This window comes from Hoplias malabaricus, chromosome X2 (assembly GCF_029633855.1).
Source record: "Hoplias malabaricus isolate fHopMal1 chromosome X2, fHopMal1.hap1, whole genome shotgun sequence".
Classification (NCBI taxonomy): Eukaryota; Metazoa; Chordata; class Actinopteri; order Characiformes; family Erythrinidae; genus Hoplias; species Hoplias malabaricus.
In genome coordinates this window covers 40,840,030-40,969,891 of record NC_089819.1, presented here as the reverse complement: position 1 = coordinate 40,969,891, position 129,862 = coordinate 40,840,030, and the positions used below count along the sequence as shown (strand labels likewise).

At 38.6% G+C, this 129,862-nt stretch overlaps 5 protein-coding genes across 6 annotated transcripts in view; 4 read left to right on the top strand and 1 right to left on the bottom strand.

Annotated features, from left to right (window-relative positions):
* Positions 1–11,425: 11,425 nt before the first annotated feature.
* On the top strand, positions 11,426–71,280 carry LOC136677394 (von Willebrand factor D and EGF domain-containing protein-like). Its single transcript, XM_066654915.1, has 35 exons — positions 11,426–11,489; positions 19,735–19,919; positions 21,405–21,633; positions 22,313–22,378; positions 22,740–22,972; positions 24,903–24,992; positions 25,260–25,401; positions 25,565–25,782; positions 26,611–26,684; positions 27,898–28,171; positions 30,739–30,941; positions 32,540–32,827; positions 33,084–33,463; positions 33,716–33,847; positions 40,869–41,005; positions 43,300–43,461; positions 45,794–45,898; positions 50,060–50,174; positions 50,816–51,069; positions 54,103–54,322; positions 57,563–57,700; positions 58,139–58,297; positions 60,420–60,584; positions 61,122–61,681; positions 61,880–62,084; positions 63,129–63,224; positions 63,418–63,513; positions 65,068–65,163; positions 65,307–65,402; positions 65,539–65,634; positions 65,749–65,844; positions 66,479–66,574; positions 67,169–67,264; positions 70,337–70,434; positions 70,757–71,280. Exons 1-35 carry the CDS (start codon positions 11,426–11,428, stop codon positions 70,775–70,777), a joined length of 5,685 nt encoding a protein of 1,894 aa, XP_066511012.1. The 3' UTR covers positions 70,778–71,280.
* A 5,741-nt stretch (positions 71,281–77,021) lies between these two features.
* LOC136677392 (transcription factor 15-like) lies at positions 77,022–89,307 on the top strand. The gene is made up of 4 exons (XM_066654914.1): positions 77,022–77,114; positions 80,693–80,892; positions 81,773–82,184; positions 89,220–89,307. The coding sequence occupies exons 1-4, from the start codon at positions 77,022–77,024 to the stop codon at positions 89,253–89,255; spliced, it is 741 nt and encodes a 246-aa protein (XP_066511011.1). The 3' UTR covers positions 89,256–89,307.
* A 3,988-nt stretch (positions 89,308–93,295) lies between these two features.
* On the bottom strand, positions 93,296–103,043 carry LOC136677247 (eIF5-mimic protein 2-A). Its single transcript, XM_066654733.1, has 12 exons — positions 102,959–103,043; positions 99,617–99,689; positions 99,363–99,539; positions 99,024–99,118; positions 97,563–97,628; positions 96,950–97,085; positions 96,682–96,791; positions 96,362–96,532; positions 95,953–96,099; positions 95,285–95,423; positions 94,827–94,949; positions 93,296–94,309 (listed from the first exon to the last, which is right to left on the bottom strand). Exons 2-12 carry the CDS (start codon positions 99,678–99,680, stop codon positions 94,278–94,280), a joined length of 1,260 nt encoding a protein of 419 aa, XP_066510830.1. The 5' UTR covers positions 99,681–99,689; positions 102,959–103,043; the 3' UTR covers positions 93,296–94,277.
* Positions 103,044–107,307: 4,264 nt separating this feature from the next.
* LOC136677291 (uncharacterized) lies at positions 107,308–116,796 on the top strand. 2 transcript variants are annotated; one of them, XM_066654786.1, is made up of 4 exons: positions 107,308–107,379; positions 112,625–112,687; positions 112,809–112,923; positions 114,597–116,796. In XM_066654786.1, the coding sequence occupies exons 3-4, from the start codon at positions 112,830–112,832 to the stop codon at positions 115,295–115,297; spliced, it is 795 nt and encodes a 264-aa protein (XP_066510883.1). In that variant the 5' UTR covers positions 107,308–107,379; positions 112,625–112,687; positions 112,809–112,829; the 3' UTR covers positions 115,298–116,796. The 2 variants fall into 2 exon arrangements, with proteins under 2 accessions (XP_066510883.1, XP_066510882.1); XM_066654785.1 differs by lacking the exon at positions 107,308–107,379 and adding an exon at positions 112,097–112,417.
* Positions 116,797–118,255: 1,459 nt separating this feature from the next.
* Positions 118,256–129,862, top strand: part of LOC136677391 (aldehyde oxidase-like) — a 21,904-nt gene continuing 10,297 nt past the window's right edge. Inside the window, exons 1-20 of the mRNA XM_066654913.1 lie at positions 118,256–118,294; positions 120,014–120,071; positions 120,172–120,268; positions 120,685–120,793; positions 121,117–121,243; positions 121,904–121,969; positions 122,086–122,138; positions 122,542–122,625; positions 122,739–122,883; positions 123,055–123,147; positions 123,598–123,749; positions 124,053–124,146; positions 126,082–126,191; positions 126,813–126,997; positions 127,324–127,486; positions 127,725–127,814; positions 128,057–128,226; positions 129,150–129,276; positions 129,594–129,716; positions 129,813–129,862. The exon at positions 129,813–129,862 is cut by the window's right edge and continues 47 nt beyond it. Of these exons, the coding sequence (XP_066511010.1) occupies positions 118,256–118,294; positions 120,014–120,071; positions 120,172–120,268; positions 120,685–120,793; positions 121,117–121,243; positions 121,904–121,969; positions 122,086–122,138; positions 122,542–122,625; positions 122,739–122,883; positions 123,055–123,147; positions 123,598–123,749; positions 124,053–124,146; positions 126,082–126,191; positions 126,813–126,997; positions 127,324–127,486; positions 127,725–127,814; positions 128,057–128,226; positions 129,150–129,276; positions 129,594–129,716; positions 129,813–129,862 (2,135 nt within the window). The remainder of the gene's footprint in view (positions 118,295–120,013; positions 120,072–120,171; positions 120,269–120,684; positions 120,794–121,116; positions 121,244–121,903; positions 121,970–122,085; positions 122,139–122,541; positions 122,626–122,738; positions 122,884–123,054; positions 123,148–123,597; positions 123,750–124,052; positions 124,147–126,081; positions 126,192–126,812; positions 126,998–127,323; positions 127,487–127,724; positions 127,815–128,056; positions 128,227–129,149; positions 129,277–129,593; positions 129,717–129,812) is intronic.

Sequence of the window (129,862 nt, the reverse complement as noted above, 5' to 3'; positions counted from 1 at the left end):
TCTGGGTGTATTAGATGGATTGGACACAGCTTCATTGCTTCACAAACTGCTAGCAGGCTTTACACTGTTCTTGTGGACTTTTGGCATTGGGCACCATGAACTGATGGGTCATGTGATGCAGCTACAGAATTTCCCTTTTATATTCATGTTTTCACTTAGGTTCACAATGTGTGCACCTTTAAGTATCTGATTACACTACCTAGAAGAGACATCTGAAAAAGTCATGTGTGTGTTGTGGGCATTGTCACAATAAAGAAATGTCTGAAGTGATGATCAAACCTGTAACTCAATGATAAAACATAAAAATAAAACCTAAAAATATCAATGTTCAGAACAGAGAGAGCGACATCACTGACACACACAAAACCCTTTAATCTCTTAGTTTTCTGCTTATTTTTGACTTAATTCCAGCTGTCAACAGCTGCGTCTCATTTGTGAAATGTTGCACTGAGGTGTGCTGACCTTATCCAGGAAAAGGTTTTAACCTTTTTGAGAGAGAGAGAAAGTGAAGGAGAGTGTGCAGATTTTCAGTTACCCACCTTCAAGTTTTAATACACTTTAAATTTCAACTTTTCACTATAAACTTAGGAGTGGGATCATTTTATTAGTTAAATAATTGAATATATCTTAAAGGAACACTAGGTAGTAATTTACATTAAAATTACAGCTTCAAAATCAGTGATGCTCATTATAATAGGTAGAATAGAGCTATGTACATTTGGAGGTGGCATGAACTAGTCAAGCATCAGCAGTGTGCTTTTTTTACCAACATATATTCATAATTTTCTCTGAGGGGCTTATAGAGGACGATGTCTGGTTCTATTCACTACCACTGCCAATGTCAGCAATGTTGGCTCAGTTTCTGTGTAGAACCAAACCACTCTGAATTAGTTTAAATAATCAATCACATAATAATAATAATAATAATAATAATAATAATAATAATAATAATAATAATAATAATATAAAGTTAAAGACAACAACTGGAGTTCCAGTTTATCAATTGGAATTGAATCCCTCTTTAATGGTTTCTAATGTTGTCACCTCTAACATTTTTAACTATAATTTTGACAATTTTATATAAATGCAGATATACCTCTTCCTCAATTAACTTAGTGATGTTGAATGTGTGTGAATAATTAGACATTATTTCCGCCTTTTATTGGTTCCTGCTGAGGTCTGCACAGTTTGAGCAGTGGTTAATTGGTCTTTTTCTCTATTGATTATTGGAGGTTTGTGCTGAGGATGCTGGGATATTGCATCTCTCAAACAGTGAATGTCAGACAAGCACTGTCTCACTTCTAAGGACTCTGAGAACTCAAGAGAATGTGAGAAAACACACTGTGGAGTCTCCTATGGCTTTATCATCCAGCATTCCTTCTGAACAGAAGGAGATTTGTAGAGAGTTTGCCCCCTATTGCTGCACTAACAGAATCAACTCATCTGGAAATGCTTTACGCTATATGTAGGAACATTGCTGTGAGGGTTTGATGGTATTCAGCAAGCCAGGTACGGATATTGGAAGATTGTTCTGGATTCCAAATTATACCAAAGCTATTGTATGTAGGCCCATCACTGCAGATATTACATTTCTACAGCTCCACAGTCCAATGCACAATGCTGGGGCGCTTGATTTTCTCTGGAATACACTTCGCAACAAGCATTATGACATTAAGCTCAGATGAGTGTGCTTTAGGCAGCAAAGGCTTTTCTATGGAGATTATAGAATGAGTGCACCAAATCGTTGAATTCATTTTTATACTGCTAGCTTTATCTTAGAATACTATGTTATAAAGGAAATTCAGATCCAGATTTTGAGTGCACACAGAGTTTAGCAAAGCTAGCAGAAGGTTAGCGATCCTCATGAGGGTCAGGGACTTCTGCTGAACCTCTGACCTCGCCAGCCAAACCAGAAACAAAACCTGTTTACCCTGTTCTGCTTCTGAGATTTATTCAGATTTACTAAGATTTCCTCAAGCGTCTTCTGGCTAAAGCTCAGGTTTAGCAGAGAAGCCTCTCTGCTAACACCCTTGCTAGTTCCTTAGTGCTAAGGGAATATTGTCCAGGCCAAAGGCTTTGACATTACGACCTCAGTTCCACACTCATGCCAAATGTTTTGGAGTGTGGACCTTTAAATAATTTATACATTTTTATGTCCAAAGACATTAGGCAATACACGTCCTGTTGTGTTGTAAATGTAATGTGTTGTAAAACATTTAATGGTTAACAGATATTCCACATAATATCACTCATCTCTATGGCGGTGTTGACAGCAGGCCTCAAAGATACACTGTACACTTTCAACTTACATTTGATTACAGATTAACAGTTAATAGAAGCAGAGGAAAAAATAGAAGGGGATCCTCTGGACCAGCTAAGCTTGAGCCTGAGACTCTATGCCCAATGTTGAGAATCCTGTTGAGAATAAGGGGTATAAAGCAAATAATTACATCTGCAGAAAGATTCACTCATTTCCTCTAAAAGGTTTTTGAACTTTGGCTAAATTTACATCACACTTAAACTAAGGTAAAATTTGTAGCTTTAAGTATATTCAGGTATTATATGGTGTACGAATAATAATGTGGAATTTCGGATGAAAATAAAAATAACATTGAAATGAATTCTTCAGAGTGTGAGGATCAAAGGTTCAGACATTAGGCCAAAGATCTGACACTGACCAGACTACTCAGACCCCAGATAAACACACAGGGCATTAGAGCAGGATCTACAGGATAACTGCTCCATATGAACATGTTGAGAGTCCAGGAAAGAGAGAGAGAGAGAGAGAGAGAGAGAGAGAGAGAGAGAGAGAGAAACTGTGAAAACAATGTCAGATGGAGATAAAGTCTGGAGAGAAATAGATTTCCAGTGAGAGAAGGAAAGTGAAAGAGAGAAAGTTACAGACAGATAGAAAGTCTGCCAGAAGGGTTTAATGTCTGGTCTGTGGAGCAGTGGAACTGTGTTCTCTGGAGTGATTGGAGCTCTATCCAGTATCTTTGGGATGAGATGGAGTTGTTTTTCTGATCCAGAACGCACATGAGTGTTCTAATATCTACTGTAAAGCCTTCCCTGGATAGTAGATATGGTCATTGTCCCAAAGAGGAACAAACTTGTGATACATACCCTTTATTATGGAGGAATGCTGGATTAGCAAGTGACCAGAAATCATTGAGCATATATAGTGATACGGTTGGTTCTTTCAATGGTGAACAGTAATTATTCTAAATAGCTTCAAGCACTTTAATGATGACTTTATAATGCAATAGTGAGTCACATTTGTTCAAAGCTTCTTTACAATAAAGGAGTGAGATTAGCCTAGAAGCCCAGAATGTGACCTTTAGCTTCCTTTTAATTATTGCAATTTTGTTGTTTTAATTAGGAAATCATTTTCACAAAGAGAAGGCCAAAGTCTACTTCAGTATCAGGGGATTTTAAAAGCCCTTAGAGCTGAACCCCTGGGAGTCCTGAAAACAATGGTGTTTAGGTAATTTGCATTTAAAAAATAGGCTACATACATATAAATAAAACACTTTAAATACTATCAAGCCTCTGTTTAGGTATCAAGAGAATTAACTGTTTCTGAGATATATATATATCTCAGAATGAATCTGCTTTTCCAGTTCAGGGTTGTGGTGTGTCATGAGCCTACCCAGAATCACTGGGCGCAAGCAAAAACACACTCTGGAGGGGGCACCAGTCCTTTGCAGGGTCACACTCACTCACACGTTCACACCTATGGACACTTTTGAGTAGCTAAACCACCTACCAAGTTGTGTTTTTTGGACCATGGGAGCTAAATGGAGCACCCAGAGGAAACCCACGCAGACACGGTGAGAACACACCAAACTCCTTTCAGACAGTCACTTGGGCTCAAACCCACAACCCCAGGACCCAGGAGCTGTGTGAAAGCGACACTACCTGTTACACCATGTGCCGACTTTTTTTTTGTATTATTATTATTATTATTATTATTATTATTATTATTATATTCAGTTTTATGTTCATGAGCGACTTGCATAATAACATTATCTGTTACCAGTATTATTAATTTATTTTAAATATTATGAGCTGCATTTAACTCAGTTTGCTTTTCTGCTTTTGCACTGAGAAGCTAATTACACAACCAGAGGGGGAGGCATGGCTCAAAATCAGGGCGTGGCTGAACTAGAACACCTTGTTGATCTGAGATGCTGGTGCTGTAGTGTGACCTCTGGTGTTAAAATGTCAGATAGTGCACATTTAATTAATAACAATTAACCACAAGATTAAAACAACAAAAAGTGAATTGGATAACTGACCGTAAAGATTTGAGAAACTTTGACATAAGTCCAAACTGTGATTGCCATCAATGTTACTATATAGCACCCATGACCCTGTTTGTGAATCTTTGGTTGATTTTCTTTAGAACACTTATGGTAAATAACCAATCACATATCAAAAACACACCAAAAGACTAGCAGTTTTGAATATGCTCTGACCAAAACATAAAGATCATCACTGTTTAGCTCTGGTCAAAGTCGTCCAGCTCCTTACGCCCAATCACTGGACACTCAAAATATATTTTAAACAAGTCAGTTAATTCGGGCCAAAAAAATTACATCAGTGGATGTCAATAATGCGTTTTAAACAAGTCAGTTAATCCAGGGCCTGTTAATAACGTCAATGGAGTTCTTCCAATATGCATTTTAAGTTATTTTGGGACCAATAAATAACGTCAGTGGACCTATGTTAAACAAGTCAGTTTGGGACCAATCGCTGGACGTTTGAAATGCGTTCAAAACAAGTCATTTATTTTGGGACCAATTACACAGCAAATTCACCAGTGTTAAATCAACACTATTAGTGTTACATTTTTACACTAATGGTGTTGATTTAACACTGGTGAAAGCTGTGTACCCAGCTAACAGGGAACGTTCCACAACTTTGGCTAATATTATGCAAAGGTTATCCTAATGTTAGAAGCAAACATTCTTACAGTGACGTCAATGTTCTATAAACGTTACTTGACCTTAATAAAAGTTCTCCTAATGTTAGTCTGAAACGATCCATGTGAAAGTTACATGAACGTTCTTTTATATAAATAATCTAAAGGAGTATATGTGTGGTATTCTTTAGACACATATTAGGAAAGAGTCACCTGTTTTACATCAATGTTTGAGATTAAGGCACACCATTGAAAGATGTGGATCCATTGATTGTGTTCAACAATATGAACATTTTTTTGTCTTATATTTAATTCAATAATATATTTAAGATAATCTATTACTTTTTCTATTTTATTTACTTTATCTTTTATTTTTCCTAACTTTTCCAAACTGAAATTTCATAACAAATGCACAAAAAAACTGCTGTAAGGAGAACATTTTTCCCACAGTACAGTTTGCATACTGCTGCCAAGGTTACAGAGATGGATATATATATATATATATATATATATATATATATATATATTTTTTTTTTTTTTTTTTTTTTTTTTGGTCAAAATATACCTTGTCAGGAAAGTTATGAAAAAATATTAGTGACAGTATAGATATTCAGATCTTTCACTGAGCCAAATTTGAGTCAACATATACCTATAAATAATGTGCAACTATTTGTATAACCATCCCTGGCACGCATTCAGTGCCTTTGTCAAAGCCACTTCAGCCAGGGATGTTCCTGCTGGTCCCAGGGATTGAACCAGCAACCTTCCTGTAACAAGCCTGGTCCTCTAACCCCTAGGCCAAGGCTGCCCCTTATTATACAGGAGTTAATGAGCAGACTTTCTGGATTACGGGGATATAAGCAATTATACTTTAAAATGACTAAGGAAAAATAGTAGAAAGAAAAAGTTTTCCACTTCCACTTTCTTACTTCAGAAAAACACAAAAAAAAAAAAGAACACAAAGAGCTACCTGATTATATTCTTGCTAAGTAATGTCATTGCATTGCTCTTTAAACTTCTGCTGTACAGTGCAAACTTATCACAAAAGAGTAATTTAGTCATGAATAAAGAAGTAATAAAAAGCCACAGACACCCCTTACACACGGATTACTTGTAAGTCAAAATCTGCAGTATAAAGTAAAAAAAAGCTTTGTGTTTTAGCTGCCCTGAATGGCTTGGGTAGACTGGAACAATTCTTTACATGAACTGATAAATAAGAAAAAATACTTAAAGGCTAAGCACCACTTAATGGACCTTCATGAATATTTCACATTATTTTAGTTACTGACATATATAAGTATGAATTAAAATGAAAATAGCTTACTTAATGAGCTACAGATAACGGAGTGAGCGGATGGTCGTTTCCAAAGTGCCGGTTTAAAGTTGACAAATTTAGTCAATTTTCTGGATTTTTTGGGATCTTTGGGCCATTTGTGCACAGATGTCCCACTGTTCATTGAATTATTGCAGCCAAAAACAACACACCTTTTCGTCATTTTGCATTAAATTAAGTGCAACTTCTAGAGTTGTTGTCCACCATCTACGTCACATGCAAGACTCCTATTAGTTTCCGAACAACGTTGGGGGGACCAACGGTCTTTTAAACCTTATTCCTTGAATTAGTGAGAAATAACATGTTTTCTGACTATCAATAAACACAAGTTAGGAACTCAAATTCCACTGTATTTATTTGTTTGACACTTTCATATAGCTGGTGCTTAGCCTTTAATAAACCTGTTTGTGTATTTTGCAGGGGGAACATACAGAGACCCCTAAAATGTTTGGATTTTTGACTTCACTTAAATGTGATAATGATAAAAATAAACTAATTTTAAATTCATTTATTTAAATTAATCTTACATTGATTATGTCTCAGTATGTCATTATATTATATTGAATTAGACCACCATAGTAAATCAGAATTATTTGGAGAAAGGTTTTTTTCATTTTTTAACAAATGGAAATGTTTGAGTCCTCTTAAGGGGGGTCAACATAACTCCATACTGAGAAAAATTAATGGAATATTAAAAGGAACATCATTTAAAAACATCTCAAGTTTTGACACTGCAGACAAGGGTTGACAAATAAATCACTTTAACATCATTCCGTATTTAGACACTAAAAGCTGTGTCACATATTGGACTGATACGGGACGTGTTGTTTTCAGTATATTTGAGATTGGACAGTTAAAACGGCTGATTTGTTTCAGACAGGCAAATACTCTCCTTCAGCTGGAGACAGGGCAGATACCACGGCTCCTAAACAGAAAAGGCACTTCTCATTGGTCATCACCTTAATTTAGCCAATTAGCAGCCAGAGGTAGCTGTCCATCATTACTGCGGTAGCCAATGGAGTCACAGTCCCGCCTACAGGAGGTTGTTTTGCTGTGGCCCTGAGAACAACAGGTCAAGTCCTGACCTCCCCCTCCCTTTCTCTCTCTCTCACACGCATGCTCATGGAACACAGCTGACAGAAGGCGGGGAGGGGGACCCTTCAAACAAACTCCCATAGCTTGAAATCTTTTCCGAATAAATATGAACCAAACATATCGTAGCGACAAGGACAGTCAGGGGATCGAGTTGGTGTAAAAAATTTCAGTTTGAACAAGAATTGATGGAGTAATGAGGAGTTAAAAACATTAGAAATTTGTTAAATTCTTCTTTCTGGACAAGTGCCCTTTTTGGGACCTAAAAATGCGTCGGGCAGGGTTTCTAAATAAGCAGAAGTGTCTGGGATTTTGCTGTCTGCAGGCTTTCTACTGTCCCATTTCTTGCCATAAGCCCTAAATCCTTCATTAAAGTGTTAAATTTTATGACGTTGTTGAAAGGTGAGCAGAAGGCGTGAGGGTTGAAGTGTTCAAGGTGTCAGAGAGTTGAGGGCTGCATTGGGTTGCACTAAAGCCGCTTCATTCCTGTAGGTCCTCCATCCACCGCTGTGCAGCTCAGTGTTTTACTCAGTGTGTTGAAAGTTGTTGAGCTAATATTTATCATAGTCTCTTCTTTATGTTTGTAGAATGTTTCTGTGACCCAGCCTTTTGGTTTCTACTATATTTTTAACAAACAGAAAGTCAGGTTGTCTGTCCCTATAACCACACGAATACACATCTCACTGTTACTGACTTTCTGATGACTAAATTACATCTGCACAGCTTTTGTTTAAATTTACACAAAAACGGCAAAGTCTTTGGATTATTAAAGCACTATGAACCTATGGGAATGATTGAGAGGAAAGCTGCGTCTTTACCAGTGATAAGAAGCTGATTCTGAACAAAAGTTGAGCGCGTTGTAGTGCATATTTATTCAATGACATGTATACACATCAGTATATATTTGATCATTTATTTTTTGACATTTTAGGGGAAGCTGAGCTTCCCTTGCAGTCTTAGAGCAATCGCCTCTGATCTTAATATAGCGTTAGTTTTACTCATTCTGGTAAAGTACAATTATTTAAATATGTTAAGTACATTAGCTTTTCAGTGAAGACAAGTAGAGTAGAGGAGTATAATAGTTAACAATTCAGCAATAGGTCTGGGTTGCGGTTAAATGTAAGCCACCTTGCTAACAATGCAAATGTAAGCCAAATATCAGAAGAATAGCTGGTCTGGAAAGTAAAATCATACAAAATCATCATTTGCACAGGCCACATTTGTGTTATTCAAAATATGTGAAAATCATCAGATGAATGGTACTTTAGTCTGAAATTGTGCGTATTGATGTATTGTACTCTATTATTACTTGTACTTAGAAAATCAACTATACGTATAATTTGATCAGGTGCATCAAAACATTTACATATGATACAGTATTTTGTTAGACTGACAATTTTTTTCCTACACAGGTATCCAACTAACATGGTTCAAGTTCCCAAAGATTTAACTGTGAAATATGGATGTTGTGGGGAACACTAATGTAAATATGTATTTTATTGCAGTGATCTGATTATTAATTAAAGCATACGTGTTTTGACTCAATACTATTCATCTTTCAATACACCTTGCATATGTCATTCAAGCAAAAGGTAGGAAATGTGTCACTTTGTACAGATCATAATGACTGGCATATTAGATCACACATATATTAGTATATTACTGCAAAACCGTTATTAATATTCTTATGTCTAATATGGTTTCCTTATTCTAGCTTATTTGCACTACACTATTGTCTATGAATATATTTTATTGGAATATTATAATGAAGCTTTAATCTATTGTGTGTTTTCTGCTTGGTTTTTACAGATGTCTGATGAGGTTGATGGAGTCTATATTCTAACAAAAGTCTGTATTGGATTTACAGCTGTACTCCCTAAAGCACACATCGCCACACTGATGTTGAGATAAGAGAGGACTTCAACCAAGCTTGCAGGTTGTTATTTGACTTAAATAAATATGTAACAATTATTGCATCAATGTGGCTTCTGTGCTTTCATTCAATCATCCATTCATTCATTGTCTTTAACCTCTTGTCCAGTTCAACGTTGTTGTGGGTACAAAACATTTACATATTTATGTCCTACCTGGAGTCACTCTGCACAAGGTGGAAACACACCCTAGACAGGGCACCACACACACACATATTCACTCACACACTCACGCCAATCCACCTGCCAACGAGTCTTTGGACTGTGGGAGGACACCAGGTGCATGCAAAGGAAACCCATGTAGGCACAGTGAGAACACACCTAAGTCCTGAGGAGGGCCACCAGTTAAAATAGATACTTAATAGGTATGGGATAATGATTAAAGCTTTTTTTTTCATGATATATAGGCATTGACTTCAGGGATTCAACTTGTTTGCTTGATCTAAAATTCTGACCCCCCCCTCATTAAGCATGAGGCAGTAAACTTGCCACACCAGCTGTAATAGACACAGTCAACGGAAATTCAATATTATGTCTTAGTCTGTCATGCCATTTCTATTTATGTTTCTTGGTAGGTTGAACCTACAACATTATATCCAATAATTCAGGTATAAGATCAGGACTGGCTTCCTCAGGAAACACCAGTTTCACCAGAGTGTGGAGAAAGCTGAGTTGTGGTTTGCTGTCATACTGCAGAAGGTGAGGCCTTCTTCACAACCTGCTGTATGTGTTATGCCTTCAAAATCGAATACCCTGCACACCTGAAAACACAATGACATTTCTCCAGAGATGCATTTTAAACATGGAGTGGCAGAGTGTGACTCGAGTGATCAACCTCCTGTACTAAACCATAGAAAGTTTACCTTTGCCAAACTCATACAACACTTTGGCCTGTGCGTGAAAATGTACATTGTAACCTGTGGTATATGGCTGCCAGCACACTATTTTCAAGTTTCATTCTTAGAGAAAATGTGTACTGAAAACACAAGCAATATTTTTCTTTCCACTGACATATTGTTATTAATTAAATGTATTGGTTTAAACAGATACAAAAAAGTCATACCTGATATATATTTTAAAATGTCAGGTGCTTATTTCCTTTTCAGGTAGATTTTTATTCATTTAAAAATTGCTATGTTTTTGACATTTTGCCTTTTTACTTTGAACTAATTGTTTTGTACACTGCTGAATATGGAAGCATATCCATATTAAAATGAAAATGAAAATGTAATGTGCAAAATGGCAATATAATCCTAAGTTAAACTTCCGTTTCATACGTGCAAGTTTGAGTTCAAAATTCCAATTCAATAATTCCATTTACATTTGCAATTTCTTAGACTTCTATTGACATTCCATTTTTAACTGATGCTACATTGTGCTTGTTTACAACTAAATAAACAGCATAGAAATTCACTATGAATATTTGTGTGAATAATTCTGGTACACTTTAGTCCCTACAGGGTCCAGAATGGTTTGTCACTGGGATGGTACGTATAAAGCTCATGTTGGTATCTTTTGGAAAGGGTACTCTATGGTACCAAAATTTAATGATACATTTAGCCCCTTAGGGCTTAGGTTTCTAGTATATTAAATATGGCTACATAAAATAACGTACACTGAAAGGTACTGCATTGTACCTAAGAGGGGTACAGCCCCAGTGACAAGTTTTGTACTCTCTGTACTTTGTTCAAATCTGTGCTTCATTTTTTTAGTATGTAAATTGTTTTGTTTCATTTACAAGCGTAATTAATACAGAATATTAAATTTTTATATTTTCAGTAAGTATATATTACAAAAATTTTCAGATATGTTTATAAATATTTTGCTTTACCTATTGGTGATTTCTAATGTTTTTTCAGCAAGTACACAAAAGTCAACAAACTTAACTAAACAATGTTAGGATCGAAATAAGCTCTCTCTCTCTCTCTCTCTCTCTCTCGCTGTGTGGACTCAGTGTGGAGTTCAGCTCAACATCTCTCTCTCTCTCTCTCTCTCTCTCTCTCTCTCTCTGTGTGTGTGTGTGTGTGTGTGTGTGTGCGTGCGTGCGTGCGTGTGTGTGTGTGTGTGTTTAAACCCGGTGCTGACTACAATGTGTGACATGAGCGGATGAAGAGCGCGTGCTGGAGTTTCTGAGCGCTCGTGAACATGTTTTTGCGCACTTTTTCACTCTGCGTCTGTTTCCTGCCGCTAAAGTTGCTCGCAACCTCAGGTGAGTTTAGAAGCTTTTCTGAAGTCGAGTTGTTTATTTTAAATGACGTTTCTGGAGTTTAAACACTGGACATAAAAACATTTGCACAGACATTTTTTGCTTGTTTTTTTTTTTCATGTTAAATTGAGCAGTTAAACAGTAATTGTGCATTAAAATAATTCCCTGGCACTTTTTTCTGCTAGTGCTCGGGTACACAAACTTTTGCACAAACACTTTGTTTTGAGAGTTTTGATTGAAAAAAAGTTTGGCTTGTGGGTTCATGTACATGTTTTTTTTTCGTTGCTATAGCAACATTGGTCTGTTTAGGCGTGTTTCTACTATTCCAACTGTTTCCCAAAAAACTTTGCCTTGTTTTGACTGGTGACTGGAGCCAAACGTGTTTGTAATCAGTGAGTTTTTCCCCACCTGTTTTCCGGAAAGCCACGCCCGGCCAGACTTATGACTGGCCAATAGAGTCCTGCCTTCTGTGCGGTGACTGGCCAGAGTTGTGTGGACCATTTCACAATCCAATAATGTGATGAGTGCAGTGCAGATGTACAGAAAAAACACGAGTTTCATTTCACAGAGTCCAACTCTGGGTGAGTGTATTGTGTAATATCCTCTAATATCCAGCATTTATCAGCACTGAAACTGAAACATACACACCATGACTTCTGTGGTATATTCATTTATTAATTTATGTATTTGTCCATTCATTCATTTATTTTCTGTAACTGCTTCTTCAGGGTCAGTTCCAGGTCACAGTGTTTCCAGAGCTTACCTTGAATTGTTGGCAGGAACACATCTTGAATAGGGCATCACACTCTCACACTCATAGCTGTCAACAGGTGTGTTTGGACTATGGGAGGAAACCTACATAGACACGGGGAGAACAGATTAATATCCTCACAGACAATTACCTACCTAACAGCTAGTAGTCTTTCTTGCTTTTTCTGCCTCCTTTATTGTTGTTTATTGTTTATGTTGGCAGTATGTAACATAATATCAGTTGTCTTAATATATATTTACAATCAATATCCATTATTATTATTATTAAATAAATGCATACTGGTAGACTGCTTGCGAATACTGCTGCTTATGAATTACAAGCCAATCACAGCCCAGTAGGCGGGGTTTGCCTGAAAATGGGTAGGGAATAAAGCCCAAACCCAGAGCAGCTGTATGAGAAATCTGAGTGAGGCTTCGTCTACACCAGCTGGAGTGTGTGTGTGTGTGTGTGTGTGTGTGTGTGTGTGTGTGTGTGTTTGCGTGTACGCATGTGTAAGGTTCTCATAGAGCTAATGGAGCATTACCCCCTCTCCCTCCTGTCCAGATGTTTTCAGAAAGCATTAGCTTCTCCCAGGAAGCCCCCCGGGGGGCTCTAATTATGATGTTGTGATGTGTCTGGTGCCATCACTGTGGAGGTCAGACTGATTAGCAGGAATAAAACAACACCCCTGACCTTTACCCCTCTCACAGGGGTCATGCTCACTATAGAGCCAAAGTTTTTGGAAACTTGCTTGTCTATTTGCTTGTCTGAAATGAGTTTGTTTCTCTTTGTTGCTGTAACATCCTCTCCTAGGAAGGCTCAGCATTTTAGTACATTGCTGTGAGGATTTGATGGCATTCAGCTCCATGATTTCAATCAATATTCATTATTATTATTATTATTAATGAAATGCACACTGGTAGACTGCTGGTGAATACTACTGCTTATGAATTACAAGCCAATCACAACCCAGTAGGCGGGGTTTCCCTGAAAACCGGTAGGAAATAAAGCCCAAACCCAGGCTTCGTCTGAAGTCAGGAACTGATTTTGGATGATTAGTTCTGGATCTCAGAGAATACCACGGAATGCAACAAAAACATATTATATACGCCAGTTAACTATATTGCCTTGTTATTGTTGAATTAGGAAACAGGACGGTATACTTCCACACAGGTGTCAGGGGGCTCATTTTGTGGAGAGACAGATCATCATGCACCTCTAAACCCACTGTTTCGTACAGTTTCTATAATGGCAAATGGTATTTTAAAAAAATCCACATTATCTAAAATGTAACAATACATTTATGTGAAATTGTGCTTGCTGGTTTAAAACGCTACATTTATCAACATTGTAGGATGAGCATACTGTTACTTTTTTGGCTCTGTCATATGTTGAGAGGACATATACAATTATAAACAGAGTTTCCGCATATAGAAGTTTAATAGAAATGTAGGAAATCTGGTTTCACCAAAGCAGGATTTTCTAATTTATAGGGGATTGGTGGCAGGTTTTAGCACAGTTCAGTCATTTATATTGATTAAAAATAAGTTAATGAATGAATAAATTAATTAAAGCCATGGGCCAATGGAACCTTGAACAATGATGCTGCCAGTGTGTGAGAAAGCTATTACATGCTGTTAGCAGGCTAATACATTGGTGTATGTAGCTGCCTGTTAGCTACATTAATCTTATGTGTAAAATGTGCCTATGTGTAAAACTAATGAAATACAATTCAGATATATTTTGGATAAAGGGGGAAATTTGATGCTTTTGGCTGAACTGTGTCTTTATGAGAATGAGAAGCTTGTAACTGCTGTGTGAGTTTGTGTTTGTTTGGTCTCGGCTGATCTTACCAAAGGGACGGAAGTCTTTATTAAAGGGTTTTACAGCTGTGTGTGTGTGTGTGTGTGTGTGTGTGAGTCACACACACATTCTTACAACCCTCAATCAAGGGAGGTGGGGGGAGTGAGTGTGTGTGACTGTGTGTGTGTGTGTGATGGGTGTGTGGGGGGCAGGATGTCAGGATGAGGATCAGTGTTTTTCTGGCCTTGTAGTGTCCTCAGGGTTTGAGTGAGGAATCCTTCAGTCTGAGATGCATTAAAGCTGCACTTTATTTATCAGACTTAAGAGTGACCTCCTTTCGACATTTTGGGGGTGCAATTCAGTGCTTTGCATCAAAAACATTTGTACAAATGTTAAACTATGATTTTAAAAAAAGATTTTTTGTTTTAGCAAATTAACATATTAACCTTTGTGACAGATTGCTGTAATTCACTGCAAACTGCTGGATATTTGGTAATTTTTATAGATTTTTTTTTAGTAAAAAATACTAACAAGTTATTATTCAAAAATTGTATGTTATTAGACAACTGCATTTTTATTAGGGCCTTGAAATTATGAAACATGTAATTTCTGGCAGATTTAAAAGCTGTTTTGAAGCTGAATCTTAACTATAAGCTAAACTACACAGGCCTGTCTTTAGTGTGGAGTTATAAATCATAGATTCGGTTCTAAGACAGCTGAGTCTGAAGGGGTTAAAATGATTGAAATACACTGGTGTGTTAACGTCAGATAAAATCAGTGGCCTATATTGATAAAGATGTAAACCTGAGGGGCTTTAGGTGAGACAATCGCTTCTTTCCCTGTTTCTCTCGGTTTCTCTCTTTCTCTCTCTCTCTCTCATTCTCTTTCTCTTTACCCCTCTACTGATGCATTTTTAAACACAGTGGGGGATTAAAGGAGTGAGATGGAGAGAGAGATTAGTGCTGTTTCTCCCTCCTTCTCTTTAATCACTCCTTCATAGGGCCCAGAGGCGTCCTGTCCAAACACATTTTACAACACCTCACTGGCCTCCACTCTCTAATCCTGAAGATGTGTTTTTACCTAACACACACACACACACACACACACACACACACACACACACACCACAGACAGGCGTAATGATTTATTTGAAAGAATAAATATGTTGTAAGGGGAAAAAAATTACACCGTAGATCTTATAACCACAATGTCTAGGTAGTTTACAGCCAAGCCCCACTCTTAACAATGTAGTTTTAAAGTAGAAATACTTAGCCATGTCATTGACTGATTATTTTGCTCATATTCTAGCAGATTAACAACAACACTCTTGAGGTGTTGTTTATTGTTTAGTCTTTTATGACCAAGAATCACTAAGAATCACTTTAAAATGCATTATAAGACAGGTTAAAAACTGTGATGTAATCCCATGGGACCCGGACTGAACTGGACACGAACTACGCTGGGAGAAATGTTATAACATCCTTATGTTGTATAGTTTCTGCCCTAACTGCAAATTGAACACTTGTCTACTGTACAGAGGGGAGCAGTGTTATCCACTTTGCTATACAACATACAATTGTTTTACAATTTAAAGGAGTAATGAGTCACCACTGATAGTAGCAAACAATATTTATGAATATTGATTCTTTATTATTTTAAGTGTGAGTTTGTCTCATGTGAGACAAAAAACCATTTACATTGTAGTTTATTCTCCATAGAATGGGTCTACCAAATACACTTCTAAGTGTCAGTACAATGACTGCTTTTGGCACTGGAAAAAATACTGATTGCTCCTTTAAGTATAATACCTGAATTCTAAATATACAGGAAGGTGTGAGTTTGCAAGTGCATTGGTGTGTGTGTGAGATTGCAAGTGTCTTTATTGGTGTGTGTGTGTGTGTGTGTGTGTGTGCACATGCATTTTAGAGATGAACAGCTGTAATACAGGTATGTGGATTATCTTCTTTTTGGTTTTAACATTGGGGTAAGTTTTAAGTTAGGCTTGTAATACTATGAATAAATTGTGGGGCCTCAACAAAATGAATGGACTCAAGAGCTCCACAACGTATGAAAATTGTATGTGTGTGTGAGAGAGCGAGAGAGAGAGAGAGAGCGAGAGAGAGAGAGCGAGAGAGAGAGAGAGAGAGAGAGAGAGAGAGAGAGAGAGAGAGAGAGAAACAGCTCAATATGATCCTAACACATTGTTTAGTTACTTCAGCTGTAAACCCTCCATGTGTTGGAATGCTTCTGTGTAGGTCCCCCTTCTCTTCAGTAAACATATTAAATGCTCAGTTTGAGTGTTTTATGGCCTCTTTTGAGCCCTGTCCTTTGTTCTGTGGCCGAGAACAAGGCTATTTGTCTGGCCTTTGACCCCAGTGGCTTCTGGCTAAATGCAGAGGGAGTTTATTCACAGCATGTTGAGAACCAGAGACACAGAGACTGGGATTAAAAGAGTCATCAGTGTTTTTCTTCAATGCTCAGTCTTTTTTGCTTTCATTAATACTGCTGGCAATTTTTGCCATACTTTTTGGCACACTTTTTCATTCTATCAGATTCAGTGGATTAGTACTGAAATGTGACTTATCAAATTAATGGAAAATGTCTCTTGTGAAGATAAACCCTGAGAAGTGAGGTGAATATATCTAATATAATATATAAGTAATTCTATGTAATTTACTTTATATATTCTTGTTATTTGTTGTCGTTTCAAATTAGCGCATAAGTGTGCCAGCGGAAAATGATGGCAAGGAAGATCATATGGATATATGGAAGAAAACATACACATGCATAATGAGATATAACCAGTGTCTTTGTTCCTCTGGCAGATTGCTAAATAAAAATGAAATGATCAGTTGTATATAAAAATAAATCAAATACTCAACCAATGTAGTAAAACAATTTTACTGGATAAAATAATTTAAAGCAAGTTGAAACCAGTCTAGTAATATAAGTGAATAAGTGAAAAGTCTCATTCATTCATTCTTTATCTATGACCACTTTTCCAATTCAGGGTCGCGGTGGGTCCAGAGCCTACATGGAATCATTGGGCGCAAGGCGGGAATACACCCTGGAGGGGGCGCCAGTCCTTCACAGGGTAACACACACTCACACACTCTTTTTTGAGTCACCAATCCACCTACCAACATGGGGAGAACACATCAACTCCTCACAGACTTTCACCCAGAGAGGGAAACGAACCCACAACCTCCAGGCCCCTGGAGCTGTGTGACTGCTGCGCCATCGTGCCAGCCTCATAATATACAACATTCTCATAATGAGAAGCATTAGATTGTTTAGTTAGATTTAAGATAATTTCACTTTCAATTTTTAGAGTGTAAACGTATAAATCACTTTTTTGGGAAATGATTTAAAATATTTTTACAATAAAGCTACTCACACTATACACCCATGCTTGTTGGAGTGCAGTTGTGTTTACCTAAAGTTACATTAACTTCTGCAGAAGGAGAGGTGAATATTTGTACATTTTCATAGCAGAATTTTTTTAAAACAGAACATCAAAATGAGAAAATCCTGGAGTTGAAATGAGGTGTCTGAAATCTATGCAACTATTAAAATCTACAATTGATATAGAATATACATTTATGTTCCCAAACCATAGGTACTAAAAATATACTCTTAAGGGTACTACCTCAGTGACAGTGAAAGGAGAGTGTATAAAGCATCTAAAATTCATGGGTCAGTACATGGATTTATGAAATAACTAAAGTTGTTAGAAAGACCACCCACAAAACTCCTACATAATCCACACTCTATAAATCCCCCTCTCTCTCACATCACACCACCACCCAGTTGCCTCCCTCTCTTCCATGACAGCTTTCATCTGCTGAGTGACAGTGGGATCCAGCTTCTGTGCCCATAGAAAATCCACCTATAACTCCTTCTCAGCCTTCACAGAGAGAGACCTACCCTTTATAAGAGATCAACAGAGCAACACCTGATCCAGATCAGATAGAAGAGGAATGAAGAGCACAAGGACAAAGATATATAGAAGTTAAAAACAAACAAATAAAAAAAGAAAAATAATTTTATAAAACACGGGAAAGGTTATATAGGAAAGGTTTTAGCTCTGAAAGTGTCTGAACTATTTCAGTGATTGGGACGAGCCCTAAGGCCTGAGAAGTGTTCGGACTCGCTGACCTCTGTGTGTGATATTTTTACCCTCTATATTTAACCCTGGCATGTTTTATCATAAAACTGACAGACTTTTCTGAGTCTTTCTCATGGCACAATTTCTGACCTTTTTCTCTCATTTTATTTTTTCCTCCTTCATTTCTCTTTTTTCGCCCCCTGTGATCGCTGACCTGCGTCTTTGCCGGAAGGTCCATTTAAAAAAAAACTTTCCATGAATATTAAAGTGTGTAACGTGTGGGGTAGTGTCCCAGGTGATATGAGGTCACTGCTCAGCCTCTACCTTTTGTATAATGAATATAAATACATTTAAGGGCCCAGATGCTATGATTTTCAAGTATTTTTTTCCCCAGAGACCTCCATTGTTTTGTTTTCCTACCTCGATTTATATTGATTTCCTATTAGACGTTTAAGACTATAAGACATAAAAATGTAACAATGAAATGACGGTATTATAATAATATTTGGGCGGCTGTCAAACAGCTCCAGGGTCCTGGGGTTGTGGGTTCAAGCCCTGACTTGAGTTACTGTCTGTAAAGGGTTTGGTGTGTTCTCCTTTGATGTGCATGGTTTTCTTCCGGGTTCTCCGGGTCCCTCCCACAGTTCAAAAACACGTTAGCTTTTCAAAGGGTGTGAGTGTGTGTGATTATGGTGCCCTGTGATGGACTGGCACCCCATTCAGAGTGTGTGCAAATACAGAGTGTGTTCCTTACCAGCACCCAGTGATTCTTGGTAGGCACCTGGTTACAGTGTTTATGGATAATGACAGAATGAATCTTAGTAAACATCTACAAAGGCACTGCTCTTGACTGGTTCAGTTCCTACCTATCTGACCAGAACCATGTTCTTGCTGTTTATATCTCCTTCACATCAACTGTCACCCTCAGTGTCCCTCAAGGCTCTGTACTTGGACTCTTGCTGTTTATAATTTACATTCTCCCCCACTGCAAAATCATCCATAGATTTAATATGGATTTTCACAGTTACATGGACAACACCCAAATTAATGTAAGGACTATTAGTCTATTATTAACCAATCTTTTCATAAATTAATATTGTGTCTCTCAGAAAGTAGATATTGGCTGAATAATATCTTATTAATATCTGAAAAAAACTTATAAAAGTTTAAACAGCAATAAAGCTGAAGTAATTCTTATTGGTTCAAAGGCTTCTCTTAAAAGAATCAATTCACTCACACTTTCTATTGGAAATGTTGTTGTGTCTCCTTCCAGTGCAGTTCATAACCTGGGGGTCATCCATGATTCTACATTTAAACTTCATTTAAATGTTAACTTCCTCGTTAAACTCAAAAATTAAATTAAACCCCTTAAATAATTGCCCACATAAATATTTGTTTACATGTTTTTTTTGTTATGTTGTCTATCTATTGTTATATTGTTCATATTAAATCTAACTTGTAAACGTCTGTCTTTTTGAAAAGTAATGTAATGTAATAAATGTATTATTATTATTATTATTATTATTTATTTATTTATTAATATTTCTATAATTACAGTGTGTTTAAACATTCTGTGTATCATACAGCTCCAGAGTGTTATCCCGGAGGACACAGAACATTGAGGAACCCTTACAGAAGTGTAGATTTTGACTCCACAGAACTTCAGAACACAGCCATTCAGGACCTGATCTGTGACCACTCACTTCAACCAGGATGGTACAGATTCAGCATCAACAACAAACCTGCCGAGATGCCCACCAGCTGTGTGGAGGTGAGGGACACAACCTGCTCACCTCTGACCACTTATAGATTGGCAATGTTTTGTTTGACCATTAAATTATTAATCAGAATTGTCCACAGTGAAAAAAAAAAAAAACAGAAAAACAGATGTCCAAAAACCCATAAGTTAATGATGATTAAGATATAAAAAAATTATAGAGAGTGGGTTTTATTTGTTTGATGTAAAGCGATCCATCGTAGAAAAACAAAAACCCACAAATTATTCACTGTGGTGATGAATAGTTGGTATATCTCTACAAAAAAAAAAAAAGTAAAAAAAGAAAAAAGGTAGATATTTTGGAGTAGCTGCACATGAGCCTAAAGTAAAGATCACATTGCCCAATGGCATAGGACTGTTGTTTTGGGGGCAGTGTAATATGTCCACAAACGTTTGACCATAGTGTGCTCTAAATTGATCTGATGTTGTGTCAGTGTATTGTACTTGTTTTACCTGTATTTGTTTTAGATTATCTACCTATATATCGTTGCTGTCCAAAGTAGAACATTTATCATCATTATTGTGGCTTTTCCGTATACTACATTATTTGAACACAGCGGCTGTCCACATTGTGTGAAAATTTCATGAAGAATGGACCAATAGAAATACTCAAAACTTACTTGGAATAAAATTATTTTTTACACTGACATCCATTACAGTTAAATTGTTTTCCTTCCTCTCCTAAATTACTGTTTTGGAGATGCATGTTTGTTTTGGGGGCGGTACGGTGGCGCAGCAGGTAGTGTCGCAGTCACACAGCTCCAGGGACCTGGAGGCTGTGGGTTCAATTCCCGCTCCGGGTGACTGTCTGTGAGGAGTTGGCGTGTTCTCCCCGTGTCCGCGTGGGTTTCCTCCGGGTGCTCCGGTTTCCTCCCACAGTCCAAAAACACATGTTCCAGATGGATTGGTAACTCAAAAAAAAAAAAAGTGTCCATAGGTGTCAGTGTGTGAGTGAATGTGTGTGTGTCTGTGTTGCCCTGTGAAGGACTGGTGCCCCCTCCAGGGTGTATTCCCGCTTTGCGCCCAATGATTCCAGGTAGGCTCTGGACCCACTGCGACCCTGAACTGGATAAGCGGTTACAGATAATGAATGTTTGTTTTGGACATCAATAGTATAAAATATAGCTAGTTTTAATGTTTTGCAAGATTATTGTCTGATCCATTCATTCCAGTGCATCACACACTATCACACCACCACCACGTCAATGTCACTGCAGCGCTGAGAATGAGCCACCACCCAAATCATACCTGCTCTGTGGTGGCCTTGTGTGGGTCCTGACCATTGAAAAACAGGGTGAAATGGGGGAAAAGAAAGTATGCAGAGAATCAGATTGACTCACTCTCTAATTGTAGAACTACATATTGCTCCTGTATGGTCAGTGAAGCTGATAAAATGGACCATGCGTGTGTGTTCATGGTGAGTGTTCCTAATCCAGTGATCATTCAGTGTATATAATAATATTTATAATCTCTCTGTAGATAAACCGGTGTGGTACTCAGGCTCCAGTGTGGCTCTCACTGAAAGATGTCTCACTGCCAGCTGTAGGAGAGGTGAGGCAGATATCAGCTTGTGCAAACTGGCAGTTTTTCCTTGGCGGAATTAAAGACTGCTGTCTGTTCCGCATTCCCATCACTGTACGCAATTGTGGACACTTCCTTCTCTACTTCCTGCAGCCCACACAAGGGTGCATGGGATACTGTGCACAAGGTAACTTAATTTTTATTGTCTTCATCTTTTTTTTTTTTTGCAAAATCCATAAACATGTTCTAATATTCAGACTTGTTCCACCTAGAGATAGGGTTTTATTTTATGCTGCAACTGTGAAATTCTGTTGCTTCTGTTCAACTAGTACAGCAGTTGCATTCTGGGACTTCCAGATCCATCTTAAATAATACAGAAATTTTATTCTAGTTCATTCATTCCACATTACATGGGACAACAGTTACATTCGGGTGCCTTAGTTCCTGCTTACGTGATATAGCAGGTAACCTCTGGTGCATCTGTTCCACATCAAACAGTCTCAAACAGCCTCTACCAGAGAAAACCTATTTTAACATGGTCACCCTATGAATGGAAGCCACTTTTTGGATCATTAACTGATTCATTCAGATATTAGAATGCTAATAATAATAAAATAAATTAAAACTTTCTCTTTTCTTTTTTTGTGAAAATATACTGTTTGTTTTTCTTCTGCAACAGATTTTCTGTCTTCTTGTTTTTCCATTAAGGCTCAGTCATATTCCAGGATTTCCCTTTCCTCATTCCCGTTGAGGGATGCATCAGAAAATGAACTGTTTCTGTGATAAATTAAGGATGTTAGCATGTATATGAAGCTGATGAGAGATGCCTGGAGTTAATTATTTCTGGTTCTTTTTTGTTATTTCAGTGGTTTCAGAGTTTTCTTCTAAAGTCTGTCTCCCCGGAGAGGTGCGAGTCAGTGGAGTCTGTAAAGGTAGAAAACAACAATAACACAAATGAGATTTCTCCTTTAATCCTGAGGAGTCTCAACTCTATTCATAAAGACAGAGATAGTTTATAAGAGTGAGTTTGCGTGCTTATTTATTTGTGTAGAAAACAAGGTTTGAATACCCCCCTAGTCTAGCACTATATTGCAAAAGGTGCTTTATAATAAAAACATGGCAATAGCCTTAGCAACTTCCTTAGCAATCTGGATGCTTACCACATTATTGTTGTTATTATTATTATTATTCACATTTGTGTATATGACATGCAGCTAAATAAAAAAAGAGCATTTTAAACGCATTGTAATAATTTAGAGTCATATTTATTTGTTGAATGCCTTTTTTCTTTAGCTGTTGTCCCTGCATTGTCCTCAAGGCCAGTGGTTAGTGCTGAGCTTGTGGGGAGCAGCATCCATTTGCGATGTTCGTACAGTGCTGAGACAAGGGGCAAGGGGCTTGGGTACGAGGTGGTGTGGGGACGGTATTCTTCCAACAACATGAAGGTGGAGGTGAGAAGAGAGAAGACCACTCAGCTTTATGCTCATGTGGAGATGGACGGACTTCATTTCAGACTTGGAGAAAAGGTACCAGAAATGGGTTGCTATTAATAAAGAAACTCTAAGCAATATTTTTACCTAAAAATTACAGTTTTAAAATAATTGTGACTCCTCACTGACCTGTCATTGCTACTCTGGGCTCAGTACTGCAGAAACTGCACTATGTAGCTTTTGGAGGAGGGTAGGAAACCACCCACCCATTGATTTCATTACAGTGCTGTATAAATGAATTACACTAGGGGGAGACCCAGCAGCAAAAAATGCAAATCTTTCCTAGTGTTCCTTTACAAATTCACCCCATTATTGTTAATACCTCTTTTCCAAAGCACCCAGGACAGTCTGTGAAATGCAGATATCCAAGGCTGTTGTTAATGTATGGCTAAACTTTTACAATTGTCAGGTTGTTCAGGTTATTCAAGGTGATGATAGTCTGTGTTGTTGTTAACACAAGTTGTTGTAAAGCCATTGCTAGGCCATTGCTTTGCTAATCCAGGTTGTTGCTATGTTATCCCCAGAGTGTACTATAATATTGTAGGTAGTATTCCAGTTGGTAGTATTCCAGGTGAAGTGCTTCCAAGCCATTACTATGTTACTACTGTAGGTTGCTGTGCCGTTGTAAACCACATGGCAACATTTGTAACATTTACATTCTAAAAGCATATGTTGCCTTCTAGATGACATCTTTTTCATGACATCAATTAGTGTGTTTGGCAGTTTCTAAGACAAACTCATTAAGAATTTACATAATTAAGCGTTCTTTCTGTATTAATAAAAACCCCTAAACGTGTTTTCAGAATCAAAAAGTTCAGGATACGCATTTGTGTTATAGTGCATTCTATTAGCATTTTATATTCAGTTCCAATGCATTTTAAGAAACATGTTTCCTTGTGGAACCGAGTGAACAGTCTGTCATATGGATGCAGTTATGTGTGTTTAAAATGTGTTAGTAGTCGAGGCCCAGTCTGACAGAGAAGTTGTGCAGACCTGATGTGGGTTATGGGGTCAAACATGTTCTACAGCTGGACTCAGTCAGCATGTTATCTCTACACACACACACACACACACATGTTAACTCTGCACAGAGCTGTAAAATGTACTGTACATTCAACACAAGATATACCACATGCAGAGCAGTCTGCAGATAATTAGACTCTGACTAAGTTTCCATAACAATGACTGAGTTTAAAGAGCTCTTAACCTATAATTTTCTTTGATTTAAGTTTTCCCCTGAAGCCCAATTTCAGTATTTTATTTGCTTGTTGCAAAAATGGTCATTTATTTATTTAATTTCATATTCCAACTTCTATACTGTAAAATGAAACAGACTGGGTCTGTTTATCTAATCTAACCATGAACAATATGGACTATGACAACATATTCAATTTTGGTTACCATAAATGGACTGACTGGAAGAGTGAACTATGTGTTTAAACATGTGAACAGTGTTTACAGACTGGGTCAAAACCTATATTTTAAGTCAGAAAATATTTTTTTTCATGATTTAGGCTATTTAAAATGTCCTAGCACTTCCAAATTTCCCACTTGTTTCAACAATGAACAGTGAGCGAAGAATAATTAAAATAACATTACAGCATGCTTTACTGCAGCTTCTAATCAGATTGTCCAGTGTGCTGGGGTACACTCTGAACATTGTGACACTGTCCAATTACTTATGGCGTGCCCTGTTTCAATAAGGCATCTTCATAATTACCCCAAAAATTCATCCCTTAATCTTCTTATCCCTTAGCTTTCTCCTCAGCCGAAGTTGTTTCAGTAGCTGCTAGTTTCAAATCCTGCTGCTATGCTAGCTGTGCTAATCAATAGCCACACATCCCTATGAAATTAATTAGTGTTCATAAGCTATAAAACTTTCCCCACTGCTCTATAGGTTCCCCGGCTTCTGTATATATTTGCAGTGTCTGTTTGTAAGCTGTGATTGATATGGTTTGATTGACAGTTCTTCTGCAGCGTCTCTACATTTCTTCTAAACTCCTCCAGTGTCCAGTCACCTTCCAAAGAGAGCCTTGGATTCTTTGCTGGGATTAAGGTGAATCTATTTTTATTTCGTGCTTCAGCATTCAGCATAATCTGCTGTCCTTCAAAGTTACAGAGTTCCTCTAAGTGTGATAAGCTGATTTAACAGAATTAGCATTTAGAACAAGATCAGTTGTGATATAAAGGTTTCCTGCATACAGATGGCTATGCCATCGCAAGAAATCAAATTCACTTCCACTACAGAGCCCTTGATATTTATTTTCAATTACTTACATTTAATTTATATCCATAAATATAAATATGGTATTTTTGTTTGCAGTTTGTTCCAGATTTCCTGCAGATCCGTGAAGATGGTAAAGAACACACTCTCACTGTACACAGTACAGTTCCAATCTCCTGTTTTGGGTCAGAACCAAACCACCGCTGCAAATTAAGATTAGAACTCGGTGTAAATGAGCCAGGTGTGTGCCCAGCAGCTCAAATATTTCTCTCTCTCTCTTGATTTTTCCTCAATATGATTCTATTCACACTAAGTGTCTGTCTCACTTGCTCTGTTTTTCTCACTATGATTCTTTTCACACTATGTGTCTGTTCTCTCATGTTCTCTCATTTTCATGTTTTCAGACAGTTTAGTAGCTGCAGCTCCAAATGTGGCTTTGTCATCATGTTACCTCGAGTTGGTTTCACAGCCATGCCGTGATGGTGTTTGTGCTAACGGTAGCGTTATTGTTACCGCCGTAACGGACTTCACTCGGGATGGTAACCGTATGAGCTTCGTGACCGCACGACCAACTGGAACCAGCCCCAGGCTTTGGAGAAGATACACACCAACACCCGTAAAGGTCAGTGTAACAAAAGGCCTTTAGTATATAGCAGCAACATATTACTATGAACAAACAGCCACAGTCTGAATTATGAGCGGGACATTGCAAAATGCCCTATGGTATCATACAATCACATCATATTATTTCTGTGCAATATAAAAATTTGTGATATCATAAATGTCCAAACATTTGTAGACACCCCTTATATGTGACATCAGCTTTTGTAGGTGCACCCAGTGCTGCTGAAGATGTTAGATTTGAGTGAGACTGTGCTGTCTGGACTGGAACTTCAGCCAAAAACAATAAAATGCAGCCTATCTCAATGTGTAATGTGCATCTGGAAGTTTGTGGACACATGTTTTTTGATGAAGATTTTAGAACACGTGTCCACAATGGGATGTCCTTGAAGTTGTATTATAAGCTGTGTTGCAAACATTTGGACATGTGTGATGTAAACCTTCAGAATGAATGCATACTTTTCAATTCACTTTGAAGCTTAGTGAATAGTTTCCTTTTTCTTCTTTCTTTTTTTTTTTAACACAGGATCGTATAGTCTGTAATAAACTCATGTTTATACACACACACACACACACACACACACACACACACACACACACACACACACACACACACATACTCACACATTTTTGTGTAACTTTTTGAGGCCCCCTGAGACCACCATCTGTGTTTTGGTGTAAATATTAGCAGCAGAGGGTCCTTTAATCATGATGGAAAACTATGGTGCCTTATGATCAAGCTTCAGATTTATTACACTAGATTGCTGTTAGACAATCTCTCTCTCTCTCTCTCTCTCTCTCTCTCTCTCTCTCTCTTTCTGTCTTCTAGATCACAGTTCAGGATGTTCCAACCAGCAGTTGTTATTCTCTCACAGATCCTCATATCATAACATTTGATGGCAGGTAACACACACACACACGCGCGCGCATGCACACATTACCTCCTGTTAATGCAAGGTGATTTTTCAAGGTGTATTTGGTCAATACATTTTATTACTTTTTGTAAACAGTAATGCTTATGAGCACTAGCTGTTCAGATGGTTGATTATCCTTTCTTTTCTTTTTTCCTCTGTATTTTAATTGATTTACTCAAGTTGGAGGTCATTATACTATGATCCTGACATTTCTCTCTCTCTCTGCCCTTTATGTGAGAATGAAGAAACCCCCTAATGTCTATTTAAGTAGATTTTAAAGGTCACTTTTAAAGAGGCTGCTGTTAACATGTCTTTTATTCCTTATCAGTTCACGTCGTGTCCCGTAATGGCGCTCATCCAGATCAAAGGAAACTGCAGCTCATTTGCGTGTAACCTTTAACGAACACACTTTTAATGCAAATATTTACGCTTTTTGATTGTTTTACTTGTTAACTAAATGAATGTTGAGATGCTGCATTTAGCCCATTCATATTGTCATTAAATCATGAGATTGTCCAAATATATATGGAATGTGAATACACAGTGTTATATGGAGCATGTTAAGAGTCGAATGCTCCAGGGCCATATCAGTATTATTTTAACTTTTTACATTTTATTATCATTTTATTATTTCTCTATTTTTTTGACTGTGGGAGGAAACCGGAGCACCCGGAGGAAATCCACGCGGACACGGGGAGAACACACCAACTCCTCACAGTCACCTGTGTGACTGCGACACTACCTGCTGCGCCACCATGCCGCATATAAATGCATTTGTTATTATTATTATATTATTATCAATAAACTGAATCCTGGTTCGTATCATATTAAACTCTTTAAATGAGTCAACTTTTTTTTTCTTCGATTTATTTCTGATTTATTTCTCTATCCCACCCAACAATAACAAACCTGACAAACTCAAAAATAATAACAGGGACACACATTTTATCTGGTAATTTTTAACATTGTACTAATGAATTACAATGCTCAAATTTTGTTTCTGGCATAATTTGAACACAGTATTGATCAAAATAATACTTTTTCAACATTTGAACATGCTTGGATAAGGACACTAACTGCTCAATCCTATTATTGCAAATAGATAGCTGGCTAGCATTTAAGTTTTTTGGGATAGGGCATTCCAGAGTTGGTTTATTTTGTTTATTTGGACTGTGGTAATATATTTTGTTACATTTTTTCAGACACTTTGAGAACCAGGGGATGGGGACGTTTGTCTTGCTGGCAACAGTACGAGGGTTTGAGGTTCACACGCGGCAGTGGGATTGTGGGAGTCGTCTCTACACTGTGTCCTGTACCTGTGGCATCGCAGCGAAAGAGGGCGACCTCATCGTCACCTTTGATATGTGCCATGGGCAGCTGCAGGAGACACGCCCTCAGCTGTCCATCAGGTCTTTTAGACACACCCCCAACAACCATGTCAGGATTCACGAGACACATCAGGGCAAGAAAATCACGGTAAGAGCACACAAAGTTCCCTATGTAAAGTTTTAAGGGTGGACAATTTTACAAAACATATCATACATCTGGAGGCCCTTATTTTAAATACTAATATTCATAATATTTAGTATACAAACATAGTCAATAATGACAGGTTTTACTGAAGAATGGCAGCACAGAAACTAAATTATTTTTTTTATAACAATTAAAAACAACAATAGTTCCTACTACTACTACTAATAGTAATAATTTTTTATTCATTTATATACTTTTAAAAAGCGTATGAAGTGCTTTACAATAAAATAGTAAAAGAGGCAGCAAATAAAAGCAAGACAAAGAAAAAAATTGAATGGCTACAAAAATTGAAAAAAGGAAGCAGTTACATTATTATGGACAGTAACAATATTAATAGTATTACAAATAATAATAGCAATAATAGAACAAACATTTTTTCTTTATAGTTCAATAGCAATAGTGTATTAATTCAAATACTGATTGTTGACCTGAGGGCAGCTGAAACTGATTTATTCTTTTTGTTTTATTATTATTTTTTTATATTTATTTTTTTAATTGTCTGTTAGGAAGACTGGCTCTTGTTCTCACTCCTACTGAGCGAAAAATAATTTGGCTCTTCATTCGAAGCTAATTGCTTTGTGTTATTGAAAATTCAGCCAGATTTTGAGTATAAATAAAGTAAATGTAGTACAAAGTGTTTGGACGGCCTACTTTCAAACTTCACAGGTATCTAGAGACATTAGGCATTATTATAAAAAGCAAAGCTGCAGTTGGAGTGACTTAATACAAAGATATTTTCAGTTTAACACTTCAGTAACATTTTGAAATAAACTTGTGTCAAGGGAAAAGTCTGAGATGTTTCTTTACTTGAGCCAAATTTAGAAGTGAAGAACATGAAGAACTCGGGTTTCACATGAATCTTCCATTCTCCCACATGGTGTAAATGCTTCTGCTTACACTTAATCTAATAATTTTTGACTTGTATAGTAGCCTGCAGATGTTATATTATGAATGATCTTTTTATAAATGAATAAACTGTTTCCAAAATAGTTAGTAATTCAATGATAAATTATGTTCAATTACAAAAAAACACAACTTTTAACATTTTTCCTTATCCCCAAATTTAGAAAAGGCCAGTGTTTACCAGCGTTTATCCATCACATTTCATTTAATCAGCATGTATTTAATCTTTGGAGACTAATGACATTAAATAATGCAGTTTTAATATCAGACCTTTTTGCCATTAATTTTGTCAAATGTGTCTTCAGCTGCACAAAATGCACCACATTTTCATCATTGTATTATACTTCTTGATTATTAAACACAAAGATTTCTCCAGAGTCCCTGAAACCTTTGATTATACATGATGGGAAGTTAAAATCCCCTAAAATACCGGCAACCCTGTTTTGCACTGAAGCATATGGGTTATTCCGTCATGTACATTTAGAATTATGAAACATCCTCAGTCAAAGAATGCTGTGTTGCTGTTTTAATCTTAATTTTCATCTTAACCCTTTAAAGCCAAACGTATAAAATATGATACATGATTTTGGAGGTGGCTCTTTCATCATCTACTGAAAGGAAATACAGAAACAAACTTCTATCCTTTTGGGACAAGTGTTCTGAGTTCTCTACTGAATTATGAATGAATTGGAAGCATTTCCATGCATTTACCAAACCATTACAAAAATTGTTGCTATCATCATGAAAACACAGGAGAAAATCTCAAGATTACTATATAATTTGTATGATGTTACTTGAAGTAAAACTAAGCATTTTTGTTACATTTCATAGATGTAGTGTATTCTACCTGCCAAATACTCATTAATTATAAATATTCAGAAAAGTTAATCTGTTCTTTACAGCACCAAAACACATTTAAGTTTACCATGTATTTTTATGAAACTAAAATGTATTTTTAGTTTTCCAAAAACCTTTGTGTGCAAAATGTGTTGGCTCAGTTGTTCACATAGATTTTGGGAGACAGATTCAGAGGAAGATTATGATGATACAGATGAGTGTGAGAGGTCTGCTAAATGACCTCATAACTCAAGCCAAGTTTCAGACAGTTACAGAAACAACTGTAGTTCCTCTAAATATGGAAACACTGTTGTGCAGATAAACAATAAAAAATAGCCTTTGTGGTTTTGGTGTTTTTATTATCACCAGTATATGAAATGTAAAAAGGTCAGAATGAAGAACAGAGTACTAATATGTCTAGGACATATTAAAAAAAATATATTTTATTATTATCATCTCATGTGTCAAGCTTTAAAGAGTTATTTTAAATAAATTTGAAGAATTCCAAAATGATTTTAGACTGCAAGTTCAATTATTTTTGAAAATGCTAAAGGCATCAAGGTGGGAACAAGTGAATATTTATAAAAACAATAAAGCTAAGAATGTAAAATATTAAATATAGTGACTTTGCATTGTTTAAGTGCACGTACAGGTCAACTTAAATGTGCAAATCATTGCTTTCTGTTTTTATTTGCATTTTAGCAAAGAATGTATAGCTAGAAGTGCTGCTAAAATATTTTTGATCAGTTTCTATTATTTCTTCTTCTCAGATCCTGTTTTCATCTGGAGCATTTGTGCGAGCTGATGTAGCTGACTGGGGCATGAGTGTTTCTGTCAGAGTTCCAAGTCGAGACTTTAACAAAACCAAGGGACTGTGCGGCACCTTTGACAAGAACACACACAATGATTTCCACAGTCCAGAGGGGAATATCTACAAGAACACGGAACTAGAACACTTCATTCAGGATTGGAGGTAAAAAAAAAAAAAAAACATGACTCATTGCCAACATAAAAACCCTTACCCTTAAATCAGGTTATTTATTTGCACGCTTAAATTGTAAACCTGTTGTTTTATGCCACCCCAAATAATCAGTGAATTTGGTTACTTTACAGTGTACCTACTGTATACTCTCTTTATATTCTGAAACACAGAACACTCAGTGGATTAGGAAAACATACCTTGTATCTATACTCAGAGTACATTTTATCAGCTCCACTGACCTAACAGGAGCACCTTTTAGTTCTACAGATAAAGGCTGCTGTCAGCCTGCTTCTCTGCATACTTTCTTATCCCCGTTTCACCCTGTTCTTCAATGGTCAGAATCCCCACAGGATCACCACAGAGATAGTGTGATAGTATGTGTGTTGTGCTGATTCTAGTGGCTCAGACACAGCAGGGCTGCTAGAGTTGTAAAGCCTTCAGTGTTACTTTGTAACTGAGAACAGTGTCGTGTGGGTGGCATCCTGTGTCCACCGATGAAAGACTAGAGGACAACCAACACAAACTGTGCAGCAACAGTTGACCTGCTGTCTCTGACTTTATATCTACAAAGGTGGACCAATGAGGTAGGTGTGTCCAGCAGAGTTTACAGTGTGCATTGCTGTGTCTGATTCACATGCAGAGAATGATCCTCTATGACCCTAATTATATCTGCACTGTGGTGGTCCTTACCATTGAAGAGCAGGGTAAAATGGGGATAAGAAGGTATGCAGGAAACAGGTGTACTACAGGCTGTAATTGTAAAACTACAAAGTGCTCCTTTATGGACAGTGGACCTGATAAAATGGACAACGAGTGTAGATACAAGGCAGTTTTTCCTAATCCAGTGATCATTCAGTGTATTAGATATGTAATATATAATGAATCTAAATACATAACACATCCCATGCCAAGAGACTGCCAAAGGGTATAAAGCCCCCAGCATTTGGCAATGGAGCAGTGAAACTGAGTGATTGTGCTACATACAGTACTTCTGAGATGAGGTGGAGACTATGTAATACAGATCTAATCGTCCAACATCAGCACCTGACCTCACCATTTTTCTCATGACTGATATCAAGTCCTCACAGTAATATTCCATTATCTAATGTACAGCTTTTCCTGAAGAGCAGAGGCTGTTACTGCAGTAAAAAGAGAACAAACTCTCAATTAATTCCCTTCAGTGTGAATGAGCAGGTGCAATTATTTCCGCTCACGTATTCCACACTTTTTCAGGGGATATTGCTGACCCAGTGAAAAAGTGTACAGTAGACAAGGCCAAAGATTTTATGTCAATCTCAGTTTTTTTCCCTAATCCCTGAGAAGCCACGAATGACACTGAGCTGAGGGAACGGAGAGAGAGAGAGAGAGAGCTGTTAAGATTCAGATTTGTGTTCTTATCTCCTCACGTAACCTTGAGTTACTTGCAGATAAAAGAGGCGAGAGGGAGGGGGAGGGTTTGGAAGACAAATTGAAGGGCTAACCTTTATCAAATCCTAAATCCTCTCTAGATTGCATGTCTTGAGGGCTTAATTCCAAAGGCTAATGCAGAAGCTCATTTCCTGGGGGCTGTATTTCTCCGGCTGTCTCAGGTTGGAGCCTGGGGAGAGTTTGTTTGACCGGACACCTGAGCTCTCAGAGGCCGCAGAGATCTCAAGAAGTTTTTGCGCCTGTCAGAAAGAATACACATCCCCAGACGACCAGGAAACAGAAAATTCTCGCTGCCTCTCTCAGGACCACGTCGACCAGACCTCACTCTTCCCCTTCAGAGATGCCACAGCAGAGTTTACCATCCTTAAGCTGGACACTTCAACACATATCACTACCGAGGAGCTAAGGATGGACTCATTATTTGAGCCTATAGCTCCTCACTACAACAGGTGATGCTCTACCTATAGACGTGTTAAATTAAGTTTCTTTATGTATGGTGTTAGGCCAAATAATAAATTCTAGGTTTCCAGATTCCAGATTGAATAGAGGTCTTTATATATTCCCATAGGGAAATTCAGCTGTGAACTAGACTGCTTAATATGGACCTAACACTAATTATAAGATGTATTCATATATGTTATCATGTAGCAAAGATTTCATATTTTACAACCTATCTCTCTGTTAACTTTCTACCTACCATCACAGAAACAAGAGGCAGGACCCAGTTCTGAGTCCATCTGCTGATGAGATGTTGCAATATTTTTTTCCGGGTGGGAGCAGGGGTCCACTGCCAAGTTCTGCAAGCCTCTCATGGCCAGACGGGCTGAGACAGAGTATAGTAAGCCCCTTATGGCCAACACCCGGAGGCCTGGGCTCCTCAGATGCATTAGAAGTGTGTGAGGCGGCATTGGCAAACTCTTCAGTGGGTGCTGTTTGCCGGACATTGCTGGGCCGGAAGCTGGATGAGGCAGTGAAGCTGTGTGTCCTGGACCTGCAGCTGAAGGATGACTTGGAGTGGGAGAACGCTCTTCTGTCCTTCATTGAGAACGAGTGTGAGAGACGCTGGCTTGAGAACAGAGCCTCTGGTAAGATACAAAATTTCTTAAGATTCTCAAAGTACACATGTATGATGATCACATGATGCTTCTTACATTTAGAAGCAGAAACAGCACAAATTACAAAAATAATTTGTGGCATATGTCCAAAATTGAGTATAATAGATTTTTCACTAAACTATTACATTAAGACATATTGCATATACGCAGCTATTTCTAATTTGTATCTTAATACAAACATAAATTCAGAGACAAACTGTAATGCTTCTGTACCTTTCTCAGTGTCTGCAGCAGCAGAGGAAGTTGCCATGGCCCTACGGTGTCCAAATTTGTGTAACGGAAATGGGAAGTGTACAGAGTGGGGGTGCCAGTGCGATTCGGGACACATCCACTATGACTGCAGCCTCCCTATCAGTAAGACTTCATTAATAAACTTTCCAATTTGCTGAAATAAGACCTTCTTATCTTTTGGGATGGCCCAAGTACATAGGACATTGTTGTGAATATTTTTTGGTAGCGACACAAACATTAATAAGGTCAGGACGTTGGATGATTTGAGTTGCAATTCCAACCTAATAATTCAACATCACTACCGGATCTCACAAATACTCATGTGGTATACAAAGGATGTAGTTTCTTCACACCAGGGAAAAGGATTCCACCCCTCTGGATTTATACCCCTCTGGCAGAGATTTGGCATAGTGAACTTATGCTCATGTGTCTGATCTACAATGTCCCATTTCATTTCAATTTGTAGTTGTCTATAGAGATCATACAAACAATATCCAGTTGGATGCAGGGACAAGAAAAAAACTGCTGCACTATGTAAGGTTGATCAGTAGATTCAAGTAGACACTAAACGTAAGGCTTTTGGTTAAAAAAAAAAAACAGAAACAGAAAAAGGATTTAAATTAGTGATGTAAAGAATTGATCTTGTTAATATTGCATTAATTTTGTACCCAAAAACACTTATATTTTGGGATGCTATGTATAAAAAACCAAACCAGTAGATTTAAAAGTCACAAAATCTGGATGTGTGCCAAGCAGATAGTCGCATATTCTGTTTTTGGCAGGACATACCAAACCTCAAATTACATTTACTGCATTTCTGAGAATGCAAACAATGTGCAGAAATTTGAGTAATTCGAAGGCTCACCCCATTACAGAGACCCTGTGCTGATAATCAGTTTTGGATCAGAGCTTCCAAAGACAGTCTTCAGGGAACTGAGCTTTTCCAAGCAAACGCTTAGATCTAATTACAGCAGGAGCAATTAGCTAATTAAAGAGAGAGCTGATTGAAGCAGGTGTGTTTAAAGCTGGATCTGAGCCACTGTGGGATATTCTTGAGTTGCAAAGCATCAGATTCATTGCCATATGAAACAGTACAAGAACGGATACAATGGGGGTGTGTTCCCCAGTCAGCTGTCCCTCATTACACAGTTTCCTGTGAAATGGAATTAAAGTGCAGTCATTATTAGTATAAATACTGTAAAATATGTATAGAAACTACAGTAACCTTTCCCAATGCTTAATGCCCATAATATAGTCTAAATATATGTGTCTTAAGAGTACCTAAGTCTATTTTAGGGACTATATACTTTAAGTGAAGAGCTTTAAGAGGTGGATCTCTGGTTCCATTCACAAGCACCGTGAACAAATCAGACTTTTTAGAACCGAGTACTTCACAAAAACCAAGCCCAATCTTAAATCACATTGTTTACTTATTCATTATTTATGCAAATAATTAAAATGTCTTGTTGGACCTTACCTTTAATGACTTGGAACAGAAAAGTTATTTCCAAAATGTATACTTAGTTGCCGAATTACAGCACATTTTCTGCTTTAAAACCATTAACATACAGAGTTCTAACAAATTAGCGCTGACCTGCTGTAATGTTCTCTCTCTAAATGAGACAGCTCGGATGAACAGGAGCGGTGAATCCTGAACACTCCCTTAACGCAGGTGTTTTGCTCTAAATTTATCTGCTTTCTTTTGTGTCTAATTCTGGGACAGTATGTTTTTTTAAAGCTTGTTGGAAGCCAAAATGTGTTTAATTAAACGGGCACAGGGATTCTTTTTCACCGCAGCTGCTTTTCACAGATGGCTTTAGATCAAATTATTTTTTCTTTTGGCCCTGTTCTTTTAATCAAGCCCAATATCTCTGCTATCTTACCTCATATGCCTAAAATATGGCTCTTAATTACATTTTCCATTGGATCGCGTTATCTCCGGTCCCTAAACTCATTTCTTGTAACTCGTGTCTGAGCCTGTAGAGATTGGACAGATGGTGTATTTTTAGTTTTTTTTTTTTTTTTTTTTTTTTTTTTTTGAGAATTTGTGTTGAATTTCACCTCTTTGTCACAAAGTTTTGGAAGTCCTAGAGTGGGATTTTATCTTCAAATATGGCTTTTAGCTCTAACAGCCACATCTTGTCACTGAGACTTTCATATTTTCCTATGCTACCAGAGTTCAAGACAGGGATAGGGATTTGAGTTAAGAGTCTGAAGTGTCGACTCAACACTTCACTTAGACTTGAGATTCAGAACTTGAGTGTAATAAGTATTCTTAGATTTACCCAGTTTCCCCAACATACAGTCAACCAGCTGCATTTGTGGTATGTGGTATGGTTTTTGGAGCAATTAGCATGATGCTAACTTTTGAGGGGTACAAACTGGAGTTTAGAGAATGGCTTTTTTGTGTAAATAAAATACATGTTTTTCTTCATTAGATTCATATTTCATTACTATCCTTGCTGTAGTTTAAACAATTGTATTTCATTGTTAGGCTTGGCTTAGATCCCAAAAGAAAAGCATCTAATCAGAGCTGTTTTCTCTGTGGTATCTAGGCAGATTACAACTAATATCCACTCCCATTGGTCTCCAATTGCTTAGGACGTCAAATTTTACTTATGAGATTGCCTATAAACACATTTAGCATAGAGAAAGGAGAGGAAGCCTTAACTATGAGATTAGGAAGTATTAAACAGATATGTAATAAGTGGGTATTCATGTAATATTAGGTTTAATTCATGATGTTCATGAGTTACTGCAGTTTTCACATTAGATGATAGTAGCAGTTGTTACTTATTGTTATGGATTTCTTATCCTCTTTGATCGACTAAGAATAAGATGATTCAACTAGGTCAAAATTCAAAAGTACTGAAATAAAGTTTTGAAAAGGTGGTGAAAAAATGGTGAAAATTACTGGATGTATATTCATGTATGTTTTTCTATTAATAATAATAATAATAATACATTGTATTTGTAATGTACTTATTCACTTATTGGTGGAGAGAAGTCAAGTTACAGTAATTGATTTTCTCACCCATTTGAGCTGTATAATGCAAATGGAATGCACTTCTTCCTCCATCAAAAAAGAACATCTTTTAAAATTCTCAGGTATACTATAGGTCTTGGGAAAATCTTGAGAAAAGAGCACTACTTCTTTTAAATCTCATTCCACGTGTCTCACCTCCTTTTGGGTACCATTACTCCTAGCCACCCAATAGACTAAACAAATTCTGGCCACTTGTATACACAGTCTTGTGCTTTCTCTCTTTACCCAATGCTAATGAGCATAGGGGAGGGTGGGGAAAAATGTCAAATTATAAATTGAGAGCTTTGTTTTATGGCAGAGCTCCTGCTTCATTACTGTGGCCTAGTATATTGACCACATAATGAAAGCTGCCTCACTAAACCTATGGTGGAGCTCATGATCCCACTTTCACTCCATTGTGTACAAGACCCAAAGATGCACTCTGGGTAGGTCCTCACCCCCTACCTGGAGGAAGCATGTCATCTTTTTTCAAGGAGATTACCACAGCCTCAGACTTGGAGATGCTGTTCTGCATATGACCCCTTCACACACAGCTACAATACATTCCAATGCACACTGGGGGCCTACATATAAAATATAGAAAAAAACCACCATCTGCAAATAGCAGAGATGCCATCTCCCGATCCCACAGACAGAAACTGTGATGTCCTTGTCTGTACCTTGCCATGCTGTCCTTGTATATGTTGAACAGAAGTAAAGATAAGGTGCAACCCTGGCAGAGTCCATTACCAGCAAGGAACAAGCTTAACAGCCAGAATGTGAACACAGCTCACATTCCGTTCAGGACTGAATAGCTTGCAGCCTTGAAAAAGGTCTCCCTATTGAGCTTCCTCTACCATTACATTTTTTTCCATCTTTGTTTATCATGGCATTAACACTGCAGAACTCAAGAGGTGGATATGAGCCTTACATAACCTTGAATTTCCAGGGTGTTCCAAATATGTGGAAGATGGCTTTTCCCCCAGTTTATTTCTAACCTCAGTGTCAAAATCCACTTTATGTATGTCACAGAAGAACTTAGACATATATTACCTCAAGAAATTTTTACATTGTACATTCTCTTGGTGTCTGTGACCATCAGGATCAAGAGAAAATTAAACTGATATTCACTCCTGTGTGTGGTTTTTGCTATGCACTTTGTAACAAAAATTGCACATTTAATATATACAAAGAACTTCTTACAAATTCTTGATTATATCATTTTTCCATGAACATTATTTTGTAATGAGGCATTTTGATATTTTGACATACAAATACCAGTTTTATCATCATCATTTTGGGATGCTGTGTAAAGTGTAAATAAATATATAAGAAGACAAAATGTCTTTATATATTAAATGCAATTATTTGCAAATCTCAGACATATTCACAATAGAATATAACTGTTAAAAGTGAGACATTTTGACATTTTATGTTAAATATTAATTCATTTAGGACTCATCCCATCGCGTTTTAAAGTCTGGTAAGAGACATATTGCTCAATTTTTGGGAGAGTTTAAAAAGCTCTTTAATATCAACACTGGTAGCCACAGTCTGCCTGTTAGCTCTCAGGTAGCTTAACTATATAAATCTTTTGTAGTCATATATATAGCTCCACAATCACAAAGCAAAAAAAAGTATATGGAAAGAAAACAATAGAGGACACTGGGAAATGTTACCATTGTTCAGTAAATAATTTTGGGATGGTCAAATAATAACACACCTGCATAAGAAAAGAGAAAATATCTGAACAGATTGGAATTTTAGATAAGTGGATCCCATAACAACCACGCTAGGCCCTGGTACCAATTACTAAAATAGTCCACATCAGATTAACAACACATGGCTCTCATCTTTGAATCAAGCTCCACACTCACTTCAGATCTGAAGAAGTCCACAGTTGTTGGTGAGTCTGTGGGTCTGAAAGGATGTCAGTTTCTCAGAACAATGGAGTGACCCCACCAGAGTTCAGTACTCACCACTGTATGTGTGAAAAGTGTTTTTTTAAGAAAATAATAATAATAATAATAATAATAATAATAATAATAATAATAATAATAATAAACACTCTGAAACGGAACTGTGGATGTATGGCTGAAGATTTCATTGGTAAATGTAAAGAGAATCTTCAGAAAAGGAAGGAAGCTGGAATAAACTGGAAAAAAAAAATTGATAGTTTAAATACTGAAAATGTGATGTTCCACAAAAATGAAGAACCAAGACTGAAAATAAGTATCTTTATTATTTTCAATAATATGTATATTATTTTTAATTAGCTGGCTTGGTGTGTAGCCTTAACTCTTCTCTTTCCTAACATAGCTTTTATGAGTGCATTAAAAACCATGCCATCTGGAGTTAGCCTGGAGAGAGAGAGGGAGAGTGCTCATTTACTTCAATATCACTCACCTTCTTCTATCCCCTGGAAAAGCAACCAGTAACTTTGCTTTCAGCTATTTTGAATCTATTTTGAATCAGTGTGAATTTATTATAGAGCAGAGGCTTGTGCTTTGCAAATGAAGTGAAAAGATTTCACGGTTAATGGTGGCACAGTATTAACTAATTCCTAATGCAAAATTTACTTACATTTACTTAATAAAATCTGCCTTAAAAAGTTATTAATTTAAACTAATGTTTACAGAGATTCAGCCAGCGCTGAGTAAACTAGAATGTGATAGACGTTCTGCAACAGAATATAAATGCACAAGTACACAATAGCATATTGACATGTAACACATTTACTTCAGTGTGTGGATTTATTTTAGGGGAGATTTTATGTCCTTGAAAATGTCCCAGAGTTTTTCACATATTGCCATGCTTCACCTCTGTAATTTTCTTTCAGCGAAGAACTATGAGATTCGGTATGGCAGTCCATGGAAAGTTTGGTAACCTTTTGGGTTCTGACTAAACCTGACCCATACGCCATGTCCTGTCTCATGTCATAAACAGCATTTTGGTCAAATCTTTCCTTTTAACTTTTCTAGACCACTAGTTCATGTTTGACAATTTGGACAAATATGCTCAAAGCCATAGAAAAGCAGATAGAAACTGCAAATAAGCATATGTTCTCCGTGTCCAATGACAAGCATCAGCTAAAAGGTGTATAAGTACCTCCAGCATCAGTAAGTGGAGTAGTTTATCATTGTCGTGGCCCTCTGCTGATTATGCTGAGAACCCCAAGAGGTTGGAGACCTCCTCTGATATAGTGAAAACCCTTCCCAGAAGTTTAGAGACTGTTACTGCAACAAAACCCATCCTTTCATCTATCCATCCATTTGTCCATACATCCATCCATCCATCCATCTTTCTGTCCGTCTGTCGAATTGTATTCAGAGTCACTGCTGTGTGTGTGTGAGTGTGTGTATTCCAAGTTCTGGTGTATTTCTGGACTCAGGTCATGCCACAAGAAACAAATGACATTTAACACGAAGCGTGAAGAAGCAGTGAGTTTCAGAATCGACCTTATCATAGTGTGTGTGTGTGTGTATGTGTCTGTGTGTGTGTGTATTACCCTGTACTTTCTTTGCTGAGGTCAGATCCCCTCCAAGTAATCAGATTCGTGACACTGTGGGCACATTGTGAAGTGGCATTCAGAAAGAATGGTATTCCACACACATAAATCTTATTTACATGTAAAAACGTTACCTTTCGGTTACTGAGTTTAGGTGTAAATTTAACATGATGTAAGACTGTATGTGACTGTAGATGGGCTCATGTGCTTTTTTGAAAAATGACCAGCATTAAATGTCTTGTGTTTTGGGCTTAAGCTGTTTGAGAAACAGCTTAAATTAGATTTAAAGGAATACATTGTTTCAATTTGTTCTTTACTGTTACAAGTCAAGATAAAGTCACCAATTGTGATCAATTCACCAGCATTCAAATGTTTAATTCAATACCAAATGTTTATACCTTAACAATCATATTAAGGTTAATGAGATGAAAGCTTCATTTCTCTCATATCCTCATTAAGCCACATTCATTTCTAGGGCCTTACACTAATTTCTTAGATATGGGACACCCACTTGAATCACTCATACTCATTTTTGAGATAAGCCACATCCATGTCCAGCATCTCATTTAAAAATAAGAGTTTAATGCCATTTAATGTTTGTGTGTATCTAGGCCAGCCAATCGAGCTGACAGACGTGGAGAATGGAGGAGTGTGTGATGTCCGAGCTCTTGACTGTGACACCGTGAGAGTTTTTGGACTTGGATTTATTGACTCTCCCAAACTGACCTGCATCCTCAGAAAACTCACGGTCAGAATGTGTGTGTGTGTGTGTGTGTGTGTGTGTGTGTGTGTGTGTGCGTGTGCGTGTGTGTGTGTGAGTTTTGACTACAAATGTCTTAAAGGGAGCATATTATGAAAAAATAACTTTTTCAGTGCATGTGGACGTTAATTTGGGGATCTGAAGCTCCTAATAACCCACTCAGTATTTTGTCGTTTCTGCCAAGTCAGTAAACATTGAATAATATGTACTGATTTGCTCCATTTTACATCAAGTACAGAGACTTTAGAGTTGTTCTGGCTCCTTGTCTAAGTATGTCTAATCACACTGCTAGACCAACATATATGTGACAATGCAATGGGGCGGTTAAGCGGAGCAAAGATTTACTGAATGAATATGGTGAAATGAAGCGTGGAGAAAGAAGAGAAATACGTGAAAATGACTAGAAACACTGCTCCTCGCTCTTCACTCCTGGGTTCTCACACTGTTCTCACATTCATGATTAAAGGAACAGATACTAAAACCGATCGTTCTGAGCAGGGCTGTTCAGACAGGAGAGAATGGTGCTGTGTTGTTTGTTCCTTGTGGTATTTTGACCAAACTGGGTAACCTTATGTAAAATGGGTAGGATATGTGATATATTTAAATGTTTCCTATAAATTGTTTAAAACTCATATGAGATATGGATTGTTTCATAATCCATGTGAACCCGTTTATGCTCTATATAGCGAGTCCCCCCCCACATTGAAGTGGCTGTGTTTGACATAGGTTTAGTACAGAAGTGCTGATGCATCGTGGCTGCTATGTGTCAATGTAATGGATTTTTCATAACGTGAAACAGACAATGACAGATTGCCCTTTCAGCTACTTTAAACATATAATTTATAACTTATAAAACACCCGGATAGGAGTTTTTATGTTTACCATAGGACATAATAGCAGTGATTTTTAAAGATCCCTTTCCTTTCTTACAGCTTAGACATGGAATTCCGTATTTGGGCATAGCCACATGTTTCAGTGGTCTATCCCCTATGCAGTCTTTTATAATATTCCATTAGAGAGAGTTTATGGGTGGTGACGCGAGTGTGTTTATTATCTACCTGCCATCTGTCCCCATTCATAATTAACACACTGAGATGATGAAGAGGAGGAGGAGGAGGTGGAGGAGGAAGAGAGGACGTCTCAGGAGAGAGGGTTATAGTGAGAAAATATTAGAAAATAATTGTTAATTAAACGTAAGCATGCTCAAGGTCCGGTCACTTATAGCCTGAGGCATGATAATCACTATCTGTCCTTTAATATAATGTAAAATACAGTACTCTCTCTCTGTCTCGTTCTCTCTCTCGATTGCCAAAGGAAGACTATTCAATGTACTTATTTATTTCATCATTTTTATGAATAAAACTTGTATGAATAGTAACAAAAGGCCATAGATTACCACATGCATTGTCATTTGTTTAGACAGTAGGAATACACTCATCTTTAATGTATTCCCTTATGATTATTAGATTAGAACATACTGGAGAGGAATGGTGATCAAGGCGCAGACTTTTCACATTCAGGCTCCAGTGAACAAACCATTAAAATATAATCCGTCATCACTGCTTCCTCATGTTAGCATTACAAGGGCAAAGACATAGTTATGTGCTCTCATACATGCGATCAGACATTTTCACCACCAAAACTGAAAAGGAACATCTACGATTGTGGGGAAACACAGCTCTAAGCTCTGCATCTTTAAAGGTGGAACGATGTGCTTGAGGGGAAAAAACGAGTTGTTTGTACATGGCTTAAGTTTAGCTTGTCTGTGAGTAATTCGAGTTAGTTTTGTAGCATTTTCGTTAATGCAGTTAGCCATCTCCTAAGTTTGGAGACATTTCCAACTTAAGTTATCCGTAACAACAAAAATAAGTCAATATTACCCACCTATGGAGTGGGAATAGTTATCTATTATATATAATAAGTTATCTCCGTTGTCTAATGGAATGATGTGGACTGAGACAGCTCTCTGCATGAATGTAAACACAGAATGAAAGTATTACAAAATTAAATAACTCAAGTTACAAATAAGATTTTGTGGTAATTCAAACAGTTAATAAAGTTAAACTTAAAACAACAGTCGTTTTTCCTCAAATGTACCACTCCACTTTTAAGAAATAAAAACAAACAAGAGAAAACAGCACTTCCCCAAAATTGTTGACATTGTTTTTAATATATGTATAAAAAATGCAATGATTGACTGATTGCTTGATTCACTCTTAACGGCTATGCTATGATATACTATATTAACTATATTAATATTACACCTGTACTGTGTTTCTAAGCATATTAATGGAGAGTGGATTGGTGAAGATGAGCAGATTACTAAAGCCTCCTTCCTGAGCTCCAAGGCCATTGACTGCTCCGTCCCACGCCTCAGCACTGCCACCATCCACTCTATGAACTTCCTCGCGGACCAGCAGCCTTACGCCAGATGGGAGATCAAAGTAGGTTGGACTTTAAAGGGACACTGGACAATGTACCTTTTTAAACAGGAATAGCACTGTTTTTTTCTAATAATACAGTACAGAAAAGTACAGAATCAGAATAATTTGACAGTGGTGGTAAATGAAACCAGGCCTCCACTTTTAAAAACATCTCACAGAAAGTTACCATATGAAATGGTTATGAACACACTGCTGACAAAGTAGTTTATTTAACTCCAGGTCCAGATATTATTGGCTTGGTGGAGAGATTTCAGCCGGGGCAGATGTTTATACCTACATAAACATCTATAAAGACATATTCCCACAAGCACAAGGCTGCTGTAGTCAGCTTTACCCTAGAAAATATTATATTTGACACACTAAAACAAAAATCCTTTATAGATGTTAATGTAGGCCTATGTCTGCTGCCTTGAGGGGCTCATGTCACAAAACAATAAACAACAAAACAGCTTAGAGGTGGCCACTGATGCTATTACTAGTCATGTGACGGACTTACCAGAAAGGCTGGCTTTTTCCGCTTAAATAAATTCATTTTCCATGCTATTTTTACAAAGTCGCATAGCAGAGTTCGATGAGAGTTTAAAAGGTAGTTTGGAGAACACCTTCCAAACATTTTCAGGTGAAAAATGCTCGCTAAGCCTTTCTTTATCACTTGCAGTGTGTGATTAAAGGGGAAAGAGTGTGGGTTTTGATGGGGAAATAAACGGAGGGCTATAAAAGTTAGAGTGGCTCTGATTTAAGGTGGACGACGCAGAGGACGAGTCCCCCTCCCCTTAAGAGCCTGAAGCATTCAATTCCTGCAGCAATGCGCTAGTCTCCTTCACAGCGGCAGCTTTATTGGCGACAACTCTTTGAGGGAAATTTCAACAAAATATGTGTGTGAGAGAGGGGATGGTGTTTTAAAATATGACATCATCACCAGAGCGATGAGGCGGGAAATAAGGAGTTTTCCCGTTCGGAATGACACAGATCAGAGTTATGGATCGGGACATAGTTTAAGTACATCATTGACTTTAGTGAAAGAAAAAAAAAGTTGTTACAAAGTTAATCTTTTAAAGGGGCAGAGTCAAATTCTGAAGAAATCTAAATGAAATTAATACCATCACTATATCAGTTGTAAATATGCATCCTTTCCTTGTATATTTGTCCTGCAGTAATATTTGGAGTGGAAGTTCCACCTTTATAGATAAAAAACAGTTTCTTATTATGTATCTTGGACAGGGGAAGAGGTCATATTGGACGATTAATTCTGGATCACAAATCAAATTCAGATGTATCTGATAGAGCTCCATCACCGCAGAGAACATTTCCTCAGAAAATGAAATGTGTAATTTCACATAACACAATTCCTCCACTCTGCAGTCCAGTGCTGGGGGATTTTAAACCGACAAACTCTTGATATTGGGCATGGTGACCTTAGGGCAGAGATCATCAAATCCAGACGTTTGATCCAGGTTCCAGGCCAAGATTTTACTGTGGCCCGTCACTATGACACTAGACCTGGTCGGATGCATTAGCAGTTGTAGCTATAATGTCATACCAACCGGCCATTTTAAAATGTTTTTAAGGGTTTAAATTACAGCTCTCCAAATGTGTGTGTGTGTGTGTGTGTGTGTGTGAGAGAGAGAGAGAGAGAGAGAGAGTATGAGTGTTTCCGAGCGTGTGATTGTATTGCATGGTTTCTTGGGGTGGTCTCTGCTGTGCTCAGCAGATTAATGAGGCTCAGGAGAAGGATGCTGATTTTGATGGTGATGTGGTGATGATAATGATGATGATTCAGAAATTAATTTCAGCCAAAAGCCCTGACTTTAACTTCTCCTTCAACACACTCCACACAACTTAGCTAGCGTGCACACACTCACACAAACACACACACACACACACACACACACACACACACACACACACACAAAATCACAGACAAATACTCACTCGTTCCACATGCCTTTCCACACACACGTTCTAAGAGGTGTAAGGAAAGCCTTTATAAATATAAACCATATGTGCAAATGGACTTGGATAATGAGTAAATGCCTATTTTAAGGTTCACCCACTGTGGACAGAGTATGTATAATCAGCATTGAACAGAATGAGAAGAAATTTGACACTCTGGAGCCCAGTGGCAAGAGTAAGCCCAAAGGGTATAACGCCCCCCAGCATTGGGCAATGGGGCAGTGGGACTATGCTCTCCAGAATGATGGAGCACAATTAAATTAATTTGCCTCTAATTGGAGTGAGAGCAAATGATCCAACATAAGTATCTCCCTCATACTGTCGTGCTTGCTCTCTCTCGTTGATTCACTCTCTCTCTCTCTCTCTCTCTCTCTCTCAGGTGTCTAATGATGGTATAGTTGTCAGTAATGTGAAGGTTTTGACACTGTACGATGGTGTGTGTCAGGAGTGTGTTCCATCTTCTTCTGGACTCTGTAAGTTAAAGGTAATATCATACACATGCACATGAACTCAGAGACAGGCACATACAACTCCCATACTCTGAATTACTGGTGGGCGATATGGCAAAAATACATTATCACCATATTTTTGCAGGATCACAATCACACTCCAGGTATTTCTTCCATCTTCCGCCTGAAATTACATACTCAAATCTTGAGACGTGAATAAACTAGAGGCAATTTTATGAAGTAATGTTACTTGAAAGCCTTCAGAATTTTTAAAGATATTGAAATGAACCTTTAGTGGTCAAAATATGAACAAAACAACAAAATATTTTAGGCACTTTTCTAAGTTTAATTTGGAATCTTCTTTGAAATCTTCCTTTGGAATCTTCAAAGACCCCAACCTCTCCATAAGGAGAATTATTAATTTTACTGCAGAAAAAAAATATATATTATCTAAGCTGAATGGCAACATTTTACCTTCCTTGACAAACTAATCTCATGTCCTTCTCTAAATGGCTTTACACCCTCACCAAACAGGAAAAAAGCTCTGACTCACCTAGATTTATTCTGATATTTAGTCTTGTTTCTAACACAGTACTCTTCCCCTTTAAGGCCAGACGTGTTGGAAAGACGGAGCTTTTCCTGATTGGCTGTAGACTGAGGCCGCCTCCCTCACTCCCCTCCTGTGTTTAATTGGTCTCAGTAGGGAAAGGGCAGACAGTGAAAGGGATCTATGCTTTGAAAGCTTATTTATTGTTGCTTATTTTGATTGCCGTTGCCATATAAAACTGTGTGTGTCGTCTCTCGCGGTGTGCGTCTGTTAGGCATCAAAGCATGGTTGCTTCCCCGCCTCCTTGGTTGAGCATCGCCCCTGATTGGTCTATAGACTCGTTAAAGCTGAGAGCCCAATATTTAAACTATTTTTTTTTATTATTTGTTGTACTTTATTTTGAACTGTTGTTTTTCTTTCTTTTTGCAAGTACTCTTTAAACAAACATGATGATAACTAATGAGTGGACTGACACAAATTTGGTCTTGTTTTGAAGGGGACAACCTACGTAAGAGCTGGTATCTTTTGTGTGTGTTTGTGGGCTCTTCAGGCTTCGTGGCGCCACAGTTTTTTTTTTTTTTTTTTTTTTTTTTTTTTTTTTTTTTTTTTTTTGCGAGGAAGAGATTTCATGTATGGAATAGTGAATTCTTTTGGTTTTAATTCATTTTAGAGTACATTATCCATGTCCCGAGAGTCTGCCCATTCGACTGATGTGTAATATGTACACAGTACGTAAACAACTTATAAGAACTGCAGCGGATTGTATGTGCATTAGCACGATCCAACGATCTCCCTGTTATGGGATCTAAAATCATCATATCGCACACCCCTACTCTGAATACTTTACACTTGTGGGAATGTAGCATTCTAATAGTAATAATAACCTAATAATAGCATTTCCATATTCCAGACATTGAAAGTATAGACTATATACAATTTGAAGAAGTAATTCATAATATGTTATGTTTCTATTTATGATGCTGAATTGTGAAATTCTGTCATTCATACTTTTAGGATTATTTAACATGGGAAAGATATATGCTAAATGATACATACAAATTTAAATAAGCTTTCCTTCTTTTTATTATTTTTATTTTTTATTTAAACTGATTTGAACATGGGCGGCACGGTGGTGCAACAGGTAATGTCGCAGTCACACAGCTCCAGGGACCTGGAGGTTCTGTGTTTGAGTCCCGCTCCGGGCGACTGTCTGTGAGGAGTTTTCCCTGTGTCCACGTGGGTTTCCTCTGAGTGCTCCGGTTTCCTCCCACAGTCCAAAAACACACGTTGCAGGTGGATTGGCGACTCGAAAGTGTCCATAGGTGAAGGACTGGCGCCCCCTCCAGTGTGTATCCCCGCCTTGTGCCCAATGATTCCAATTAGGCTCTGGACCCACCGCGACCCTGAACTGGTTTTAGATAATGAATGAATGAATGAATGAATGAACATGCAAGGGACCTGCTCAAAAGGTCAATCCCATTATGAATCAAACATTAGTGGTCAGTAATCTGAAAACCAGCTTCCAATGAGGCATGGGTATTTTCTGTTCAGAGGTTTCCTAACTATCAATAAGACACAGTGAAATAGAACACCACAGACAAACTTCTCGTGAAGTGAGTGTGGTTTGGAGCTGTGAAGTAGCAGGAAGGCTGTAAAAGCAACTTAACAGTGAACACTGGAAAATGATTAACTCAACAGGTAGGCAAACGCAGTTTATAATACTAGTCAAATGTTAAAATCCTCCAGAATGGAAAATATGATGTTAAAATGTAGTAAAACACTCAACTTTGAAAATCTTCCCAATCTCATTCATATAACAATGCTTTTCCACCCATTATTTTCTGACAGTTGTGTGGGACTATTACTACATTTACTAGGAATTTGATGTCCACACACAGCATAGGTCACACGTGTTAATCTTGTGCCACTCTGTGAGCTAAACCTGGTGCAATTAAACCTTCAAACCCTCTTCAACATGGTAACTCAGTCAATGATTCAGTCAGGTTTATATGGCAAAAGCCTCTTCTAGTCAAGAATCCTGTTTAAATTGACCAAAGCAATGGTCACAAAATTCACAATTTAATGTTTTTCGGAAATCTTTCATCTCCGTCCATTTGTACCAGAGTCACCTCAAAACTGACAGCAATTCATCTCTGACCATCTTTATTGTCCACCATTTTAACTGCATCTTTCTATCTATACATTCATCTCCATCCAGCTGTCCTGCTGCAAATTCCCCCATCCATCTGTGATTGCATTAATCCCACCATCCGTGCATTCATCTGCTCATTTCACCATCTATCTAATCATCTATCCATCAATCTACCCATCCATGAACACTCTGTCCATTTCATCATGGACCTTATGATTATTTATTACTGCTATTACATTGTACCATTATACCATGATTATATAACTATTTATATCATATTATATTTATATTATATAAAATTATTAAATATAACTGTGCAAATGTCCAACTTAACCTAGACTTTAATTTATGTATACAACATTAGATATAAGATAATCCATCTTTCTAAACTAAAACTTTCTAAAAGTTTCTCTACCCATAAGATAATCAGCAATTAAAGATTTCATCTATGAGAAAAAAATAGCCTCACACTCATTTCAGACAGTAACACACTATCCACAGCTGGTTGTACCCATCCCTCCACTGTAAGAAGAACATTTGTAAACACGTTATGGGTCTGAAAGGACATGGCGCTGTATATTATTGTGAAAATTAAACAGACATGAAAGCCAAAAAGTCAATGGACTGCTCAGATCAACATTCAGAGCTGAACTTAATGCTGGATGTGTGGTGTGTGTGTGTGTGTGTGTGTGTGTGTGTGTTCGTGTATATATATATACATATATATATATATATATATATATATATATATATATATATGTGTGTGTGTGTGTTTAGTTTTGTGTAGATGTGGAAAACAGAACAGAATGTTGTTCATGTCACGACACGAGAACAGAAATAAGATCTTGCTTGACCCAACAACACCCCCCCCCCCCCCTCACTCTCTCCTGAGCTTTCTTATAAAATTTTATGATGAGGAAAGAGCATTGGAGCAAAGTATTTTTTTACTTTATCACAAAACCGTCTGTGGACGTCTTCTTATCCAGCATTTCTTCTGTAATGAAGGTTGTTCATCAGAAACTTGTTCCTGTTTGCGCAGGAAAACTCTCTACTGTTTTGGGATGGTTTTACACTAAATGTTGGAACATTGTTGTGAGGATTTGATGACATTAAGCCATGAGAGCACTAGTGATTTCAGGTAGATTTTGGATGATAAATTCTGGATCACTAATCAAACTCATCCCAAAATTATTCGATGGAGCACTTTCACTTCAGAGGACACAGTTTGACTGCTCACCGTCTCAGTGCTGGGGGCTTTACTCCCTTTTAACTTTAGATTATATAGTGGGTGAGGTGTCTAAGGACCTTTGAACATATAGTGTACCATGTACCTGAAACTATGGGCCTTGTAGCTCCTGTACAAAACTAAAACAACAAACTTCAGAAACGTTTCTCAGCTGAGTGACTACATTAATATTTTTGTGCTCTCTCTCTCTCTCTCTCTCTCTCTCTCTCTCTCTCTCTCTCTCTCTCTCTCTCTTTCTCTCACCCTCTCAGAACCAGACGTGCAATATAGAGGGCATGTGTTTTTCGGATGGAGAAACAAACCCATCCAGTCCCTGTCTCCTGTGTAACTCCACAGCTTCCAAATACACCTGGACAATTAATCAAGGTTTCTCAAACTTTCCTGTTTGTCCAAACACATCTAGCAACTAGTGTATTAAGCTTGAGGTTAAATTCAAATATAGATTGTAGTTCTGACCTGTTGCAACAGAATAAGCTGGCCATTCCTAAGCCCAGTTTCTATTATTTATCAGTTTAAAGTAACACTACGTAAGGTTTTGCTATTTTTATCTCATGGACTTGCACTTGCATGCTGCATAGTATATTTCGTTTTTACAACACTGTCCTGAAATCAAGGGGATGGGGAAGGGACTGAAGGGAGGTGTGGTATTTTTCTACCCTCCTCCAAATATTACATACTGTAGTTTCTGCAGTGCTGTGTTATTAATAGCAACAACAAAGTCTACACTCTCCTTATTACAGGTCAGTGAAACATCACAATAATTTTGAAGCTGTAATGTTAAGGTAAAGTTACTACCTAGTGTTTCTTTAAAATATTCTATTCAATGTGGCATACCTTCGCACAGGTCATATTTTAAGTTTAATATTTATTGACAAAGATTTATTGGCTTAGTAAATGAATGTAATATGTTGTGATTTTATAATTATTATTGTTACATTATTATGATATGTTCTGAGAAAAAAAAAAGACTGATACAAATGTCAGATTCGTCCATGCTCTTTTCCCAGACAATCGTGCTCCTGTTTTCCTGCCTCCGGGGGGTGCTCTGCGGGCATTTTTGGGTGAGAGGTTTGTGTTTCCACTGGAGGGGACGGACCCCGAAGGCTCAGAGTTGCTGTTTGAGCTGGTGTCTGGACCCCCAGGGGCCTCAGTCACCCCTGGGGGTTCTCTCACCTGGAGAGTGGAGTTTCCAGAGAAAACACACACTTTCACATTCACCATCATGGATGAGTGTGATGCCCACAGCACACACACTGTACAGGTGAGAGAGAAAGAGAGATAATCCTACATCATCCTGCTTACATAAGCCCTTATAGATGTTAATTTGTAGGTTTATGTCAGTTGTCATGAAAGGCTTAGGTCTTATGTAGCTTTTAAATATGATGATTTGATTTTATGGTCTTAATTTGACAGTGTTCCACATTCCAAGTAACTTCTGTGCTGAAAATACCCCTCCTGCTCCATACAAAAAAAATTGGACAGACATTGATTTTGACATATTCTTCCACTCTTTATGCTGATAATAAGCATGTGTTTCTGCCTCCTGGAGCTTATTAAAGTCTGTGTGTGTGTCTCAGAGCATCACTGATTAGCTCCAGCTTCATCCCTAATCATCTGGAGCTGGACGGATGCTAACGAGCCGAGCTCCTGAATCACTAATGAGCTTAAAACGTAAAGAATCTCATCACAGAGAAAAAGAGGTGAAGCTTCGTGATTAAGGTCTGATTCACTCTCTGAACCTGGACCCAGGTTAAAGAGCCTCTTCAGAACATTTATACAGCAAAAATAGAAAACTAGATTAATTAAAAATGCAGCAAACATATTGAGTAAGAATGTTCTAAAGGTCAAACAGTTTTTCTTTGGGTCACTAGAGGTTCAGGAGCTTATTACTTTAAACTTCACCTTACTTACAACTTTATTTTTCATAATGTGATGAAATTATGCATAGTTTTAGAATCAGCTGAGGAAGGTCAGACAGCTTTTAAGAACTGTAATTTATTACTTCACACATAACTACATTTAGATAAAATAATTTAACTATTTTAATGTCAAGCATTAATGGGTAAATACAAACCCAATTTCTAGAAAAGTTTGGACACTTAAAAAAAAACAAACTAAAATATCTTTTGCTAATTTGATTTGTTGAAATATTTTGTTTAAAGTAACACTACTTAAGATTTAATCCTGGGGCTCCCCTAGTAGTGTAGTGTAATTGTCTTCAATGCCACACTTAAAGGCAATGTTTAATCCAGTACACTTTTTGTAACATCCAGAGGATGTTTCCATTTGGTAGTTCTCCGGTCTGTTTGCACACTGGAAAAAGGTCAGTGTTTGTATGCAGCTCTCGCTTGTCCGAACTTGCTCAGGCATTCAGCACGGCTGAGAAAATCTGGAGGAATTTGGATGGTGGAAAGACCTCAGAACCTTGTGGGTGTTGATCTAACAAAAAAGCTACAAAATTAAAAAGCTTGAGGTGCAAATGAGTTTCTGTGGTAATTCAAACAATGAATATATACTTGAAAGTTAAACTCCAACAACAAACAATCAACAGTCAGCTTCTTACTCAAATATACTGTTCTATGTTAAAAGTTGCAGAGTTCTTGAATGAACAGAAACTAGAGGGAGGAGTTTGTTTGCTTTGAAAACAGTAATTCTCCAGAAACATCTATGTTGCCTTTAATTGTTAAATATAAAGAAATTTTGAAACTGATGTCTGCATCACACCCAAAAAAAAAAAAAAAGCTGGGACAGATGCATGTTTACCATTATCTTTTTACATCATCTTTTTTATTATACTTTTTAATCTTTTGAGACTATACTAAGAACTGAAGTTTTACAAGTGGAATTTTTGGCCATTCTTGCTGTATACACGACTGAACTGCTCAAAAGTCTATGGTCATTGGTGTCTCCTCTTCATGATGTGCCATACATCAATAGGAGACAGATCTGAACAGCAAGCAGGCCAGTCAAGCACACACACTTTGTCTATGAAGACATGCTGTAACTCGTGCTTGGTGGCAGCTTACTTCTCTCCAAAATACCAATAATATTCTCCACATCAATAGTACCTTCACATATATGCAGATCACCCGTGCTATGGGCACTGATGTATCCCCATGCCATCACAGATGGTGTTTTCGCACTTTTCGTTGGTAACAGTCTGGATGGTCTTCAGCACGTTCAGCTTTGAGTCCAACATTAGTTCTTTTCAAAAACAAGCTGAAAGTTGGACTTGTCTGACCAGGAAACATGCCTACACTATCTTTCTGCCTATCACAGACAAATTGCGGTATAATTAACATATGGCATCCTCGTTGCATAACACAGTTTCACGTAGCATTTCTTTGATGCAGTAGCCGATTGTGTTACATGACAATAATAATTTTTTACGTACTCCCCAGCCAATGTGGCTATGTCCATCACAGTAGCACAATGGTTTCCCAAAGAATACAGCCTAAAGGGCTCAAAGGCCACATTCAGCAGCAGTTTCCGGCCTTGGCCATCGAGAAACTTTTCCTTGAAACTTTTCATGATGCTATAAACTGTAGATGGTGAATGACCTAAATTCTTTGCAATCTTGCACTGAGAAACATTATTTTTGAACTGCCTGACAATTTTCTAACAATTTGTCACAAAGTGGTGTCCACCCTTTTATTGCAAATCCTGAGTCATTAATGAATGCTTCTTTTATATCTTTCATATTCACCTGCTTAAAGTATTCTGCTACAGAACAGTGTGACATGAATTTTTCACTATTATTTTGCCAGACATTTTTTGGAGTCTGTTAATACTTAATGTGATTATGTTTAAAGAGCACAATGAAGTTGGTCAGTGAAAACACTCTAAATCTTTTTCTTTGTACATTTGTCCATTAAAAAGTTTCAAAAGAATTGAAAAATAAGAGATTCATATATTAATTGCATTTTATGAATGTCCCAGCAATATCTGGATATGGGGTTTGTAACAATAGTAACCTCTGTTTTCTCTAGTGGAATAATCAGCTGGCACAGTTTGCTGTTTTTCCAGGTTTAACTTTGCCAACAAAGGAATCACAGTTAAGAGTAAAATACGAGTTGTTTTACCATGTCTCATATCACTGTAGAAATGATGCAAGGCTTATTTCTTGAAGGTTTTTTTTTTCTGAGTGCAGGGAGCTTATTTAGAAGATTCTGGATCTGTAAAAATCTGTTTGATCACAGTAACAATACATGCACACAATGATTATTACACTATTATTCTTATTTTTTTTTTCTGAAAATGGACACAAACACAAAAAATTATATGTGTGTTGTAGGTGATTGTGATGCCCTGCGAGTGTGTGAACGGAGGTTCGTGTGTGACAAATGTGGACCGTCCTCTAGGCAGCGGGGAGTATGTGTGTGTGTGCCCTCCAGGATTTTATGGAAACATGTGTGAGGAGAAGGCAGACTTGTGTGAGTCAAATCCTTGTGGAGCCGGAGTGTGTGTGAACACTGTGGGAGGATTCAGGTGCAAATGTCCCTCTGGACTCAGAGGTATGTAAAAATATAATAAAAACAACAAACTATGTAAAAAATTAAAAAGTGATCATTGTGTGGAATTAACAGTGGAAAGTGTTTCTGATAAAGCGGACAGTAAGTGGAAGTGGTAGGAGGTATTTCTGATAGTGGCCAGAGACCTTTCAGTTGTCTCTTCAGTGTTTAATATTTTTTTCTCTCTAGTTTTTCGTGTTATGACGAAGGCTGGTGTGAGTTTAATAATGTGGCTCAGTGGGGGCTGAATACCTCACTTTTCCAGACTGTTATTTCAGCTTTTTAATCATGTTATTTTTGTGTTTTTCACTCAAGAAGAAAAATAAAGTGAATTTCTCAAGCATTTTAATGCTGTTTTTCATTCTCAGTGAGTGACATGGCTAAGCACATGTTTGTACGCTGTGTTTTCTGTTTTATAAAAGAAAAAAGCTCCAGAAAGCTCCATAATAACAACAACAACAACAACAACAACAACAACATAAAACAGCAAAAGCACAAGACATGAGCACTTTGCTGTGGGCAGTCTCACTTCATAAAAATGGCATAGGTTTTTTGAGTGTGTCTGGGACAGTCTAAACTGTCTCTCGTCTCGTTCTACCCACAAGGGTCGTTTTTTTTTTCCAAACTTCAGTCTGAGACCACTTTCTAGTTAACAAACATCTTTTAAAGAGATGTTTTTGTCAAAACTGATAATTATGCCATTTTCAGTCTGACACTGGAGCTATGAGGATAATTATAAGGTTTGTTTAAGTGAATGGCAAGAATGTACCATAAAAAATGGACTGTGGCTTATGTTAATCTTTTTTTTGTATTTTACAGGATGTGCATGTGTTTATGTATGCGCATAATTTATGACTGCTGTACACAACCATTTCAAAAGGTTATTTCTGCTACTGCCTATTTAAGACTGATTAATCTACATTTCTTTAACAAATTAGGTGCTTAATAATGCAGTATATTGGAATGTGAAATTCTCTGGAGTTATTGTGTTACTCTAGTATTTTTGTGGACTTTGCTACGGTTTTGGATCAGCAGCTGTTTTACACATTTCACACAAACTCTGTCCTTGGCTTTCCCTCAGAGGAGAATAACACACTCCCAGTCACTAAAACACAGAAAAAAAACCCACAACTTGCTGCTAGCACAAACAGAGGAACAAAACAGTTTGAACAGACCAAGACATGATGATCATCTTGTGCATTGTAAATGCATTTTGTGCTCTTTACTTGTTTTATGGACAGTGACAGATTGAAGATGATGCAGTTGTTACTACATAGAGAGATTGATACAAATCCCAAAAGTGCCTGTTTTTCCCTGTGTGTCAGAGAAGTGTATTTTTGCAGAATGGAATTTTGGACACGCTGTATACATCTGAATAAGAGCAGAAAAGTGTTAGAGCTGGAGCAGATTTCAGATTTTCCTGAATATTGGCTCATTGTCTTTGGCCATACTGCCTGTTTTCTGGCCTGTTTATTACAGATTTCATATTAAAAATGTATGATGATTTTTACAACCACATATCCCCCCCAAAAATCTGAGACAATTTGTAAAATTTAATTAAACTAATGGGCAGCAAGGCAGCACAGTAGGTAGTGTCGCAGTCACACAGCTCCGGGGTTCCGGGGTTCTGGGGTTGTGGGTTCAAGTCAGACTCCGGCTGACTGTGGGGAGTTTTGTGTTTTCTCCCCGTAGCCATGTGGGTTTCCTCCAGTTTCCTCCCAAGGTCCAAAAACATGTTGTTAACACATGCTGCGACCCTGAACTGAATGAATTAATTAAAACAATCATTTGTGAATTGTTTGCTCTCCTGAACAAATTTACCTAACCCAATTATAAAACTATTTGGGTATGTTGCAATCATCAAATTATAAATGGGCTAATATTTACAAAATATAATCAAGTAGGTAATAGGATATACTCTTTACCTACTTGATTAAATTTTATAAATATAAGCCAATTTAATATTTAATGCCTGCAACATACCGTATTTTCCGCACTATAAGGCGCACCGGATTATAAGGCGCACCTTCATTGAATGACCTATTTTAAAACTTTGTCCATATATAAAGCGCACCGGATTATAAGGCGCATACAATAGACGCTACAGTAGAGGCTGGGGGTTACGTTATGCATCAATTAGATGGAGCTGCGCTAAAGGGAATGTCAACAAAACAGTCAGATAGGTCAGTTCAACTTTATTAATAGATTACAACCCAGCGTAGTTTAAGGTAAAACATGTAGTGCAATGTTAATATACCCCACATAGTGGGGGGGGGGACTTTTCCTCGATTCAATAATAATAATAATCACAATATAGTAACACTCGAAATAGTGCAAAGCGATAACAATATATCAATAACTCAACGTTGCTCAAACGTTAAAATCACACAACACACAAAATAAACACGTAAAGCTCACTTTACTAAGTTATTCCTCTATTCCCGTGTTCTTCTGCGTGACTGATCGCCTTGAGTTTAAACTCTGCGTCATATGCGTGTCTCTTAATAGGAGCCATTTTGGGGTCTTTACATAAAAAACAAATGGAAATGAAATATATATACCGGTATATATCCAGCATGCAGCGCGCGCGGAAGAAAATGAAGTAGGCGGCTGCTTACCGTAGTTGCGAGACCTGTTGTGGCTCAATATAAAACTAAGGAGTGTCCAACAAAAGGCCACAGCCATGAGGTGTCATCGTTCAAAACCAACTGCTAAACTTAGTTAGTGAATTGTCAAACTGTTAAAAAGGAACATGTCTCATTGTAAGATTGCAAAGAATTTTGTGGAAAAATTAGAAATCTCAGTTCATGTAAAGCAAAGACACCACTGTTGAATGCGAGTGACCTTTGAGACTTGAGATTGAAGAAATCATGCTCACTGAGAAATCACTATGAAGAATTTAGCATTATGGACTCTGGAGATCTTTCACATGACACAGTCCACTGTTGCAACAAAAAGAAAAAATATTACACAAGGAAAAAGAGATACCTTTGAAAGTTTTTTTTTTTTTCAGAAATCCTGCCTAGTTAACTGGGCCCAAGCCCATCTCAGATGGCCCTGAGGAATCTTGGAATATTGTGCTGTAGTCAAATAAGTCCACATTTTAGCTTGTTTTTGTAAAAAACTGATTTTGAATTCTCCATATCAAAATTCCCTAACTTGATTGATATGAAGTAGTAAATGAAACTGTCAAACAGTCAAAAATGCAAACCAGAGCCCCCACATAATTTTTGTGTGTTGCAGGGTTGACATGTCATGAAGATGTGAATGAGTGTGAGGCAGCAGTGTGTTTCTCTGGTGTCCGCTGTACAAATTCTTTTGGCTCGTTTGCCTGTGGCAGCTGTCCTTTAGGTACACATGGAGACGGCATCACCTGCACAGGTAAAACACTGTTACATTATGTACAAATGTAAGATACCTGCATGTGTGAAAAAAAACTCATAAAACAATTCACATGAGCAAATTACACGCACAGATATAAACATAGGTAAATCACCTGTACAAGTAAAAACACAGGTAAATTTTCCATACAGGTAAAGTCTCATTACAAAGATTATAGTCCATATAATCTGTCCAGCAATGCATTCTGTTATTATATACTACAGATAAATCACCTGTACATGTAAATTATACACTGCTAATTTTCACATTGATTTCCTTTTAAATTGTTGTGGATGTGTGTTGTTTTGTGTGTGTGTTCAGCATGTAGAGAGAGAGAAAGATTATTTCAGTGATGTTTAACAGTGCAGTTATACTGTTATAATAAATCTCTCTCTCTCTCTCTCTCTCTCTCTCTCTCTCTCTCTCTCTCGCCCTCAGTACAAGATGTCAACAGTACCGTTGTTCCAGGTCTGTCCAAACTGTCCCTTAATTCTCCATCACACACTGGACAGACTCAAAACAGTCAAGACAATCAACACACTCAACGCACCGACCCTGCACTGACTATCCCAGTGTCCAACAAACAACAGAAATCTGGTGAGTCTCACCACCTCCAGTACTATCCAAGCCCTCCATTCATATCAGTTGCCTTCAGTTGTAGATTAGGACTGAATTGTTTATGTTTACACTCTATTGGACAGTTAAAATCTGAGCCACAATAACACATATCCATAGAGTGCAATTTAGGGGAAACTATGTAAAGTAAAGCACATGACTTCAAAGATGAGTCAAAGATCATCATATTTAGCCATGCTGTACAGAAGTTGAACAGTATTCTATGGAGTGATAGAGCAAAAACACACAGCAGTAACATTTTCTTCAGTTACAAAGCATAACTAAGGGGATTAAGTTAAGAAAATTTTAAGGTGGCTTGACAAAGTTGTTGGCCAATGTCATTGTGCTAAGCTAATGCCTGGTTATCCCTGATGGTTGCTAATGTTTTGCTAAGCCATTGCTAGGTTATCCCAAGAGGTTGCTGAGGTGTTGTAAGGGTGGTTGCTAATCTGTTGTGGGGCTATTACTAAGCTATCCAATGTTCTAATTCACTGCTAGACTTTGCTGTATTATCTCATTGCTAATTTGTTTCTAGTCAGGGTTTATTTTAATAAGTGATGTTTATGTTTATAGACCATATTGCAGTATTGTAACTTTGGAAAAAAATCATAATGTGTGTGTTTGTGGATTTGGATCTATTTTTTTTTTTTAAATCTATTTATTTTTTATTTATGAAAACTCTGGATCCTAACCAATATGAATAATTTAATAAATGAACACCACTCACTGTAAAATGAGTGATTATCTCTGACTCACTGACATTAACATGGTCTTTAGTAATAAATGACTATCTCTGAACAAAGGTTTTGACTAATAGGCCAATATTGATCATTTCTCACCCTGTACGTGTGTGTGTGTGTGTGTGGGGGGGGGGGGGGTAAGGGGTTGGATCAGGCTTGAGCCAGCAGCATTGTGGGTATTTAGAGGTCAAGGTGAAGGATTGAGAAACAGTGTGGGGTCACTCACACACAAACGTACACACACACACACACTCTTATCCCACCAAAGTTTTGTGGCCAAGCCAGTGCTTATGCAGTTCTTCTTCTGAAATTAAGGTTATTTGGATTTTGTTCCACTTTTTTGAAATAACTGGTCTCTTCACTTCCAATTCTGCTTTACATTAGATTCTAGAAAATTGCTATGAGGATTTGATAGTATTCAGCCACATAATAATTAATGAGGCCATGTATTGATTTTGGAGGATGAGTTCTTGGCCTCAGATCATCTCATTAGATTGCCCTCTATCTTTCCACAGAACCCATAGTTCCATGCTAAAAATGTATACCATTCAGACACAACTCTTCACAATGGGCATTTTAACATTAGTTTCATGTGCAGATGCAACAGAGCATCCCATCCGTTTTACACAGTAATAAGCAGGTTTTGTGTGACACCTCACTGATGGCTCTGAAATTACACTCATTTTTTATGCTTGTTATCCTCGTTATAGAGTGTTAATGGTGTAATTGGCTGTGAATGTGTGTTGTGCCTCCAGCTCTTTTTTGGAGATGGTTTTGTAATTAGCAGCTGCCTCTGGAACTTTAGCTTGATGTGCTCTGTGTGTGTCACTTCCTGATGTTTACCTTCAGCGTCGGTAGTCTGTGTGAATAGAAGCAGGTTTAAAGTCATAGTTTAGCAAAATTAATTTAATTTCCTTCTATTAGAACCTTAGTGAGGTCAGATACTGATGTTTGATGATTAGTTCACTATCATAAATCATTCCTTAGTATTGGCTGAATTACCATCACTCAAGAGAAAACAGTTCCACCGCTCCATAGCCCACTGCTGTTAGCAATGTGATAACTGCATTCCTAATATCTTAAAGAGTGTTGGATTATTAAGAAATTTCTTGCAAAATCGATTATCATTATTTACGCATAGATAACATTATTGTTATTGGTAGAGTGACTTCCATTACTTATTAGCAACTTGTTGCGCCAGTGTAAAACTAAAGCTAGCATAAGACACTAAACGTGTCAGCTGATTAGCAACATTTGGAATAAAGAAGAAGAAAATTGTGAATTCTATGAATTTTATTGTGTTGCTACTTTTATTGTGTTGCTAACTGCTACTTCATTGTTGAGAATCCTTATTCCCTGTCCAGGAATGCCCGATGGGCGTAACATGTCCAGCTGTATGAGCCGACCTTGTTTTCCCAGTGTTCAGTGCATCGATCTGAGGCCGCCCTACGTGGGTTTTGTGTGTGGCAGATGTCCGCCAGGTTACCACGGCAATGGACGCACATGCACCAGACAAATAAAACACACAGGTGAGAGGTTCAACATCTGTCCAAAGTTGTTGCTGGAAACTGAGGTAAACAAAGGATTAATTCATTAGTGATTTTCTACAATGACCTGAAGTTTAACAACAAGAGAGAGAGAGACAGAAAGAGAGGGTGGGAGGAAAGAAAGATTATAACATGAGAATTGCTATAAATTGAGTTGAACTTATTAATTACTTCATTAACTGTGAATGAGAGAAAATAAATAAGAAAAGAAAGAAAGAAAATGAAGAAGTACGAAATAATATCACATGGAATGAAAAATGTAATATCACTGAACAACTAAGCAACAAATAACATGAAGAACGAATTAATACAAAGAAAGAAAGGAATAAGAAATGAATAATGGAAGGAAGCAAGGGAGAAAATGTACAAAGAAAAAATCAATAGAAATAAGAAATAAGAAAAGAATCAAAGAAAAAAAGAAAGTAAGACCCCACTCTCTTTGACTTTAATTATGTGAGAATTCTTCCTTTAAGGTTTCCTTTAATGTTAATTCACTTATATATTTTTTCCACTCATTAGCTCCTCATCTAAACCACCTCAGAGACTCCAGTGGCTCTCTAAAATCTCCCACATCTCCAAAATCTCCTCATCTTTACCTTCACCTGGCCTCTGATGCTTTTGCCCAAATTTACCAGCGTCCATCCACAGCTGTTAAGACCACAGTCAAACAGATAAAAGAAAACAAGCCCCTCTCACTGACACCTGCACCAGTCACAGCGAGGAGAGACACACGCCGACACACATCTTTCAGCAGGAGCACAATTACGTCACACACTCCAACACATACATATACAGACGCTCACACACACGGCAACGCCTTGCCCCCTGACAACACCAAGATATTTACAGGTGGGTTTGTAGGCGTTACACCCAAAGTGACCCCGAAAGTGACCCTAAAAATGACCCCACCTCGCCAGCAGCTGCCAGAGAGACTGAGCCTAGTCACTTCACCTCGCTCAAGGCCAATGACTGCCGCACTCACTGCCGTGACCTTTACCCACTCAGAGACAGAGTTTTCTGCAGATGGAGATTTGGGTGTCCATCTGGAAGAGGTGGGAGACCCTCAGCCACTAAAGCAGGCAAGTTGAAAACAGAAATATATAACCCTAAAATTGTTATTTTTTTATTATTATACGAATAGACCCACTACAGATGAGTGATATAAATCCTTTAATCTACACCTGTATCTTTTTCATAGTTTTAGGAAACACAGTGCATCCAACAGTAAAGGAAGGTTCAGTCATTTTAAATATCCCTGTGTCTGAACACTTCTACAGACTGCTTTCACCACAGTGGGGCGACAGACCACTGCCCAGCACAGTGTCCAGCACAGCCAGAGTGCCACATCTGCACAACTGAAGGACAGGAGGGTTACCTGTGGTGATGTCACATGTTTTCCAGGTGTCCAGTGTGTTGGGGAGGGGTCATACAGATGTGGCAGGTGTCCATTGGGCTATACAGGAGACGGGATCTCATGCAGAGGTAAACACATCTATTTGTACACTGCAGGAATTAAAGTAATATTTCTGTAAAAAATTTCCGTCTACTTAAATGTAATGGAAAATGAGTAGAAACAGTGTTTCTAATAAAGAATCCATTGGAGCAGTTATTGGATTGGAAGGAAAGCTTGGGTGGCTGCTAGAAGTGTGCTTGTTAGGACAAATGAGACACTGTCCCTGTGTGGGTCCTGATGTCTGAGTGCACTTATGGTTACACTGTACTGAACAAATGGTACCATCGATCAAATTCTCAAAACATAAAAAATAAAACAAATCCTCTAAGAGAATAGGGGTGTTACCATGATGTCCAGCTAAATCTATATAGTGCTTTTCCACTGCATGCTACCTACGTAACTCGATTCTTCTCTTCTCTGCTTTTTTGCTTTGCCATTAGGCAAATTTAGTACCTGGTACCTGGTAACAGGTACTTTTTTTAGTTCAATGCGATCTGAGTAGGGACTAAAATGTGAGGTGTAAACCGTGTAGTGTGCTAATAGGTCAGAGAGACAAAATATGCAGATCTCCATCACAAACTAGCCATTTGTAAAATCGCATTTGTTTTTGCTAGACAAATCAGCAACACTTAAAATTACACTGTGGTGTTTAGAAAAGGTACAAATGTACTTTGGAGTACTTTGAATGGTGCAACAGCGAATGGAATATCTATATTAATTTCTCTGAACTGATGCATGGAACGTCTGTTCAGTCCCAAAACAAAAAGAAGACATTAATAGAAACGTAATAACATTTAACGTTTCTGCTGGCCTTGTTGTGGTTCCCAAGTCCATGGTTCCCATTGATGGTGCTTTGTGATGTAACCAGCTACATTTCAAGTGGAAGCCATTATAACTGAAAACCTACCAAGTCCCAAAATGCCTGTAGAGTGAAGTAGAATGTGTACCATGCAGTGGAAAAGCATCACAATTGTGGCTGGAATCACTGTGCCAGGTTTAAATGTTATTGACAATGGCCTTTGTGATATGTGTGTGTGTGTGTGTGTGTGTGTGTGTTTGTGTTTGTCTGTAAGCTGTGTGTAGGCACCATTGTGCCAGGAACATGGAGTGTGCAGCACCCAACATCTGCCGCTGCAAGAAAGGATTCACAGGCCTTGACTGCCAGACAGGTAAACACACACAAACAAACACACACATACACACACTCACACATCTGAAGTCCAGCAAGGATACACTGACCTCTCTCTTTAGTGATGTGTGTCTCTAACTTCCACACACACAACATTACTGAGATTAGGGACACAAACATGACATTTTGTAACAAAACTCAATAATGATCATTTGACCACCCCCCACCCTCAGCTATCTGCAACCCTGAGTGTGAGAACGGAGGACAGTGTATAGCTCCTGGAGTGTGTGAGTGCAAAGAGGGATATCATGGAGAGACATGTGAGAGAGGTAAGATATTGTGTGAAAACACTTCCACACTTACCTTATACTGTCACTGAAGGACCTCTGGTTTGTTGAGCTGCCACAGATCTAGCCCCTCAGGCTTTGGAAATCTCTTAAATTCAAAATGGGGAAACCACTGGCAAGAAAAACTCTGACTTGGAGGACCAGTGTGGCCTAGCCCTTGGGGAACCAATGGCAAAAAACAGGGAGACAACTCACCAGCGGTAGGATGTGCACCGGCTTTGAACAGTTGGTAGAGCAGCTGTCTGTGATGCAGTCCAGACCCAGTAAACATCCCATCTCTGACAACTCGATGGTTGTTCTGCATAATGTGAGACACTCACTTGCTTAAGGGCAAGGCTTCCCTGCTCCCCCAGGATACGTTTGAGATTCCACAGGAGGATTCAAGGCATTCCTTCACTTCACTTTCTCTCACCAGCGGAGGTCCTTTAGAGTTTGAGAGTTAGTGAAACACCGTTCAGAATCGAAAAAAGGATTTGTGATCCAATACTCCAAGACCAGTACCTAACCTTACTAAAAATATTCATGCATCTGAATGCCATCAAATCCTCACAGCAATAATTCATCATCTAGTGTGAAGTCCCAAAAGAGCAGAGAGTCTACCTGCAACAAAAAGGAACCCACTCTTGAATAATTGCCTTCATTTCAGAAGTGTTGCGTGAGCAGGTGTCCAAATACTTTTGGCATTTGCTGACCAAGTGTGAGAGGGTGGAGGCCGATCTGAGGCAGGTTTGATGTACGACTGTGTTTTATGTTTTCCGCTGTTGTCTTTATTGTTTTGTTCCCTATATTTTTTTCTGAAGCTCTGTGAAATATGAGCGGTCAGCACCAGCCTGCTGTGGCTAATGCGTTTTGTGATGATGAGTTACACACCATAGATACCATAGACACACACACACACACACACACAGAGGCAGTGTTCTGATGAAGTGCTCCGTTTTGAGTGTGTGTGTGGTTGAGAGTTATGAGGTGCAGTGTGATGCATGGCTGCATTTTGTCTCTCTTTTTCTCTCGTTCTCTCTCTGTGTGTGTTTGGATGTGTGTGTACACAAATGTCCTGCAATAAACCAAGAGACAAACACTTCTAAATATCAAAATGTTCCTGACTTTGTAAAGTGCTTTGACTAAGGCCCAATATTTTATTTTTCAAACTTAAAGAGCAATGCCATTCTCCTTTTTCTCCTTTACTCCTTAAGTAAGGCATTATCTTAGATTTTAGAGCATTGCTTTGAGGCCACATCATCATTTGTGAGGTCATGTTGAATGTTATTTCTGGATCACAAACTCCACTCCACTCCAGCTCACCCCAGAGATATTAGATAGCGCTCCATAACTTAGCTCATCGCAGGACTGGCAGACCCTTGCTGTCAAACAAGCATCCCTGATGGTGTATACTGCCCTGCCACCTGTCAGCTCACATGCACATAAACATCTTGGAAAACTCACATAAACCCCTATATGTGCCCTGACATAGCCATCGTCACAATATATTTGGCCTCATGTTCTGACATGTTCACATGTGTTTGTCTGTGTGTGTAGCTCTCTGTACCTCCCCGTGTCTGTTTGGTGGATCCTGTGTGGGGCGGGACACATGCTCCTGTCCTTACGGCTTTGTTGGACCCAGATGTGAGACCAGTGAGTCCAAACAACCATAAGTATTCATGGATCCATTACAATTAGGAGAAAAATAGATTTAGGCTCAATCTAAGAATATATATATATATATATATATATATATCCCCAAGTTTCTGTTTGATGTGTAACATATTTGTTTGCAGTGGTGTGTAACCGTCACTGTCAGAATGGAGGAAAGTGTGTATCACCAGATGAGTGCGAGTGTCAGCCAGGCTGGACAGGACCATCCTGTGACACAGGTGTGTGTGTATGTGTGTGTTTATTTGTCCTTTGCTCTGGCTGACACTGTGAAGGTGGAGGTCACGCTTTAAACCTGAAACATTTTTGTCCACTCCATTTCTACATCACTGTGTATGTGTTTGTTTGTTTCTGCAGCTCTGTGTAACCCAGTGTGTTTGAATGGAGGTGTGTGTGTCCGACCAAATTCCTGTTCCTGTGAACATGGTTTCTATGGAACATGGTGTCAAAATGGTAATTCACACATAAGCGCATGTGCCCACACACACGTACACACATACACACACACACTTTTCTCATATATATTATTTATTTTGTTAGTGGCTGACTTTCTCTCTCTTTCCTTAGCTGTTTGTAGCACCCCCTGTAAGAATGGAGGTGTGTGTGTACGTAATGGTGTGTGTTCATGTTCAGAGGGATACTCTGGCACACACTGTGAGAAAAGTAAGGATAATTTTTTATCCGTAATACTACTTACTAAACTACTAGTGTAATAATAATAATTATTCTAATACAATATTTTAATTGTAATAAGCATTGTTTGGGGCGCCACGGTGGGGCAGCAGGTAGTGTCGCAGTCACACAGCTCCAGGGACCTGGAGGTTGTGGGTTCGATTCCCGCTCCGGGTGACTGTCTGTGAGGAGTTGGTGTGTTCTCCCCGTGTCTGCGTGGGTTTCCTCCGGGTGCTCCGGTTTCCTCCCACAGTCCAAAAACACATGTTGGTAGGTGGATTGGCGACTCGAAATTGTCCGTAGGTGTGAGTGTGTGTGTCTGTGTTGCCCTGTGAAGGTCCCTGTGGTGCCCCCTCCAGGGTGTATTCCCACCTTGCGCCCAATGATTCCAGGTAGGCTCTGGACCCACCGCGACCCTGAACTGGATAAGCGGTTACAGATAATGAATGAACGAATAAGCATTGTTTGAAGAAAATGCACAGCTTATGTAATTCCCAGGTATTGGTAATTTGTTTGTTAGTGGTCCCTGTGTTATTCCTTGTGTTCCCAAATGGTCCCAGGTGGTTGCTAGTGTTACTAATCGTGTTGAAAATAATACTAATTATAAATGCTCTGTTTACTGCAGGTGTATGTGAACCAATGTGTATGAATGGAGGCAGGTGTGTGGGTCCAGGCATGTGTGACTGTGTCTCAGGTTGGAGAGGGAGGCGCTGTGATAAACGTGAGTATGAAATTCGCATACCTCCAGAAGCTTAACAATAAGAAAAATATCTGGATAATTTGGAGAATAGTATGTATCAGATTGTCTTTCCCATATGTTGTTTATTAGGGGGACTTTTTTATTACTTATTAGGTCTGACCATTACCTTGTTCATACAGGCAGTTCAAATCTGATCTACTCTTCATTTCTGATATAAGCAGGACAGATGTTCTGCAATCCAATCAGCAATAAAAAAATAAACTAATTTGATTCAAGCCACATTTTGTTTAAAATCTGATCTGAACATGATACAGTTTGACCAGTCACATTGGTAGGCAGAGCTTTTTACCTTCCCACACTTGGCATACGCACACATAGATTGTTACTACTACAGCCAATGCAGCTATGAGTCTGATCAACACAGATCTGATTTCTTCCTTTGTAACCTGCAATGTTGAGACTCTTTTTAAAATAATGACTTAAAAACATATCCAATTTATCTGCCTTGTGAACAAAGCCTAGTTGTTTACCAAACTAATATTTTTTCATTTATATCAAAGCATTTTATCAGTTTCGATATTTACTTTTTTAATTGTATGAGGATTTGTGTTTCAGCGACATGCCTTCAGAAGTGTCTAAATGGAGGAGAGTGTGTGGCACCAAACACCTGCCACTGTAGTCCAGGTTGGCAGGGAACATTGTGTCAAACACGTGAGTAAAACATATTCTTACACACACACATTATATAGAAGTTACTACTTTTTATATTTGATATAAAAAAATCCACTTACATAAGTAGAAAATTCAAAGAAAAATCATTACAACTGGAGTTTAAAAATGGTCTAAAAGCTACAGTAAACCTGGAACCCTTATCCGCCATGCAAGCCCAAATATAAACAGCACCTAATGGCAATGTTCACAATTGAAATAAAAAACAAAATACTGTTTATAAAATTCTGAAGAGGTTTCCTCACTAAGCTCTCCAGTCTGTTTGTGCACTGGAAACAAGTCTAATGTGTTTATGAAGCCCCAGTGTCAGTAACCAACTAAAAAAAAACAAAGAGGCTCAGTCAGGTATGCTAGGCTTCTTTTCTCTCTGCAAAGAGTCGCTCCTTAGGTGGGTAATAATGACTTATTTTTGCTCTTTCAAATTACTCAGGTAGAATCCCACTTGTAAATTCGGGAGGCTGCTAACTTTATGAAAGTAAAGTGCTAAAAAACTAAACAACTCTAGTTACTAATTAGTTTCTATGGTAATTCAAACAGTGAATTAAAACATACAGACAAGTTAAACTTCAGCCACATAAAAAAAAAAATTTTTTTCCTACACACATACTGTTTCACCTTAACTAAGCCTCTGAACATAAACAAGAGAGAACAGCACTTCCCCACAACCATAGATGTTCCCCTTAAAGCTTTCATCTTTGAGAGAAAGCGGAAAATAATGCTTCAAACTCACTTCAGATCTAAACTTAGCCTCAGCAGTTTATGCCCATCTTTCCACTGTGAAAAGAACTACCCAACACAATGGATCTTAAAGAATGTGGAGATGTCGAGAAGCCCACACTAAGAAAAAGAAATGGACACAAAAGTAAAAGATTTGCAGATCGCACAGAGAAGCTGTTGGTGTTCTCTAAACATAGTTTTTTCTACTCTGTATACTTTGTTGACAAAGGCAAACTGGAAAAATCTAGTAAAATCTATATGTTTTCTACCTGAAAAACTAATCTCTGTGGCTCAGTTTATCTGTGATAGTACTCATCTAGAATCAAGACAGTTTAAGGAATACAATGTAAGAATTGATGAGTGATACCCCTACCTGCTGCTGGGTATAATTCATGTTTACGGTACTGTCGCGAAATCAAGCCTCACACACATCTCTCTCTCCCTTGCACGCTCGCTCACTCACTTAAACACGACAGGCTCTCGCACACACTCTTCCTGCCTCTCTCTCACAGACAAGCACCTCTCTAACATTCTCTCTCTTTTACCCACTCACTCATCAAGTGATGTTTACAAAAGTAGCAAACGGCTCTGGGGCTCCAGCTGATTTTGAGCAGGGGGAATATGTGTAATCAAAAAAAAAATAATGTTGATTACATGATAAAACCCATATATTGCTCATATTACACACTGGGCCATGTTATTACAACCATAAAGTTAACTTGGGTGGTACACAGGCTGTTATAACCACAGCAACTGACAGTAAAGCACTTATTACTAGAATCGATGTCCAGTGCTAAAAACTGAGCTAATCCAGCTAAAGTAAGCAGGTGCAAGCACTCATCCTAGTTCATCAGTAACTCTCAAAACCGCATTATAACACTGTCCTCAACAAAGCTTGGGTTCCACCAACACGATGTGTAATTTCAGTCATTTAATCCACATAGCAACCGGTGAAAAGCATTTATTGCAATACGCAATACGGAGCTAGATACTTCTTGTAGCATAGGCAACCATCGACCTGTAAGCTATGTGCTGTGAAGCATTACCCATTTCTTAAGTTTTCTGCTCAGTGATTCAGAAGTTGCTTAGTGCAGTAAACCAGCAGAGGATCCCCCGTAGCCGCAACAAAGGCTCTTTTGTCCCTATTACAGCCCCGTGGAACATTACAATCATTTAGAAGCTGTAATTTTAAGGTTGGGGCGGCACGGAGACACAGCAGGTAGTGTCGCAGTCACACAGCTCAAGGAACCTGGAGGTTGTGGGTTCGATTCCCGCTCCCGCTCCGGGTGACTGTCTGTGAGGAGTTGGTCTGTTCTCCCTGTGTCTGCGTGGGTTTCCTCCAGGTGCTCTGATTTTCTCCCACGGTCCAAAAACACACGTTGGTAGGTGGATTGGTGACTCAAAAGTGTCCGTAGGTGTGAGTGAATGTCCCTCCAGGGTGTATTCCTGCCTTGCGCCCAATGATTCCAGGTAGGCTCTGGACCCCCATGACACTGAACTGGATAAGCTCTTACAGATAATGAATGAATGAATTTTAAGGTAGAAACACTACATAGTGTTCCTTTAAGACTACAGGACCTGAGGTTAGTCTCTACTGCTCTGCTTAGACTTAATTATAAACCCAATCACTAATTGAGTGAGTTCCTTGACCCTGCAAATAACACAGCAGGAGTAACAGAGACAGTATACAGTTCATTATAATGAATAGGGTTTGTTTATATTTTAATCCACCTCATTTCTTGTCTGTTTAGAAAAATGTGCTAAAAAGCTCATTTGAAACAGCAGCAAATATGAAGGCCATTAGTTCACCTTCCAAATCTGTATACATTTGTGTTGTGTGGGTGTGCATGTCCTGTAATTGCTAGCATTGTTAGTATAGGGTGTGGGGTTTCTTGGACACAAAGCTTGAACACCTTCCCCCTCCATTAATGATCTGCCATAAATATTACAAATAACCAGCATTTATTTATTCATTCACTGCTCTCTTTCTTTTTCATCCCTCTATTTACTCGATTCCATTAAGCTCCTAATGGGCTTCAGTGAATCTCTCAGTGTGTACAGTTGTAAATCCTTTAATTTCAAACAAATAATCTCTCACAAGGACAAGCAATCCCCTACAACTTCCAGTCAAACTTCCATTTTAATAACACCCAACTTGTGCAGCATAGTTTCTGATATAGTGGCCAGGTGTACAACGCATGACTCTTCCAGTTGGGTGTTAATTAATAAATAATATGAAATGCATTTCTATTCAAATTCTTTAAACCTGATCTCCACTGTGAAGATAATGTAGTGTTGTTCTGATTATGTTTGCTCTTATTGTGTGCTGTTTTACAGCAATCTGTGAGCAGAAGTGTGTGTTTGGTAGTCGATGCATTAGGCCCAATGTGTGCGCCTGCAGGACGGGATACACAGGCTTACTGTGTGATAGAAAGGTAAAGCAATTCTGCTCTCTCTTTCCTTCCTACACACACACACACACACACAAAAATACATATACAAACATGCCACACAAACACTCTCAATCACATTTTGAAATATGCAATTAGAAGTAAAATAGGCTAGATAGGAATTTTTCTTGTATATATATTTTGCTGTATTTGGAGGAAAACAAAAACTTTATTTCTTCATAGACAACTATGTAGTGTACTGTTCTTTAATAATTTATTTTAATGTATTTTAGTAATTGTATTTTGATTATGTGGACCTCACAGTCACGTAACAAGCCTAAATAAATACCTCCTTTCTTCCCCCTAGCTTCCCATTCGTCAAGGGTGACAGAGGGGACAAAGCCTGTAGTGAAGACACTGGCCACACCTTGTTGCTTAGCAACTGCAACTAGATATGACAACTCACCTGTAAATACCTGCAGCCTATTTACAAATATTAATTTATGTATAAGTATATATGTTTTTGTACATTACTTTTACATCCGGTGAGGTTTACTGTTTATGTGTAAACAGCTAGTGTAAGCAGAAGTAAAATGTTCTGTAAGATTTTTTAGAAAAGCAGTGAGATATCTCTCCTGAGAAGAACACACACAATGGAGACAATTTAAATTAGCCATTCACTTGTAGTATAAAATCACACACAAAACACACGTTACAAAATGGTCTTCAACATGTTACATGTGTTTCCACATTTCCACTAGAAAGACCTTTAAAACCACTGAGTTTGGAAAATTAATTAAGTTCACATTTGGACCCAATCCTTGTTGTCCTCTGTTATCTTGGAATTAAACTTATTTTTTAACATTTTATTTTAAAACAATCATCTAATGTTTACACTGTGTCAAAAGCTTATGATGTGCAGACCAATAGAAATGCTCCAAAGTGACCTTGAACAAAGTTGTGTTGCATTAACCCTCTTCCAAAGATACACAGATTTGAAAACAAAGAAAAGTATAAACATTGATCCAGTGTGTATTTAAAAGGTTTCAGACAATTAATACATGTATCTCTATCCCCACACACAAACACACAGAGTGTAATGAGTGTAGGTAATGGAGGATTAATTGAAGCAGTTTCTGTAGGATTATCTGGGATTAAAACAAACATAGACATAAACTGAGCAACAAGACATTTCAAATGTTTAAGATATTTAAGTTATTGTTTTCTGTTCTTTAAATGTATGTGTTTATATTTATGTACCTTTTTTGGACCTGTATCTCTTAATAAACTACAGAATACATTCATTCATTATCTGTAACCGCTTATCCAGTTCAGGGTCACGGTGGGTCCAGAGCCTACCTGGAATCATTGGGCGCAAGGTGGGAATACACCCTGGAGGGGGCACCAGTCCTTCACAGGGCAACACACACACACACACCTATGGACACTTTTGAGTCGCCAATCCACCTACCAACGTGTGATTTTGGACTGTGGGAGGAAACCGGAGCACCCGGAGGAAACCCACGCGGACACAGGCAGAACACACCAACTCCTCACAAACAGTCACCCGGAGCAGGAATTGAACCCACAACCTCCAGGTCCCTAGAGCTGTGTGACTGCGAAACTACCTGCTGCGTCACCGTGCCACCCCTACAGAATACAATACACCAGAAATAAAGACAAGACATATTTAAACATTGGTGGAACATCTTAGAATATCCAGTATCAGTTAGCACAGGAACCTAAACATGCTTTTCCACTGCCTGGTACCTTCTCGACTACTAGGCTCAGTTCTATTGCTTTTGCTTGCAGAGCACTGATTGGCCAGAGAGACTTGTCAATTATGATGAAATGCAGATCTCCAGCACCAACGAATCTGTAAGCTCATAAAATTGTCATGATCTTTTGATGAGATTTAAACTCTACTTGGGTTGTTGGCCAATGAAAAACTCCAGTGAGACACGGACATGCAACAAGGAATTAAAAAATCTACTACTATGTGAAATGGGGTTTTGCCATGTCACCAGAGCTGTACCTAATGGAAAGGAAACAGGGACCAGGGCTAAAAAGCATGTTGAGGCATGCCAAGCCAAGTTAAGTAGGTACTATGCAAAGGAAAAGCACCTGAAGTGTGTACCACCCTGTTCGTTATTTATTTGATCATGTATTTGAGTAAATGTAATTAGTTCCTATCCACCACTGACTATAACCGTATGATGAAGATGTGCTCAGATGTGATTTGGACCGTCCACTCTGTCAACAACGAATGTATGTTTAGCTGTCTGACTAAACTCTTAAAAATAAAGGTGTTACTGATGATTATGTGAGTGAATCCACAGAAGAACCACTTTTGGTTCTATAAAGAACCATATTTTTTGGTTGAAAGGTGTGAATGTGAAGAACCATTCAACGGTTTAAAAACCCATCACTCAATCTTAAGGTTCTTTTCCCATTTAGATTTTATTAGCAAAAGTGGTCCTCCATTGGCATCACTCAAATAACTCTTTGTAGCACGTTTATTTTTGAGTGTGGAAGACAGTAAAAGTTCTCCAGATCTACACTATATTTGAAGCTACAGCTGGGTCTGGACACACACATTCAGAGGAGAACACACCTCATTCTCTATATTTAGTAACACACAGGCAGATGATGGTTTTCCTAGCATTCTTCATCACTGAATCACAGGTTTAAAGGCTTAAAGGCTTAACGTCATCTTTGTATATTAAAGGGCTCATATCATGGAATTTGTTTTGCTTTTTTGAAATTAAGTTTGACGTAGTATGTAAACATTGTTAAAGCTTCACATATGGTTCACACCCCAGTCCATAGAGACAATGTATGGAAAATAAGCTGCAAAAAACACGTTTTCAGTTTGGTTTGTTTGTGATGTAAAAATCATAATATTTTAGAATTGGTTCCTGTGTGTTTCCTTGTTTGAGTCTTGTTTCCTTGGTTTTGGTTAGGTTTAGTCCTAACGTGTTTTTACGTTTATTGATTAAGATCAACGACTCACTGAAATATACTGATTAAGATCCCTGGGGTTAATATTTTTAGATCACTGAGATCCAGTGATTTAGGTTTTTTTTTATTTTAGATCACTGAGGTTCAGGTGATTTAGTGCAACGATTTAGATCAGTGAAATGTATAGATTTAATCCCTGAGATAGAATCATTTAGAGTTTGGACCATAGATCATTGAGTGTTACTTATTTATATAAGGTTCAGTGCTTTAGATCACTGAGATTTACCCATTTAGATCACTTCCAGTTCCATGCACACATTTTTAGTGCTTGTTGGAGAAAACTACAGACATGTGACTGAAAGGAAGCTGTGACAGTGGCCTCATGCTGAAGCATGTTAAGCAGAGTTACAGAGTTTGGGTTGATTTCCTACTGATCTGAGATGAGTTTTTCTTTTCCTGCTGTGAACAAAAAAGTAAAGGTTACATTCACAGAAACTAACGGAGTAATCTCAGGCCAGATTTCCCAGCCAACTGCTGTATTGGAACTAGTGGTTTCTGTCTGTTCTGAAGCTCACACACTCACTAAGAGATCTGCTGTTTTATTTAAGGCTGATTTGTTCTGATGTCTTCCAGCAGGACGCCCGCCTCCGACAGCCCTCTACCCAGCAGGCCTTGCTGCTGCGACCAAGCTATCAGTGAGAGAGAGAGAGAGAGAGAGAGAGAAAATAAGGAACAAGGACAGCTAAAGAGATAATATGCACTCCAGACAAAGTTATAAAGGATTTATTTTGTTGTAATTTAAGTTGATCAGCAGATACAGGGTTGCTGTCTTTAAGTTTGCTTCTTTAGTTTAGGCTTTGCAGCTAATACTGCCAACAATACACAGAAATTCATACCCATCCAATTAGCATTAGCATCTCCTAAATCAGCTTTATCATCCTCTACCACATGATTCTACCAAGCTGGAAGGCTGAAACCCAGCACAAGCATCCTTTAATACAATCGCCACCAACACAACTCGCTTGAAGGGGAACATTCATTCATTCATTCATTCATTCATTCATATTTTTTAAACATGTCATCCTGACCAAGGCTGCGATGAATCCAGAGTCTACCCAGAATCATTGGCCACAAAACAGTAACACACACTGTACAAGGCACCACTCCAATATATAGCTTCAAACACACATCCATTTGACCAAAAACATGGTTTTGGACTCTGGGAGGAAACTCAAACAGACACACGGGGAACACATACTTTGGAAGACATGATCTGTGAGAATTCCTTCTATCTATGAACGCATGCACTCAAACTAAGAGCACTTCAGCCATGAGTGTTGAGGATGCTGATTATGCTGCATCAGCTCAACATGCTTGGAGGAGAACAATCCTATTTCTAGCTTGTGATCTTTGCAGCAGAGTAATACTAAGATCCCAAACATGTCTTGGCTGATTTTGTTTATGTTTTTTTTTTTTTTTCTGGAACTATCGCTTTAAGTTTCAGAGCTTCAAGCGAAACGGTGTGTTCCTTATTCTTAAAAGGCAGTTGGATCCTTAGAATGACTGTGCAGGTGAACCAGAAGAGAGAGAGAGGAAGAAAGACAGAGAGAGATCCTAATTTACAGCAGCCATTACTACTGTAAAATTGAACTCTTTGCAAGGGAATGCTTAATAAAACCTGTGAGGTTAAAAAAATGTTCCATATTTATAAGTCTAGTGCTTCAGTATCTGCTTAAATCTATTGTAGAATATATATATATATATATATATATATATATATATATATATACACACACACACACACACACACATATACATGGTTAATTTATCAGTAGATGAGTGATAACTCATCGAGCAACAAGGACAAGGAACTTCACTCGACTGGAGTCAGAAGGGTGAAAAGATCATCTTCAGACTGAGAATGAGGAGAACGAGGGAAAAATTGCTTTTTGGCTTCATATCAGATCATCCTTCACACGGCAGGACGTACTGTAATGCCTTCTGGCATCTAATCCCCTCATCGCAACCTCAAAACATCTTCATTTGCTCCTTCATCTACATCTTCCACACCAGTTCCTTTATTTTACAGTGTTGCAGTGCTCACATGTTTTCCTTCCTCATATATGTCTAAAGCTAATGAACAAACTCTTTATTAAGTATGTTAAAGAAACAGTACACAGTATATTTTACAGCCTCAGAATCATTGTGATGCTTCACTGGTCTGTAATAGGGAGAAAAGAGCCTCTGTCACTGCCACTCTGGACTCAGCCCTCTAGCAACTGCACTATGTAACTTGTGGAGGAGGGAAGGAATCCACTTGCTGCTCTGTCTGGTTTGTGTACATTCAGATTCTCCCACTCATTTAAGGTGGAATGATATGTTTGATGAAAAAAATGACTGTTGTTTTACGTGGCTGAATTTGAACTTGTTTAAGTCATCAGTCATTCTCTGTAAGTGCTTATCCAGTTCAGGGTTGCGGTGGGTCCAGAGCCTACCTGGAATCATTGGGCGCAAGGCAGGAATACACCCTGGAGGGGGCGCTAGTCCTTCACAGGGCAATACACACACATTCACTCACACACTCAGACCTACGGATACTTTTGAGTCGCCAATCCACCTACCAACGTGTGTTTTTGGACTGTGAGAGGAAACCGGAGCACCTGGAGGGAACCCACACAGACACGGGGAGAACACACCAACTCCTCACAGACAGTCACCCGGAGCGGGAATCAAACCCACAACCTCCAGGTCCCTGGAGCTGTGTGACTGTGACACTACCTGCTGCGCCACCGTGCCCCCTTGAACTTGTTTAAGCGCATTCATAATTAAAAATGTTTAGCTTTGTAGCACGGTCTGTGTTTACTTTCATGTAGTTAGCGCCCTCCCGAATTTGTAGTTAGTTCCACCTTAAAAATGAGTCAATATTACTCACCTATGGGGCAAGAAGAGAGCAATATCCTCATCTCGATTCATGCTTTTCAAAATGTACAAGTCTCTTCATTGTCTAAACTGTTTCTTTGTCAAGACCCATTTTTTCCATTTTTCTGACACTGGGGCTTTGTAAATGCATTATAATTGTTTCCAGCGTGCAAACTGGAGAGCAAACAAAAGATGACAATGAATCCTCAGAATTTGATAAAAAGTGTTTTTGTTTTGTTTTGGTTTGGTTTGATTTGAACTAAAATCGTATCCTTTTTAAACCAAAGACACATACAAACAATTAACTGGACTTCTGTGATGTAAAATTGCCAATGATTAAGCTCATTGAGATCCCCTGCTTTGTACCATTGAGATTGATTGATTAATTTAGATCATTAAGGTCCAATGGTTTAGATCACTGAAGTCCATCATTTAGATCCTGTAGGTATATTCATTTAGATGTTTATAATCAAACCATTTTAGATCACTAAAGTTTACTGATTTAGCTAAATGAGGTCCAACAATGTAGATCACTGAGGTCCACTGACTTAGATCATTAAGGTAAAGTGATTTAATCCTCTTTTCCACTGCAGGGCTTAACAGGTCTCAGCAAAGTGTGTAACCGTTCCAGTAGCATTTCCACTGGTTTAGCACAGAACACTTAAAACCTCTGCTCAGCCCAGTTTCTTTGGCACAGTTAGCTACATGTGCTGATAGCTGATGAATTGCTCTGGTGAGTTTGCTCAATGACAATGGGATTCGCTGACTGGTTCCATACTGAGGATGCTCTATCGAGCTCACAACAGTTTTTTAGGCACTTCCTCATCAGCCCAAAAACAGAAACCGTAAGCAGACTCATGAATTCAGACCAGAGTGGAATGGCAGGGCGTGGATATGGTAACCATTTGGCCCCGCAGTATTAAGAAGGCCTTAGATCACAGAGGTCCAATAACTTAGATCACCAAGGTCCAATGATTCAAGATCAGTAGCTGAGTGTTTACAGTTATAATCAGGGAAACAGCTGCTCCTCAATGATCATCCTTAAGGTTCAGCTGTGGCTTTAATTAGCAACCAGTGGGAACCAGCAGGGATTAATGACAAGGGTTAGAAACAGGCCAGAACCATGCTCCACTGAGATCAAAGACCTTCTTTCCTTCTTTTTCTCTATTGTCTTTTCACTAATCTTTTTCCTTATTCTCTCTCTAAAGAGAAGCTAATCTCACATTTCTAAAAGTCACTCTGTTGAAGTGCTATTTAGAATGAATGTAACATCTAGAGAGGGTACTGGTGTCTGACTTTGAAAAGTAATTAAAGCATTTTTTAGCTCTGTGTGTGTGTGTGTGTGTGTGTGTGTGTGTGTGTGTGTGTGTGCGGGCTAAAGATCTTTTGGCTAAAACCCATTACATCAGAACACAGAGGAATAGAATAGAAGAGGATGTTGTCCAGAGGGGAAAGAAGTGTGTGTGTGTGTGTGTGTGTGTTTTATCCAATCATTAATTTAGTGTGAACTCAAGCTGAAGTGAATTAAAATTTCCCCAGCAGAGGCCAAGCAGCTCTTTTAGAAACCACTGGACCACTGTCCTGGGACCGGGGCTTTACTTTAACAGATGCATTTGGAATACTGCAGCATTTGGCTGGCAACCCCACTCAGAATGTAGTGAAAGAACTAGACCTCTGTGGTCTAATTAAGAATAACATAAATGAAGTGAATCAGTGTATGACACTGACTCAGAACTTTGGACATTGGTGAACCAAATAAGTGGGACAGTAGTCTCATATCATTGGATTTAGGGATATACGTGTATGAAAATCAGTGATCTAAATAAGTGGACTCCAGTATTCTCACATCTTTGACACTTGGTAACCCTTATCTATGGACCTCATTGATCTAAATGAGAAAAGGGGATGGCAGCATATGATTTGACCTCAGAACGTTAGTAAACAAAATGAGAAAAGCGAAATGACCTCAGATTGTTGGATCGCAGTGATCTAAATTAGTATGCTGTTTCTCTGTGCTGGGACCTGACAGGAATTCTCACCTGTACACACACCTGCTGAACTCCTGCTCCCTGTGGAGTGTTGATTCGCACACACACACATTTTGATGGAGATGGTGTGATGATTTACTCCGATGACAGGATCACGACAAACCTGCCACAAAAAAAGGAGAAGTGGGTAAGAGAGATGTTAGAGAGAGAGGGATAAAGAAGTTTAAAGAGAAAGAGAGAGATGTACAGTCTTAAAAATTGGTAGGACTGATGAAGTAAATAAGAGGAAAAAATAACAGGAGAGAGAGAACACGTTCAGTCATGTGAAAGATGATATTAGTATTTAATGCAACATAAATTTTATTTTCCGGTATTTTCCATATAAAAATATATAATACATAACATAATAACACACTTTATACAAATCTACTTAGATTTCAGACTAAAACAACTGTAATATCTTAAAGCCTCGAAATGAGACCAGTGCAACACTGCCACCTGGTGGTCAAAAAAAAATGTCTTTCGACAAATAGATTAGTATTTGGGGTTTAGTATTATTAAGTCATTATTGGAGGTTATTAAGATTTTAGTCTGCATTATAACATGCAAATTACCAAATACCTGTCCTGAGAGAGAGAGAGAGAGAGAGAGAGAGAGAGAGAGAGAGCCAGCTTCAGTGCATAAAGAGGAAAACACATCATCATGTAGCAATTTTGCATATCCAGTGGCCTTGAGGCTTCCATTGATGAAGAATGGCCCCACTATCTTTGTACCCCATATACCACACCATACCATCAAGATGTGCAGCACCTGAAACTACGGATACTGGAAGCCTGTGCTAGTATTTCTCCTGCGGTGCTGCTATCAGTGTGTGAAGAGTGGGAGAAAAGGGTTGCATTGACAATCCAACACAATGGGCAGCACTTTGAACACATTTTATAAGTGGTCAGAAACCAAGCACACCATTGTTTTTCTTGTGAAATTCCCAATAAGTTTGATGTGTCACATGACCATCTTCCCATTGAAAAAACAAAAGTTGGATCCAAAATGGCCGACTTCAAAATGACTGCCATGGTCACCACCCGTCTTTCCAAGTTTCAACCCTCCCATATACTAATGTGCCACAAACAGGAAGTTAATATCACCAACCATTCCCATTTTATTAAGGTGTATCCATATAAATGGCCCACCCTATAGATAGATAGATAGATAGATAGATAGATAGGCACTGAAAAACTGAAATAGGAAGACTGAGAAAAATGGGCATATACAGAGATTGATTGATTGATTGAAAATGATTTAAATATTCTATTTTATTGTATTTTATTTTTCTGGTGATTATGTTAATTTTTTTAAAGATATATTCAATGTGTGTTCGTGTGTGTGTCTGTGATAACAAACAAAAAACTGCGGATGTGGGACAAAATAGGAAAACTCGTTCACCTGCACAGAGGTCAGTGGTCACTTGTTAGTTATAATAACCTTTAGTCCTCGTGTGCGTGTGCGTGTGTGTGTGTGTGTGTGTGTGTGTTTATAAATACTCTCCTGCTCCATGTGGAGTGTGTGACAGGTGGTGTCCAAAAATAAGACGAGAGAAAGTGGAAAAGAGTAATTACACAGTGATAATGTCTATGATAAAGTCTAAAAGCTGGTAGACACACGACATTTCTTCTGAACTGAAAAGTATTCAGTTTCTGCTCTTCTAGGAAGGCTTTACACCTGCGATAGAGCATTGCTGTGAGGATTTGACGACGTTCAGTCGTTTTAACATTAGTTATGTCAGGTCCTAATATTGTTTACAAGTTCTGGATCCCAACAACTACTCAAGTTATTAGATGGGGCTTCATAACTCCTGAAAACACAGCTTGCCTGCTGCTCAGTACAATGTTTTGGGGGCTTTATACCTCCCTGAAGGGATTTTGGTTTTACACTGGACTCATGTGCAGCTGCTCAAAAATGTTGCTCCCATTGTGTTGGGCAGTGCTTTAGTACAGCGGGTAAATAGTGATAAATAATAATTATTACTTTATTGAGAAAACACTGACACTCCGGAGCAGCTGTAAGTTTTTGCTAGAGGCGTTTATCACCCCCAGCGAAGGGTGGAGCAGTGGAACTGTGTTCTCTGGACTGACGGTGCTCCATGAAATTAATTCCTCTGAAATTAGCGGATATGTATTTGTGGTCCAGATCTAATCATAAACAATAGAACCTGGCCTCTATAACGTTTATGTGGCTAAATGCCATCAAATTCACACAGCAATGTTCTAAAATCTATTGAAAAACACTCTTACCACAGCACAATGTGGAAAAACAATCCACATTAATTCCTTTGTAACGCAGTTGCCCCTTTCCCCAAGAAATATATTCACCACAAGATGGTGTCGTGCCCCAGAGCTCCCCCTCAGCTAAAGCAGTGAAAGTGTTTCGGTGGTCAGAGGAACCCCCAAGGCAACAGATCGGAAACAGCTGCCGCCGGCTGCTATTTTCACTCCAAAATAAAGAGCTATGGAAAGCCAACGGCCCCCAGGACCACCCTCCAAACCTCCACCCTCCAAACAGCCCTCCACACAGCCCCCAGACCTCCACCCATCAGCATGAAGTCCACCGGGCCAAGAGACCACCAGCCCACTAGCCTGTAAGTTACTTTTATAACTTTGCTCGTATAGCTGCAGTAATAACCAAGACATTAATGCTATTCTAGTCAACATACGTAATATTTCTAATTATGAAATTGTTCAAATGAAACGATAAGTTTTGTTTAAAACTGTTTGCTTATGTTAAGTAACTTAATCCCGAAAGAGTGTCTTATTCATTCAGACCATTTTGGTATTATAATTTAAGGTGCAACCCTTGCAATGACATTAAATGCTCTGTAGCTGCTGCACATAAGTTTGATGTCGCCATTACCAGTGCCAAGTATTGACTAGAAGGGTATAAAGCTCTTAGTAAGAGGCTGAGGAGCAGTATATTCTCTGGAATGATGGAGCTCCATCCACTACCTTTAGGATGAGTTAGAGTAGAGTAGTGTATGTGATCCTGACCTAGTTATCCAAAATCAGTGCCTGAGCTCACTACTGATTATGTTTCAGAATGCAATCAAATCAAAATTCTGAATGTGATAACTGAATAACTCAGAAGTGAGAGGGTGGACATTTGGTTATGCAGTTAGTAATGTGGTAAAGGGTGGAGTGTCAATTTAAAGGAACACTACTTTAAAAATTACAACTTCAAAATCACTGTTATGCTTCACTGTACTGTAATAGGGAGAATAGAGCCTCTGTTTTTGCTACTCTGGGCTCAGCACTGCAGAAACTGCACTATGTCAGTTTTGGAGGAGGGTAAAGGAAACCATGCCCAACCCCTCTCCCACTTGATTTCAGGACAGTACTGTTGTTGGATCTTGGCAGTTAAGGCTTGGAGATGTCTAAGGGTAGTTAATATGTATTCACGTGATAATGTTTATTAAAGTATATTATTGTGTATTAATGTATACTACTGTATATTTTTGTAATTAGCTCCTCCCCCTCAGAGCCAGAAGAGTTGGACAGTGGCAGTGAGAGCTCGGAGAAGTCAGTGGGGGAGTGTATGAGGCGACCCCCTCGAGGTGTGCGAAAGCTTGGGGGTGTCAGTAAGCAGCGGCAGGCGGCAAATGCTCGGGAACGTGATCGGACACACAGTGTGAACTCGGCCTTCAGTGCGCTGAGGACCCTCATCCCCACAGAGCCAGCTGACAGGAAGCTGTCCAAGATCGAGACACTGCGGCTGGCCTCCAGCTACATTGCACACCTTGCTAATGTCCTGCTGCTGGGAGAGGGCGCTAGCGAAGGGACACCCTGCTTGCAGTTCCGCAGTGTCCTGCAGGGCGGTGCCACACGCACAGCTCTCAGACCTATCTGCACATTCTGCCTCGGTAACCAGCGGAAGATGGTAAGAAGTTTTGATTTGGTTGATGACTGCTAAATATAACTGTGTTTTGGGGGTGGGGTGGTTATCTTGGTGCATTTTTTAGAGTTCACTTCCTTTTTATTGGTGAAATGGTACGATCATGTTGTGTACAAGGTGGAAATAATAAGTCCAACAAATGGAAATGGTAAAAATTAAAGCATGGGGCATATTAAATACTTTTCTACATTTTGCTTCATACATAATGCTGGAAAAAAAGATTTTATATTTGCAATATTCTGCTTTAATGGGAGTAAAAGGTGGAATGTAATTGAAGTCTTCTAAGATAAGCCATGTTTCTTCTATTACAGCCATCTTACATTTATGGTTAGTACGGTGTAATCATAGTGAGAGGAATTTCTGCACCCAGCCATTAGTGAATGTTTGTGAGCTTCAATGGATTTATAGTTGCAATTTATGCACTTATACTGCAAACACATTGTGTAGTATCTAACTACAAGGTTGTAGGCAGCAGTGCAGAGTCCAGGCAGCACTCCAGATTTGACATATGGATCAATATTGTTAAAAGATGTCAATTCATCCAAGTCCCTGGTTTCCTTTCTGAGTTGGTATGGAATTCTCTCACTTCGCTCATGCTTCTCCAGTTATAGTGCAGTTATTGTTGCCTGAATGTAAAACTAATGTAAGTACTATGCTATTTTCACTGAAGCGCTTACTGTAACATTACCTCCAAAATGACGTATTGGCGAATATCACAGATAATAATAAAGTACACCTAACAAAGACTAATAGATGACTATGATCAATTTTTGTTATAGCAAAATTATTAAAACATCACAGTCCAGTGAAATGATCTTTGGGCTAGCCTCCCCACCTAGTTTTTGGTGGAGGTAATCGTCAATAGGTTACATCAGCTAGACCACAGTTGCAAGGCTTGCTTTTTATCAGACATGTATTTTGTTATTCACTAAACCTACAGAGCTACAATATGTTATTTGCAGTCAGTTTTACTGTACATACAATTGGTGTATGTTCCGAAGTGGAAAAGTTTGTTTGGTGGAAAGTGGAAAGAAAATGTCTGTAGCTGATTTAGGGTTGAAGATTAATTGTATATGATTTTATTCACTGTTTGATTTACCACAGAAACTCTTTTGTAACTCAAGTTGTTTAGCTTTATAGAAGCTTTGGCATGACTGTACTGTTCTTTCATTCATTATCTGTAACCGCTTATTCAGTTCAGGTGGGTCCAGAGCCTACCTGGAATCATTGGGCACAAGGTGGGAATACACCCTGGAGGCAACACACACTCTCTTACATTCACTCACACCTACGGACAATTTGAGTCACCAATCCACCTACCTACGTGTGTTTTTGGACTGTCGGAGGAAACCAGAGCACCCGGAGGAAACCCATGCGGACACAAGGAGAACACTCCTCATAGACGGTCACCCGGAGCGGGAATCAAACCCACAACCTCCAGATCCCTGGGGCTGTGTGACTGTGACACTACCTGGTGTGCCACCGTGCCACAATGTACTTTCATGCAGTTAACAATAATCCAAATTAAGAGTCAGTTCTGCCTTAAGTAATGCGTAGAAACAGCAAAATTCAGTCAATAATGCCCACATATAGAGCAAGAAATAATCAACATCTGCGTCTCATTTCAAGTTTTTCAATGTTCGCCAGTCTCTTCACTGTTCAAATGCCTCCATATACTGTTTCTCGGCCATGGCTGTGAGAGGGACAGTGCCTAAGTCATTTAGGACTGAGACATTTTCTTTGTTTCCTACTTACCAAGCCATGACTACATATAAACACTGGACATTTTTCAGTGCACAAACAAACCAGGGAGATGGCAAATGGTGAGCAAAACATGTTCTTTGCCTGCTGCTAGCCTACCTAGACACAGCTTTTGATGTTGGCATTGTTGAAAATGTTACAGTAGCTACAGGCTATTAATATGTTCAATATCAATATCAATATGTTGTTATATACTTATCCTACCATACTGAGCAATTTTGGCCATTTGCTGTGAAAACACACCTGATCCAACTCCTCAAGGATTGGAAATCAGGAGCTGAAACAGATGTTGAGGCTTAGAATAACTGAGAGGGTGTAGAGCAGTTGGTCCATGGGAATGGTGCTGAATGATAAATACATTCATAAAGATAATACAATTTCAACAAATGCAGTTTAAGTTCGTCTATTGTTTTTACTTTGACTATTCAGGTTATCAGTATATGATTTAGGGCCGGTTGTGGTACTGCATAAAAATTGCAACTTGGGAATCTAAGGGAAACTGTCTAGACTTGTTCTCATCTAAAGCATTGAGAGCCTCTTGACATGTTTCTCAGTTCCTGCTCTAACACACCTTACCTAGTATGTGTGATGAATGGAGTCAGGTATTTCAAATCAAGGGACAGTAATAGAGTTTATTTGTTGTACTACTATTTACTACTACAGAAAGATTGTTATAAAATTAACAGTAATATTTTCAACATGGGTAGTGTTGCTGTCACACAGTTTCTGGGGTTGTGGGTTCAAGTCCCACTCCGGGTGACCATCTGCGAGCAGTTTGTTGTGTTCTCCCCATGTCCGTGTGGGTTTCCTCTGAGTGTTCTAGTGCCCTGTGAAGGACTGGCACCACCTCCAGAGTGTGTACCAAGTGACCTTGTACCAAGTGACACCAAGTGAGTAGGCTCTAGATCCACTGTGACCTTGAACAGGATAATGAATGTTTCACAACACTTTTACTTTGTAAAGTGTGACAATCAAATATATGGATAGTTAAATAGTTATGCCAATGCCTGTATCTGTACTTTGCAGTTATACAATTACAGACTGTAGTCCATAGATTGCGGTGCAAACATTGTTATGCAGTGAAACTGACATGGTGGCGGTAGGGTTTGTTGCACTAGTGAGTGGATCAGACACAGCAGTGCTGCTGAAATTTTTTAAAACCTCAGTGTCACTGTTTTACTGTGATTAGTGCACCAATCAAAAATATTCTGCCAACAGCATCCTAAGGACCATGCAAAAGGACTAGAGTATGACTATTCCAAACTGTGCAGTTCCAGATTAGCCACTGTCTCTGACTTTGTATGTACAAGGTGAACCAATTATGCAGATGAGTCTAATAGAGTGGACAGTGAGTGAGCACTATCGTCATAAATTTTTTCTTCTTAATTTTGGCTTAGTCCATTTGAGAATCAAGTCATGCATCAAGGCAAGCAAAGAAGCCCAGTCACCTCTGTCCCCCTCAATGTCCTCTAACTTCTACTGGGCAATCCCCAGGAATTCCCAAGCCAGCTGGGAGATATAATTCTTCCAGCAAGTCCTCAATCTGCCAATCTTATTTTGGCCACTTATATCTGCAATCTCATTACCCAAAGCTCATGACCATAGATGATGTTGAGGATATTAGATCAACTGGTAAATTAAGTGCTTTGCTTTATGACTTATAGTGACTGAATAACTGCAGATGCTACACATAAACCAGTGTCAATCTCATCACCTACGCCTGTAGACTACAGTGTGGGTGGTTCACACTTGGTTGCAAACACTTCAAGTGCATTCTAGAGGCTTTTATATGAAGAGAGGCCAGAAGGATATTATCGTCTACAAATAGCACAAATGACATCTCTTGAGTCCCTCAACAGAAGGCTAAGCCTTGCCACCCTGTCCATAAACACCAGGGAAAGGAGTGGAGACAAGGCACAACCCTGACAGAGTCTAATGCACAATGAACAGTCACAACTTCCTGCCGAGAACCCAGCTCACACTCTAAGAGTACAAGGAATGAACAGAGTGAACCTGGAACCCAATACTATCAGAACAACCCCACAGAATTTCTCTGAGAGCAGAATTGAATGTCTTCTCCAGATCCACAGAACAAATCTATAATGGAGTGTCAAACTCCCATGCCCTTAAATTATCTGCCAGAAGGTGAAGAGTTCATCAGCTGTCCCACGGCCAGGACACAATCCACAATATATGTCCTGAATCTGAGCTTTGACTACTGACAGATTCTCTTTTCCAGAATATTGGCATTGACTTTACCAGGGAGGCTGAGAAGTGTCCTAATAATTGGCACACTCAACTCAGTCCACCTTTTTAAAAAATGGGAAATCACCACTCTGGTTTGCCAGTTTACAAATTCTGTTCCTGATGTCCATGTCATATGGTATGTCAGCCAAGACAGCCCTCTCAGTACAAAGGGCTTTCATCAATTCAAAGTCAAATCTCAAATCTCATCCACACCATGTACTCCTTTCAAGGCCTGACAGCACCCTCAGTAGGGTTTAGAGTTGCACCATCATTGCTGAGCACAACCTAGGCAGTATCCCCCCCTTCCCGTCCTGAGCTGTAAAATTGTTTTCGAGGACCTCTGTTAAGATGCCCAGAAGTCATTCTTCATTGCCTCTACAAACTCCTCCCACACTCTAGATTTAGCCTCTGGACCTGCCAAATCTGCAATCTTTTTGGCCTGCTGGTAATCATCCACTGAATCAGGAGTTTCTCAAGCCAGCCAAGTTCAAAAAAGTCTGCTTCTGCTTGACTGCCTCCCTGACCACTGGAGAAGCTCTCTTGGCAGTCTGATATATAACCCTTCTAGACAGTCTTCTGACAGTCTTTCCCAGCAAACACTCATTATACGTTTTTACCTACCAGTACTATCTTACAGTTTCCCTGGCATTTGACCCAATTCAGTACCAAATGGAGATCAATAGATGGTCAGTCCCTCTTTTTTTCCCCTCTTCATATGTCCAAAATATATAACCTCAAGTCAAAAGACACAGCCACAAAATCAATCACTGAACTTTCGCCCAAAGTGCTCTGGTCCCAAAAACAAGTCCCCAGGTAAAACAACGAAGCCTCTCCAGAATTCTACCCACTAACTCCAAGAGCACTAAATACTCTGAATTGCTATTGGGCGCATATGCACAGTCAAAGTCTTCTTTTATACAAAACCAAGCTGCATTTAGTTGACCCTTTCATTTATTGGGATAAATTTCAGATGTATGACTAGTGAGTATTCCCACACCTGCTCAGCACCTCACACCCTGTGCAACTCCAGAGAAGCAAAGAGGCCAACCCCAACTGAGGAATTTGTTTCCAGAGCCCACACAGCGTGTAGAGGTGAGCCCAAATATCAGGGTCAGTTTTCATTGCAAAGGTCCACAGTGCCATGGGCCCCTTCACCTCTGCCCTGTGCCCAATGGGGACTGCATCACACCCTTACTCTAGACCTTGTGGATAGTCGGTCCACATGGCCTCTCTAGGCACTTGTTGTTAGACACAACCACCAGGCCTGACACTACGGATGGTTCCTGGTGGCTGTCTTCTAAGAAGGATAAAAGCTTCTCTTATTACAATTGTCATTAGTTTTTCTTTTTGGATCGTGTTTGTTCGGACCTTCACTCCACACCTGTTTATCATTGGAGACCCTACTGGGAGCACACAGCTTCAGATGACATAGCCTTGGAATTCATTAGATCACAGAAGCCCTGTTGAAAACCAGAGTGAAATTCTACTAAGAAAGTATGCATCGCAACAGATGGACTAAAACCTTTAATTGTAGAACTATGAAGTGCAACTATATGGTCAGTAAATCTGAAAAATAGACTATAACAAAGATGACATTGTAATTTTATTGCTGATTGGTATATGAACAAACATTTGAAGAATTCAGCTAGTTTGAGTTTTACACAACCACAGTGTGTGTAATCTCCACATAAAAAAATAAAATTAAATTGGATGCTTGGGAGCAGATGCAGATGAGCCTACAATGCCTAAAGCCAACAGTCTGCCAGAGAGGGATAAAGCCCCAGAGATCCTCAAAGCTATGTTCTTGCATTTGGGCTAGCATACAGTGAATGAGAATATACTGTATGCATACAATAGAAAACCTATTATATGCCAGTTTTCCTGTTGAAATGATTTTCCTTCATTTGCTATTGAAGCACTGACCATTTTCTCGGTGTTGTCCAAAACACACTGCTGATTTCATGCCACATTTACTGTTCAGCTTGTCTTTAATCCAACCCAGTGGATCTCTATCAGCTCAGTGCCCATGAAATCAACAGCAAGATATAGTGATTATAGTGGAAATTGAGATAAAATTGAAGTTAAGACTTCACTATTACAGCCATGTTACACTCATTTTAGAACCAGAATACTACCTGTGAACATCATTCTGCATTGGCTGGACATGAGGTGGGTACTGAGAAAATGACCATGTAAGGAAGTCCATCATGCTCATGTAAGAAAGTGCAGCTCAGATAGCAATGAATGTTTGGCCCAAATGTGGCCCAAATATGACACATCTGCAGTTTCCTATGGCTTACTGGCAATCCAAAGCTACACCTTATATGGGTCAGGTGTCAGAGGTGTGTTGTGGACAAATGTGTTTCCCACACAACATGTACTGTAACACAAGTCAAACCTGGCTCATGATGTATGGCCCACATCAGGCCCAAACAACACGTGCTGTAAGAACCAAAAATGACACAGATTAGGCCCAAACGTGTCTTCTTTCTGGAGGATCTATGATGGTTTTCTCTGTTGAAAAAATAAACTGTTTAAAATCTTAATCACCAATTTCTTACCCTGTAAAGGAAATAAATGTTTCTATGATAGTCCATTCACCTTACTGCACACCAGCAATCCTTGCCTTTATAGAGCTGTGAGGAAAAGGCTGCCTTCAGCCTTGACAGTGCTATTAGTGAAGTAAGTTACTAATATCATATAATAAGCCGTAGATCACAAATCAATCTCAAAGGCAATACATGAAAGTGCATCACGAACATAGTTACACTGCTTCACAGCCCAATGATGTGCATATTTAAGCCTCTCTGATGGACTCCTCTCTCCTCTGATTGGGCATTGTGACATTAGGTTTAGGCGTGTCGTTACTCCAGAGCACCTGAGTTCTGTGGGATGTCTTTGTCCATAATAATAGGTAAACCTTAATGGAGATGTTTTCAAGATACATTTGGACACATATCTTATAATTCACTCTCTATTTAATTGATGTTAAATTTGTGTTGCTTTCCATAGATGCGAGCCGTGGAGAAGCAAAGCCCACGGACCTGAGAACAAAGATGCCAAAACCAATCCAAACGTTTACATGTAAAGACATTTTCCCTTGTATAGAATTTAAAAAAGCAGATGTATATTTTTCTAAAGCGTCTGAGGACTGAAGAAATCAAACAAGAAGGTACAGTTCTTTGTTTTCTTTTTTTTTTTTATTTTGGTTTGGGAAATGCACTTTTTTTCTCCCTCACCCATTTACAGACATGTATGAATGTGCGTGCTGGTGTCTTTGGCCTTGTTTTGGTGAAATGTAACGAGAGAAAGCTGAAGTGTAAAGCAGCACCTGGCAGAGAGTTATTTCAGTGTCAGATATAGTGAGCTTCCACGAGCCTCTCCTTAAAAAACAAGCCCCATGTCTGTCCTAACCCGGGTCACATGACAGAAATCGAGACCTGCAGCGGTTGCTGTCAGTACACAGTAACTCCCCAAGGCCCTCCCCCTCCCACTTTTGTACCCATATCATGGGCTACATTCACATTAAACGAGCAATCACATTGTTGCAGCACATCACAGCCTTTTGCTTTGTAGTCTTTCACTGAATCACCAAAGGTTGGGTTTTTAATATTTATAATATAATAATGTATCGGCTGTTTCATGATTTGAAGAAGAATTACTGGAGGAAATGTTGAAGTGGCACAAACGCTGTCTTTTATAGCTACTGTTATTAAGTTCGATTTACAGAATAAGAGTCAATTTCACATTTAATATCATTTTTAAATCCTTTTTTACATATATCCAGATGCTTCTATTTATTTTTATAAATGCATGTGTAATGTCACAATAATAGGATGTAAGCTTATGTAGACTTGCATAAACACATGCATCACTTTCAGGGTTTTCCATTTAAGTATATCATGCATAATTTTACATATCGAATATTATTATGCATATCATTGAATTATACATATTTTATAATTAAAAAAAAGCCCTTGATAGACATGACAAATAAGTCAATGTGAAAATTTTGCCAATAATTGGAGTCCTAAAAGCCCAAAACTAAACAGGTACTTGTAATCTGAATGTAATTTAAATAACGAAATCAAAGCATCTGTATGATGTAAAATCCATAGTTTAGCATCTTTAGATTTCCACTAACTCGAGGATCTTTTATCCAAAACAACAGCACTTTTTAATAATACACTGAATAAAGCATTTCTACCAAATGGCAGAAATGTAAATATGTATATGATTTCCTGCTCTCCTTTACCAGATTCAGCTAAACAGAGGGATTAACAGGACTCCCTGGTAAAGCTAAATCTCTCAGATTAAAGAGCCACAATACTTTTCATGGCTTATTTACTCTCAACTTTAGTTTTTCGGTCTAAAATGTTATTATTGCCTGTTGTTAGCCTCTTGTTTAATGTGGCTCTTGGCTGGCTATATTTGGGTTGATGGTAAATTTGTTTTGTTCTGTTCTCTCTCAAAGAATCTTTTATGCTGCCCCTGCCAGAAACCCCAGCACTGACCATTGATAGCTAGCAGAGTCTCTTTTTTTATTTGTTTTGTTATGGTAACTAGCATGAACATGCAGGTTGACCAGCACAAACCAGTTCAGAATACCAGATGTATTTCTTTATTTACATACTGCATTACTAATATTGGTACTGATATTCTCATTACACAGCAAGACCATGCAAGGTAATCAGCATAAACCAGTAATTTATGCTGGTCTTTTCAGTATGATGAATAACTGAGACATCCTGCCATTAGAGAGTGTGTGTGAGCAGGGAAATGAGTAACCTTTGCTGGACACACACACAGGGTCGAGACCTTCAGTGATATTAAAGAGAAGGAACGGCACTCCTTTGGCTTGTCAAATGATTTTACTGTTATACATCTATCGTCCATATTCCATAACATTATGACAAGATGCTTGTTTTTACATTGACTGACCATTTTCTCAGCTGCTCTGAACATACAGGAGCACTTTGCAGTTCTATCATTGCAGACTGTAGTCCATATGTTGCTTTACATATATTCTTTGGCCCATTTCACCATGTTTTTCCAAGGTCAGGACCCCCAAGACCACCATGATTTGGGTGCTGGCTGATTCTCGGCAATGCCCTGACACTATGCTGGAGTGTGTTGAGTTGGCACAAGTGGATCAGACACGGAGATGCAGTGCTACTGGATTTTAAAAAAAGAAAAAAAAAACTGTCTATGCACTGTTCAATATTAGACACACCTACATTTTTGGTCCACATTGTAGTTAGAGACTGTAGCTCATCTGTTTGTCGGTCGTCCAGGACATTTGCTGCCCACAGAACACTTTTGGCTAGATAGTTTTTGGTTGGTCGGCTATTCTCAGTCCAGCAGTGATACAGAGGGATTTAGAAACTCCAGCAACACCCATAGAATGTGTGCATTAGTGTGTTAATCTAACTGCAGCGCTGAGTGATCCACAACTCAAATCATACCTGCTCTACAGTGGCCCTGAACATTGAAGAACAGGATGTAAGGGGACAAAGTATGCAGAAAAACAGATGGGCTACAGTCTGTAATTGTAAAAGTACAGTGTACTCCCATATGTTCAGAGCGGCTGAAAGAATACAATGGGTTTGGAAACCAGGAGGTGGTCATAATATTATGGTTTATCAGTGTAAAAAAACAGTTTTGAGTTTGAATTCAGTCTTTGGGGATTGTTATGGTCATTTCAGACAAGAATGTTTACTTTTATTTGCATGAATTGCACAAATATCTATTAGTACTGGCGCACACACACACACACACAGTACTGTGCAAACTCAGAGACCACCCTTCATTTATATTATTTCTAGTCGTAACAGCTTTGTTTTTAATATTGGTTTTTAAATCAAACAATGCTGCTGCTGCTGTTTCTCTGAAAGCCTTGACCACGTCACAGAAATGTATAATGACTAAGTTATTCCAATATCTTTGAGGAATTCTAAAGGATTTCTCCTGAAAAGAACGGAAGCTGGATACTTAATACATGATTAGGTTTTAAAGACTGTTTAGTGCACTTTATTGTTGCTAAAAATGAATAATGTATTTCACAGGCATTTTGACTGAACATTAAAAGGGTGGTCTTTGACTTTCACAAAATACTTGACAATGTCATTGAATTTAAAACTTGCAATTCCTTCCCAATGAAAGTGTTTACTTCTGACAGTGTTTTGGGGGTAATTACTGATGTTTTAGTGTTTATAACATTGGTGCTGAATCAGGATGAAAAATATCATTTCTGATAATTGTGTGAAATTCATAACCTCGAAGGTAGAAATCAACAAGTCAGAGCCTCAGGATATGTCCCAATTATTGGCCTGAACTTTAAAGTTCATTTTGAAGAGCATAATTCAAATGCAATAAGAGTGCAAGACTGCAAATCTCTAATGGGACACAGCTTAAATGTAATTAAAACCCCACCCCACCTCCCTGCCCCTCACGAGATGTGGCCTACCTCTATTCAAAAACAAAAAAAAAGGAAAAAGAAAAAATAATTTAAAAAAAATTAGCTCACATACAACTCTGTCCAAATACTTGAAATTGTCCTTTGCACACAGCAAAATGTCAAAGCTGCTATGAAAACGCTGATGTTTTATTTTCTTTGATTTTGTACAACGACTGAATACCATCTGTACTCATGGTTTTAAAAAAAAAATGTATTAAATTATTTTCAAAGACTTTTGTATAATCTGTTTAAAATTGTGTTGTCTGTCAGTGGTTCATGAACTCAGGGTTGGAAAAAGACACTGATGCCACCTGGTGGTGTTTAAAGAAAGAGCTCATTCATCTGAACATACAATATGTACTGATAATTAAAAATACATTTTAAGTTATAACCCATTTCTGCGTTAAAATTAACTAGAACAATTAAAGTCTGCAGCTGTAACTTCACTCTCAAAAATCATGTGTAACATCAGATCAGATGTCGTGTGTTAGTCATTTAAACCAGAGCTGAGTGTAAATGTTAGTGCACCCCATTACGTGTATTAAAATGAGTTAAGGTGTTTTCACTGCAGAAGTTTCCATTTAATAAATAAAACTTCAGGTGTCCCACATCAAACTTGTGCACATCAAAGAAAACAGTCACACAAAATAGGCTACTTCTAACTTTATTTCTTAAAAAAAGTCAATTAGGTAATCATCAGATTAAAGAAAACTCGGTGATGAATCGATAAAGTTGGTGATACGTCAGAGAGGAGAAAAGGCCAGCGATCATTTAAGGGTCATTTAAGGTGGCGTCTAGCGAGTTACTGAGCAGCTTTAAAGCCAACAGCGACATAGGTAGCAGCTAGAAGCAGCTGATGGTCCTCAGACAGGGCTCTGACCTTTGGCAACAACTGTAGGATCAGGAGACAAGTTCTCAGAATTTTAGCCCAATTCACATGATTTTTTTCCCCCTCCTTTTAAGTGTAGCGTAAAAGGGGTAGATGTCTTAAGTCACTTGAGGGTTTTAATATCCTCTACATTGATAAAATCATTAATGACTTAAGTGCCTTTTAAACTGGAATGTGATTCAGAATTATAAAGAAATGGCAAATTACTTATTTTAGCTACACTTGAAATGAGGATTTTAATTTAGTCCAACTGTCCCAAATAAGGGCTCAATAAAGGGCATTCTTAAGCAAAACCATACAGTGGCTAAACATTATGGAATGTCATCTTTCAAAAGAAACCGTGGAATAACCAAAAAAAAAAAAAAAAATTTAAAGATGTCCAAACACATCCACGCTCAGTTCCATGAGTAAATTATTACAAAAAGGGATTTGATGATTTGCAACTTGTGCTGTTTTTCCTTTTTCTCCTTTAAAGTGTAAACCTTGAGATTAGATAGAAAAATCCTGTTAAAATTAACCATTTTGTTTTTGTTACAAAGCCCTTAAATGACATCTAAATGTTATGGTTGAAAAACAGGAGGTAGAATCAAAAGAAAAGAAGAATTTATATAGGAGAAAAAAAAAAAAGAAAAGAAAAACTTAGAAAGACGAGCACTTCTGTAACAAAAACATTCTGCGGCTCCTGTGTTGGACTCCAGGCTGCTGCAGCTCCCAGACTCGATTCTTAATCTCCCTCCTCTTCATCAGATTCAGATTCTAAACACAAAATAAGGGCTTTCAAATTCTGCTCTTAAATGAGCAGTTAGGCATCTTTCACAACCCAAAAGTAGCAAGCAACATTCATGAAAAAGTGCTTTCTGAATTTTAACAAGAATCAAACTGCTTTACAGTCCCTAAAAAATATATATCATATAGCAGTTTATGTTCCACAGAGCAAGCCCCAAACAAGGGGGCAACCATGTTTATGAAGGACAATCAGAGCAGAAAAATCTTACATGAGGGGTGTGCAAGGCAAAAAAATTAAGCCATGAATAAATGCATGACCCTCTACAGACAATAACCCTTATATTCTCGACCTCTAAACTATATCAATTAACTCACTTCTATATGGAATATTTCTCCTGCTAAAATCATTAGCAATAACTGCAAGTAATCCTGAGAGACTGATGGAAAAACCACATACACCTTACTTTAATGGCTAAATGTAAGATTCTAGCCCTTCAATTTCAGAAATTCATTCTCATTGTAAACAGAAGCTGAATGTTTTGTTCACCTTCTTCTGCATTCTTCAGCCACTCCACAAACTTTTTCATCTGCTCCAGGAAGACGCTCTTTCCTTTGGCCAGGTGACCCTCAGTATACCACTTCAGAATGGCCTCCTCACTCAGAACATCAGCTTTAAAAATAAACAGGGACAATGTAGCAAGAGGAATTAAAGCTGTATGTTACAGTTATAACTGAAACAAAAGCCACTGTTTGCCTGAGGAACTAAATGGCTTTTATGGTCGCAGGCTAACATGAGACCATACTGCTGAACACATCTGCTGATCTTCAAGTTTACACTTAATGTATTAAAGTATTTTATACTCCTAGAACTGACAGTGATGAACAACTCATTTATTTAAAATAAATAAATAAAGTCTGCATACGTCTATTATGAAGTGTTACATAGGTTTCCACAGTTTGATTTGCATAAAGTGAAGAATTGAAGCATTAATTGTGGAAATTTACCTTTGTAGAGCAGCACCACAATTTTCTGGAAGGCCTTCATGAAGTGGATGTTGTCATAGCAGTACTCTTGGATCTTCAGAAGCAGGGTGAGCTCAGACAGGCCCTGGGATGTGAATGCGTTCAACAGGGGGCTGTATTGCTGTGGACAGAAAGGCACATTTAAATGTCTACCAACTACTCACTGAGGCACAATTCATTGACACCATAAATTTGTGGAACAAGAACAATCACAAAAATGTAGCAAACAATATTAATTAGCTAGATCATGTTCCTCTGAAGTACAATACTTTGTAGTCTCCAAACCCAATAGTTTAAGTGTAAAATAGTAGTAAAAGAATTTATGACACATCTAGGTCATTAAGTGTTAGTGTATCAATGTTAAGATGCATCATTTGGTGAAAATGACTGGTTGAGCCTTTAACCTTAACTCTACACACATCCCTCTTTGCATTTAACCTTCGGTGAGGTTGGTAAGATTCTAATTTCAATACAAAACACCCAATAATTCATGTCACACAGGAAGGTCACTCAATTATTGTGAAAGTGTAAAATTATGTTCTAAAGGAATATATCTAGATTTTTACTAGAATTTCAAACAGAATTCACATTTATGAGGACTACCCAAATGCAGAATAAAGCCAAGTGTGTGGTCTGTGTAAAGTGTGCACCTTCAAGTGTTTGATGGCTTGTTCAGTGACGAGCTCCTCTTTCTTGTTCCACTCAACAGAGCTCATGACACTTGTCCACACAATGCCTATCATCGTCTGCTCCGAGATGTTGGTCTTCTTCATCTCCTCGCGGACGTACGCAATTATCTGCATCACAGCAATGCAGTTTGTCACTACATATTTATAAAAAATTCTTTAGGTCTGATAAATTCTCTTCAGCTTATGCCAATTAAGAATATTCTAATGTATTGATAATTTTGCTGTTACATAATTTTTAACAGATTGTCTCCTTACAGTATCTTAACTTGAAGCAATTTGAGCTCCATTAGTATAAATATTGTGTGGCTCGTAAACTTTACAACTGTCAAAAGTAACTCCATTAAGTGTTCAGTGTGGTATATTGATGTACATCTTTGAGGGACTCTCCACGGGACATCTGCTCCTGAAGCTCTTTCTGGAGCTCCTTTCGAGCGCCGATGGACTGCTGGTTTCGGGCAAAGTCAGATAGCTCCTTCAGCCCCGCATCCGTGAAGTATTTGGAGAAGTGCTCGCAGCTCCGCTTGTTGGCCGGAAACAGCTCCTGGCATTCACAGAAGACAGGACAAAAATTAATATAATACTATAATCTACAGACATGCATTCTAAAATCCTATGATATCTGAGAATCTAAGTAGTGGTCAGTAATTTAATTCTTGCTTAATTTTGTTTTATGCTTTATATACACCGTACCATCAGCCTGTTGTCCATGCCAACTTTTCGGAGACTGCCAGCGACAGAGTTGATGTCCTTCTCGTTGATCCATGATTTAAACAGTTTGACAGCAAAGGCAGCAGAAACACCTGAACCACAAGTTAAATTCATTGTCATTAACACAATTATCAAGAGTTTGTGAATATTAAAAAAAAAAGTCTTGAACAGACCAAATTTATTTATGCACACAAGTTAAGCCCTGGCTGAAAAGGCACTAAAGGCATGAACAGCCAAAGATGTGGTTTACCTTCTTTGACCAGGTTCTCGTTGAAGAGGCTGTTGAGGATGGATGCTGAAATGTTGCCATTGGCCAGCAGGATGCCGGTCAGCATGGCCAGCTTGTTACGCTCTGACTCTGTGAAACCTTTTAAAAACAGCAGCAGCTGCAGGGCACATAATACAAGATATTAGCAGTCCTTTTATATTCAAGCCTATAAATAAAGTGATCTTACTTAAAACCATTTAGTTTGTGATTTTGCAGAGCTCAAACTCAGACGCTGTGAAAGTTTACTTTTGCACTTAAACTGAGCAAAATCACGTCTGTGAAAAATCCCAAATCAAGGGGTTATGTAGAAATCTTCATATTTGATTTTACCAAAATAAATTTTAAATTTGATGGCATAGTATGAATATAACGTAATATGAATATAAGGTTATGTAATTATACAACTTATTAGCCAATCACATCAGCCTAAATCTGTGATTTGAGTGCTGGTTTCAACACCTAAACCAGATTAACATTGTTTTCTTTAAGACCTTATTTTCTTAAAGACTTCAGGAAACTAAAGTTGGAGGATCCGGCTTGGAGAGGACATTTAATACCCAACACGCTCAGAGTTGAAACTCCACCCTGTACTCACCTTCTTGATCTCCTCCTCGAACCCTTTCTCCAGGTACTTGTACCGCCTGATCAGCTTGTTAAAAACCTGCACACAAGCCAGTTCAGACACGTTCAATTCAGAAAACAAAAGGAGTCTGTCACTAAGGCACATTTAGAACGGCACACATTACTAAGTATCTTGCATAATAAACTGGAGAAACATGGGCTTTAACATTTAAACTGATCAATTAAACCAAATTTCAGGAAGGCCAAAAACATTATAAAATTACTACAGACTTTATAGATGCACAGAGAAAGCTGAGATTTCAAATTCATGGAATTGCCGTAGAAATTGTAATACTGTATACACCATGCAATAACAATAAAAAGATGATTTTAAATAAACAGCCTGATGTATATTGTGTTTCACACTACTGTGCAAATGGAAAATAGAAACTGGACATTTAATATTTATTTCAAGTCTAAAACCATGAGGACTTAAATCAACATTCCTTAATATTTACAATTAAAAAGGTATTCAGTGATTAACAATTTTTCTGAATAATATCCACAGCCATCATTTTGTATGAATCTTTCAAAAAAATATGGCTCTGATGTAAGAATGTGTCACTCAAATCCCAATATATGCACACCAGATGATGCCTTCACACAAGGTCAAATCATGAGTCATTCAATGCAAAACTGACAGACCCATGACAGATTTTGACTTAAATTTTTCACACAAAGGTGTGCATGGTCCTCTCCTAAAAACTTGATTTGTTTTTTCCCTAAAGGGTTTCGCAGAGAACTGAGATTCCTTGACGTTACCACGCTGTCCAACTGAAAACAGTTCAGAGCCCATGTGGCTATATTCATTCCAGCAACTTTACATTTTCTCACTAAATGCTGTCCAATGGTTTAAAGGTCATGCACATTCAGTGGTTTATGGCCTTTCTATACTCAGCGAGATTTCTCCAAATTACCTGAACCTTACAATATTATGTAAGGTAAAATACCTAAATATTTTGCAATACTGTTCTTAAAACACTGGAATTTTTTTTAATTGTGATAATATTCTTGTTAAAAATGGTGATCAACAACCCATCTTTGCTGGCAATAAATGAGCCATTACTTGATTTTTATAATCCCTTTTAATACTCATCATTACACCCTCAACTGTTGCCAATTAACCTGTGGATTGTGGACCCATTTTTATTATTATTATTTTATAGCGCAACTTGAGTGTACCATAAACTTTTAAAACTCATTTTACCTCTCAAATTTGAGTTGCAGGCATCAAAATCAAGCATTGTTTATTTACTAACTGCAATTCAGTTAGTCTGGCAAAACATTAAAACACATTCCTGTCATTTTCTCAGTTAAATAAGGATTCAGGAAAATTAATTAATCACAGTTTCATGTTGTTACTGTATTGTACTCAATCTTCTAATGTTTCAAGCAATGGGGTTTGTGTATGTGAACTGACTGGTAAAATACATACCTGAGCATAAGCTTGCATTGTCTCCAGGTCCTCATTTGCAGTGAAGAGACAGTACTCAGTACGGGTCATGTCATCGGATAGGGTCCCACCTGGGGCTAAAACACAAGAACAAACAAACATTGGTTTTGTTAAACTGTGACAACATACCACTCATAAATGGAAGAGGGGAGGATTTAAATAAATTCTCTTCCCTGTGAACATTTATTGGGCTAAATATGTGAAAATGCAGAGTTTCTTCAAGTGTTCACATACACAGTAAAGAACACAACAGATCAGCACTAGAACCATATTAAAACCATTAAAAGTAATCCAATGTTTTCTTTTTGAAAGCAGTCTTACCAAGCATGCCGCCAGCCACCAGGATGTCGAAGAGTGTCTCTGCATACCGGCGATAGTCGAGCTTCGCACCAGAGGCATCAAGGAACTTAGCAACCGCGTCCAAATCTGTGCCAGTTTGGTTCAAGCCTTGCACAATACTTTCTTGAAACTGAGAAGGATCAAATCTCTCCTTTTCATCTAAGAAACATAAGGGGGAAGATATAAGAGCTGCAGTGGTTTGTCTGAGTTCATTAGATCTGAGACACTATTCTCACCTCTTTTCCGAGTCTTAAAACGCTGGCCGGTTAGCGTTGGCTTTTGCTGCTTTTGATTATTCATAAAAGACACCTATTAAGACAAAGAGGGAAGGTTAAGTATCACCACAAAGAAAATTGTTACAAATGTGGTCTCAAACTATGCCTGTTTATGTAAAATTTTACTTACACTTTAAATTTGGTGCTGTATTTCAAACTAGTATATTAGAAGTCAATTTCAGCTTTGAAAAGATGCCAACTAAACATGAATTGAAAAATCAGTACAAGCAGCTAACTACAGCAGCATATAAATAATCTGTTTAAGGTAGAGTGAATATTGAGAACATCCAACTTAAGTTGCATATTTGTTACTATAAATGTGGAATGAAAAATTATGTACTCTTGACTATGCTATTCGTGAATTTTTAGAAATTCAGATGTATCTGCAGTGCTATGTAATGTGGACATTCATTCCATTTTAAGTAGTTTATTTGTTTTAGGAGAAAAATTTCACAAACAATTTATACACAGATGATTTAAATGAGGACTTTATGACATTTAACAGGTAAATCACGAACCTCAAAGGCTGTTTCCACTCTAATAAACATTTTTTGTTATGACCCCACAACAGACTCTGACATTTAGTTTTTGGTCAAGGTAAAATAAACAATTCTCTCCTGCCGTAGCCAAATTTCTCTTTACCAAAATTCTTAACTAATATTTCAGGCTCATTCTATTGATCAAATTATATAAAACATGCTTTATTTTTAAAACACTCTCCTAGCAGTCAAATTTCCCAAGAACAAGTTTACTCTTAATATGAAAGTTTAATGTGCATGAATTTAGTACAGATTTTAAAAATCTTACATTTTTTGTTGTATTTTGAGCATATTTTATTTGCCAGCTTCACTGGAAAACACTAAAAAAAAAATGTAGTTTCTGGGTGTGTCCAATCTATTTTGGTTTTGTTTATGGCTCAGTGGAATGGTTTAAAATTATCACCTTGCAGCAAGACATGTCACTTTGCAGTCCTTTGTTCTGAAATGTGTATTCTTCTGAGCTAAATCCAAGCTATGAGATATACAATTATTGTTCAACTCCAAGTCTAAAAAGAGATTTTTTTTCTCGACTTCAGAATCAAACACTTGAAAATCTGCAGGGTCATACAGCCATTTGTAAGGTTTACACTGAAGAGAAAGCTTGCTCCTTTCTTTGAGGAACACTGACTTGGAGCCAGTTTTTACATATAATTTAGGTAAATGTAATAGAGAGATGTGTGCTTGGAACTAGTAGGTTGCTGTTTTGATTCCCACTACCTGCAAGAAAAACTGGGGCTGGGAAGTTAAGGTACAGCACAGTCCTCCTGCCTCAATTCAGACATGAGGTGCCCTTGAGCATAGAACCTAATCCCAAACTACTTTCTGGGTGCTTAGGATGCCTGCCCACAACTTCAGTGTTAGTCCCCTTTCACCATTTTCCCCCTCAAATAGCTATGATGTGAGGGTAATGTGTTTGGGTGTGTTGCACTGGTACATCAGACAGCAGGGCTGCTGGAGTTTTAAAAAATACCTCAGTCTCTTTGCTGGACTGTGCATTATTCACCATTCAAAAATATTGAGCAAATGGTCCAGTGGACTGCCTGCTGTCACCACTAATTTCCAGCAGTAAAGCCAACTCTGATCTACACATACCAGCGTAACGTGTCCTTAAAAGGCCGATTTATACTTGTGTGGACTCCACGCAAGAGGCCTACGCCATTGTGAGCATTTATAATTCTGCATTGATGTCTGCGTCACTCTGCAATTACACCGTCACATTACTAGGGCTTAACCTCAAACATCTTCCTCTACATTATGTAGTGGCGTAGTAGAATTACTTTTATAAATCTTTAAAGTGCACTATTAAGGTAGGAGGTCATTGTTTGAGAGAGAGCAGTGTTTACATGAGGTGCCAGGAAAGTAACTGATACAAAGCTGAGATGTTTTTCACACGTAGTTTAGCTTCTCGTTTACTTATATTTTCCCCCTCTGAGAGCTCTATTTTTCCTTTGTTCAATATTTTTATTCATCCCTGAAGCCCACACCATGTCTGAGGAAATCTCTTGTCATGAAGGTGCTGCTGTCTGCATCTGTGGAGGAGTTCATGATCCTGTACTTATTCAGTTCAGCATAAACATTGTCCGTCCGTCATCTGACCAATCCCAGTTGTTGTGGTCTGCGTTGACGCGACACAGTTACCTTTCTGGAGAGGTGAACGTCAGGCTATGGCATTGGGTTTGCGTCAACGTGTTGCCTATGGCACTGGGTCGACGCAGAAGTATAAACTGGGCATTATCCACCACAACTGCTACATCAGTGCCACCTCAGTGCTGAGAACGTTTCACCACCTAAATAATACCTTCTCTGTGGCAATTGTGTGGTGTTCCTGAGCATTGTAGGACAGAATGAAGGGGTGGGGTAAAGTTTGCAAAACAACATCTGGACTAAATTCTCAAAAGGACACCTATACGATCAATGCAGCTGAGGAAATGTAAAACGGCCCTAGAACATTACTGCTATTTTTCTTGGCCTGGCAAGATATTTCGTGTCTTATCTTATGGTAGGCTATTTATTTCATTTCTCCCAAAACGTTGATGCAACTAAGCAAATAAATAAAAATTTGTGATTTTTTAAACCACCTTCTATGAGAGCATTAGCTGCATTCTTATATTTAATACTTTATTAACTTAACAAATTAGTGTATGTACTGAACCTAATATTTCCTATCCTTCTGTAAACTGATATATTCGCTATTTTGTTAGAACTCAGGACAATCATATAGATACATTCCTAACGTGTTTATATTTATTACATTTACTTTAATTATGTACTAATAAGAGCAAACATGTATCCAGATTTTTTCCCCTCAATTTCATAGCGATTTTAAAAATACTTAGTTACATTATAGTGGTTTATTTTTCAGTATTGCTCCAATTATCTCTCATTATTAATGTGTAACCTCTGCTACTGAGAACTTACTCAACTTATGCTAAGCTACTGCCTCGAAATGAAAGCAAAATATACATTTAATTTGACGTTACCAATAAATAACAGTGTTAAATACTTTAATAAAGCACGTTTAAAGCATTATACTTAATAGTTCTTAATATTACAAGTCTGTATTTCCGCCTATTTTGTTAAACCCACTCAACACGTTCGTTAGCATGGCTGGGCTCATGAAGCCTAACCTTAGCAAAGATGCTAAACAATTGAGATTTATTACAAAATAAACAGCCATCCGACGACGACAGCTAGCATAAAAAGAGCACAAACATTTGAAAATTTAAATGTGTTGCTTTGAATTCGAAAAACTGGTTTAACTCACCGAAATTAATTCAGATAACAAACGGCTTCAGTCAACAGCGAACAAAGCAGCCGATTCCTCACAGAGACAGAGGCCTACCGCGCCTGCGCACTTCCCTTTTTACGGTGCTCAGTGACTCATTTAAATTGGCTCGTCCCATGAAGGAAGAGTCGACTCTGCCAAGCGACTCCCTGACAACATTAGTTATCTTAGTTGGTGAGAATTTATTCTTAAAAAAGGCACGACTATGTAAGGTGAAAGAGATAAATATCATAATACAAAAATACTCTAACAAATTTCCGCTCTTTTTGAAGTCGTGGTCACAACTTTTGTAACACCTTAATCCTATTTACTAATCCATAGTCACATTTTAGCATGACTTAATACCGAATAAGCTCGTTCCCGTGTCTTGATAAGATCTGGGTGCACCTGTAATAAGTTATAGTACCTTCTCTTAATAAGATGTGGCCATGTGGTCATAAATATCACAATATAGTCCCATGCATGTACTTTAATATTTGTGATGACAACTTAATTATTTTCAGGTGCCTTGTTCAAACACCTTAATGAGTCATGTTCAATAACATTCAGGGCAAAGTTGTGAAGACCACATACTTGTTTAATATTTCTTTCTTTAAAATTTATTTAAGATATTTTCTATTTCTTTAAAATTAAGACAATAATAATAATAATAATAATAATAATAATAATAATAATAATAATAATAATAATAATAATAATAATTAAACATTTTGGGCAGCACGGTGGTGCAGCAGGTAGTGTTGCAGTCACATAGCTCCTGGGACCTGGTGGTTGTGGGTTCAAGTCCCACTCTGGGTGACTGACTGTGAGGAGTTTGGTGTGTTCTCCCCGTGTCTTTTTGGATTTCCTCCAGGTGCTCCAGTTTCCTCCCACGGTGCAAAAATGCACATTGGTAGATGGGTTGGCTACTCAAAGTGTCCATAGGTGTGAGTGAATGTATGAGTGTATTTCGCCCTGTGAAGGACTGGTGCCCCTTCCAGGGTGTGTTCCTGCCTTGCGTCCAATGATTCCAGGTAGGCTCTGGACCCACTGCAACCCTGAACTGGATAAGCGGTTACAGATAATGAATGAATTAATTAAACATTTCAAGCACTTTTCTATACACCCAAGGACACAGTATAATATAAAATAAAAAGTTTAAACAAAAAAACATGATTATATGTTTGTAATATATCTTAAAATACTGGACCAATTCTCATATTTATGCTCTTTGATTTTCACGGCTATTTGTAAAAATATCTGCTGAAGCTTAGACATTAGGCTCACATATTACATTTAATTTAATATCACGTGTCACTTCTAAGATTTCACCCACTACAACACATATGTATAGTTATAAATGGGGGGCAGAACCGACTCAAAGACTCGATTCCTTTGCATATGAGGTAGTTCGCGCAGGCGCAGTTCGAGTCGATATGTGGCCGTGCTTTGCTCTTAATCAACTAAAATGCAATAATGTTGGTGAGGTAAACATAATTTATACCGCGAATAAAAACATATCATTAATAAAATCATATGAATAAAGAAAACAAAGTTAGGTAATTAGACTACTTTGGCCTACGATTCCTTTTGGACCGGACCAACACATTTTGGCTGTCGAGTGGGAAACAGAGATAAATATTTTATTTTTATATACATTTTAAGTATTTGTTCCACATATGTATCAACGTAATGACTTTTCTAAATATTTATAAATATATTTCTGAATAATGTACGTATAACATACTTTTAAAATCTGTTTGTTTAAGCCTTTTGTTGAGAGATTCCCCTCTCGAAGGGCAGTTGGTTTGTGGCTATGGTGGCGATAGGCCCAAAATATTGTGGCGTGCAAGCAGGAGCAAGAGTATCGCACAAACCTTGCATTGTTTCTTGGAACATTTATTGCTCTCTTAGTGCAAAAGAATACAAGCATCAGTCTGTTTTTCCTTTTCTTGATGCTCACAGAACCGCTTGGGTCTATACATCTCCCACACCCCACAAAAACGGTAACACACTCAATAAACACATGTAACTACATAGAACAAGACCTACCTTAACACTAAACCAGACCCACCAAATGACATGAAATAAAACAGCACACATAAACAAATATTAGCAATTATAGTCAACTATCTATACGCAAGCAGTTCTGGGTATTCCAGGTAATGACATACCCACACCCCCCCCACAAACACAGTGGCGGATGTCACATAGCCCCCCCCCCCCCCCCCCACACACACACACAATGGTCAGACGTCCCCGGCGACCAACCAAACACAAACACAACCCCAAAAAGAAAAAGAAGGAAGAGAGAGTTCAAAAGTCCACCTTAAAGTCCATAAGACGGCATGGTGGCCTCTGTGTCCGTTGAGGCCGAGCGGAAACAGTTTGTGGCGAAACAGGATTTGAAGGAAGCACTGGAGAGCTGATGTTGGTCAGTGGTGGTGGGGTCTTTGCGGCATGTCCAGTGCCCGGCAGTTTAGGTGTGTACGGGGCAAGACGGTTGCGATGAACGACCAGTCGCCATCTGCCCCAACGGAACCTGTATACCACCTCCCCCAGTCTCGACAGAACAGTACGGGGCCCCACCCACTCAGACTGTAGCCTTGGGCAGAGTCCCTTCTTGCGCCGTGGGTTAAAAAGCCACACTTCCCCACCCACAGCCAGCGGCTCGCCCATGCAACGCGAGTCATATGCACGTTTTTGTTTAGCGCTGGCCTCTGCTTGACTTTCCCTGGTCAATTTGTGGACCACATGCAGTGTACAGAGTAAGTCAGCTACGAATTTTGGACCAGGTCCGTAACCCCATCCTCGTTTGGCGGCGCGCCAAAAACCAAGTCTACAGGAGTGCGTAGTTCGCGGCCGAACATTAATAGTGCTGCCGTAAAACCCGTGGTCTCCTGAACCGCTGAGCGACATGCCAATAATACGGCTGGCAGTTTCGTATCCCAATCCTGCTGGTGCCTACTCGTGACCATCACAAGTTGCGTAGCTAAGGTTCGATTGAACCGCTCCACCTGTCTGTCACACTGAGGATGAAGCGGGGTGGTTCTTGTTTTGCGCACACCCAGAACCCGGCAAACCTCGCTCACGACTTCCGATTCAAAGTTCCGTCCCTGATCGCTGTGCAGCTCTTCAGGGACCCCGAACCGACAAAAGAATTCATTCACCAGTTTATCGGCCGTAGTGACAGCGCTTTGGTCAGGCACCGTGTATGCTTCCGGCCACTGTGAAGTAATCCATCGCAACTAAAACAAAACGGTTACCCACGTCAGAGACCGGAAATGGCCCCAAAACATCGACCGGCACCCTTTCCATCAGACTACCGGATTGTAGTGGTATTAGAAGTGCCCTTGCTGGATTGGCCGGACCCTTTTTCGCAGCGCAAACGTCGCAACAATGTACAAACATTTCCACATCCGCACGGCAACCCAGCCAATAAAAACGCTGGCGCAATCTTTGTAGTGTTTTTGTGGTGCCAAAATGCCCCGAGCCTGGTGCGCCGTGAACAGCTCGCAAAACCATGTCGCGTAACTCGCGCGGGACCACACTTTGGGTAATGCTGCGCCGGTCCGCCGGATCCTCCCAAACCCGACACAGAGTGCTTCGCACCAGCTTCAAGCTCCCCCAATTTGACCGTAACGCCTTAGCAACGGGACCGAGGGCCACGACATCAGCCCAGTCAGGCACCGATGCCAAGTCCAATGCTCGAATTGCCCACCCAACCTCCGGATCCACCCTTTGCGCGACAACAAATTGCAGACAGACAGTCACCCGGAGGAAACCCACGCAGACACAGGGAGAACACACCACACTCCTCACAGACAGTCACCCGGAGCGGGAAACGAACCCACAACCTCCAGGTCCCTGGAGCTGTGTGACTGTGACACCTACCTGCCCCACTTGGAGCATCTAGGCAGTGTAAAACAGATATGAGGTCACCGATATTTGCTTTAAGACCCGACTCACTGATTACCCAACCACCGTCTAGTCTTAACAATTTCTGAATAAAAAAAAAAATGGCAAATGGGAAAACAATTAGATTGTTATTCTTCAAAAAATTATTTAATAATTATAGGCCTTTGTTCAAATTCTAACTAAAACATGGATTCATTTATGAATAAATCAAACATTTCTAATGACTGCATAATTCAGCAGGTCTCCTGAAAAACAACCTGGCACTTATGGCTAAATTCAAATTTAAATTGACCAAAATAAAGAAATTTATACCAAATAAGTAGCCTAGGGTTCAATGAGCCGAATGCTAATGCTAGTGCTATTAATGTTAGCCTCTTCAGACTGACTCATGTTCATATATTCTAGGGTGATCGGATCTGAGATGGTAAAAAAGAGGACACGAGAGGACAAGAGGGCATCCGAGAACTTACATTTACGTTTCGGCATAGCTGCTCGAGATGAGGGTAGGTCCATGAGCATTGCCTGACGTAAACAAGGACTACTGACGTGCAGACTGACTAATTAAATGTTTACAGAGAAGGTTATCGACCAATAACGGTAGCGCTACAGTCAGACCGTCCAAACCGAAGATTTTAGACTACTTCACCACGCCCCCTTCTCACTCAATCGGAGTAGAGGAGGGCGGGACTAGTTTGTGAACGAAACTTCTCGAAGTTCTATGTAAGCTCTAGAAAAACATAATCCCGGACGTTTGTGAAATTCCGGCCGGACATTTTTTTTAAGTCTAAAAGAGAGGTCCGGGTTAAAGAGGACGTCTGGTCAGCCTAATATATTCACACTGAATAGAAAAAAATGGGGTATTTAAGTTGTAACAGTGTGTAATTTTGAATATCCGTGTAAGTCTCAGCAGAAACAGATATTTCAAAAATGTATAAATTAGCCAATAAGATAAAGTAAACTGTAACGTAGCGATAGCTAATTTTCTAAATTACTCTTGGGGCTAGCATACATATTTAACTGAATAAAAAGGCCAGTAAGAAGGTGACGAATGAACTAATGTCAAGTTTGGGACAGTTTCTTATTATTGTAAGTGTAAAACATATCCTTTAATTTACATTTGTTTTATTAAATAGCACATATTTCTGTATAGCAATGTTCACTGTACCACAAATAAATAAATAAATAAACAAATAACGTTTTAAAAAGTCATGACAAATTTCTCAGCTAGGAAAAATTTATTTCAGTATTTTAAAATATTTATTAACGTTTTTTTAATATCATCGTACTGTATATAAGCTTGGGGCCAGTGGACTACAGAGTGATGTACAGTGCAGAACTACAGGGACGCCCATAAGCAAGGTATGCAATGCGTTGGTGTGTTCTCCTGTGGATTTAAGACACATGGAATTTACTGTTATATATGAATTAATTTAATGTTATTGTTATTAATATGATTTTTAATACTTACATTTTTCTTTTTTAAAAGTCATTGAAATCTTGTTTAATTTTCAAACTATTATTTTGTCAGTTTACTGTTGCTATTTTATCTCATGTCCACATTTGTTTTCTTCATTTTAACCACTTGTATCTACTGTTTTACATTTAAGACAATTGTATGATTTATTATCATTATTATTATTAATAAATCAGTGTTTTATTATTGTTATTACTGTGTGAAGATCTTGGTCCTTATCTCACACTTCCTCTGAAATGAAGGTCCTATGATATAAGTGACCACTAACCAACACAGTACCCCCCCCAGTCCTAGAACCCCTGCAATAACACTGTTGCACTTCTCACACAGTAACGCTATATTCCTCAGCATGATTCAGCGCATCAGATACAGTGCAAATGCAATAAGTAAAATAAAATAAGTGATGCACAACAGGTGGAGTCGCTGTCTCACAGCTGCAGGGTCCTGGGGTTGTGGGTTCAATCCCTGTGAGGCATTTGGTGTGTTCTCCATGTGTCTGTGTGAGTTTCCTCCCCAGTCCAAAAAGACACGTTGATAGGAGTCTGAAATCATCCTCCGCTGTGTAAGTGACTGGAGGAGTGTATGAATATCTGGGTACATGATTTACATGAAACTTTATTTCAATTGATGGTACCTTGATTACCTCATATCTGGCTGCTGCACTCTGCATATTAAATACCCCTACACCTTCCACTGTGTATGCACGTGTTCATGTTTACATGTGTGTGTGTGTGTGTGACAGAACTCAGGTTGGGATGTCTACATTACTGTGTAACCTACAACACACACATTGTTTGTACAAAGCCTGTCTCTGATGATCTGCATTTAATACTAACTTGAGTAAAGTACATATAAGACACACCAAATAAAGAGCACCACTGTCAACAGGCCTGTGGGTAATGAGTGTAAATACATTTGAAACGTTCAGCAATTGGGCTCAGAAAACACACTGAAACCTGCTGAAAAATATGAAATTTACAGTGTTGATTTATTTTCAGTTTGACAATCAGCAAAATGAGTAACGGTCCAAACCATTTGCACACAGCTGTATCTGAACTGGTTGAACTACAGAGAACACACTATGTAAATAATAGCTGTTGGACTTGGAGCATCTTCATTCATTCATTATCTGTAATCCTTATCCAGTTCAGGGTCGCGGTGGGTCCAGAGCAATGGCGGATGCTGGTCTTTCAAGGAGGGGAAGCTCAAATTCTGCCTACATCATAAAATGTGTCGGTTTATTTATACCTAAATTCTACCCTCCGTTCCTTTTCAAGAAAATGATCTGTGACCCTGTCGTACCAACAAGGCGTCTTTTCCAGGGACTTGACTAGTGTCCTCTCAATGGCCAGCAGAGCTAGGCTGTTTAAACGGCCTTGGCTCATGTGAAGTGTGTCCGCCTGTGAGTGCTTTGTGACGGTGGAGGGGCTCAGCAGCACCCGCTGGTCAGAAACTGCGATAGAAGTCAGAAAGAGTGATAGAAGTCAGTCTCCAAACACAAGCAGCTACAAAAAACACCACCAGAAATAGAAGCTCGATTTGTCACTAGTCGTTTTTAACAAAGAAAATGCCGCTAAGAGGTTTAAGAAAGTCTGGTTCAACTCAGAACAGAATGAAAATGTAACGCTCCCACGGATCTCTACACCAAAGGATCGCTGATTCGCTCATTTCGCTGTCAATCATAAAGGGATTCAGCCTCAGACAGATCATCCAATCATCATGCAGAAGCTGAGCGTCCGGGCCAGCCGAGGCCAGCCCACTGCCCCATAGACCCCCAGAGACGCTGAGCGTCCGATGGGCGGGACAAAGCCCAGCATTTATCCAATGACTCGTCTCGTTTCGCTGCACTTTGCTACTTCGTGATTGAACTCTGTGGACGCTCAGCGTCCACCCTGTTTAAAGCACTGTGAGAATGATTGAGAGGAAAGCTGTGTCTTTACCAGTGATAAGAAGCTGATTCTGAACAAAAGTTGAGCGCGTTGTAGTGCATATTTATTCAGTGACATGTACACACAACAGTATATATTTGATCACTTATTTTTTGACATTTTAGGGGAAGCTGAGCTTCCCTTGCAGTCTTAGAGTAATCGCCTCCCGTCCAGAGCCTAACTGGAATCATTGGGCGCAAGACGGGAATACACCCTGGAGGGGGCGCCAGTCCTTCACAGGGCAACACACACACTCATACATTCACTCAAACACTCAAACCTATGGACACTTGAGTCACCAATCCACCTACGAACATGTGTTTTTGAACTGTGGAAGGAAACCGAAGCACCTGGAGGAAACCCACGTGGACACAAGGAGTACACACCACACTCCTCACAGACAGTCACCCGGATGAAACCCACACAGACAAAGGAAGAACACACCACACTCCTCACAGGCAGTCACCCGGAGGAAACCCACGCAGACACAGGGAGAACAGGCAAAACTCCTCACAGACAGTCACCCGGAGGAAACCCACGCAGACACAGGGAGAACGCACCACACTCCTCACAGTCACCCGGAGGAGACCCAGCCAGACACAGGGAGAACACACCAAACTCCTCACAGACAGTCACCCGGAGGAAACCCATGCAGACAAAGGGAGAACACATCACACTCCTCACAGTCACCCGGAGAAAACCCACGTGGACACAGGGAGAACACACCACACAGACAATCAACTGGAGGAAACCCATGCAGACACAGGGAGAACACACCACACTCCTCACAGTCACCCGGACGAAACCCATGCAGACACAGGGAGAACACACCATACTCTTCACAGTCACCCGGAGGAGACCCAGCCAGACACAGGGAGAACACACCAAACTCCTGGAGGACTGGGACACTACCTGCTGCACCACCGTGCCGCCCCACTTGGAGCATCTAGGCAGTGTAAAACAGATATGAGAACACCGATATTTGCTTTAAGACCCCACTCACTGATTACCCAACCACCTTCTAGTCTTAACAATTTCTGAAAAAAAAGCAAATGGGAAAACAATTAGATTGTTATTCTTCAAAAAAATTATTTAATAATTATAGGCCTTTGTTCAAATTCTAACTAAAACATGGATTCATTTATGAATATATCAAACATTTCTAATGACTGCATAATCAGGTCTCCTGAAAAACAACCTGGCACTTATGGCTAAATTCAAATTTTAATTGACCAAAATAAAGAAATTTATACCAAATAAGTAGCCTAGGGTCCAATGACCCGAATGCTAATGCTAGTGCTATTCATGTTAGCCTCTTCAGACTGAGTCATGTTCATATATTCTAGGGTGATCGGATCTGAAATGATAAAAAAGAGGACACGTCTTGGGGGGGGGGGCGGGGGGAGTGACCCCTCGCTGCCGTTGTGTGCTTAGCTGAACCTATGTGTGCTTTTAGGTCCTTTACATCATTATTTACTACACAAAACATGGGAATTTCTTTTTCAATTCATCCGAGAACTTTCATTTAGGTTTCGGCATAGCTGCTCGAGATGAGGGTAGGTCCATGAGCATTGCCTGACATAAACAAGGACTACTGACGTGCAGACTGACCAATTACATGTTTACAGAGAAGGTTATCGACCAATAACGGTAGCGCTACAGTCAGACCGTCCAATCCGAAGATTTTACGCTACTTCACCACGCCCCCTTCTCACTCAAGCGAACCAAACGGAGTAGGGGAGGGCGGGACTAGTTTGTGAACGAAACTTCTCGAAGTTCTATGTAAAGTCTAGAAAAACATAATCCCGGACTTTGTGAAATTCCGGCCGGATTTTTTTTTAAGTCTAAAAAAGAGGACATGTCCGGGTAAAAGAGGACGTCTGGTCAGCCTAATATATTCACACTGAATAGAAAACAATGGAGTATTTAAGTTGTAACAGTGTGTAATTTTGAATATCTGTGTAAGTCTCAGCAGAAACAGATATTTAAAAATGTATAAATTAGCCAATAAGATAAAGTAAACTGTAACGTAGCGATAGCTAATTTTCCAAATTATACATACATATTTAACTGAATAAAAAGGCCAGTAAGAAGGTGACGAATGAACTAATGTCAAGTTTGGGACAGTTTCTTATTATTGTAAGTGTAAAACATATCCTTTAAAATAAATGTTGTTTTTTAATTAAATAGCACATATTTGTGTATAGCAATGTTCACTGTACCACAAATAGATGAATAAATAATGTTTTAAAAAGGTAATGACACATTTCTCAGCTAGGAAAGATTTATTTCAGTATTTTAAAAGATATATTAACGTTTTTTTTATATCATCGTACTGTATATGAGGTTGGGGCCAGTGGACTACAGAGTGATGTACAGTGCAGAACTACAGGGACGTCCATAAGCAAGGTATGATGACATCACAGATCAGCCTGATGACAGTTAGATTGTTGTTATTTAAACGCTGAGGAGGGTGTTTGGGCCAGTTTTGTTCTTGACCAGTTCGAAACAAAGCGCTTTTTTCACTCAGTGATAAACTTTGGCATATTTCATGATGAGCGACTACGTTTGGAGCGACGAAGATTCCTCGTTGGATCGGGAGCAGCTGTCCGGCCCGAGTGGACTGGGCAGCAGCCGCGGATTTGGTGAGTTATACTTATATTTATGTCTGTATCTCAATATTTAAACAAAAATATGCTATTACTTTTGATTCTGCATGAATTCAATTCATGAATCCTATGAATGTTTTGAACTGGCTTTAGCTGGTGTTGTTCTGACGCGCTGGTCACCAAGGACACTCTTTCTGTTTAGCCTGCAGACCAGGGTCCAAAACATAGTACACTGTACATGTCTTTTCAGGAGAAAACATTCTTCGTTTTAAATGTAAATAAATGTACAACGTTTTTGTTCAAAGCAATTTTAGTCCATTTCTATTGATCTGTTCATCATTAAAGTCAATGTAAAGGACATTTTTAATTAGTGCCAAAACATTACAAAGAGTGGCAGTACCCTATGGAGAGAGATTAGTCTCCACAAATCCACAAATTAAACACAAGTCACAGAAATGTTTCACTGTTCACAAATGAACACATCACACTCTGTGTCTCACAGTCTGCAGTTTGTACAAATACAGTTACATTCATAAACACGTGTTTGGGTTTTATAAATATATCATAATTTTATGGGAAAATAAATACATTTGTTTAAATTTACATTGAATATATTCAATGTAAAATGAAAGACTCGAATTTAAAATTTATTTGTAAATTGTTGAATCTGCGTTTGTGAATCGAGTCACTCGTGTTTTTTTGTAACGTGCATTTGTCACGGGTTTTTGGATTTTGAGACTTTCCTCTCGCATTTCACCCACTCCAAATACAAACGCAGCCTGATCCACAAATGTGGCCAGCAGGCGAACAAGCCACCGCTAGGGAGCACTGTTGTTTTAGGACGTGGGGGGACAACTCAAATGCAGACGCATTTGCGCAATATTTAATGGGGAAGTTCGAACAAAATGCCCTCAAGCCGCTGAATTCAGCTTCATATCACAGACAGTTAGGAGGGGGATCACTGGGGAACGCTTGAAGTTGCCCTCAATTTAACGTGTTTCGTATTTTTGCGATTGGACTGTTAAAACGGGTGATTTGTTTCAGACAGACACCCTCAGCCGGAGGGAGGGGCAGATAACCCACGGCTCCTAAACAGAATATGCGCTTCTCATTGGTCATCACTTTTATTTAGCCAATCAGCAGCCAGAGTTAGCTGTCCACATTTACTGCGGCAGCCAATGGAGTCATAGTCCCGCCTACAGGGGGTTGTTTTGCTGCGGCTTTGAGAGCAATAGGTCAGTCCTGAGACACTGGGGGAAACAACAGTGCCCCCTAGCGTTGGCTTGTTCGCCTGCTGGCCACATTTGTGGATCAGGCTGCGTTTGTAACTGGAATGTGAGAGGAAACCCACGCGGACACAGGGAGAACACATCAACTCCTCACAGTCAGTCACCCGGAGGAAACCTATACGGACACAGGGAGAACACATCACACTCCTCACAGACAGTCACCTGGAGCAGGAATCGGACCCACAACCTCCAGGTCCCTGGAGCTGTGTGACTGCGACACCTACCTGCTGCACCACCGTGCTGCTCCATTTGTGAACAGTGAAACATATTTGTGACTTGTGTTTCATTTGTGGATTAACATTTATGCATCTGTAAAGCATTTTGAGACTAATCTCTCTCCATAGTTCCCTATTTACTGAATGTTGCAATGTATCCAATGTTATAAAGGGCTTCTCAGATGAACCTATGTGAACTTTACAGGTCTGTTCCACCATCAGCAGATCCACCACGACGGAGCATTATCATCTGCGCCATTCCACCTGCAGACCCACCCCCGTCTGCGAAGTGAGAATGAAGACCTTCGACGTGGGATGTCCGACGAGATCTACGAAGGACATCATGAGACGGAGTATGAGGGTGAATATCATGAAGATGAAGACCAGGAGTCTAGCGATCAGGAAGAGAGCGATGATCACTACGACGGAGATGATGAAGATGAGGACAACGATGACGAAGATGAAGACCAGGAGTCTAGTGATCAGGAAGAGGGCGGTGATCACTACGACGGAGATGATGAAGATGAGGACAGCGACGGACAGTCTGAGGATGAGGAGACGGACAGTTTGTCAGTGAGGAGTCTGTCTCTTTGGCGGATGTTGCTGTCCATACCCGAAGTTGGAGTAGAGTCCATCGCTCCACAGCTCCAGAGCATGAGGAGACGACGGAGGAGGGACGAGTTTGTGGAGGAAGAAGAGGACGCGGAGACGGACCGCGATGTGGAGGAACCTCCTCGAAGAAGGATCCGGACCGATGAGGAGAGGCGGTTTGGAGAGCCGGCGCTACGCCCGGACGGGGTGATAGATGTGCCCGATTCTTTCCGTCAGGCACTGAATGGCCTCGCTGTGGTTCTGGATCCCTCAGGAGCTCTAAACTGGCCTCTTCTCTCTATATATTATTCATAATAGTTTTATAGTATACTTTACTGTTACTAGTTTAACTTTCCTCATTATTATTATTATTATTATTATTATTATTATTATTATTATTAATGAGTTTATTTTATTTTCAGGTCACGGTGGGGCCAGAGCTTACCTGGAATCATTGGACACAAGACGCAAACACACTTTGGACAGGACAGCATTCATCACAGGACAACACACACACTCCATCACTCTCACACACACTCACCCTGTCACTCACACACACACCTGTGGACACTTCCACACACTCACCCTGTCACTCACACACACACCTGTGAACAATTTCACACACTCACCCTGTCACTCACACACACACCTGTGGACAGTTTCACACACTCACCCTGTCACTCACACACACCTGTGAACAATTTCACACACTCACCCTGTCACTCACACACACACCTGTGGACACTTCCACACACTCACCCTGTCACTCACACACACCTGTGAACAATTTCACACACTCACCCTGTCACTCACACACACACCTGTGGACAGTTTCACACACTCACCTGTCACTCACACACACCTGTGAACAATTTCACACACTCACCCTGTCACTCACACACACACCTGTGGACAGTTTCACACACTCACCTGTCACTCACACACACACACATGTGGACAGTTTCACGCACACACCCTGTCACTCACACACACACCTGTGAACAATTTCACACACTCACCCAGTCATTTACACACACACATGGACAGTTTCACACACTCACCCTGTCATTCACACACACACACACACACACACACACCTGTGAACAATTTCACACACTCACCCAGTCATTTACACACACACATGTGGACAGTTTCACACACTCACCCAGTCACTCACACACACACACACACATACACCTGTGGATCATTTCTCACCACCAGTTCACTAAGAATAAGTGTTTTTTATTGCAGGAGGAACCCAGAGCACCCAGAGGAGACCCACGCAGACACAGGGAGAAGACCCCACACCCGTCATGGAGAGTGACCCGAGGCGCGGACTTAACCCAGGACCCTGGAGCTGTGTGACAGAGATAACTGCTACGACACCATGCCGCCACTTTATTATTTTATTTTATTTATTTTTTTTTATCTTGTTTTTTTTCTTATTATTAGTCTTAAATATTTTGCATTGAATTTGTTTGGTTTTTATTATTTTATTATAATGATTATTAGACTTAGCCGCAGTAGTTTTATTAATTTCTTTAGTTTTCTGTTTATTTTGTTTCACTTGTATTAGTTTTATTATATTTTTTTTAGTATCTTATGTGTCATATTCATTTCTTTCTTTCTTTATTAATTTGGACGTTGGTGTGTTCTGCTGTGGATTTAAGACACACACGCCATCAATGGAATTTACTGTTATATATTAATTAATTTAATGTTATTGTTATTAATGTGATTTTTAATACTTACATTTTTTTTTTAAAGTCATTGACATCTTGTTTAATTCTCAAACTATTATTTTGTCAGTTTACTGTTGCTATTTTATCTCATGTCCACATTTGTTTTCTTCATTTTAACCACTTGTATCTACTGTTTTACATTTAAGACAATTGTATGATTTATTATCATTATTATTATTAATAAATCAGTGTTTTATTATTGTTATTACTGTGTGAAGATCTTGGTCCTTATCTCACACTTCCTCTGAAATTAAGGTCCTATGGTATAAGTGACCACTAACCAACACAGTCCCCCCCCCAGTCCTAGAACCCCTGCAATAACACTGCTGCACCTGCAGAGGGAGTTGTCCACTTCTCACACAGTAACGCTATATTCCTCAGCATGATCCAGCGCATCAGATACAGTGCAAATGCAATAAGTAAAATAAAATAAGTGATGCACAACAGGTGGAGTCGCTGTCTCACAGCTGCAGGGTCCTGGGGTTGTGGGTTCAAACCCTGAGAAGAGTTTGGTGTGTTCTCCATGTGTCTGTGTGGGTTTCCTCCCCAGTCCAAAAAGACACGTTGATAGGAGTCTGAAATCGTCCTCAGGTGTGTAAGTGATTGGAGGAGTGTGTGAATATCTGGGTACACCATTTACATGAAACTTTATTTCACTTTACGGTACCCTGATTACCTCGTATCTGACTGCTGCACTCTGCATATTAAATACCCCTACACCTTCCACTGTGTATGCACGTGTTTAAAAAAATCGATGCCACTGTCACCCGTACGTAAGGTGCCGATGTCACTGGCATTTGCCAGCGTCACGCGAATGTAAGATGCCGATGCCTTTCCATGTTAATACTGCCTATCTGGCGTGGCCATGTGCGTAGAAACGTCGGGCGCCAATGTCGTCACCACGCCGTAATAATAATAATAATAATAATAATAATAATAATAATAATAATATTTATTTATAATCAAATTTAAGAAGTTCTAATAAAGTTAAATGTCCCAAGGGTGTGTTCCTGCCTTGCACCCTGTGATTCGACTCTGACCCTGAATAAGTGGTTACAGAAAATGAATGAGTGAATGACCTTAAATGTTTCACTTTGAGAAAGACAAAGTTGAATGTTGACATTATTCTCTCTCTCTCTCTCTCTCTCTCTCTCTGAGTATGTGTGTGTGTGTGTGTGTGTGCGCTCGTGTGGGTTGGGGGGGGGGGGGGGTATATGGAATTTCCTTTTGAAATATTGAATATTCCTGCATTCTCATTTATATTATTAGCCTCATGTTATAAAATATGTTATTTTAAAGTATGAAAGTGTTTATATTAATCAAAGCTATCTAATTTAAATTTGCAGATTCACTGTTTAGTTTTCAATAGTTTTCAAGGCTGATTTCTTACGCATTCCTGTGTTTAAAGTGTGGAGATAAATGTAAAAGGTTTAGCATGTGATGTGACATTTTCATTCAGATACATCCTATTTCTCACTGCAGTCCAAACTACAGAGAGTGAAGACTGAAGAGATTTGACACCTTTTGAAGCATGGCAGCTGATCTGACTTTCTACATTAATGGCAGAAAGGTAGGAAATTAAGCTACAATTCTAATAGTAGTAATTGATAAATAAGTCTCATTTGATTGTAAGTAAATCACTACAAGTGATTTTTGAATATATTTTATGTTAAAAAGTAACTATTACATATCTAAAATTATATGTTTTAATTTATATATACACTTTTAGAAATAAGTATACAATGAATTATAATTAGATGTGTATACAGCATATGTAAATATATTGAAATATTAGCTTAGTATCTTGACTTATACATATAACCTTTTTCTTAACATTGAACATCCTGATACTATAAACATTGACTGAATAAAAAAAAGACTTTGACAAAAATGTATTTCATAATAATGTAATAATAGTTCTTCTTGAAGTAACAAGACATAACATTTCAATAATATATGTAGTTATTTACACTCAAGATTAAGGTGTTTTTGATGAGTTAAAATATTTATTAGATAAGACATTATTCAGAGACAACTTATTTTTTTCCCCTTACATTATGAGTGATGGTTACCATAAGCCATTGTTTTCAAATAGAATATTATGGGATAGCAAGTTGTTATTTTCACATAGCAAATCAATATGTTAAGAAGTGTCGATGTTGTAGATCACTATTTTGACCTAGTGAGTCAACATTCATAGAAAACATAATTTACAGAAAAATAATTAAATATTTGTACAAAGTAGACAGTAGCTGGACGAATGGTAAAAGTTTTAATTATGTCTGTGACTAAACATTGAGGAGCACATGACCCTCAGCAGTGTATCTGATTTACACGCTTAATAAATCACACAGCTCCATCAAACACATGGAGCTGAAATAATCACACACACACACACACACACACACACACTTGTTTCCTTTTGAAAGCAGCCTTATTCACTTTTACAGGGCCTTAAAAATATATATTAACATACTAATATGTGAAGGTACAGTTATGATTCTTGTTGATTTATGCACTTATAAATTCATATACATTCATAATTATTTTTTATATGATAATTTATCCCTGCATAGTTTTGCATAGTTATGACTTTACAAATTCATTATCTGTAACCGCTTATCCAGTAATTGCTATGGGTCCAGAGCCTACCAGGAATCACTGGACGCAAGGCAGGAACACAACCTGAAGGGGGCATCAGTCCTTCACAGGGCGACACACACTTACACATTCACACCTAGGGAGTCAGCAATTCACCTACCAATTCACGTTTTGAGTCGCCAATTCACCTACAAACGTGTGTTTTTGAACCGTGGGAGGAAACCGTAGCACCCAGAGGAAACTCACTCAGACATGGGGAGAATACACCAAACTCCTCACAGACAGTCACCTGAAGTGGTATTTAAACCCACAACCTCCAGGTCCTTGAAGCTTTGTGACAGCAACACTACCTGCTGTGTCACAGTGCTGCCTTTGTATTTCTGAGTAAAATTCTTTTTTTGAATCTTGGTTCCAAAAGTGGCTCTTCTTCTTGTTCTGAGGGAAGCTCTTTTTTGAGTCTTAGTTCCACTGTGGCTCTTCTCATTCTGAGGGAGTTTCTTCTGAGCCTTGGTTTCCTACTGAGTCTTGTGGTTATTCCTACTGTACTTTTATTTTTTTTATAAATCTCAGGTCCAGTTCTCCTTCTATTTCTAAAGGAAGTTTTTTATTGAGTCTTGGATCCTCTCAGTGGTTCTTCTGCTTGTTAGTAGGGAGTTTTTGTTTTATTCTGTGTGGTTCTGTGTTCTAGGTGGTGGAGAAGAATGCAGATCCAGAAGAGATGCTGCTGGGTTACCTCAGGAGGAAAGGTGTTTTCTGTAACTGTTGTTCATTTATATATTAACTATTTCCATTGATATAAAAACATCTACAGATAATAGTTGTTTTAAATAGTGTTTTTTGTGCTAGTTGGTTTAACAGGGACTAAGTATGGCTGTGGAGAGGGAGGATGTGGGGCATGCACTGTGATGGTGTCCAGATACGACCCTGTCCAAGACTCTATCAAGTATCTTTCAGAAAACATAAGTCGTCTTAGATGTATAATATTTTATTGAAATATTGAACACTGCTTTAATAGAATGTTATATTCTCTGCCTCATCTTGAGCATTTTAATGTATGAAATGTATTATATTAATACAAACTCAGCTCTGTTTTTGAGCCATTTTCATTTGGTTATCCTTCTTCTCTACTCTCTTTTTCACTATTTTTACTAAGTACTTTTATTTCTCCATGCTAGTTGTGTTTGTTTTGTTTTTTTTATAGCTTTTTCATAGATCCACTATAAATTGTAAGCTGAAGCGAAGTGGATGAGAATATCTGCCAAATGTCAAAAATATAAATAAATATTTTGATGTATATTAACACTGCACAGTAACAAAATGCTGTATACATCAGGAATGATTCCTTATCGTTTCTCTTAGTCACTGTGCAGTGACATCATGTCTTGTTCCAGTTTGTTCTCTGCATGGATCTGCAGTTGTGACAGTGGAGGGGGTGGGCAGCACTAGAACTAAACTACACCCAGTACAGGTGAGGGTCGAAGGTCAGACCTCAGAGAAATAGAACACAGCATTTTAATTACCTTACACTAGACACTTCAGCAGTGTCACTTCTGTAAAACTTAAATTAAATTGATTAACAACATATATGCATGTGCCGGAGTGTGTGTCACAAGCTGAAATCCTCATAGCTCCATAGCAGCGCAACACAATCGTGTTCTAGTTAATTATATAACAGAGATATGGAGAAAAAATTGATATGTTACTTTTCATACCTGATTTTTTTACTTCTCTTAATAAAGTACCACAGTTTCGCAATATATATTTGTGTGTGTGTGTGTGTGTTTGTTTCAGGAGCGTATAGCGAAGGCTCATGGCTCTCAGTGTGGTTTCTGTACTCCAGGGATGGTGATGTCCATGTACACACTCCTGAGAAACAACCCAAAACCAACTATGGAAGACATCAGAGAGGCTCTGGGAGGTAACACCCCCCTCCCCCATTCTGCAACAGTCAGACAAAACATAGAAAATTTTCTGTGTCCATGCTTTGCCCTTTTCCAGCTTCTATTCTTTTGAGGATACACTCTTTACATTTCCAAAATCTATAGCCACACCTCCACTATTCAGTGTTACATGTGGGCTGTATTTTCTGCTAGCTAATCCTACATAAATTCAGTGATGTTGAGGTATGGCCATTGGGGCTATCAGTGTATTGTTCTGGAAAACCACTGCTGCTTCTTTGTTTTATTTTATGTTTTTTGTTTTTTATTTATGACTTTTTTTCTCACTGTGGGCTTCTTGAAAACTCATCTTCCATTGAGAAAAATAGAGCTGAGTTGTTCTTCTCACAATGGAAGTACACAATGGAGCTTGGTGATCTCAAAAATTTTAGTGAGTTTTTTGTGATGGTGACTCTTTTGGTAGAGGCATGGTTATTGTTTTTTTAATTCCAGTTTTGCAAATGTCTTCATTTCGTTAGATGTGACCATACTGAATCTCCTCACAAATTATTAACATGTACTTAGTAGTTGTTTTGACTGGAAAATTAATAAATGACGTGTAATTTTGACTTGCACTATACTGTATGTAAATACAGCATAATTTGATAATCAAATAAAAACCTACACTCTTTTAACTTAAGGAAACCTCTGTCGCTGCACGGGCTACAGACCCATCATTGATGGATTCAAAACCTTCTGTGATGTGAGTCTGTCTATTACAATCTACCTTTTTATTTGAAGTAATTTTTTTTTCACACATAACACAAACCCTTCATAAATTTGTCCAAAATCCTGCAGAAACAGACATGCTATTGGGACAAAGATCAAGGGGGGAAATGCTGCATGGATAATGGATACTTTCACAATCAGGAGGATGTGAGTTGAAGACTAATTTTATTAATACATACCATTACTCCAATCACCACAACTCCAATGACTCACTGGCCACTGTATAGAAGCATCCTCTTGAGGGAAAAGGTGTCCAATAAAGAGCCCAGGTGCTGTGTATTGTTTTAAAGTAGAAGTCAGTCATGTTTTCCTGTAATTATTTTTCATGATAAGATACAACCACTTTACTGACACCAAGTGGCCTGAATGCATCAGAGAGTGTGTATAACCTGCTATATGGAGCATAAACTGATTCATTCAGGGACTACAAAGCATTTCTTTAGAGATGCACTAAAAGAAAAGATCTAAAATAATAAATAATAATTTTCCTAAGTGTTTTTTTGCATTTTTTGCTAAAGACTGATTCCTCATGTACCATTTTAATTTGGAGCAGATATGTGAGGAACTGTTTAAAGCTGAAGATTTCTTACCCCTTGACCCAACGCAGGACATAATCTTCCCACCAGAATTGCTTGTAAGTCCACAGTATACATAATATCGGATAAATAAACAATAAGTGTTGTGTTCTTTGAGTGGGCTTGAGCAGCAGTGTTTATTTAGCATCATTATTTCCTCCGTTTCCATCAGCTGTTGGGAAAGAAGCAGGACCATGGTCAGTTGTGTTTCCAGAGCGAAAGGGTGAAGTGGATATCTCCTGCACTTCTGAAAGACCTGATTCATTTAAAAGCTCAGTATCCTGATGCCCCACTGATGATGGGAAACACAACATTGGGTGAGTTCTAGGAAAGGTACAAAAGGAGCAGGTAATAACTACAGTATATGTACAAAATGAAATACCTGTGTATCCAGGTTTTCTACTGAAATGAAGAGTATGAATACAGAATGTAGATTTCTGAGCTGTTGGTTTAATAAGGGACAAAACTGAGAGAGATTTGTGTCACAGGACTGAAGGTGAATGTGAAGAGAGCTCTGTTTCCTGTGATAATTTATGCTGGGTGGATCCCAGAACTGAGAGAAATCACTTGGAGCAGCAATGGTGAGTCAGAGAATAAATAAATATCATGCCCATAGAAGGAATTCTATACAGCAGAACCATATCTGTTTTGTTCTGTGTCCATTTTTCCACTGAAATCACTGCCCTTAATTATGAGGTCTTTAAGGAGTTAAGTATGAACAATGATACATTCTTACAAGTGAGGTTAGCATGTGACATGGGGTTGTTTAGTGTCACATGATGTCACAGTTTTGTTATCTTGCAACATGTTCCTGACTATTGACTCCTTAATGACCCCCCTGTAATTCAGAGGATCATGTGACATTTGGAGGAAAGGTTATGTACAGTCAAACCTATCAGTTTTGTTTACCATTTTACCCATGTATATCTCTCTATATAATACTCATTTTTTGTGAATTTAGCTATGAGAATGGATTAAATATTGCCTTTAAATGGATGGATCTGAACTCTCCAAACCCTCTCTTTGTTTAGGGCTGAGAGTAGGAGCAGGCTGCAGTCTTTCAGTTTTGAAGGATGTTCTTCAGAAAGGAATCAAGGATCTGAGTCCAGAGAAGAGTGAAGTTTATCAGACCCTCATACAGACCCTCCACAGTCTTGCTTCTAAACAGATCCGCAATATGGCTGTGAGATTTACTGATAATAATGATATTGATAATTTCTACAAGAACAGCATCTATGTACTTTTGAAATTCATTTCTTTGATTGGATTTTATTTGTGCAATAAATATTTGGGGTTTTGGGTTTTATTTGACTGTTTTTTTTTTTTTGTTATTATTTATTCTTTACCATCACATTTCTATTAAAAAAAACCAAAAACAAACAGTGACTTATATGAAGGCCACTCAAAATGTCAAAGCCATTCTCATATTTTACAAAAGTAGGATTTTCAGGTGTATCCGTGTGTGTCCATGTGTTTAAATCCTCAGACCATTGGAGGCAATATCATGAGCTCTGACCCTAAATATGACCTTTGTAGTGTTCTTGCTGCTTCTGGGTGCACTCTTCGCATCATCTCCAAAGGTAGGTGATATATTTGTATATTATTCACTCTCTTGATTCTTCTAAATTATTGTCAGCTCTTCATCTCATTATGCTAACATTTTATCTGATACTCATAAAGGGAATCTCACTTGTCTTTACAAATTTTATGCTTATTCAAATGGTGAAGATAGTTTGGTATTGTCAGGCCCTTGTCCTGTGTCTGTTTTCCCCTCCATGTGCTCACTTAGCACATGGCTCTGTTTGTTATTGTCCATGTCTCTGCCCATGTCCTGCCTTTGTTCCTCCTCCTCATCAGTGTCCTCGTTATCTGTCTCAGGTGCCTCTTGTCTATGTAATGTATTTAAGTTCTTGCTTCCTTGTCTTGCTTCCTGTTTGTTGGTCATTCATTTTGTTTCCCATGTTGATTTCCTGGTCTAGTCTGTCTGTCTTTGCTGTTATTTGTTTTCTCTGTCATTGGTTTGCTCTTCAGTCTGTCTGTTTCTCTCCACCTTTGTTTTGTGCTCTCCAGTCTGTCTGCCTTTTCTATTTCTCATGGCCTCCAAGTCAGTCTTTGTACCTCTTTTGTCTCCTGTGTGATTAAGTTTAGTCTGCTTTAGCTCTTCCATGTTTAGTTCTCTGTCTGGTTCTGTCTGGTTTCAGTCTGTTTAGCTTTCTTTTTTTAGGTCTCTGTTCAGTTCTCTGTCTAGGTTTGTCTTTCTATCTCTGTCTAGGTTTAGTCTGTTTAAGCTCTCTCTGTTTAGATTTTTGTTCAGCTCTATTTGTCTAGGTTTGTCTGTCCATTTCCCTGTCAGTCCTGTTCCCTCTGTCTAAGCCCCTCTGTCCAGGTCATCCTGTCCAAGTGTCAGTCTTTCTTTGTTTAAGTATTCTGTCTGTTATGTTAGTCTGTTTGGTTATTTTATGTTTCAATAAATCACCATGTTTTAGCAAGTGCATCTGCCCTGCGATTTTGACAGGTATGATGTGAAAGTAGTCAGTAGTTGTCATTAGATCCAGACGTCTGCTTCTAAAGACTTCTCACAAAGTTATTATACGCAATGTTTTTGAACACCCTGTTGATGTCTGCGACTCAACGTCTGAAGATTTTGGAAAAAAAAAACTTTTAAAATCTGTTTATGATGGATGGGCCTAAAATGAATGAAAACTGCTCCAAAGAATTTAGCTCATTGCTTTCAGCTGCACCTACTGTCAACAGGCATGAATGTCATCATAGCACTGTCCTCTTCGCATACAAACTCAGAGTAGAATGGGGTGAAATTGAGAACTCCACTGACCTTAAACTTGAGTCTGACACATGGTCCACCTTTACCACATGCATGAAATTTCTGTTAGAAATTTCTAGAATCTAGAAAAACTTGCTAGATTTGCCCCAGTCAAATGAGGGCATGTGAAACAGAAGCATCCATGAAAAGCAACAGCTCAGACCATGCAAACTTAGAGCCACCTTGTGATAAAATATGTGGAGAGTAAAAGTCACAATGACTTCACTACAAAGTTACACTGAAAACTCGAAGTCTATTTCTAGAAGAAGAATACACGAAGAAGCACAAGAATTTAGCATCAGAAGTTTCAGGGCATGAGTTTTCATGGTGACACATCTACATGGCTAAGATCACTATGCAGAAATTTCACCAGTGTTAAATACACTGAGATGTTTGAGTTTTACATTAATATACACACTGTTAATTCAACACAAAGTGTTGCGTTACCACTGGTGAATTTGCTATGATGCGCAATGCCAAGCCATGCCTGGAGTTGTGTAAAGCACAGCTAGTCCCCAAAAAGTTTTTCTTTCACTCAAAGTGAGTTTTTTTTTTTGTAACCCATCTTAAACCACTCTGAACTCTTGTTTATATCCTGGTGCTGTCCTGGAGTTACAAACACAGTTTTGAAAATTGTTTTTTTTTTTTTTGCTGTTTCAATGTAAATCACAGTTAGTTTTCTTTCTTCCTTAAGCTGGAGTCTGTGAGATGGTGTTGGATGATAAGTTCTTCACAGACTTTGGTAAAACAGTGCTGCAAGAGGATGCGATTCTGCTTTCTATAAACATCCCTCACTCGAAACCTGTGAGTCAACAAAAAGAAAAAAAAAATAACTCACACACCCCCACATACTTATACATAGCTTGGGCCTAAGGCTCACCCTTAAGGCCCTTGTCCAATTAGGGCATTAGATTAAAATTAGAATACAGTAAAGTATTCCTCTTTGAAGTAGATTTACAGGTTAGTCACATTCTTTGAGGTGGAATGCAATGTTCTTTATGTATATATTGCCATCAAAACCATTTAAGGTAGGACTGAAAAAAATTATTTAGAATGCAGGAATGGAACAACAACATCATTAATGGTGGAACAGTAAAATACAAGGAGAGGCTTAGGCTCTGGAATGTAACCACTATGCTATTTAAAGAGGAAAGGACAATTGTGTTAAGATTCTTAGGCACCAGAATATAACCACTGCACCTTTTAAGTGGAACATAACCTTCCATTAAGAAGCTTAAGCAATGGAATTTAACTGCTACACAAATCTAATTAAGGGTCATTGTAAAATTCATTTAAGAAGCATAGGTGTCAAAATATATTTTGTGTTTATTTCAATTTTGGGTATGCCTATATGTAATTTAAACAATGTGATATAACTGGAGTTCAGAAGGTATAAAGCATTATGCATACTGTGTTCTGTTGCAGTGGGAATTTATTTCAACATTTCGTCAGGCTCAGAGGAGAGAGTTCTCTTTCTCCTTTGTAAACTCAGGAATGAAGGTTTCCTTCAGAGAACAGTCAGCTGTGGTCGAGTCTCTGGAGATTTTTTATGGAGGAGTGGGGTCTACACTGGTTAAAGCAAGGAACACTGGCAAGGAGCTGAGGGGGAGGTTGGTATTAACTTTGTAGAGTATACTTATAAATATTTAAGGGATTGTTGCTGTTTGCTGTGGTTACAGACTCCACTTCTGGAAAGGTTTTATTAATTATTATTTATTAATTATTGTCTTTTTGTAAGGATTTACCCACTTTACCCACATGAAGACTCTTGCCATTGGGAATGATAACATTTGGCTCATGTGCAGATGTTCCAGATTTAATAGAGCATTTCTGTAGTGATTTAATTTTACATAACATTCATTTTTTTTATATAACATTGTGGACATTCATTGACACATACGGTTCCTCCTCTCCCCTCTCTCTATTTTCCCACAAGACTCTGGAATGAGAAGCTGCTTTCTAAAGGGATTGAGCTGCTGAAAGTAGAGATCTCTTTGTCCTCTGCCATTCCTAGAGGAAGGGAGGAGTATCGCAAGACACTTGTTCTTAGTTTCTTCTATAAGTTTTACATGGAGATTCTTCTGGAACTCAGAAAGAAGGTGAGTTTATTTATTAATCATTATGCATAATATTAAGGTGAAATATCAGCATATTATTTGTACTTTGCTTGTACTATCAGCAAGCTGTTCTACAAGCTTTATTATTTTCCAACATATTTTTAACCAGGGTTCTGTATTTGGTGTAATGTAATAAATTTATTTTAAAATTTAACTTCTGCACAGTGCTGTACAAGCTGTTTTCACTGATATCAGCATTATATTTTTTTCATTTCTTCAGGGAGTAGCTGTCAGTGATGTACCCCCAGAATACCTGAGTGCACTGAAGCCACATGGGAATGAGCTGCCACATGGACATCACACTTTCCAAGTGAGTACACCAAAGACAAAATGAATAATTACTCAAAAGCCAGCTACTTAATTAGTAAAATGCTTTTTTACATTTAGACCTGATTCCCTGTAGAAATTCACTCATAAGCCTTGGAGAGAGCACTCACTTCTTATTCTGTTACATCTGCTCAGCACACTTGGAGAAGAACACTGGGTATGTTTATGTTGAAACACATAAACTGAAGTGTTTGAAATTTTGTTTTCTCCTTTGGTTAAATACAGATGGTGCCAGAGATACAGTCCTCCACAGACCCGGTTGGATGTCCCATAATGCATCAGGCTGCATTTCAGCAGGCCACAGGGGAAGCACAATATTATGATGACATCCCTTCAGTAAAGGGAGAACTTTTTGTTTCCATGGTGACAAGCACAAGAGCACATGCCAAACTCATGTAAGGTCTAGTTAATTAGATTTTGATATTTATTACATTTGCAGTTACACAATTTACCGAAGGTCATTTTTCATACGACCACACCTAACACCTAATTCCTTCATGACAAAATAAAACTTCATGAAAAAATCTTATTCCAACAAGCATCAGTTGTTATGACATTTTCTAGGGTAACAATAGGAATTCCTGACGCTTCTTGGCATAATCCTTTATGAATGTTAATGTAGGCTTCTGTCCAGGTTTGTAAATGGCTTATTTAGCTCTCAGAAGTTAACGGGGACATATTATACCCCTGGGTCACACAGTTCCTTGTGGTTTTAATGAAACGTTTATGCTTTGGCCAAGATACCACGAGGATCAAACAGCACACCCCCTTTCTTCACCTGTTTAAACAGCCCTGCTCAGAACGACTGGGTTTTCTACCTGTTCCTTTAGCATGAGTCTACAAGTGTGAGGAGTAATAGCTCTGGTTTTCAGCCATTTTTTCATCTCTGTTGTTGTTTCTCAGTTTTTAATTAGTAATCTTATTTCCCTATGGTTATTATGTTTGGTTTGGTCCATTTAACTTAGGCTTTACGCTCTCACTAAAAGTAGGACAACCTTTACCATAAAACACTGGGTGATCTTATTTCCCAGTTTGTGGGTTGGTTGGCACTCCAGATACCCAACTTAGTGTACACAAGCAGGAGAAAGTAATTTTAAACCAATTTCAATTACTGAACATCCTTGATGTGGAAAATCTAGCCTTCGGTGTAGGCTTATAAAAAAACTAAAAGTGCATTTCTAAAAGAAAGCATTGATTTTTATTGTTTGGTATAAATGTTTTTTTTTATGCAACAAAACTTGCATTTTATGTGTATTTTAATAATTATTTTGCAATATATCAGCAAATTGTATTTTGTTTGCCTATGAATATTCTGCAGATCTATAGATGCATCAGAGGCCTTGTCCATTCCTGGAGTGGTCACTTTTATTACGGCTGAACATGTTCCAGGTCAGAACAGAAGAGTCTGGTTTGGGAATGTAGAAGAACTCTTTGCTGAAGAAGAGGTATCACTTTATATATAGAGCACAATTCAAGATCTGAGAACACACCTTTTTCAAGTTATTTATTTTAAAGTGCTTCTACATATACTGGATCTAAGCAATGATATCTAACACTTTAAATTTATATTAATGAGATTCATATACCTGATATTTGAGACTGGTTTAATGAAATCTTAATAAGGTACTTATTCTTCAGTTGAAAATGCAAAGTAAATACTTGAGTGTATTTCCAAAATGAACTGAACATGTAACAAAACTTGAATATCATTAATATGTTTTGTTTAATATATTGAAATCAAATCATTTAATATATGATGTAGGTAATCTGTGTGGGTCAGATTATTGGAGCAATTGTGGCTGAAAACAGAGAAATTGCAAAGAGAGCCTCTTGTCTGGTCAGTGTCACATATGAGGATCTCCTCCCAGTCTTTTTCACTATAGAGGTAATAACACTATTATTATATTGTTCTCATCATTACACAGAAAATTGAATGTGTATTATGAAATCCAGTTTATTGAATATAGTATGCTGTGTTTAGGAAGCTATAGAACACCAGTCATTCTTTGAGCCAAAGAGGAAGCTAGAGAG

Bases quoted from the DNA above. Each gene is read 5' to 3' on its own strand.
- LOC136677291 (XM_066654786.1), top strand. From the start codon at position 112,830: ATGATGAGCGACTACGTTTGGAGCGACGAAGATTCCTCGTTGGATCGG. The intron at 112,924-114,596 runs GTGAGTTATACT...TGAACTTTACAG, and splicing joins GGGCAGCAGCCGCGGATTTG to GTCTGTTCCACCATCAGCAG.
- LOC136677394 (XM_066654915.1), top strand. From the start codon at position 11,426: ATGTTTTTGCGCACTTTTTCACTCTGCGTCTGTTTCCTGCCGCTAAAG. The intron at 22,379-22,739 runs GTAGAAAACAAC...TTTTTTCTTTAG, and splicing joins AGTCAGTGGAGTCTGTAAAG to CTGTTGTCCCTGCATTGTCC. The intron at 61,682-61,879 runs GCAAGTTGAAAA...ACACTTCTACAG, and splicing joins ACCCTCAGCCACTAAAGCAG to ACTGCTTTCACCACAGTGGG.
- LOC136677247 (XM_066654733.1), bottom strand. From the start codon at position 99,680: ATGAATAATCAAAAGCAGCAAAAGCCAACGCTAACCGGCCAGCGTTTT. The intron at 96,533-96,681 runs GTACGGTGTATA...TGTGAATGCCAG, and splicing joins GCATGGACAACAGGCTGATG to GAGCTGTTTCCGGCCAACAA. The intron at 96,100-96,361 runs GTACATCAATAT...GCTGTGATGCAG, and splicing joins GTGGAGAGTCCCTCAAAGAT to ATAATTGCGTACGTCCGCGA.
- LOC136677392 (XM_066654914.1), top strand. From the start codon at position 77,022: ATGGGATTCGCTGACTGGTTCCATACTGAGGATGCTCTATCGAGCTCA. The intron at 77,115-80,692 runs GTAAGCAGACTC...TTCGGTGGTCAG, and splicing joins TCAGCCCAAAAACAGAAACC to AGGAACCCCCAAGGCAACAG. The intron at 80,893-81,772 runs GTAAGTTACTTT...TTTTGTAATTAG, and splicing joins GACCACCAGCCCACTAGCCT to CTCCTCCCCCTCAGAGCCAG.